The following is a 144,179-nucleotide window of genomic DNA, read 5'->3' as shown; positions in this document are numbered from 1 at the left end:
TCCTATGCACTCTTGACCACAATCTTATAAAAGAATATTTCAGTTCCAGTAAAAAATGTACTGAGGAAAATGGGGCAAGGTCTGCAGGTGTGTCTGTTCATGGGGCTTCCATATTAGTGTGGGAGGGAAAACCATAAATAAATTTAATACCAAATGGTGATTGACATAAAGAAAAATAGTTGAGAACACTTTTTGATTAGGTACAGAAGGCATCTCTGATTATGTCTTTCTAAAAAGAAACCAGAGTGAAACAACGTAGTGAGTTATGAAAACAAATAAGGGAATTAAGCTGGAAAGGAGACAAACCTTATGTCCAAAAGTTGCCGAGATAGATAAATGCTAAGTGTGTTTGACAAATACCAAGGAGGCCAAGTTTTTTTTTTGTTTTTTTTTTTTTGTTTTTTTGTTTTAAATGAGACGTGTTTCCCAGAAGAATTAGCAAGAATAGAACGATTATTCTACAGATTTACAAATCCCTTTAATGTCTGGATTTTCAGAAGACACATTGATTCTCAATCATGCTTCTGAATTCAGTCTGTGGTATTATGGTAGTTTTGGTTGAAATATGTGGAGAAAATATGGCCTCAGATATGTTAGGAAGGAGTATTTTAACCTTTTCAGTTAACTGTGGATACTTTTTGATTCAACACTAAAACTAGGTAAAGGATACTGTCTTAAAGGTTACAATTGTAATGTACAATCTGAAGCCTTATCAGTGAACTTTACATGGTCTTATGTTGAAATCTGTTGGCCTATCTTGTGCTTTAAATGACCATGCAGGATTTTTTAAATATCATACACTAGTTACTTGAAAAATATTGGTTCACTGAATTATATGGACATTATAAAATCTAATGTACTTCACCAAACCATATTAAAAAAAAATCACAACGGCTAACATCCCTGCCAGTATCATCAGATGAGAGCCTGTCAAGCTCAGGGTGGCAGATACAGGTTTCTGAAAATTCTAATATTTGCTCAAAAACCTCAATTTATCATTGGAAACCCATGTTTTCAATGGTTTTCCTTGAAATGACATTCATTTCTATAATGTCTCTGCCAAATCCTCAAGTCTGAATAACCAGTCTGTCTGAAGTTGTCCTTTCAAGGAAAAATGGTATTTCAAGAAGACAGCGGCTAGTTCACATCACAGCTCTGGTGTCACACAGGTGCTTTTCCCTGAGACAGTCATAATGCTTCAGGATGCAGCAGAAATACTTTATGCATTCTTCCCATTTCACCACAGAATACCAAAGAGGCCAATTTAACTTAAAATTTACAAGAGACAGGGGCACCTGGGTTGATCAGTTTAGTGTCCCACTCTTGATTTTGGCTCGGGTCATGATCTCACTGTTCCTAGGTTTGAGCCTCACGTTGGGCACTGTACCGATATTGTGGAGCCTGCTTGAGATTCTGTCTCCCCCTCTCTCCATCCCTCTCCCCCCTCTCTAAATTAATAAAAATAAACTTAAAAAAATAAGATTTACAAGAGACAAAAATAATGACAATAAATAGGATTTTGTGTCTATATTACACTTCCAAAATTCTACTCTTTATTACCTCACTTACATTAGTCATTACAATGATCCTATGACAGATAACATGTTATCAATCTCAGAGAGCCAAATAGAAAGATTAACTTTTCCAAGGTTTTTAAGCTGACATATAGGATCTAGAAGTCAAACCTGAAGTAATCTGATGCCATGCTCTCACTATAAATTTCTACTAGATTTTAGATAAAATATTGTTACCTAGCCAGCTGGATATTTTCCATTACCCTTTCAAATGCAGTTCGAGCATTTATAGGTTATGAGGATGTAAATCTTACTTCTGATTTGGACATTCTTAAGTATACTACATTGACAAACCATAGAATCTGTACATCACAATTCCTCTTTCACTTAGAGGTTCATGATTTTCTCCCATATAATTTTCTTAGTTTATTGACATACATTCTAACTAAAATGTGTACAAATTTTTAGTAAAATTCAATCTTGTGATAATTACTATACCACTGTGTAAACTAGATATAAGCAAGGAACCTGGTTTCTAGAAAGCATATTGAGCTTGATCCAAATCAATTTTATGAATGTGTAAAATTTCAGAAAAGAATTCAAAGTTGCCATAAATTTCTGTTCCTTTTGGTCTGATACCTTGGTTATGAAATCGAGTCTATTATCTGATTTCTGTAAAAAATAATTTATTTACACCAAGTAGTAAGGTTAATAATTTCAAAGTTTTGATGACTCTTCTTCTAGTTCATGATTCTACACTATTCTCATTGTCTTTTTCCTTCACCTCATACAGAAACCTCAAAATGCTCCCCCTGCTTTGTGCACAACAGTACATGGTACTTTCAAGTCAGACCTAAAATGCCTCACCTAATGCTATAAGAAGTAATCAGTTTAGTCCCTCCCAACTAAGCATGTGTGAGCACACAAACTCATTAGGTAAAACATAACTCCCTTCTAAAAGGATGGAAAATTAAAGTGTCTGTTTCACAGCACTGTTATGAATGCTATACCAAAAACAGTGTCGTTTGACTAATACCCAGGAAATGCTAAGTACTTCCAGATATATTTTTAAACTTATAATGTTCCCAGGTTATACAATCCTACCATACCAGGTCACTTTTAATTTATGACAATATTCGGAATACTGTGCTTGTTCTTTCAGTGTAGCTAAAAAACACATCTAGATAAACTGTAGTCAACCTTGGGCTACTTTTCTTGTTTTATCTAATTACCTCAGTAGACTGTTTTAGACAATAGAAAAGAGGTGGAGTTGATTGGCACTGAGCATGAAGAAGTTATAGCATAATCAAGACTAAATTGAACCCCATTAGATTACAGGAGATGAATAGGACAGGGGGAATAAAGGGAAATAAATTTATGTATTTATAGTCTCAGCCTCTGAGAGAGTCTGGAGCCAAGAGCTCTGTACGCTACACTGGGAAGGAGTTCAAAATGAATGTTAACTGTCCCATCTCAATCTACATTACAGGGACATTCTGAAAATACAGAGAATTTGAAATTGGCTTGGAGTTTGCCAGGATGTTAAGAAACACCAGGGTGTTCCAATTTCCGGGCAGGTTGAAGACAGTGTATATTAGGGATGAGAAGTGTGAAATGTGATGTTTCTACTGATCGTTTCTGGGAATAGCCCATAACAATTTTAACTAAAGAAAGTGGAAACTGGCCTCAATTATTCAGGATTATTGTAGTAAGAGAGGCAAAAACAGTATTATGGAAACTTTTCTGGGCTACGAGTTAGATTTGGGGTTCTTTTTAGATTCCATAACAAAATGCTGTATCACTGGAGAACTATTGCCCTTTCTTATTTTCCTTTATTTGTATAATTGAGATAATAAATCTTACCCAATTGATAGTGGCATTATATCTTTAAAAAACTTTAATACATGTAAAAAGGTCTTTAAAACACCTGAATGTTAGGGGTGCCTGTGTGGCTCAGTTGCTTAAGTGTCAAGACTCTTGATTTCAGCTCAGGTTATGGTCTCATGGTTATGAGATCAAGCCCTGCATCAGGCTCCTGTGCTAATGGCATGACACCTGCTTGGAATTTTCTCTGCCCTTCACCTCCTTGTATGTCTCAATCTCTCAAAATAAAACATTTTTTAAAAATGCCTGAATTTGAAAAAATTGTTTTTATATTGTAGGTTTATGCCAAAGGTTTTGTTATTCCATTATCTTCTCTACTTTGACACCACACATATGATATGTAATTTAATCAATTGAGAATGACCACTTCAGAGACCAGTTCAAGACTCTTGTCTCATTCTGGAAAATATTTCCATGTTGGCAGAAACAAATCTTCATGTAGATACTCAGGAGATGTCAACTGTAATGGCATAAAGAAGGTTGAAAATGACAAGACATGGTTTGTCATTGGAAGTCGTTCTAAAAGAGTGAAGTTAATAATATATAGGGCAGACATTCAATCAGGCAGCTGTCTCAGATCAGCTAGGAAATGGCCTTGACAGACAAATCCATAAAATAGTTGCCAAATATTTGACACCTAAATATTAAAGCGGGTCACCGATGACTTTGACTCACAGGGATCCCACAGAGGATGACATCAGACTTTTAGGACTGGAAATATAGAAGCTTAAAGTTGGAGTAACTTGAGAACTCACATTGATTAGTTTAACCTAATACATACGTGTTTTCCTAATATGCTTGTCTGATGGTTAAGTGCTGATAAAACAGATGCAGTCCTGTGGATCTCACTATCTTTCCAACCATACTACTACTATATTTGGGAATGACTTTAGATGGTATCTATGATATTTTGAGAGATTTGTAAAAGTTTGATAGATTTACTCTAAAGCATCCCCTCCACCCCCGCATGACTACAGATAAAAGAAAACCAACAAAAAATATACCCAATAGCAAAACAAACAAAAAGATGGAAGCACAAGCTGAAATTAATTTTCTAGGTGGGGGGGTGGGAGGGGGGCAGAAGGCTACTGTCACAAAGAAAGCCAAAAACTCACAACCTTGATTTCTATGAAAAGGCAGCCCTTAAGACAGTCCCAAATGGTACCACCTTACATGTGGTATTTATTAAAGCTCCTTACATGTAGGCTGGCTTTACTGGCTCACTTCTAATTTTATAAAGTATGGCAGAAGTTATGTTATCCTTATACTAGGTTATAAAAAGATTTTGGCTTCCTTATTACATCCTTTCCTTCTCTCTGTGTGTCTGTCTCTTGGTCTCTTTCTCTGATCACACACATTAGGGTAAATAAGATGCCATGTTATAAAGAGCCTATGGAGAGGACCACGTAGCATACTAAGCAACTGCGGCTGAACTGTGGCATCATTGGAGCCTTTAAATGACTCATACCTGGCTGACAGCTTTACTTCAACTTAATGAGAATTACTGAGGAAGAACCATATAGCTAAGCTGCTTCTGGATTCCTAACCCACAAAAAAATTGAGAAAAATGTTTATTTTTTTTAATTGCTTAGAGTTTGGGGATAATTTGTGACATGGAAATAGGTAACTAATACACTTGCAGAAACAGGAAGTCACACTGATCAGAGAATAGGTAAGTAGCTCCTAAAGATAGGAAAATACTCAGAACAATGGTTAGGTAAGGGAACAAGCCCATGTACCTGATGTTCTATGACAAGGGAAGACTCCAGGATCACATACAGAATAATGTTAAAATAAGTTTTAAAAAATGTTAGAAGAGTAACAAACCAAATATTTTAAAAGACCACATGCTACCAAGGCTATTACCTCTCCATCACACATTCCAATTTGAATCAGTTTAAAAAAATAATCAAAAAACAAAAAAATGTTCATCCATTAAACTTTGGCCAAGAGTAGAAAATAACATCAGTTACCATAAAAAAACAAATTTTTATTCATTTATATCATACTTGTTAGTATGAGCAAGATTAAAAGAATGAACATTCCACCTATCCATACTATATCCCCAACTCACTACCACCAAAAATGAAATGACTTTTACAAAAAGCTAAACGAACACAGAGATTCAACCTCTAAATAGACAACTTTCAAGAAAGCACCAGGCATAGAAAATTTATCACTGAATTTCCACAAAATGTTCAATGTCCAGATAGTTCCACCAATTATAAATTTGTGGAGTACTGAAAACAAAAGAAAACCCCCTACATTTTTTAATGAAAAAAGCATATCAATAACTAAGCCTGAAAAAAAAAAACACCAGAAAAACTCAAAGCAATGTCATCTATTAATATCTAGGCAGAAATATTAAATATGGTATTAGCAAAACAAAACACCACATAACAGTAGGCTATAAATAAGTGATTTATCCTAAAAATATACAATTACTTTAAATTTTAGAAAGTCTATTAAAATCTTACAACATTCATAGATGGGAAGGGTAAAAACCCTAGGGGTATCTCCATGAATACTGAGAAAACTTTGGAAACATTTAACATGTATTTCTGAAAAAAAGCACACAAAAAAATAAAAACTAGGAAAACCTTTTTTAAAAAACTGGGAATGGTTTGAAGTTTGGGAAGATGGCAGCATAGGAGGACGCTGGGCTCACTGCGCGACCTGCTGATTACTTAGATTCCACCTACACCTGCCTAAATAACCCAGAAAACCGCCAGAGGATTAGCAGAACAGAGTCTCCGGAGCCAAGCACAGAGGAGAGGCCCACGGAAGAGGGTAGGAAGGGCGACAAGGCAGTGTGCGCTCCACGGACTGGCGGGAGGGAGCCGGGTCAGAGGGGCAGCCTGCCGGCCAAGCAGAGCCCCGGAGTCTGGCTTGCAAAAGCGGAGGCACCAGACGGAGTGTGTTCCTACAGCAAGCGGGACTTAGCATCTGGGAGGTCATAAGTTAACAGCTCTGCTCAGAAAGCGGGAAGGCTGGAGGACAAATGGAGGGAGAGTTGCTGAGCCCCAGGATGACAGAGCTCAGTTTGGTGGGGAACAAAGGCGCTCACCAGCGCCATCTCCCTTGCCCATCCCCCAGCCAAAATCCCAAAGGGAACCAGTTCCTGCCAGGGAACTTGCTTGCTCTGCGCAAACACCCAATGCTGTGCTTCTGCAGAGCCACCCCTCCGGCAGCAGGTCTGACTCCTTCCCGCTGCCACAGGGCCCCTCCTGAAGTGGATCACCTAAGGAGAAGGGAGATAAGCCTGCCCCTCCTGCCCCCGTGCACCTGGCCTACCCACCCCAGCTAATACACCAGATCCCCAGCACCACAAGCCTGGCAGTGTGCAAGTAGCCCGGACGGGCCACGCCACCCCACAGTGAATCCCACACCTAGGAGAGGGGAAGAGAAGGCACACAACAGTCTGACTGTGGCCTTAGCGGTGGACTGGGGGCAGACATCAGCTCTGACTGTGGCCCTGCCCACCAACTCCAGTTATACACCACAGCACAGGGGAAGTGCCCTGCAGGTCCACACCAGTCTAGGGACTATCCAAAATGACCAAACAGAAGAATTCCCCTCAAAAGAATCTCCAGGAAATAACAACAGCTAATGAACTGATCGAAACCGATTTAAATAATATAACAGAAAGTGAATTTAGAATAATAGTCCTAAAATTAATTGCTGGGCTTGAAAACAGTATACAGGACAGCAGAGAATCTCTTGCTACAGAGATCAAGGGACTCAGGAACAGTCAGGAGGAGCTGAAAAACGCTTTAAACGACATGCAAAATAAAATGGAAATGACCACGGCTCAGATTGAAGAGGCAGAGGAGAGAATAGGTGAACTAGAAGATAAAATTATGGAAAAAGAGGAAACTGAGAAAAACAGAGATAAAAAAAATCCAGGAGTATGAGGGGAAAATTAGAGAACTAAGTGATACACTAAAGAGAAATAATATACGCATAATTGGTATCCCAGAGGAGGAAGAGAGAGGGAAAGGTGCTGAAGGGGTACTTGAAGAAATTATAGCTGAGAACTTCCCTGAACTGGGGAAGGAAAAAGGCATTGAAATCCAAGAGGCACAGAGAACTCCCTTCAGACGTAACTTGAATCGATCTTCTGCATGACATATCATAGTGAAACTGGCAAAATACAAGGATAAAGAGAAAATTCTGAAAGCAGCAAGGGATAAACGTGCCCTCACATATAAAGGGAGACCTATAAGACTCGTGACTGATCTCTCTTTTGAAACTCGGCAGGCCAGAAAGGCATGGCAGGAGATCTTCAATGTGATGAACAGAAAAAATATGCAGCCGAGAATCCTTTATCCAGCAAGTCTGTCATTTAGAATAGAAGGAGAGATAAAGGTCTTCCCAAACAAAAACTGAACGAATTGGTCACCACTAAACCAGCCCTACAAGAGATCCTAAGGGGAATCCTGTGAAACAAAGTACCAGAGACATCACTACAAGCATAAAACATACAGACATCACAATGACTCTAAACCCGTATCTTCCTATAACACTGAATGTAAATGGACTAAATGCGCCAACCAAAAGACATAGGGTATCAGAATGGATAAAAAAAACAAGACCCATCTATTTGCTGTCTACAAGAGACTCATTTTAGACCTGAGGACACCTTCAGATTGAGAGTGAGGGGATGGAGAACTATTTATCATGCCACTGGAAGTCAAAAGAAAGCTGGAGTAGCCATACTTATATCAGACAAAGTAGACTTTAAACTAAAGGCTGTCACAAGAGATGAAGAAGGGCATTATATAATAATTACAGGGTCTATCCATCAGGAAGAGCTAACAATTATAAATTTCTATGTGCCGAAAACAGGAGCCCCCAAATATATAAAACAATTACTCACAAACGTAAGCAACCTTATTGATAAGAATGTGGTAATTGCAGGGGACTTTAACACCCCACTTACAGAAATGGATAGATCATCTAGACAGAGAATCAATAAAGAAACAAGGGCCCTGAATGATACAGTGGATCAGATGGACTTGACAGATATATTTAGAACTCTGCATCCCAAAGCAACAGAATATACTTTCTTCTCGAGTGCACATGGAACATTCTCCAAGATAGATCATATACTGGGTCACAAAACAGCCCATCATAAGTATACAAGAATTGAAATTATACCATGCATACTTTCAGACCACAATGCTATGAAGCTTGAAATCAACCACAGGAAAAAGTCTGGAAAACCTCCAAAAGCGTGGAGGTTAAAGAACACCCTACTAAAGAATGAGTGGATCAACCAGGCAATTAGAGAAGAAATTAAAATATATATGGAAACAAACGAAAATGAAAATACAACAATCCAAATGCTTTGGGATGCAGGGAAGACAGTCCTGAGAGGAAAATACATTGCAATCCAGGCCTATCTCAAGAAACAAGAAAAATCCCAAATACAAAATCTAACAGCACACCTAAAGGAAATAGAAGCAGAACAGCAAAGACAGCCTAAATCCAGCAGAAGAGAAATAATAAAGATAAGAGCAGAAATAAACAATATAGAATCTAAAAAAACTGTAGAGCAGATCAACGAAACCAAGAGTTGGTTTTTTAAAAAATAAAATTGACAAACCTCTAGCCAGGCTTCTCAAAAAGAAAAGGGAGATGACCCAAAAAGATAAAATCATGAATGAAAATGGAATTATTACAACCAATCTCTCAGAGATACAAGCAATTATCAGGGAATACTATAAAAATTATATGCCAACAAACTGGACAACCTGGAAGACATGGATAAATTCCTAAACACGAACACGCCTCCAAAACTCAATCAGGAGGAAATAGAAAGCTGGAACAGACCCATAACCAGCGAAGAAATTGAATCAGTCATCAAAAATCTCACAACAAATAAGAGTCCAGGACAAGATGTCTTCCCAGGGGAGTTCTACCAGACGTTTAAAGCAGAGATAACACCTATCCTTCTCAAGCTATTCCAAGAAATAGAAAGGGAAGGAAAACTTCCAGACTCATTCTATGAAGCCAGTATTACTTTGATTCCTAAACCAGACAGAGACCCAGTTAAAAAAAAAAAAAAAAAAAAAAAAAAAAAAAAAAAAAAAAAAAAAAAAAAAAGACAACTACAGGCCAATATCTCTGATGAATATGGATGCAAAAATTCTCAATAAGATACTAGCAAATCGAATTCAACAGCATATAAAAAGAATTATTCACCATGATCAAGTGGGATTCATTCCTGGGATGCAGGGCTGGTTCAACATTCGCACATCGATCAACGTGATACATCACATTAACAAAAAAAAAAAGAACCATATGATCCTGTCAATCGATGCAGAAAAGGCCTTTGACAAAATCCAGCACCCTTTCTTAATAAAAACCCTCGAGAAAGTCGGGATAGAAGGAACATACTTAAAGATCATAAAAGCTATTTATGAAAAGCCCACAGCTAACACCATCCTCAATGGGGAAAAACTGAGAGCTTTTTCCCTGAGATCAGGAACACGACAGGGATGCGCACTCTCACCGCTGTTGTTTAACATAGTGTTAGAAGTTCTAGCATCAGCAATCAGACAACAAAAGGAAATCAAAGGCATCCAAATTGGCAAAGATGAAGTCAAGCTTTCACTTTTTGCAGATGACATGATATTATACATGCAAAATCCGATAGACTCCACCAAAAGTCTGCTAGAACTGATACATGAATTCAGCAAAGTTGCAGGATACAAAATCAACGTACAGAAATCAGTTGCATTCTTATACACTAACAACGAAGCAACAGAAAGACAAAGAAACTGATCCCATTCACAATTGAACCAAGAAGCATAAAATACCTAGGGATAAATCTAATCAAAGATGTAAAAGATCTGTATGCTGAAAACTATAGAAAGCTTATGAAGGAAATTGAAGAAGATATAAAGAAATGGAAAGACATTCCCTGCTCATGGATTGGAAGAATATTGTTAAAATGTCAATATTACCCAAAGCTATTTACACATTCAATGCAATCCCAGTCAAAATTGCACAAGCATTCTTCTCGAAGCTACAACAAGCAATCCTAAAATTCATATGGAACCACAAAATGCCCGAATAGCCAAAGCAATTTTGAAGAGGACCAAAGCAGGAGGTATCACAATCCCAGACTTTAGCCTCTACTACAAAGCTGTCATCATCAAGACAGCATGGTATTGGCACAAAAACAGACACACAGACCAATGGAATAGAATTGAAACCCCAGAACTAGACCCACAAACGTATGGCCAACTCATCTTTGACAAAGCAGGAAAGAACATCCAATGGAAAAAAGACAGTCTCTTTAACAAATGGTGCTGGGAGAACTGGACAGCAACATGCAGAAGGTTGAAACTAGACCACTTTCTCACACCATTCACAAAAATAAACTCAAAATGGATTAAGGACCTGAATGTGAGACAGGAAACCATCAAAACCCTAGAGGAGAAAGCAGGAAAAGACCTCTCTGACCTCAGCCGTAGCAATCTCTTACTCGACACATCCCTAAAGGCAAGGGAATCAAAAGCAAAAATGAATTACTGGGACCTTATGAAGATCAAAAGCTTCTGCACTGCAAAGGGAATAACCAACAAAACTAAAAGGCAACCAACGGAATGGGAAAAGATATTTGCAAATGACACATCGGACAAAGGGCTAGTATCCAAAATCTATAAGGAGCTCACCAAACTCCACACCCGAAAAACAAATAACCCAGTGAAGAAATGGGCAGAAAACATGAATAGACACTTCTCTAAAGAAGACATCCGGATGGCCAACAGGCACATGAAAAGATGCTCAACGTCGCTCCTCATCAGGGAAATACAAATCAAAACCACACTCAGACATCACCTCACGCCAGTCAGAGTGGCCAAAATGAACAAATCAGGAGACTATAGATGCTGCAGAGGATGTGGAGAAACGGGAACCCTCTTGCACTGTTGGTGGGAATGCAAATTGGTGCAGCCGCTCTGGAAAGCAGTGTGGAGGTTCCTCAGAAAATTAAAAATAGACCTACCCTATGACCCAGCAATAGCACTGCTAGGAATTTACCCAAGGGATACAGGAGTACTGATGCATAGGGGCACTTGTACCCCAATGTTTATAGCAGCACTTTCAACAATAGCCAAATTATGGAAAGAGCCTAAATGTCCATCAACTGATGAATGGATAAAGAAATTGTGGTTTATATACACAATGGAGTACTACATGGCAATAAAAACGAAATATGGCCCTTTGTAGCAACGTGGAAGGAAATGGAGAGTGTGATGCTAAGTGAAATAAGCCATACAGAGAAAGACAGATACCATATGTTTTCACTCCTATGTGGATCCTGAGAAACTTAACAGAAACCCATGGGGGAGGGGAAGGAAAAAAAAAAAAAAAAAAGAGGTTAGAGTAGAAGAGAGCCAAAGCATAAGAGACTCTTAAAAACTGAGAACAAACTGAGGGTGATTGGGGGGTGGGAGGGAGGGGAGGGTGGGTGATGGGTATTGAGGAGGGCACCTTTTGGGATGAGCACTGGGTGTTGTATGGAAACCAATTTGACAATAACCTTCATATATTGAAAAAAAAAAACTAGGAATGGGGCATCTGGGTGTCTCAGTCTGTTGAGCGTCCAACTTGGGCTCAGGTCATGATCTCACGGTTGGTAGATTCGAGCCCCCCGGGTTAGGCTCTGTGCTGACAGCTCAGAGCCTGGAGCCTGATTCAGATTCTGTGTCTCCCCTCTCTCTGTGCCCCTCCCCTGCTCATGCTCTCTCTCAAAAGTGAATAAAGATTAACAAAAATTTTTTTTTTAAAAACTAGGAATACTTTAAAATAGTTAACACAAACACCCTAGACTTTTAGATATAAGGCATTGCCTTACTAAATGCAAGAACACCAAAGCCTGATCAGGCTTTCCTGATCAGGAAAAGATTCCATTATCTCCAGGACTCAACATTATAGAAGAGACAATAGTCAATACATTTAGATGTTAATTAGAATCACAGGAAATGGTAAAAGTTACACTGTACCTACTCAGAAATGACAGGGTGATAACTTGAAAATCCCCAGAGACTCTAGAAGACTAATGAAATCAATGGCAAGAATTAGAAACTTATAGAATATAAAAATAACCTAGGAAAAAGTCACAATAGTAGCAAATAAATTAAGAGCTATTTAATTAAGAACTCCATAAAATCTAGGAGGATAAAAATTTTAAACTTCTCAATGAGAAAATGATGAACTTGGAAAAATGTTGCCTAGGTCTTAAATCTAATGACACAATGCTATAAAGATGTCAGTTTTCCCCAAATCAATTTACAAAGTTAATTCATTCACAATGAAAAATATCCATGGTCTTTTTATGTTTTAGACAAATTGATACTAAAGTTTAGACAGAAAAACATTCAGAAATAGACACTAAAACTAAAAAAAACACTATGAGGAAAGCAAACCCTATTAGACATTAAAACATACTATAAAAACCCTGTAAATAAAAGTTACAATCATGTTGTAATAAAAAAATAAGAGGAAAGCAAAAATAGATCCAAGTAGATATGGAAATTTAGTATACAACAAGGTGGCGTCTCAAACAAGTAGGTCAAATACAAACTTTTAAATAAATCGTACTTGGGTAACTGGGTAGCTATTTAAGAAGATAAAACTTAGATCTGTGTTCTTGTTAACCTAAGAATGGACTCCAAATATACAAGAGATATAAATTTAAATAAAATCGTGTAGATTTTTTTAAGTTAGTGTAAGCAGAGAATGGCTTTTCTGATTATGATACAAATACAAAGCAAAACAAGAAAAATATTGATAAATTTGATTCCGTAAAAATCTTTTCCAAGGGCACCTGGGTGGCTCAGCCTGTTAAGTGTCCCACTTCAGCTCTGGTCATAATTTTATGGTTCCTGAGCTCGAGCCTACATCTGGCTCTCTGCTGTCTGCAGGAAGACTGCTTCCAATCCTTTGTCTCCCTCTCACTCTGGCCCTCCTGCACTTGTGACCTCTCTCAAAAATAAACATTAAAAAAATCTTTTTCCAAAAACACCGTAATTCAAGACACAACAAATAAAGCAGAAAATACATCTACCCTTAGTCACCTTAAGGGCTCTACTACACATTATAGCCTCTGCCTGCTGTAGTTAACAGATGAAATACAAGAGATCTGCTTAAGTTTGAATTTCCAACAATGAGTATTTTAATTGTGATGATTTTATCTGTGCCAATGAGCATCCACTGCTATATACAGTACAAAAGGATATAGATAATATCTTTGGGGGCAGCCCCCAACTTCCTAAAATCCAATTGCACAATTTTCAGGCATATTCTACATAAGTTGGGACATACAGCAAGATTGAACTCTATTTGTCCTCCATAATATGCCACAAATTAACTTCAGTGATATACTACATCCCTACGTTGTTTCACTTTGCCCATTTCCTCCAATGTGCTGAGATCACCTCCAAAATGAACTGCCTATATCCCAGTTCTTTTAAGGAAGACACAATTTGATCATTAATTTGCAACTACATAATTTCTTTCAGTAGCTGAAAATAACTTATGTTCCACCATGTCGTAAAAACTAAACTTCTAGAATGAAACTATTATACCATTCCTACCAATGTATCCAATGGAATATAAATACAACAGTAACTTATAACTTAAAACACTAAAAGTTAACATTTTCAAGATAGAGTTTTATCATATACATAGTTTCACATAAGCACCATCAAAATCAGTATACAAAACAATTCTATCCTGGTCACCCAAAAAATCTCTCAGGGTTGAATTTCTAGACCAAATTTCATTTATACCTAATCCCTGGCAACTACTATTTGTCTTATCCAGAATGTCATATGAATGAATACAAAATGTAATTTTTTGAGACTTTACACTTATACACATGTGCTTCGATCATGTTTTTGTGGATAGTATCTTAGTCTATTGAGTAGATGTATCACAATTTGAGACATTGATTACTGACACATTGATAACTGATACAGGCATTAATCAGTTGAATATTAAACCATTGCTCATTTTTTGTAATTATGAATAAAGTTACCATAAACAATCTGTAATTTTTGTTCATGTAAAAATAACTTCATTTCCTTATGCAAAAGATCTACAAGTGGGATTACTGCACATACAAGTAGATATTTAACTTTGTAAGAAACTTCCAAAATATTTTCCAGAGTGGCTGGATGATCTTGCATTATATAACCAATAACGTATGAACATTTCACTTATTTTAACCATTCTAGAAGATGTGTTGGTGGCATCTGGTCAGTTTTAATTTGCATTTTCCTAATAGATAATGATGTTAAGCATCCATTTGTATGCTTAAATTGATAGTCATATTTTCTTTGACAAAAGATATGAAATATTTTGCACATCTTAATTGTACTTTTTTCTCATTTTTTTATTACTTTTATGGTTTAATAAAAGTTTTCTGTTGAATATGTGATTTACAAATACATTATCCCAATCTGTACTCCAGTCTTCATTCTAATAATATCCTGGAGTAAAAGATTTACAGTTTTCATAAAGTCCAATTTTTTAATGTTTTATGGAACACTCTTGGTTTCTTATCTAAGAACTATTTGCATAACCCAAGTTCATGAAGATCATGTCCTAGGTTTTCATCTAAAAATGTTAGAATTCCGAATTTTATATTTTGTATATCATACATTTTGAATGATTCTTTGTTAAGTATGAAGTGTCGATGAAAGTTCAGTTTGGGATCCCCAATCAATATATCACAATTAGTTAAGACTGCTTTCTTCTTTGAATTGCCTTTGAGCCTTTATTAGAAATCAATTAACAGTATTTGAGTGGGTCTATTTATGTAATCTTAGGTTCCGTTAATTTGTGTGGATATTCTTTCATGAATACATTTTGATTAATGTAGCTTCATGGTGAGACTTAAAAGCATGTTGTTGTAGGAGTCTTCCAACTTTGTTCATATTTTTCAGTATTGTATTTCCTATTCTGATTCCTCTGCTTTCCATATATATTTGGAGTTTGATTGTCTAGATGTACAAATCTTCCAGTGGGATACTGACTGAAGTTTCATTACATCCACAGATTTTTTGGGGGGAAAATGCACCTGGACTACATTGAGTATTCAAATCCACTAGCATACTATATTTCTCCATTTATTGAGGTCTTTACGCCTTTCATCATAATTTTGTAATGTTCACAACACAGATTTGGCATATTTGTTATGTTTACAAAAACATATTTCCTTTTGAGAGTGGAAGGCTATAATAAATGGTACTGGCATATTTGTAGTTATCACTGTCAATTTTAATAGTTTTCAATTATTTGTTGGCAAATACAATGGACTTCCACTAAATGACTGTGTCTTGTGATTATCCTTAACTCACTTATTAATTCTGGAAGAGATTTGGGATCATTGGTGATATTTTTTAACTAATGTGTATAATTTGCTAGTAAGCCACCCAGGCCTGGAATGTATTATGAAAGTATTAATGCACCCATTTAATGATTTTTTTTTTTGCAAGAGTGTGCACAATGTGCAAATAGGGGAGAGGAGTAGAGGGAAAGAGAATCTTAAGCAGGCTTTACACTGACATGGGGCTGGATCCCATGACCCTGGCAACATGACCCGAGTTGAAATCAAGAGTCTGACACGCAACCGACTGAGCCACCGAGGCACCTGTAACCTATTTTTTTTTTTTTTTTTTTTTTTTTTACCGTTTATTTATTACTGAGAGAGAGCACGCGAGTGTGAGCAAGGGACGGGCAGAGAGATAGGGAGACACAGAATCTGAAGCAGGTTCCAGTCTGAGCTGTCAGCACAGAGCCCGACGCAGGGCTCGAACTCACAAACCCGGAGATCATAACCTGATTCGAAGTCGGACACTTAACAGACTGAACCACCCAGGTGCCCCTAACCTATTTTAATATAGAGCTCTTAGGTTACCATATTTCTTAATTTCATAATTTTGCATAGAAGAACTTCAAAACTTAAGATTCCTTTTCTTAGAGAGCAACTTAGCTCCCTAATGTAATCAAAGTCTTTAAAATTAAAAATCCTAAATTTTTGACTGTTTAACCCCTTTGAAATGTAAACTTACAGAAAATATTGAAAAGCTTTTCAGTAACATTTTAACCTTTGAGGGTTTTCTTTTAATCTGATTTTTTTTTTATCAGAACCCCTGACCATTCAAAAACAGATTTTCCATGGTTTTCCACGTTTTAGACAGGTTTTTTTTTTTTTACTTTTGTATCCTATCCAATGGTTCTAGAAACTCTAATGACAAGAATGTTAGAACATTCATTGTGCTTCATTCAGTACCCTCAGTTTCTTCTTTTTTATTCCATATTTTTGCATCTCCGTTATTCATACTGAGTAATTTCTATTATCCTATTCTCAAATTTACTAATCCTTATAGTAATCTCCATTCTGCTATTGAGCTTATCAACTCAAAGTTTTTAGTTATTATTCAATTCTAAAATTTCTATTTGTTAGTATGTTATATATTGATTTTTTCCACCTGGGAATTTCTATCTCTGCATTATTCTTGGAGTGTTTTGCTTTACCTCTATTGCATGTTGATAATACCATTTTTAGAGTCTTTGATAACTGACATCTTATTCATCTGGGGTTTAGCATCTTTTGATTACCCTTCCCTATAGAATTTGTCAGATTTTGTTTATTGAGTCCTATTGGGTTATATTTGACATTTTGAATATTATCAGTATAGGGATCTTATTTTTATTTTTTTTAACGTTTATTTTTGAGACAGAGAGAGAGAGAGCATGAACGGGGGAGGGTCAGAGAGAGGGAGACACAGAATCTGAAACAGGCTCCAGGCTCTGAGCAGTCAGCACAGAGCCCGACCTCACAGACCGCGAGATCATGACCTGAGCTGAAGTCGGACACTTAACTGACTGAGCCACCCAGGCGCCCCTAGGGATCTTATTTAAATTCCATGGAAATTTTTCAATTTTGCTTTACTTATTTTAGCAGGAAATCAATCTTTTAGGGTTTACCCAAGTTCCAACCCAGCTTCTGCGCACTTTGGTTCTACAGTCCATTCTATTTAATGACTTCTCAGTGCTGTCTAGGTTCGGCCAAATTCCAAATGGCAAAATACTCCTATGATGTCACCAATATGAAGAAGGAAGAGGCATAAAGACAAAAGAGTTTTGGTACAAAAGTACCAAGTGAAGTAGAAAACCAAAAACTCTCACTGGGTGTTGCTCAAGAGGAAGTTCTGTACCTCAATCTTACAGCAGTGGTCAAATCTCAGCTTTTTAGCTTTCAATCAATGCAATAAATCAGTAATTAGTTGGAACCAAAGTTGTTACGTGACAAAAGTGATAGAAAAACAAACTTAAGTAAATTGCTTCAATCCTAGAATGGGAATGCAGAGACTGTTTTCTAGTTCTGGCCTTTTGTAATTTGAAATAATGACCAACCCAGTTAAAAAAAAAAAAAAAACTGCTAATATTCATATTTTGGTATCTAATTGCCATTTTCTCTTCAGTGCAATCAACACTATGTGGGTATATGTTTGATTACTCTTTTAAGACAGCATATAAACAAGATAAGCCTGGCAGTCTTTCTAATACTAGAAAAAGAACCTAATCACTACTTGAATGTTTTCAAGGGGACTTAGGCCACAACTTGATTCCTACTGACCAATGGCAGGGCAATATAAACGTCAGTAAAAGTAACAGCCACAAACATAAACATATCATGTATATTAAAACAGATTCAAGCATATTAAGAGATAAAAACACATTGGTCAACTTTGGAGAAATATAGGATATTAATTCATTCTGAAAACTAACCATTATAAGAGAAAAAGTATATGACTTGCCTTTCTTTGTAAGGTAATAAAATTATATAGGAAAGGTTTTATATAGGAACACCAACTACTAAATAGACAATAACAGAATGAGAGTATCGCCAATTTCACAATGTCACTTGATCTTGCAATAAAATTAAAGCTATCAAAATCAAGAAAATGGAGACAAAAGATGTTGCTCACAATGAGAGTATACAATTCTACCTGCGAAGTATTTAAAGCAGATTCAACATTTTAGTGTCACTAGCAATTTAGAGAAAATAGGGGTATAGAAATATGTTAACAGGAGTACAATCCACAAAATTCAGAGTGAGAAACTCTTACAAGGATAAGGACTGAGTTTCTTCAACAAATTGCAAGGACAATGAAGAAAGATGAAGACTGTAATCTATTAACCTTATTCTAGATTATAATACAACCAGTTAAAATTTATTATGAAACATGAATATATTAGAGCATATGATACTTGAGATTAGCTTCAAAGTCATCAGATATGGTAGAAGATAAGGTGAAGATATAGATAAAATAGTGAACATGAGTTAAAGGTTGTTGAAATTGTTGGTGGGTAAATGAGAACTGATAATACAATCTAACTTCTACCTTAACAGTTAAAAAAAAAGGTTCAAAATGTGATACAATTTTCTGGTGTAATTGATTACAACTAAATCCAAATCCTAATATGGATTCAGACATGTCTGTAGCTGAAAATTACTTTAAAGTTTTTCTAACATGTTAACTAATTATGTTTTACTACAAAAAACATAAGATTTCTGATTCTCAATTTTAGGTATAAACCTTTAACCTCTAACCAGAAAATCCAGAATTTTCTAAGAAAAAAAACTAATAATGCATTTGTATGCTAAGACTCTTTAGGAAATAGGAAGACGGTAAATTTTCTAGATATTCAGTGGACTTATTTACGTTTTGTGAATTCAAACTTTTTCTTTTAAATATAGCATTACAGGGGCGCCTGGGTGGCTCAGTAGGTTAAGCGGCCAACTTCAGCTCAGGTCATGATCTCACAGTCTGTGAGTTCGAGCCCCGCATCGGGCTCTGTGCTGACAGCTCAGAGACTGGAGCCTGTTTCAGATTCTGTGTCTCCCTCTCTCTGACCCTCCCCCATTCATGCTCTGTCTCTGTCTCAAAAAAATAAACATTAAAAAAAATTTTTTTTAAAAATAAATACAGCATTACAGTATTGTAAATTCATAGGTCCAATTACAATCATTTCAAATATGTGCTCTTAAAGAGTTATGAGTAAATGTGTAAGAATAAATATACCTGTATTTCTGACAGGTCCATTATTTTTTCTTTCCAGGTTTATTTCTCATTTTAAAAAGCAGTGGTCCACAAAAATATCCATTATTAAACCCTCCCTAGGTCCATCACAGAAAAATGCTCGTCACTTCCACCACACTTGAAGTACCCAGGTTTTATTGCCAAAACCTACCTACTCTTGAACAGAGCTCTGAAGGCACAAAGCAAGCACATTTCACACAACAGTTTAAAAGTTTTCCATTTGTCTATAATTACATAGAAAGAAATTTTATCAGTGTTTAAGTATTTTATTTGAATGACCAAAGTGTCCAACATTTAAGGGAAATGGAAAGCTCAAACTCCTCTCCTGATTATATGCAACACATTTCTGCAGAAGTCCAGATGTTGAATGGCCTGTGTCCTATATCATGTGCTTTATTACTTACATCTATTTATGTAAATTTTGCATTTGTCTGTAACTGTATAAATATAATGGCTCATTTACCAAGTAAGCACTTGAACTGTCTATATTTGAACAAATAACGTGCTATTAGTTAACCCATTCAACTTTAAAATCCTGAAATTCTTTTTCTCTCAGTATTTTGCAGTTGGCCAAGTTTAGTTGTAACTACTACCAAATATACTATTTGTTTGGTCTATTACCTAATTCAAGTCAGGTTTCAAGCAATTGTCTTAAATTAAGCCAAGCTGATCTGAATTGATTACCGCTGAATTTCTTTGTGTCACCTCAGACATCATTTTTGTTTTTATGCCTAACTTTTGTTTCTTTATCCTTAGGTTGAAGTGGCATCCTAATTTCATACTGTGTTTCTGATACCTTTTTCAAATTAGGTATTCCAGAGCAATCTCAAAGTACTCTACAAGCAATATTAAATTTTCTATGAGACAGTAGTAACTTCTTTTTAACTGATAGGAGAAACCCAAGGCTATATTAAATGTATTTTTAGAATTACTTCAAACTCTGGAAGCTAGATATATCTGTAAGTCAATCAAGTATTTTGTCACAATGTTACATAATCTTTTAGATCTACAGTAGATACACAAATAGATGCTATATGACTACCATGTCTTTTAGGACTAAATCATGTTTTCATCTGACTAGAATCACCGTTATCCTCTCAATCATTGCCCACCTGCTCTTCAGTAATTTTAGCTAAGCTAATCTTGCAATCTCTTGTCCAAGGCCACTTTCATTTCCCTTTTATTTAATTTGTAAATTTTCCTCTTTTAAAATAAACCTAATGAGTATTCCTATGGTAAATGTTATATTACCCTATATATGTGCATACATTTAAAAGTAAATTCAACATTTTAAATTGAATGTTACTTTCTCAAAGGTTAACCTTTGTCAGTAAACTCTTCTGTTTAACAAGTTGAAAACTTTAGGATAAAGTGTCACAAGATTTGTAACAATTTATAATATATTCAAGTAACTAATTTCTAGTAGTGATTTTTAATTACTGAAAGTCAACCTTTACATTCAAAAAAACATTAGATTCTAAATGTTCTTCTAAATTGGTTCCAGGTTTTTTTTTTTTTCTTAATTCATAGTATCAATGGTACATATAGTTTTAATATAGAGGATTTAGAGTGAACATTAGAGTGTTCAAAACTTCTTAAATTTTTCAAGTGCACTAAAAAAAAAAAAATCAATGCATGTTTCTTTCCTCTGAAATTTTACTAATTAAATAATCACCAGACATTCCCTTAAGGCATGATAGCTTTGGTTCTCCCATCATTATCCATAGGCCCATAAATTGCTATTTTACTTTTTAAAAAGTGTATATGCTTAGGCAACTTGGTAATGCGTGACAACTTTTGGAGATTTACTCTGATGTACATATTATGCAGTTTCTTTCAACAAACACTTCCTGAACAGATCCCATGCATCAGCCACAGCAACTTATGCTGAGAACAAAGGATGACTAAAATACAAATTATGACTTCAAGAACCTCAAAATCTAATGCAGTAAATACATACAACATAATTCTACGAAATTTGCCAGTTGCAATGATCGTCTTATGCACAGTGGATTTTACAATGTTGTCCCTTAACAAAAATCTTATTTTAGGAAAATACTCAATTTTGAGAAAATTACATTATGGAAGTGTTCCATGATAAGGTTTCAATAAGGAAAAGTGATAAGAAAATTCTCAAAATATTCCTGATATCTATATATCTTCAAATATTTTAAACATAGGTGACTTTGTATTTTTGAAAATGTATTCTTATTTGTGTTTAAACAAAAGTGGAACTCATGACAATAGGAATTCCAATCATACACATCCACAATGTATATGATGAAAGAGGAAGTCGTACAGACAGGTTAGAGTTCCTGCAGCATGACTAAAAAGAGTTAAGTCTAAGGTCTAAGATAGTAGCCATAGCATCAGTAAAACTTATATAATCAATAAACATAACAATAGCCCCTTAGGGAATGGCTTTATTTGGATATCAGGCACATAATACAAAGGACATAAATATTGCTCCATGATTTACGGTTTAATTTTCTTAAATGGTGTCATTTGAGGTAAAAAGCAATAAAGTAGTCCTGAATTACTAGGAAAAGTTTGACATATATTGCAGTTGAGATGTCTGTTGGATATCCAAATGATGATCTCCTAGAGACAGAGGAGTGTAAAGCACTGAAGCTTAGAGGAGATACATGGTCTGGAAGCATCGTTAGAGAAACAGTATGTGTATAGTATTTGAATCAAGTGATACGTTCCTAGGAAAAATGTTTAAAGACTAAAAGTAGCAACTCAAAAAAGAAAGTTGAAAGATTCTGTTTTGTAAGGAAAGAAGCCAAAAACAAAGAAAAGTGGTAAGAAATATAAAGAAATGCTGGAAGATGACAGAATGATAGATGTGTCAAAGACCCCCAAAATGTAAAAATTTCCAAACAAAAAAGTGCATTTATGATTCTAATGAATTAAGGAAGTTACTTGTTGCTATGAAGATAATGAATAAAGAACTATAAAAATGTTAAGACCCACATCACTACTAGAAAGTCTGTATAGTTCAAAAAGGAACAGCTTCAGGGAGACCAACATGTGCTTACTTACAATTTTCCTAGCTAACAATGCTGCACAGCCCTGGGGGAAAACTGAAACAACCCCAAATATACATCCAGATTTGATGTGCAAGAACAAACTAGAGAATTCTCAATGGTATGTCTTTCACAGCTGTGTCTCAATAATTTTCATAGTTAAATTACAAGGCTTCCAGTTTTTCCTATCAGCACCCTCAAGCAAAAATCACGCCATTGGACAACTGCTTCTTGATGAGGCATGGCTTCTTCCAAACAAAGTATGATGTTTTAAAAGGACAGAGGCAGAAGAGAGTAATTGGGGTAGTAATTGGTCCAAACTGCAATTGGTTCACAGAAAACATGGCCTCTGGCACAGCATCTTCACCAAATAGAGAATAAATTATATGAATATGAAATTTATCTAAATGACTTCCTAGGGCTCTGGCTGCCTGCCAACTTGCTCTGTTGGATAATTGAACTGGCTCTCAAAATTTACATCAACCATACTTCATCCTTAGCATTTTAGGGGATGATGCTAATGGAAACCAATTGGGCAGTGTTTTGGAAAAATCTACACTTTTCCAGCAAAAGCCAGATTTGAATTGATTGTTCTTCATTCAAATGAGAATAAAAGAGGAAAAAGTTATCCTTCCTATAGAATGTGTATAAAACTTTTTGAAAAATATATGATAGAATATCTAGATATTTCCTGCCTTGAATTCTCAGTCCTAATTTAAAAAGCATGGAATCTGGGGAAAAAAAATCTTGAAAGATTAAATAATTTGTTATCAGACCAAAATAAAGGTAGAGCTTGTTAAGAGAGTGAAATTATTCATTGGTCTTAAAAGTGAAACAGAAATGGGGCACCTAAGTGACTCAGTAGGTTAAGCATTAAACCCTTGGTTTTGACTTAGGTCATGATCTCACCAGTTTGTGAGATCAAGCCCTGCATCAGGCTCTGTGCCTGGAACCTGCTTCAGATTCTGTGTCTCCCTCTCTTTCTGCCCCTCCCCCACACCTTGTGTTCCCTCTCTCAAAAATAAACATTAATTTTAATTTGAAAAACAAACCACATGTAGATCTCAAATGGGGATAACTGGTGTTTAAGTAAAGACTCCAGGATAAATTCATAAAGACTCCATTTTAAAAATTAAAATACTAAAGTTAGGGACAATACTATACAGATATAAATGCAACCATATGAGATAAAATTTAAGGAAACTAACCTTGAGGTTTTAAATGTCAATGATAAAAGAAAAATTCAATAGGAGTCAATAAATAGAAAATAAAAGTTTTGGACTAAAAATCATTACATTTAAAATATAAAATGTTTGGGGCACCTGGTGGCTCAGTCATTCAAATATCCAATTCTTAATTTCAGCTCCAGTCACATTCTCAGTTTGTGGGTTCGAGCCTCACATCAGGCTTTGAACTGACCTCACAGAGCCTGCTTCGGATTTTGTCTCTCTCTCTCTCTCTCTCTCTCTCTCTCTCTCTCTCTCTCTGCCCTTCCCCCACTTGCTCTCTCTCAAAAATAAATACTGAAAAACTGTGTGTGTGTGTGTGTGTGTATAATATTTGAAGAATGAAAGTATAAGTGAATAAATTTCTTCAAAGAAATTTGACATTCATGTGTACATACATCAAAAAAAAAAGACATTTGTAGAAATGTACATCCTTTTATAAACACAGATTTGCATCGTGTATATGCACACAGAGATATCAGTTATAGGAGAGTTCAAACTACCTTTGGGACTATAACATACAGGAATATCAGAATAAAGTTGGTCTACTCAGCTCTAATTTCAGACTCTTCTGATGTAATTTGGACAAATTTACTTAGCCTTTCTGTGTAAGTAACAATGCCATCATAGCAGACTATAAAAACTAAGAATTTATGTAAAGTTCTAAGTGTAGCAATATGTTTGGCAAATAGTAAACAAAAATAAGTGCTTAAGTGAAGATATGTAAAATGAACAGATGAAGAAAATAAACAGACTAAGAATAGGACATTCATTTTTGGTGGTTCAGTCATTCATCATGAATATTCCTTCTAATCTTCAGTAAATAATAAAGTAAAATGCAAGTTATGAATAATTCCTTATAGAGGAAACAAATATTAATAATTCACCAATACGCATTTGTATTCCAAGGAGAAAGAAAGAACTTTAAGTAGTAAAGTGGTTTGTTCTCAGGCCACATTATAAAGAAAGAAACCAAAAGTTATTTTAACTTTCATAGTTCATGAAGAATATTTTTTCAATGATAGGCAGCAAACTCCTTTACCCTCCTAGGAAAGGCACACAGTACAGCTAAGGGAACATTAAAAAAAAATCCCCACATAAAATTGTCCTGGGTCTCCAGCCAAGGAGAGAGTTGTCCCATCCTGGGTGAGGGGAGACTCACTGAGAGAGCCCCACCTGGAAGCTTGCCTGAGACTGCAGGTAAGTTAAGCATCACCTAGCAAGACACAGCAGTCAACCACTTAGGGAGAGTTAGGAGAATTAAGGGAGACCTTTGAGGGATTTAGAGGGAAGGTGTAAATTTGAAGGTAGAGATGAACTCCAGTAACAAGATCCAAACCCAGCTCAACTCCAACAGGATTGAACCATACACCTACACTATCATTTTCAGAGATAAAGAGACATGTAACATTACAAGGCATGAATTATATACATTTTAGCCTCTAAATGTTCTCAATATTATGTTAAGCAGTAAATTAAAATTTTCAAACACAAAAAAGTGAGGATTAAACAACTGTCTGCCAAGAAACAAACAAGAGAACTTTATCTAGAGACTATCCCATGTGGGGTTAGATGGGAAAAACTATAAAATGACTATGCTTAAAGGTGATCATCATGTATGAATAGATAACTTCAACAAAAAAGAAAGTTATATAATATAATGGGATGACAAGGCTAGAAAAAAAGACTGTCACAGGGGTGCCCAGGTGGCTCAGTCAGTTAAGCATGTGAATCTTGATTTCAGATCAGGTCATGATCTCATGGTTCATGAGTTTGAGCCTTGCATCAGGCTCTGTGCTGATGATGCAGACCTTGCTCAGAATTCTCTCTCTCTGCCCCTCCCCACTTATGCTTACTCTCTCAAACTTTTTAAAAAATTTTTCAAAGAAAAAAGGCTGTCAAAAAGATGATGAATGCTTTTTAAAAGGACTCATCAGCAAACTTGTCAGAGCCAAAAAATACTAGTGAACATTAAGATATGGTCAACAGAAATTATACAAAGTAAAACAACAGGAAAAGTCAACTGTACATCCAAGAAATGCAGGATAATATCAGATAGCATAATAACTAAAATCCCAGAAGGAAAATAGAACACAAAAACATTTGATGACACAATGACTTAAAAGTTTCCAACAGCACTGAAAAATTACTGAACCACAGATTGAAAGAACTCACAGTACCTTAAAATACCAAAAATCTGTAAACAATTGCCACACACACACACACACACACACACACACACACACCTAGATGTGTCTTAACAAAAGAAAACCAAAGAAAAACCAGATCAACTGACAAAAAAAAAAAAAAAATACATTGCATGAAGGTAGGAAAACAGATTTCTCACCAAAGTATTTGTAAGCCAAAAGACAATGTGGTGACAACTTTAAAGTTCTAGAAGGAGGGGTGCATCAGTGGCTAAGTCAAGTTAAGCATAAGACTCTTGATTTCAGTTCAGGTCATGATCTCCCAGTCATGAATTCAAGCCCATCAGTCTCTACACTGTCAGCATAGAGCCTGATTGGGATTCTCTCACTGCCCTGCCCCACTTATGCATTATTTCTCAAATAGACTTAAAAAATTCTTTAAAAAATAAAAAAGTAAAAAAAAATAAAGTTCTAGAAGGAAAAAAAAATTAAACCAACAAAAGTTACTTTCAAAAATAAAGTAGTGAGGATTTTTAAGCAAGGAAAGACTGGTTGAATTACCAATGGACCTATGCTAGAAGAAATATGAAAGGAACTTCTTGGAACAATACAATGAGAGAAGTTTAGATCAACACCAAGAAACAAAAACCCATGAAAATGGTTAAAATAAAGCTAAGTGTGAAAGGATTGTGTTAATTGCTTTAAAAAATAAATGACTATATAAATAGTAGCAATATAGTTTGGATTTTAGCATATAAAAAAGTTCTATAAAAGCAATCTCACAATATAGAGAGCATTTTTATACTACACATATATTAGTAACATGGTATACAAATAAAATATTCTTCAGTTTTCAAAAAGGAAATCCCACCATTTTCAATAGCATAGGTTAACCTGGAGAACATTATCCTAAGTGTAATAAGCCAGACAAATTCTACATGATTCATTTGAAGTAGCTAAAATAGTCAAACTCAAAAGCAGAGGATAGTGGTTACCAGGGGATGCTGCATAGGGAAATGGAGATAAGTATGAAATTTTAGGGATGCTAGAGGTCTTAGCTAAATTGGGCTGCTCTAACAAAACTACCACAAAATGGGTCGCTTAAACAACAAATGTTTCTCAGTTATGGAGGCTGGAAAATCCAAGATCAAGGCACCAGCAGATAGGTGCCCGCTAAAAGGCATCTTTTCCCTGTGTCTTCACATGGTAAAATGGGGGAGGGAGTGCTCCAGGGTCTTTTTTATAAAGGCACTATATTTTCACTCATGAGAGTTCCAGCCTCATGACCCAGATTACTTCCCAGCAAGTACAATTACATGGGGGATTAGGTTTCAGCCTAGAATTTTAGGGGGCTCAATCTATAGCACTAGATGAATAATGTCTGAAAATCTGTTGTACAATATAGCACCTATAGTTAACTATATGTATTGTGCACTTGAAAATTTGCTAGGAGGATAAGAACATGGGACATGTTATCACAAAAATAAAACAAAAGGACTTAAAACTCTGAGAGGTACTGGTTATTCCAATTACCTTGACTGTAGCAATGGTATCATGACTGTTTAAGTATGTCCAAACTCAAACTATGTGCACTATGTAGTTCTATATTATACTTCAAGAAGGCCATTTCAAGACACATTGTTGACAGATTAAACTGTTCCATCTCCTGATCGTTGTTACATTAATATATGTGTTTTCCCAAACTTAGAACTTTACTCTAAAAGTGGTTAAATTTATCAGGTATAAAAAATTCTGTGTTGTTCTGCTGTAATCCACTCAAGACTAACACATTCATTTACTCAGTTACTGGGAATCTTGGCTGCTGTTGGCTTGCAGTTGATGCCCTCCGCTGAAGGAAAACACCTTCCACAAACAAGGATCAACCCATACCCAATAACTGGTCAAACCAAGAATTCAGTTTGGGAAGTCTGAAGGGTCATGCCAAATCCAAATTGTCCTACAGGGTCAGCCTTCTCTGTTGCAAATGAACTACATTTCAACTTCTCCCTCATCTTTATTTAGTTATTCTCCTTACTATATAGGTATTTTTCTCCAGAATATTCCTCATGAACTTCTTTTAGCTAAATCTCTGGCTGAGACATTTCCCAGGGAATCCAATCCAACACTGTATTTAGTAGAAATCAAAATAGACTATAAACTTCACATATCATTACAATACAAAGAGACCTACAAAGCACATTCCACTCAACACTAGTTCCAGGCAGTGTTAATAGGTTACCCCCATAAAGATAAACCTCACATGGAAACCGTAATGGAAATTCAGGTTTAAATAAAAACACATAGGTTAATTTACCTCAGAAAAATAGGAAAAACATTTCACACATGGAAGGTATCAGCATAGTATAGAAGGAATCAAAACAGAGCAGTGAAATTAAGCCAGACTGAAGGGATTTCCTCTGGACCCACCCCTGAGTAGATGTGTGGACCCTGGGCAAGGCTCTTGCTGCACCACCTGGAAGTCAATCCCATCTGAAAAATCAGGGAATAGGACTTCCCTCCCATTGCGGTTATGAGAGTTTTAAAAGGAGGTAAAATGCTTGACAGTAAGCAGGAGAGTTACTATTCTTCCAATATTTTTAACTGGGGTAAACACATTAAACGTGAGATCTACCATATTAACCTAAATGCTTTTGATTAAGACCATTCTTCATGATCCATCCCATTCAAATTCCACAGAACATGTTACAGGGAAGAAGGATATTAGAAGGAAATATCTGCCACTTTGTTCTTTAATCTGTGCTAAAGTTAAGGAAATGTGTACAACTCCTATAGATGCTACACTGTGCAAAGTTTCCTTTAATTTTTATATATAAAATATTTTGTGTTCCTCTTCTTATTCCATAGGAGGTTTAGAACTTTAGTTTTCCTGAGACAAGACCTATATTGACTCAGTATTTAAAAAAAATAAGGAATCTTTCTTTTGACCAAGTTATGAATACTTGCATAGAAATAAAAACCTCTGTATGACACCTACATAGGACAGTCCACAGTTCTGTAATGCCCCTTTTCAGTACACACCGCTATAGCAGGCATTAATTTAGTTCAACTCTGTTAGATAGGGAGGGAAGTTATTACTATTGTAGCCTACTGAATTTGTCTCCTAGAGAAGATGAATTAACACATATACACACCCACATTCTAAGGTAACTTTGTGATATTACAGAATAAGATAGGATAAACAAGGACTGTGTCAAGCAGTAAAATATACCATTAACAACTATTTTCTCTCACGTATAATCACACACAATTACACACTTGCATTTACAATTTCATAGTCACACCCTCAAACAACTTCACACACATTCCTTCTCACAGAAAAACATCCACACTGTCACACATAGGCTGATGCTGTAACTATTTTATGTGTATTTCTAATTTGAAGAGATCTATAAAGATGCACCCAGCAGTTTAGGATCATTTATGTGAGTATGATAATCAGATTGACCTGAAAAGTAAATATTGGGTTTGTTAGTTACAGTGAAATTTGAAGGAAAACAGTCACTGCACTTGGTATTTCATCAGTTTTTGATTGGCAAGTTAAACCTCAACATGACCAAGTAGGAATTTCCTTAGGGCTGTTCCACTGGCTTTAAAACTGGTGAGGTGACTTCCACTATTACAGTATTAGATGTAATTAAATTTTGTTTCCTTTACACCTGTTATATATTGTTGATGGCCCTGCTGTATCTGAGTGTTTCTGGTAATTGAACAGAAAACCAGAATTCACCAAGTATGTATAGAGATGACATTAAGAAAAATAGGAACTAATTAAAAACACTTGGATTTCACTGTGTGCTGTTACCTCTAATGAAATAAGCTCCTTGACGACCTCATTGTGGACCTTTATTCTTTGTGCAAGGCTGACTTCACACAATCACCCTTTTACTGCTCCAATCGAAGTTTCCCTTCCAACACACTCCTAAAGCAGCTTCACTGCCCCGCTGTCCGTCCTCTAATGTATCTTTCAAAGCTAATAAAGTTTTTTGGGCTTTGATTTCTTTTCTAAGGGTGACTTCTTTAATGGTGGCCTATATGAATTTTTTATGATTAAAAAAGTCATTAAAAAGCCATTCTTTGAAGCTGGCAGATGTGATTCTTCTATTTCCAAAACACAAAACAATGTCTACATACTTGAGTTCAACATTAACATAAAGCTTGATTAGACTTCCCATATAGTTTGCCACATAGATCAAAGTTTGCCCCTGGAAAGAATATTTTCATACATACTTTCAGTTTTCTATCCTTATATGTCTACACCTCATCTGAGATTAGAATTACTCAAACTTTCCATCTCAAAACTAGATCTATAATTCAAAAGATTCTTCCTCTTAATCAAGGGGATGATACTTTTTAAAAAGGCAATATTCTCTATACAGCATCACTCCTAGATATACTGGTTCAATATATCTATATGCAAGTATGAGGACTCATGTTTTCAGGAAGTTCCTAATGATGATATTCCTGGAGTGGGGAAAAAAATGGCCAGAATAACTTAACTGTTTCTCCTCCAATGCTCAATAGAGGAGTTCTATCATCTAACATACTTGACCTTAATACTTATATTTACAGTTTGTAATCCATGTTATTCCTGCTAAAACAGAATTATCTTAGGGGTGCCTGGGTGGCTCAGTCAGTTAAGCGTCCGACTTCGGCTCAGGTCACGATCTCACGGTCCGTGAGTTCGAGCCCCGCGTCGGGCTCTGGGCTGATGGCTCAGAGCCTGGAGCCTGCTTCTGATTCTGTGTCTCCCTCTCTCTCTGCCCCTCCCCCGTTCATGCTCTGTCTCTGTCTTAAAAATAAATAAACGTTAAAAAAAAATTTTTTTTTAAATAAAAAAAAACAAACCAGAATTATCTTAATGAAGATTATTCAGAATATACAAATATTCTTCAATTCATGAAAGCTAATGCACAATATCCTCATATGAATAATGTCTGCAGTAGCAGGAAGTTTGTGGAGAATAACATTTTGCTCTGAAAACAATGATTAAAATGGATAAGGAATTGAAAACTACAAGCTTTAAACTGTAGCTTTCCTAAAAATATGAAAAATGCCAAATATTTTATTGCAATCAAGGAACCGGTAAGATAAAACCTTCAAAGAGCATTTGAGAAACTGGTAGTTTTCAGGTAATGTTAGGATAAACCCGCTAGCTAGTTACAAATTTAAGTAATGTCATACAGTATCATAAATCCTAACTCTGGGTTATGTTTTCCAAATTCTTAGCATCTCAAAAAAAAACCTGTTTCAAAAAATTCTACAATTTATCATGTAAACCTAACCCTAGATCAAATCAATAGTACATATTTTGAATTAGATATATTCACTCTAATTGATCTTTTACCCTGATATGACATTAAAAAGATGGTGACCCCCAACTTTTTGCCCTATTTTCAAATTTCAGATACTAGGACTTCAGAGGAAAGAAATTTATAGGAAGAATTTGGGGAGTGATAGGATTTCATCTGGAATGCAGGCTTAAGAAAAGGATCATTAAAATAAATTCTTAATTTTCTAAAAAATTGCCTGACTTTTTTGAACCAAGTAATGGAAGTACTCTGAACATGTATGGGAAAGTTTGGCTTTATATAGATTGCTTAAATCTCTCATTGCAGCATATCACAAACCCTAGGCATTTTCCCCCCAAAATGAAGTCACCAGAGCATAAGTAAATCAGTCAAAAGAATATAGCCAATCCAGCTATATAATCACCATCTCTCTTGCTAGGATATGCCTTTATCTTTGGCATGTCACACCAATGGACAAGCAATTCATTCAGCTCCTTGAAGCAATTATTGACCCATATAATAAGCAGATTCTAACTCTACCACTTCTCATTCTTCTAAAAAACCCACTAAGGGCCTTTTTGACATTCCATTTCTGCACAGTATTATTTTACTCTAGAATACTGATCAACTAATTTTATCTGAAACATTGAATTTTTAATTTCCTACTTATTGATGAGAATTACAATTATAAAGATACAATTACAGTAGCTTTATACAATAATCCAATGTGTGAAAATGATGGACACTTAAGGAATATAGAGTGTAATTTCCTAGTTAGGAAAGTCTTTTCCTAAAATTACACCACAGAGGTTTCTCCTCTTCCCATAGAATTTAGATATGTGACTAGCCATCAATAGCCAGTTTTTAAACTCACATGTATTTCAGTAATTCAGCAAATTGTAATCATTTCCACACACACTATTTGTTATAAAAGCCATTATTCATATTTTTCTTTTCTGTATACTTTACTTCAAGACTCTCAATTTATAAATCCTTAATTTTGTTATTTATCTTTGGCTCTCTAAACTATAGCTTACTAAATGCGAAATATATCCAGAACCAGAGTTGTCAGTTTTGTCATTATTTAAAAAAAAATTTTTTTAATGTTTATTTTTGAGAGAGAAACACAGCACTAGCAGGGGAGGGGTGGAGCAGAGAGAGGGAGATACAGATCCCAAGCAGGCTCCAGGCTCTGAGCTGTCAGCCCAGAGCCCAACATGGAGCTTGAACTCACAAACTGCAAGATCATGACCTGAGCCAAAGCTGGACGCTTAACAGCTTGAGCCACCCAAGCACCCCTCACTTTTTTTTTAATTTACTATAGCTTCTTATCACCACCATTGGCAATACATTATTCCTCTTTCAATGAAATTCAAAACATTTAAGTTATCTTATATCAGTAATGTCATCTATGCTCTATTAAATGTTTAGCACCACAAATTATCCTTTATATCCCTCATTTACCATATTTTCTCTTTGAAGCATCCCACCCCCTCTAAAAGCACTTAACTTCATGTCTTGTGTCAGAAAGATCAATGCCTGAGCGAAAAGTGCATGGTATTTTGAGAATTCCTCTTATCAGCTGGCCTGATTCCAGTTACAGTACAAAAGATTGAAAATATTTCACCAGGATTTCTACAAGAGTCTTTTTTTAAAGAAGGATGCTCTAGTTATGGAATGTTTTTCTTCTTCTCACAAAAATGTAAAAGTTAAATCTTGGAACACCTTTTAAACTTCTTAGGATTTTACAACTTATAAAATTACATTTTTATACTGGATTGACTTCAGTAAAAGAAATCAATTCTCCCTCAGGGAGAAATCTCAACAATTCTGTATATTCTTGAATTTTTTTTTTCCTAAAAGGAAGATAGCAGGGGAATAGGAAAACCCTAGGTTCGTCTTGTCACACAAACACAGCTAGACACTATCAAATCATCCTAAATACCCCAGAAATCAATCTGAAGACTGACAAAGCAAACTCTACAACTAAAGAGAGATAAGAGGCCACATTGAAGAAAGTAGGAAGTGCAGAGACATGCTTAGTGGGAGAAGTAGATCCCCATTGCTGGGGAAGGGAAGAAGGGAGCCATGGTCAGAGAAAGGTGAGAGAGGAACACACGGGGAGACGCACAAGGATAACATTTCCCCAAAGCCATGGTCCTGGAAAATGAGAGAGGCTGAATTATGTGAGTTCTTGCAATCAGCAGGACTTAAAGCTTGAAGTTTTGAATGGTGAGCAAGCTTGGCTGAGATAGAGCCCAAAGGACACTGCCCTGTTCCTAGAATGACAGCAGGCAAACCAAACTGGGGACAGACAGCATGGAAAAAAGATGAAGGAAGACTGGGTTACACAGTGGGGAGATGATGCACTGTTCTTGGATTGTGTTTCTGAGAGGCAGCATTCACAGAAATGTCTCTCCAGCAACAAAGGAGCTGGCTGGCACCATTCCCCTCCCACATCCCCCTCACCCCCCAGCACATACACAAAGCCACCTGAGGGAAGGAACACAGCACCCTGAGTGTCTAACTTGCTTACATCAAGTCATACTCCCCTGCACTCTGGTAGAACTGCCCTACTCAATCAGGCTTTCCTCAGTCCCAATACAGCGAGTCCTTCTCCCAAAAGACCAACACGAGCCCCTGCCCACACCACATCTCTAGATCAGAGTTCTGCAGGGCCTCAGTGGTGGTAGAAGTGGTACCAGGTCTCACTTTATAAGCAGACTAGAGCACACTTGGTTAAAACTCACTAAATTTAGTCCAGGAACCAAGCACTGTCCACAGCAGGCAAGGAGAGCCTCTGTAGACAACTACCCTTAAAGATAGAGTAGCCACAACACAACAGCAGAGCCCATGCAGCACACGCTGGAGACACTCCCTGAAGCACCAGGTCCTGGGCACTACGTGACCTCTTATTCATAAGGCCATCACTTTCAGAAGCTAAAGACACAACTGGCTTTTCTAACACATAAAAGAGACAGACAAAATGCCAATACAGAGGAATGTATCTCAAACAAAAGAAACAGAAGATCATGGCCTGAAATCTCAGCAAAACAGAATAAAATGCATGATGGAGAATTTGAAGTAACCATCATAAGGGTATTCACTGGGCTTAAGAAATATGCTAGGCATGGAGCTTGTGTTAAATCCTCTCTTCCTCTGCCCCTCCCCCACTCACGTCCCCCCCCCCCCCCCCCCCGAAAACAAAAAGACCTCCAGGAGACCCTTACCACAGAAATAAAGGAATTAAAAAAGAATCAGATGAAGAATGCAATAAACTAGATTGGAAACATGCTTAATGTAATGAACAGGCTGGAAAAAACAGAGGGATGAATTAGTGACCTAGAAGACAAAATAATGGAAAAAAATGAAGCCGAACAAAAGAGGAAAAATATGGAAACTTGAGAATAGGTTTAGGGAACTTAGCAAGAAATAAGATCAGAAATTATCCATAATTTGGGCAAGGAAGCAGATTGAGGAGGCACAGAGAACTCCCATCAGCATTAACAAAATCAGGCCCACATCAAGACCTATTGTAATTAATTTTGCAAAATATGGTGATAGAGAAAAAAAATCTTATAAGGCTAGCTGGAGATTTCTAAACAGAAACTTAGCAAGCTAGAAGGGAGTGGCTTGATATTACTATGTATTAAGTATTATATTAAAATGGTCTTAAGAAAGTTTTGAACACATTTTAAATATTTTCATTTGTGTTTATATTCCTTAAAAACTTATGTTAACACTTTGGCAAAGTCTTCAAAAAGTGGTATATTGTATCAAGCTAAGTTTGAATAAGGCTCTGTACAGGAGGCATACCTCAGATAGTTTTTGTTTGGTTCCAGACCACCACAATAAAGTGAATATCACCACAAACCAAGTCAAAGGAGTTTTCTGCTTTCCCACTGCATATCAAAGTGTGGAATGGCATATCTAAAATATGTACGTACTTCATTTTGTTGCTAAAAAATGCTAACCATCATCTGAGCTTTCAGCAAGTCAATTATTTTGCTAGTAGAGAGTCTTGCTTCCATGTTGATAGTTACTGACTAATCAGAGTGCTGGTTGCTAAAGGCTGGGGTGACTGGCAACTTCTTAAAATAAGACCAACAGTGAAGTTTGCAGTGTTGATTCTTCCTTTCATAAAGTTCTCTGCCTAGTGTGATGTCGTTTGATACAAGTTCTACTGTGGGCATAGTGCTTTCAAAATTAGAGTCAATCTCAAGCTCTGCTACTGCTTTATCATACCAACTAAATTTCTGCAACATTCTAAATCTTTTGTTATCATTTCAACAATCTTCCCAGCATCTTTACCAGGAGATTTCATCAAGAAATTACCTTGTTTGCTCATCCATAAGAAGCAATTCCTTATCCGTTGAAGTTTTGTCATGAGATTTCAGCACTTGAGTCAGATATTCAATCCACTTCAAATTCTAGTTTTGTTGCTAATTCTACCACATCTGTCCTGACTTCCTCCACTTAAGCCATAAACCCCCCTTCAAGTCATCCATGAGGGCTAGAACTTACTTCTGCCAAACTCCTGTGAACATTGATATTTCAAGCTCTTCCCATTAATCATGAATGTTCCTAATGGCAGCTAGAATGGCTAATGTTTTCTAATGTTTTTTTCAATTTGTTTTGCCCAGATCCGTGAGATAAATAATCTATGGAAACTACAATCTTACAACATTTTGTAAATAAGACTTGAAACTCAAAATTACTCCTTGATCCACAGATGGATATTCTGTTAGCAGGCATAAAAACATTAATCTCCTTGTACATCTTCACCAGAGCTCTTGGGTGACCAAGTACATTGTCAATGAGCAGTAATAGGTTACGAGGAATCTTTTTTTGCTGAGAAGGTCTCACAACAGTGGGCTTAAAATATTCAGTAAACCATGTTATAAATAAATGTGCAGTCATCCAGGCTTTATCGTTCCATTTATAGAGCAGAGGCCAGAGTAGTTGCAGCAAAATTCTGAAGAGTCCTGAGATTTTTTGAATTGTTGGTGAGCACTGGCTCCAACTTCAAATCATTAGCTGCGTTAGTCCCTATTAAGAGTTAGTCCTTTGAAGCTTTGAAGTCAAGCATGACTTCTCTCTTCTAGCTATGGAAGTCCTAAATGACATCTTATTCCAACAGCAATTTGCTTCCTCTACATTGTCTGTTTAGTGTAGCTACTTTCATGAATGATCTCAGCTAGATCTCTGGATAATGTGGTGCAGCTTCTGTATATGAACTTCCTGCTTTACCTTTGCACTTTTAGGTTCTGAAGATGGCTTCTTTCCTTAAACTGCATGAATCAACATCTGCTGTCTTCCAACTTCTCTTCTACAGCTTCCTCACCTCTCAGCCTTCATAAAATTAGAGTTAGGGCTTTGCTCTGGATTAGGCTTTGGCTTAAGGGATTTTTGTGGTCGATTTTTTATTGAGACCACTAAAACATTAACAATACAGTTGTTTTGCTTTATCATTCGTTCACTGGAATAGCACTTTTAATATCCCTCAAGAACTTTTCCTTTACACTCACAACTAACTCTACTAACTGGCTTAAGAGGCCTAACTTTCAACCTTTAGACATCCATTCCTCACTAAGCTTAATAATTTCTAGCTTTGGATTTAAAGTAAGGCTTGTGACTCCTCCTTTCACTTAATCATATAGAGACCATTGTAGAGTTATTAACTGGCTTCACTTCCATATTGTGTCTCAGGGAATAGGGAGGTCCAAGGGGAGGAAGAGATGTGGAAATTGAGCAGTCAACACACAAAACACTTATCAATAAAGTTAGCCACCTTATATGGGCACAGTTTGTGGTCTCCAAAACCGTTACAATAGTAACATCAATGGTCACTGATCACATATTGCCAAAAAAAAAAAAAATTAAAATATGACACGAATTACCAAGATGTGACAGACACCAGGTGAGCAAGTGCATTGGAAAACAGGGCCTATAGACTTGCTCAGTGCAAGTTTGTCATGAATCTTCAATTTGTTAAACAAAAAGTATCTGTGAAACACAAAAGCAAGCACAATAAAAGGATGTATGACTGTACATTACAGAGTAAACATACATGACTTTAACTATGAATATGGTTGTATCAGAATTCTAGTTGAAATACTCTTAGGTAAACAGACATGAGCCAAAATATCAGAGGACGAACTTCCAAAGGTTTTCCCCTCCAAAAAGCAATGAAAAAATAGGGAAATACTACGAGAATCCATTTTTCATAACTGGAAATTGACCAGGGGTGCACAGAAACCTTTAGTAAAAAATGACTAAATCTTGGGGCAGCTGGGTGGCTCAGTCAGATAAGCATCTGACTCTAAATTTCATCTCAGGTCATGATCTCACAGTTAGTTTGAGCCCCAGGTCAGGCTCTGTGCTGTCAGCAGGGAGTCTGCTCGGGATTCTCTTTCCCCTCCCGCCCCACCCCTCCCCCACTAATGCTCAGTAAATAAACTTTTAAAAAATGGCTGAATCTTGTTAATAGTGAATTTTGAGACAATTTCACCTAATGTGGTCTTGCTCTGCATTTCTCTAGCTCTATGGCAGCCTTGAAAAGTAACAAACTGCTTTCCTGGTACTGAAGAGAGCCGATTGTGAATAAAGCTTTCACGGAGTTCAAGGTCCAAACAATGGACTTTATCTGACCTGTCGCCTGGCTAGTGTTTCCTGAAAGAATCCACTCAAAAGGATTTTTTTTTTTTTTTTTTTGGAACTCAAGAGAAATTGCCCAGTACTGAAGTCATTTATCAAATGTTTTAACATCACAGCTTCCTGAGGTGAAGTTAACACAATTGGGGCAAACAGACTAACAAAAAGCTTAAAAGCAGCTGAGTAATGAGATGCCCTTAGAGGTTTGAAAAAGATCAAAGATATTCCCAGCTAGACATATGCCTTGGGCTGTACACATGTTCTCAAAAGACTTAGGAAAGCACTAAGCTCACACCTCCAACTGACCTTGAGGTTCTGTGGAAGCAGAAACTAAAGACTAAGGCAGGGCTTTAAAGTGCCAGGGTGATTGTTGATAGCTTGCTCCAAATTCAGGGTCCCACAACAGAGACTGAAAGATTAACTGTTCCATTTGTCAAAGAAATCTCTTTCTAGTCATTTAGTGACCATGAAAACTAACCCAGTATAGACATCAGTGGTCACACATAAAGATAAAGATCTAACAGTTCACAAAAGTCACTAAACAACACACAGCAACACTGAACTCTAAAGGGTCAGGGACCTAATTCCCAAAGATGACACATTCTTTGAAATAGTCTAGTCTGCACTAAAAAATATAAGCCATGCAAAAACAAACAAAACGTGACTCAGACAAGAGGAAAATACATTCAATATAAATTGTCCAGGAAGAAACCCAAAAGATGGACTTACTAATCACAGACTTTAAACCAGCTATTTTAAATTAAATGTGCCCCAAGTGCTAAAGGATAAGCTATTTTATTTTTTAAATATTTTGAGAGAGAGAATGAGCAGGGGGAGGGAGAGAGACGGAGAGAAAGAATCCTAAGCACACTTTGCACTGTCAGCACAGAACCAGATGCAGGGCCCAATCCCATGAACCATGTAAAATGAGGACCTGAGTCAAACTCCAGACTCAGATACTTAACTAAGTTACCTAGGTGTCCTAGCTCAGCTATTTTAAATGTGCTCAAGGAGCTAAAGATATCATCAAATACAGAATACCAATTTAGGCATAGAAATTGTAAAATTCATCCAAATAGTAATTATAAATTTGAGAAGTAGAATCAAAATGAAAAATTACCTAGAAATATTCAGGGCAGATTTAGCAGGTAGAGAAAGCATTGGTAAACATGAAGAGAAGACAAGGGACACATCTAGTTTGAAGAAGAAGTAACAAGAGTGAATTTAGAGGACTCATGATTTTAGATTTCAAAAGCTATCACAAAGCTATCATAATCAAGATGTGATGGCATTGGCCTGGCTCTGCTCCAATATTAGAGCAGAATTTTTGCTCAGAGAAAATGTTGTCATTTATAAATCAAGGTATTAGTGACAGAATATGAAAATAATCCAAGGAAAAAATTCAATGAAGGCACTGACTTTCCATCTCACCAACAAATCAGAACTCATCTTCAAGTGTCAATATCAAGGGAGGTATGAAAGCTAGAGACTGCATATTTTAGGAAAATACATCAAATTATAAAATTTGAGTCTTAGGCAACTTTTCCTAGGCTTCAAAACACAACAGTTATCACACAGCATGATCTAGTATACAAACAGAATCATGATATTAACAGTAAAGCCAATTTATCAATATACTGGAATCATTTTACATATCACTCGGTAAATATCAAAGTTCAAAATCCTCTACGCTTTAATTCACAACAATAAATCATTACATTAACGTTTCTATAATTCTCTGAGCTTCAGAAATTGAAATTTGTTTTAGCTTTCACACATCACAGGTATCCTTTAACAGAATCACTAACATTCCCAGAGATTATACAGTAATAAACTGAATATAAGGCTCCTATGTCATCGGTATAAAAGTAGCTGCCACTGATACAATTAATGTGATAGTGACAACACTGCAGATGATGTGAATACGCACGCATTTCAGGCAGACAATACTTTATAAGTTTGAGGAATTCTTATGATACGCTTATATTTTTGCAGAGCATGTGTTTCAACATTTTGAAAGGTAATTGCAATTGTCATATTATTCAAAATGCAGTGAAGCATACATGTAAACATCTGTTCTAAAAATTGAAGGCTTAAGTTATTAAGACATTTTAATGAATTTTCATCTTCAAGTACAAAAAAACTGGAACTGAATCCTATAGTAAAATGCATTAGGAAGCATGTTCTACAAGCACTCCTGCATGTTATAACATTGATTTCCCATAATACAGCTTTTAAGGATATTTTGTTTAAAAGATATTGCCTTTACCTTAACATATGGACACTTATAGGGCCTTGTGCATGTTTGTATTCTTTAATTATATTCAATTTGAATTCTCCCCACTGATTCCTATTTTTGGTATCATAATTTTGTTAATACTGAACACCAGAAGAAATAACTCACATGCTCAGGTGTAAAATAATTTTGGACAACAGTTTTTATGCCATAGCAGTCTCAAAAAAAAAAAAAAAAAAAAGAAAAAGAAAAAATAGCTAAATGTCCTTGAAATTTTTGTCATTTTGTATTCCAAAGCAAAAAATAAGTAGGAGCAATACACATTTTGAAAACTTCAAAGATCCTGCAAAATAGCCTGAAACTTCTTTGCTACCTGCAATAAACCATGGTTTTCTCATCTGGTACTCAATTATGGTATGCTTTATAAACCATTAACCTATCTTCTGTATTTGAATTCATACTGGGAACAAATACATCATGGCAAACAACTCAAAAGTCCTATTTTGGTGTTTGCAACCATGACAAACTACTAAAAATATGGGAAGATAATTATAGACATATCAACTTAGCTCTGAGACTATCTTATGAAGTTAAGGAAATATTTCTCTGAGACTGAGTTAGAGATAGAATGGAGAGTAGGAATTTATTCTCATAATGGGGAAAAAAAGCAGAATTTTCAGATAAATTCAAATACATGATCCCTCACCTCCTTGATAAATTTTAAGTTATTTCTGAAAAGAGCTTTGATTATTTCAGTAATTTAATGAGAATATAACTGGAGTACTAACAGGATCTTGCCATATGTCAAAGTTCAGTCCTCTAGATCCCCTCAGAAATCACCTACAAATATTAGAAATAGGTTTGTTGAGCTCAAACAGACGTTATGAACAAAATAAATCATGTTTAAGAACATTGGAATCCTATTCTTCCAATACATATCCTTTCTTCAGTCTCTAAAAAGTTAAGTTCCAACAAAGGCACAATACTAGTTTGTCTGAATACTTTCTGCTGAAATTAGTTCTTCTCCTTCCAAGCTCAAATTTCCCACCATCCAAGCACTGAACAAAAGAGATTTCCTGAGTTCTCAGGAGCTCATGTGAGCAGGTGCTCTGAGTAAAAAATAAATGAGGCTTTTATAGCTACTCCCCACTCTGCTTGGTGAAAAGTTTCAAAAAGAAAACATTCTGCCTGTTTAAGCCCACATTCTTACCTTAATGAAAGTGGCAAGCAGATGAGCTACAAGCCTGAGCCCTCTGACTAAAAACATTCAGAGAGTGTTCTAACAATTTGTCAAAATGGGGCGCCTGGGTGGCTCAGTCGGTTGAGGGGCCGACTTCGGCTCAGGTCATGATCTCACAGTCCGTGAGTTCAAGCCCCGCGTCGGGCTCTGTGCTGACAGCTCGGAGCCTGGAGCCTGTTTCGGATTCTGTGTCTCCCTCTCTCTGACCCTCCCCCATTCATGCTCTGTCTCGGTCTCAAAAATAAAAATAAACATTAAAAAAAAAAAAAGAAAGAATTTGTCAAAATGCTCTCCACAACACAGAAGGAAGAGGACCCTGTCTTTTAGTTTTCACTCATCAGAATTTTTTTCCCCAATGATCCTAATATAGGGTAGTAGAATAATGACACACACTTTCTATATAGGGTCAGGTAAATATTCTAGGCTTTGTGGGCCAAAAGGCAAAAATCTAGACATTCTGTAAATATTTATGTAACCAGAAAATATTTTTATATTTGTTACATTTTATGACAATAAAATTTTAACAGTACAGGCATACTGAGAAAAACATTTGGGGTAGTTAACATTTGGCTTGACTGTTTGAAATTTAGTATTTCCTATAATCAAAATTAATTGCAAAGTTTCATATATTAACACAGATATTTTAAATGTTTTATCTTTTAAAATATCTCCATAAGGAAAGGTACTGTCAGTTGCTTAATCTGTAAGTATGTAATTTTATCGAGCTTCATTGCTTAGAAGGCATTTATGGAAGCCTATCCTTTGATATTTGCATCTTAGCACGTCACCACATTGCAGAGAAGTCACAATTGAAGGCTAGGTAGAGATCCTGAATTACAGTTAAATGTATTCTACAATATGGAAACTTCCTCTGGAAATTTCAGAAAACATACCCATTCAAAATCTGTTGGAATAGAATAACCACTTGTATTTCTAAATTTTTTTTTTAACGTTTATTTATTTTTAAGACAGAGACAGAGCATGAACGGGGGAGGGGCAGAGAGAGAGGGAGACACAGAATCAGAAGCAGGCTCCAGGCTCTGAGCCATCAGCCCAGAGCCCGACGCGGGGCTCGAACTCACGGACCGCGAGATCGTGACCTGAGCTGAAGTCGGACACTTAACCGACTGAGCCACCCAGGCACCCCACCACTTGTATTTCTGACTAAATATCACACAACTTAAAATGGTTAAATCCACAAGAGAGATGAAGTTCAATGTACGTGATAGAATATTTTCTGTAAAGTACCTGCTAATGAATAAAAACTACAGGAAACTTCAGACAAGTTATGTTTTCATTAGCTTTGTAAAATTTTTCAACTAATCCTTTTTCTGCTCAAAACATTTTTCCCACTATCAATTCTGACAAATCTTAGCAGGTTCCACTTCAGGCTGTACTGAAATAGCATTTTCTCACCTACTTGGAAAGTTTCTCTCAGAGTTATTCTACGCAGACTTTTTAAAGAATTTAATTCTTCACTTTCTACTTATCAATTCACCTGATAAAGAAAAATATGAATAGTATTGGTAATACTTGTTAACTCAGCAAGAGTCAAAGAAAGCCAATAAAAACATCTGCCCTCTTATTATCCAGCAATTGCACTGCTAGGTATTTACCCCCCCAAAAAAAAACCCACTAATTCAAAGGGATACATGCATCCCAACATTTATAGCAGCATTATCAACAATAGCCAAACTAAGGAAATAGCTCAAAACGAATGGATAAAAAAGAGGTTGTATATATACAATATAGTATTATGCAGTCATCAAGAAGAATGAAATCTTGCCATTTGCAACATTGGTGGAATTAGCAAAATAAGAGATACCACATGATTTCACTCATATGTGAAATTTAAGAAACAAAATAAACAGAATAGGAATGGGGTGGGGACAAATCAAGAAACAAACCCTTAACTATAAAGAGCAAACTGATGGTTACAGAGTTGGGGGGGGGTGGTGGTGCTGGGTTAAACAGGTGATGGGGACTAAGGAGTATACTTGCTATGGTGAGCACTGGGTATTGTAAGGAAGTGTTGACTCACTTTAGTGTATACCTGAAGCTAATATTACACTGTATGTTAACTGGACTTGAAATAAAAACAAGATTTAAAAGGTGATAAAATTTAAAATAGATCTGAATTAAAAAAAAAATATGTGTCTTGTTTTCTAATTGACCATGAATATTACTTCCAATGGTCTCAACTCTTCAACTGTTCTAAAAAGCTGATAGGGTTTGGGTTTTTGTTTTGTTTTTTTGTTTTGATGATTTTGACAAATTTCAACTGCAGCAATCACACATATTGTAACTGATTAACCGGCAATAAGTGGCTTTCACTGCTTGGCTAACTCAAAATTTGGTTACAGCTGCATTGTTTTGTATGTGTATTTCTCCCATGATGAAATACTACTTTAATGTGTAACTGATGTATTAGTTTCAGGTATAGGACAGCATAACTCAACATTTGTATAATTGTAAAATGGTCACAATAAATTGTTACCATCTGTCATGCTACAAAGTTATCATTGACTAGATTCCCCATACTGTGTTTTATATCCTCATGACTTGTAACTTGAGGTCTATATTTCTTAATCTCCTTCACCTATGTCACCACCAACCCCCAACTCCCATCTGGCAACCACCCATTCATTCTGTAACTCAAGGTTCTTTTGCTTTTAGATTCTACATACACCGTTTTCCATTAAAAAAAATTAAATGTATACTTTTTTTTCTAAGTTTATTTATTTTGAGAGTGAGAGCACTTGTGCAAGTGGGGGAGAGACAAAGAGGTAGAGGGAGGGAGGGAGGGAGAGGGAGGGAGAGAGAGGGAGAGAGAGGGAGAGAGAGGGAGAGAGAGAGAGAGAGAGAGAAAGAATTCTAAATCAGCTCTGTGTGGGCAGCACAGAGCCTGATAGCTCCATCCCCAAAACCAAGAGATCATGACCTGAGCCAAAATCAAGAGTCAGATGCTTAACTAAGCCAACCAGGCACCCCAGTTTTTAAGTTTTTCTGATCATGGTCTTCAAGTTGGGAATATGGTGTTGAGTCTTTATTCTGGCAACATAAACGTAATATTGTATTCTTTTAGCATTACCATAGTGTCATTGCATAACAAAGTAAATTAAGGAACTGACCTCAATTTTAATCCTGCGCCCCAAGATGTTCTGTAACAGTATTTAATTGTGCACATACTTTCCAGCTTTAGTAAAACTGACTTAACATTAAGTTTCAAGTGTACAAGGTCATAATTTGATATATGTTGCGAAATAATTAACATGATTAAGGTTCAGTAACTTATCGGTTTGTGTTTGTGTGTGCTGAGAACATTTAAGATTTATTCTCTCAAGTATATATCACAGTACTGTTAATTTACATTACCACGCTGTATATGAGATCTCCAAAACTTACTCATAACTGCAAGCATGTACAAGTTTGATCCACATCACCTCATTCCTCCCAGCTGCTGGTGATCACTATTCTACTGTTTCTATGATTTTTTTTTAATATTCCACATATAAGCAAGATCATATAGTGTATTTATGACTTATTTCACTTAGCATACTGTCCTCCTGGCATACAAGATTTCCTTGTTTATGCCTGAATAATATTCAGGTCACATTTTATCAATTCATTCCTCAGTAAACATTTACATTGTTTCCACAGCTTGGCTATTGGGAGTAACGCTATAGTAAACATGAGGATACAGGTATCTCTTCAATATAATGATTTCATTTCTTTTAGATACATACCCAAAAGAGGAATTGCTGGATCTTATGGTACTTCTGTTTTTAATTTGAGAAACCTCCATAGTGGCTGTGCCAATTTACAGTCCTACAAACAACATAGTATGGTTCTCTTCTCCACATCCTGGCTATCACTTATTTTTTCTTCTTTTGATAACTGCCATTCTAAGAGGTGTAAGGTAATAGCTCATTGTGATTTTGATTTGCTTTCCCTCGTGATTAATACTGAGTGCATCTTTCATGTACCTGCTTGTCCATTTGTATATTTTTAGAAAAATGTCTATTCAGATTCCCCTCCCCATTTTTAAACTTTTTTTTTTTTTTTTTTTTTTTGAGTTGTAGGAATTACTTAAACCTTTTGGATATTAGCCTATCTGATATATGGTTTGTAGATATTCTCTCTCATTCCATAGGCTACATTTTCACTTTATTTTACTATGCAGCTTACCAGCTAGGTGCATAATAGCATAAAAAATACTTAAATTTAACCAAGGAAGTAAGATCTGTACATTGAAAACGAAGACACTAAAGAATTAAAGACTCAAATTATACTATAAAACTATACAAAACAAAACAGTATAGTGCCAGTATAAAAACACATAGACTAATAGAAGAGAACTAAGAGCCCAGAAATAAACTACACACATATGACCAACTAATATTTGACCAGGGAGCCAAGAATATTCCATGGGAAAAGGGGTCCCCCCCCCAATAAATGGTACTAGAGAAACTGGGTATCTTCATGCAAAAGAATGAAATTGGACCTCTGTTTTATACTATTCACAAAAATTTTGAACCACCAGACTCCTGGGAACAAAATCAAGGTAAAATCTTGACATGATCTTGGTAACAAGTTTTTGGACCTGAGACTAAAAGCACAAACAACAAAAGCAGAAGTAAACTAGTGGAACTAAGTTTTTGATCATTTTTCCTAGTGATTTCAAACTTGTTACATCTGACCTCTAAATGACAAAAAGACCAAGCATGTATACTACTCTAATTTTGCAGCTCAGCTAGATAATTGAAGCTCATAACTGAACTCCTCCATGAACATAGGACCAATACCACGGATACTCAGATACCTAAAATGACTCTTTAATGCTATCGTTGACTCTAGTGAACTATTTTCATCACTAGGAGTTAACTACATAGCAAAGCAGACAAATCCTGTTTGGTAATAATTTCTATAATAGCAGTAACCATAGAACACCATTATGGACAGCCATGCTATTTTTCTCCATCCATTATGGAGGTTTTGTAGATGTATGGGAAGGGGACATGCAGCTCCTCCTTTCATAACTGAAATCAAAGTATTTTCATTCTATAAAAAAAAGTGTACCTTCACTTTATAGTGAAGGAGGAAGCAGGTGAGCTTATAAGTACTCCTTTCCTCTGGCATATAATTTTCCCTGAGCTATGATACCTGCATTAATAAAACCCTAATCAGATAGCTGATGTTCTCTCAGCATGGCTCTTCAATCTATCATCTTCTCAGCAAAGACTGGGCAAGGTATTTTAAGAGTCTCAACTGATAGGCAAATAAGGCATTAAGTATCCACCATGCATTTCATAGATATTCCCTAACCTATCCTTGGGTATATATTTAGCAATTGATATTATATTTTAGTATGAATCTACATCAATATATTGAAGAAACCACTCCACCAGAAATGCTAAGTTGCAAATAGTGTGATCATGGGAAACAAACACTGCCTGAAAACCTCTGTTAATAATTATAAATTATTAAGACAGACTACCTAAATGTTAATATTTGTGTGTATATTGTGAATATTTGTCTTGCCCCTTGAATCCAAAGATTCTGAGGTTGATTTCCTTTCCTGGATTTTAAGGACATGGATAGATTACCCCTAAAATAGACAACCAGGCAAAAAGAAAAGCCTGGATTTGTAAGGAATTAATCATTTCAGAGTTGGTTTTCTTCTGCCCATGACCCAACTGGCATGACCAGCTGTCATACAAAATAAAAAGGAGGGGTATGTTGATAAGGTCTGGCATAGATTCATGTAGGTAATTGTTTAGATCAAAGGATTAATTGTCTCTTTAACAACCAGCTGCTATTTACTTGCCAGTTCCTTTTCTGATGTGTATTCTCTACCTCCACATGGATTTCAAATATTCAAGCCAAAATATATTTTCTTTTTCCTGGTACTATTTCCAACATTTAGAAGAGTAGTTTAAGAATATTCAGACTGAACATAATAGTAAGGTATCTTCTGTACTCACCCTGAATGGTTTTTCAATCCAGTTACCTTTCTTTTCATGATGCTCAATTGAACATCAATGAATTTTCCCATGAGAAATGTGTCCATTTGTGTGTTTTGTAAGGAGATCAAAGTCATTTTACATTTTCAAGATAAACACATACTGCCTGAAAACAGAGAACAGTACCATAAAATACTGACCATGCAGTCAATTGCTGTCAATCAAGACAGGAGGAAAAAAAGGGAACCTGACCCTTTTCTCAGTTGACCTGCAATCACACCATATCACCTCAATACAAAGCCCAAAAACCGTTTCACACATAATATCTCAGCATACTTTAAGGTGTTTACAAATTATGCCCTTATTTTAGAATCGGAAGAATAAAGTATATACTTTTGTAAATTTAAAATTTTATGCAAAGCCAAGATATAGTATCTTCATAGTATATGAGCCAGATAGTATGGAAGGCAAATATTAAACACTTTGCATTTCTTTGCATTCCAAGACAAATCTGTGAGGATTACTGTAAACTAAAAAACTACTTCAGAGACATCAACTGTCTCATTAATTTCAGTTTTACATTGGCAAAGCCAGGATTAAGGTATTGGTCTGTTTCCACATTCTTAACAGGAAGAAAACCAGAAATAAACCTACAATTATTACAAAACAGCAGCAGGTAAGACATGCTCCTCCATGGTAGAAAAAATAAATTTTGTCAAGCTTATTAAAGTTGACTTGGGATACTTTTTACATGACTGTGTTTGAATCAATCTAGTTTTGAATCTCAAATTTGTGTTAAACCAGTGACCTTGAATATAGTATTTTATCTCACTTTCAAATAAAATGAGCAGCTAAGTGAAATGACATATAACTGCTAATACTGAAAGTTAAAAATCAACAGGCTTTGATTTCTAATATAAGGTTCTTTACAATTTTCAGTTGCTTAAAAAACAAAAAACAAAACAATGTTCTACTCATTCAGTTTAACATCTATTCCACTTGGAAACTAAACACTTAAAGAGGAAAAGCTTACTTTTTAATTGCTATAAAAAACCATCTTCTTAGGCTTACAGTTGAGACACAAACATTAGATGAAAAGTACTATTAAAAGCTGAGATTGAAAATATTGGTAGGGGCCATGTTATAAACGGATGCTAAGGTCTAAATTTAGGTGGTAGCAGTCAGAATGGCAAGAATGAAACTAATCAAGTGATTTAAAAAGGTTATTTAAGGAACAGAAGTTATATAGAACTTAGGGATCCTAAGTTCTATATAAGTTCCTTTTTTTTAACAGCATGGAAAAGCTAGTATTTTAATAACCCTAAATTTTAAAAGATATTCACACATGGGGTACCTGAGTGGCTCAGTGGGTAAAGCTTTTGACTCCTGATTTCAGCTTAGATCATGATTCCACTGTTTATGGGATCAAGTCCTAAGTCAGGCTCCCTAGCCTGACAGTGCAGAGCCTGATTGGGATTCTCTCTCTGCCCCACCCCTGCTTAGTCATTCTCTCAAATAAACTTAAGATTCCCACAAAGCTAAAGAGAATGACAAAACAATATTTCTAAAAAACCCAAAGAGAATCTGTATAATGTGAGATAGTATAAAAGAAGATTTTTTTTTTTTAATTAAGGCAATTTGAACAAGATTTGAAAAAAAATGTTGACAGAACTTAGAGTTGTATCTTTAACCAATGTGGTCTGGGAAAATCTGCCTCAATACTCCATTAGGGGAATTTGGAGAGGCACCTTAAAACCTAGACAGAGGCCACAGCCTACACCCCACTCAGAACTTCATTCATCCGGTAGCCTGGAGGTCTACTTGGTTCATGCTTCCCCTCAATTAACCTTAATTGAGCAAAATGGAGTTAACTTTCTAAAAATTCCTTAGAATTTTAAATTTTTTTTTAATATTCATTTTTGAGAGAGAGAGAGAGAGAGACAGACAGACAGCATGAACAGGGAGAGGCAGATAGGGAGACACAGAATCGGAGGCAGGCTCAAGGCTCCAACCTGTCAGCATAGAACCCAACATGGGGCTTGAACCCAGGAACTAGAAGAGCATGACCCGAGCCAAAGTGGGATGTTTAACTGACTAAGCCATCCAGGCCCCTTAAATAACCAACATTTGTTATATTCAGGGCTTGTACCAGGTGTAAAGAAAGCACTGACCTTTACTGATCTCATTCTAGTGCTGTCATTGCCATCAATGACATCATGTAGGAGTCCGGCCCAATATTCAATGTCTTCCAATAAAATATGGACATAGCAATACAGTATATAGAACCAAGCCTAATTTAGCATTGATTGCCAAATACATAACTATAGTTAAAAATGACAAAATCTAAAACATTGCTATCTTAGCACTTGGTCTCATTTTATGATAGGAGATCATGGGAAGTATATACATTGATTTCTGCCCCTGGTACATACCTAACACACAGTTCCTGAAACCCTTGTGATTTTCTGGGAGTGCCTTTTCCTCTAATGAGTCAAACAGATGTAAATGATTCCTTGAGTATGAATTTTTAAACCCCCCAACCCCCACCAAAAAAAAAAAAAAAAAAAAAAAAGACCCAGAAAAAATACATGAAGTAGAATGTGGGAAAGATTTAAAATTAAAAAATGTGGGAAAGGAGAAAAAAAGCAAACATACAGAAGGTTTGAATTTTGCATCAATTATGCAGAAGATAATTTTCATTGCAAAGGCCAGTTGATCAAAAGCCCTACAATTAGATGAAGTCTAAGGCACTAAAAGAGAAAGACTATATATGTAAATTTAATGCCAAAGCATTTACAAGAAAATAATCATTATATCAGAAATACTCTGGATACCTAACATAGAATTACACATGGTTCTTCAACATGATGTTCATGCCCTCAAGTAGACACAGCTGTATGCCCCCAACTCAAAGGAAAATTTGGGAAAAGTAGAACAGAAAAATCAACCATAAAACAGCCATTGGCTCTGTTCTCAGACTGCTCTTTGATTAGAAAAACAAGTCTTAAATTTTTGAAATAAAGGCAAAGAGTATATCAGAGCTTACCAGAGCACTTTTGTATATAGTTAATGTTGTAAATGCTGGAAATAGACATCACCCCTTCTGTATTAGAATTCTTTTAGACAATTTGGAGACTGGATTTAATATAGAAGGATTTGATGGAGAGCTTCCTCATTCTCAGATTCAGTAATGACTTCATAGCTCACTCCTGGCTACTGTTATTGATTCCAGTACCATTTAAATTGAAAATTTTCAATTTCTTTTGAAGTTACCACCTTATACATGAAGGTTTAAGATTTCGCTCATTGGTCTATAGTCCTCTAGCAACTCAAGTCGGGCCCTAAAGTCTAAAAAAGTCTTCCATCAAATGTCTGGCACCTCAATACTAGAGGTGGACCAATTCTCTCTCCACATGGTCTCAAGCAGTTTTCTGGATACAAGGGTAGGAAAAATTTGACACTTATCCTTGGAAATGATCTACCACATGATTAAATACATGCTTATTAAACTATTTGATTGCAGAAAATGCCATATTTTTTTCAAATAAACTATTTAGTACTGATAATCAAATCAAATCCTATATTTTCTTGAAAAAATCCACAAAGTTGTTTATCGACTTTAAATAAGAGCTCATATTTACACAACTGTGAATAACGTTAAAAACTGCAAATTTGAGGTACAGCTTAAAAATATCCACCATTTTAAGATTCAAAGGTTCAATTTAAAAGATATAATCTTGTTAACATTTGTTAAAACTATTAAAGTTTTAATGGTAACATACCTTGATTTATGTAATTTCCCCTTCTATTAAAAAATCTTAGACTGCATTATGTAATGGAAGATGAGACTTTTAACACTGATATGATGCTTTTAAAATCATTCCTTGTACATAAATAACTACTTTGGAAAAAAGTTTTTATTGCTGTCTATTGCAAAAGCAACTTTCCTTTTTAATAATGCTGAAATCCCTATTAAATATATAACATTATTCACTTTCATAAAACCCCCTTAACAAAAGTTAACCCCCGATACCTTTGACAATATTTAAATGCGCCATACCATACAAATAAAAACATTAAGCAGCATAATGAAAATGTGCAGATCTTTACTGAATAGGGAAAGTCTAGCTCTCAGAAATTCCAACATTAAGAGCACAGAAGTAAGGGCAAAGACAACAAAAACTGCAGCTAATGACATTGGAGACAAAAAGTGAAGGACATGTATATAAGGTGCTAAAAGCCAAAAAAAAAAAAAAAGGGGGGGGGGGACTCAGGGAGGAAGGAATGAGCACTTGTCAAACACCAAATGATGAAGTATAATCAGAACTGAAAACAGGCCACTAGGTTTTTCAATTCAGTGGGTAGTGTCAACCAGAATAAGCCATCTAGTAGAATAAGTAGACAAAACCCTGACTGGATTGGGGTCAAGAGAAAAATGGACTTGTAATTTGAAGTTGCACTAGTGTCCAGTTTTTTTTTTTTCTAATGAATATATGAGAGTATTAAAGAGTTAAGGGGAAACTGATTTAGGATGTCTCTTACCATGTTCAAGGAAAGAGTATAAAGTACTAAATTAGAGTATAAAGTACTAAATTAGAGTATAAAGTACTAAATTAGAGTATAAAGTACTAAATTAGAGTAGCCATCATGGAAAAGATAAGATTCCAAAAAACAAACAAACAAAAAAAAAAAACCACTAGATCTAAAGCCTACAAACATATGTAATTGATGGAATAAGATGCCAAGGAGAGCAACAAGTTGTAGGTAACTAAGATTTTGTGCTTGGAGGATAATGAAAATGGTGGTAAGAGTAGGATAAAATTGTACCACACTATTAGACTTATTGAATAAAAGTAACAAAAAGCAGGAGATGTGTGACAACTGAAAAAATATATATGTTGTACACTTCAAATGGTATCAACCAGGCATCAGCAAACAGACCCAATCTAGATTAGTGTCTGTTTCTATAGTTAGTTTTACTGGAACTCAGCCACACTCATTCATTTACATATTGTCTTGCTGCTCCCACAGCAGAGTTGAGTAATGGGACAGAAGCTTATAGTCTTAAAATATTTACTATTTAGAGCTTTGTAGAAAAATGTAGCCAACCCTTATATAAACTAGTTGTTAATATAGCAAAATGTGACTGCTAACATAGTCAGTAATTTAATTAAAATTCTAACACTAAAATCTGATACTTTTTGTTTTCAAGGTGGTCAAATAGCTCAGTTCAAATATGGTAATCCTGGAGTCCTTCAATTCTAACTAAAAGTTCCAAAACCATTTGAAAACAGATTATCAATATTTCAAATAAAAGCTTACATTTGATACTGAAGGATAGAGTCATTAACTTAGTTCTGAAACATTCAAGAATTGAACATTTTAATGCTTTACCTGTAGAGCTGGTGCAAACTTCTATTATATCTCCAAAAGACCCTCAAAACCAGAATGATTTTGAATGGGTACAAGTGAGATTTCAAATTTTCTTTAGCAAGGAGAAAAGTTACTTCAAATACAACACCAGAAAGTTATAAGCCTTCACAATAGGAAAGATCGATCACCTCCATAAAAGTTTGCAAACTTTTACAAATATTTAGGACCTATTTTGGGTATCTCACTGTTAATGACTCAAGTTAAAAATGTTAATATTATTAGCAGATATGATTTTCTACCCCTAAATTGTCAAGGGTTATTTATGCAAGCAACTACCCAAATATATGACAATAATTTCCTTGTTCAATTATTTTTTAATACATGTGTATTTCTTGTGTCTATTGAACAGTATGTGTTTCATTTAGGCCGATGCCTTAATTAGAATGATGTTTCTAAACTGGAAAGTAGAAGTACAATTTAAACAGAAGAACCAAACCAAGACCAAAGATTAATTTTGAAGCAGGCATTCATCACAGTTAAACCAGTGAGATAAGACATTTAATTAGAACCCTCACAACAGAGGCAGAGTGAATAAAAACTTCCAAGGTCTTTGCTAAACTAAATTGTGTTGCATTTTACAAAATCTTGGCCTGCAAAACATTTGGCATAAGTGGTAATGTCTGTTGATTTTGAAGAGTTAACTTTCTGTGATTAAGTATGTGGGTAATGTAGACAAAGCATTTCAAAGCTGTATTTGTACAACGATGCTCCCTTTAAATTTGATGAAAATCCTTCAGAGAAAGGGATGAGAAGCCTCACTCTAGTTAAGTTTCATTGGCACACAATCCTTAAAAAATGACACAAAAAAGCACTAGAATATTCTGACACATTCTATTATAGGTAGAGAAAATCCTGACGCTCTGGAAGGGTAGCCCTGAGTTGTGAGGAATTCCTCAATGCATTGCAACAATTTATTCCAGGTTTTAGGCCATTGAAGGATTTTTAATTCCCTCTCATGTACTCTAAGTCAACACAAAATAATTTCACAATGAGATCAGATATTATATATTAATTTTCAAATTTAAGTAGTCAACTGTATTCTAGACATTCTAACTTTGTACTGAATTAGCTTTAAATAGTTCATTAAAAGGTTTATTTTGATTCAGTTGGAAAGTTCCATGGCATTTTGATTTTTAGTGTAGATTTCTTATACATACCTCAAGACATATCCTCATGAAAACCAGAGGCTTCCTAACGGAAACATTTCTTAGGTTTCAGCAGAACTGTTCTGTTCCCAAATAGGTTTCTTCATTGGATGCTTAAAATCTTCATTTTGTTTTTTAATCCAACCTCAGTATCGATAGAAAACATTTCTAGGTGCACATTACATTTGTAAATACTCTTTCTAGTTTTGTGAATTTGAGTCATCAAGATTAACTTTTTTCTCTTAGTATTTCTCTAATAGAATTCTAGCACTAGGCTTTTAAAAAGACATTTTCCATCTGCTGACAGAGGAAGTACATAGTAAAGAGAAAAACGTTTCCTCTTAACTTACATCTTATACCATGGCACTTGGTATTTTAAAAAAAGACGACCCTTCTATATAGGGCTTCTTGAAAAAGACCATAAGATATGGGAGACTTCATTCAATTAGTTGGTTTCTATTCTTGCATCCCTGTCTCTGGTAACCAAAGGAAGACCCAGCCTCCAAACCCACCGCTGGGGCCATTCTTCCCTTTTCACACAGGATAACAAATTCAGATGCATAGTTTATGGGCCCATTTTATAGCTCTAGAATCCCAGAAACCCAACAGCCTTTTATTTCATCCTGTCACTGATCTCTTCATTCCAAATTGGCATTTTTGCTGACATGTTTGACTGGGTCTACACATCAAATGCCTAATTTCTTTAGCAAACAGTTGTACAGTTACACTCAGTGTTCTCTTCACAGGATGCTTTCTCATCTTTTTGTAATACGAACAGGCTGAGAATCTTCAAGTCTTCAGGTTCTTGTTCCTTTTTGCTTCACAATTCCTTATTTATTCTACTTCTTTTTGCTCACATTTGACAGTAAGCAGGAAGAAGAAATCAGTTCATCACTTGTAAGTTCTATTTTCCATAAAACAGAACACAATTCACCCAAGTTATCTGCCACTTTATAACAAAGATCACCTTTCGTCCAGTATCCAATAATGTATTTATCATTTGAGAACTCACTAAATGCACAACTTTGACGTTCATATTTCTAACAATCTTCAAGACAATTTAAGCTTTCGGTCGTGAACCTCAAAACTCTTCTAGGCTCTACCCATTATCCAATTCCAAAACCACTTACATATTTTCAGGTCAGTCCTCTCAATGCATAGTACCAAAATCTGTATTACTTTGTTAAAGCTCAGGTAACAAGATGCTGAACACTGGGTGACTTAAACAGAAGTTTATTGTCCTAATTCTGGGGATTTTAAGTTCAAAATCAAGGTGTCAGCAGGACCATACTCTCTCATGAAGCCACTAAAGAAGGATGAATATAGTCCTCTCTCCTAGACCCCTGTAACTCCTTGGCTCATGGCACTGGAACTCTGATCTTCACCTGTGTTTATTCCAAGTGTCCTCACTTTACAAAAATTGCAGTCATACCGGATTATGGCCCCACTGGTCTCTCCAATAGGATTTCCTCTTAATGTAATCTATAGTGATCTTATTTTTAAATAAAGATCTCATTATGATATACTAGAAATTAAGACTTCAACATAAATTTGGGGCTGGGGTGGGGAGGAGCAATTCAACTCCTAACATGCTATGTTTTAGGTAAATAACACCTAACTGATAAGATGCTTATTATACACCTAATTACTAAATAGTTAAAATTCCCACTTGTCACATTTCTCCTGTAGATTTCTTTTCTATGATATAGAAATGGGAAAATGAGTTAGAAAAGAAAATATTTTAAGATTTCATTAATTCTCCTAGACTAAAACTGCAACTAAGTGACAGTAGCTACTTTGCCATTGATTTCTTGGAACCACAGGTTCATTTCACAAGATGTGTCAAACCTAAGAGGTTCCTATTATAACTCCTTTCAGGTTATTGGCAGTATTTCTTCAGAATTTCAATGTTTATTTTTATGCATAAAAACTACAAAATAAAGAATTGCAAAATATAGTACTCCATAAGGTTTCTATTACATTAATAGAAAACAAATTAACATTATGAACAGATACTTTTAAATTTACTGATTTTTGTGAGAAGAATCTCTCCTAATTCTCTTGATTTTGTTATAAATTGAGTAAATATAATTCTAATTGTTTTTTTTTTAAATACTATTTGATCCACTGCAAACAACATAATCAGATAATCTCTTATCTATTTGAGAGGATTCACACCAGTTAAACTCAGTTCTTTTATAGAAAGACAAAGCATTTTACACATGATTTTAAAAAACAGTGATAAATTGGACCTCAGGTGATTCTGCATGTTTATATTATTTCCTTTCAACCTAATCTGACATTGTTAATCTTGTTCCTGAGAGCTGTGTATTTTATCTTATAGAAATTCATGTATCTATTTACCTGATGAATTTTAATGATTTTTATAGTTCACATTTAAGACAAAGCTTAAATTTTGTCTTGATTAAATAAATATAGGGTTATTTGAAAATTTTTAACTTGTGAAATTTAGGAAAAAATACATGGAAATGTACCTTCTTAATCACTGGAAAATATATAGAAATAGAAAAAATAATATTCATATATGAAATAGGATTTTCTGGGGATACAATTATGTTGCTGTATTTCTCTAGTTATGATATTTACTCTGATGAGCACTATTTTGTAACATGAAAGAAACCATAAGGGTTTGTAAATTGTTAAATAAGATAAACCAAGGAGTAACAAAAGAATCTATGAATATTGGTATAGGAAGGTTTGCATTTTAGAGAAATATTATAAGATCATGGGAATATTTTCTCAGGAAAAAAGCAGAAATTAAAAGGGAAAGTTTTAATACTCCTTTATAATGTAAAAGTAGATCTATATAAAAGAAAAACTCCAGGATATTGGTCCTGATTAATTTACTGTTTTGTCAATTCTCAATGAATATACAAATTAAGCCACATGTTATAGTTTACAATCCTACTTCATTGTGTATATTGTAAAAATCATTTAAAAATTAAAATCTGAATTTTCAAAAGACAGCAAGAAGATATGAACCCATCAAATATCGTGACATTCTAAACCCACTGCTTGAAAACAGTGAACAGTCTTGGTTCAGAGACAAATTCCTGTAACAAAATAGAAAGCTTAAAGAATATGTAAATGGGAACTTATTACATCAGTTTTTATAAGAAATGTAAATTAGATAAATTCAGGACCCATCATCATCCAGCTCACTTACAGCTTTAGAAAATACAGGGAAAGAAATTAACATCAGGCTGTGCGCTCTGGTCTGAATGTTTGTGTCCCCCCAGATTCATATGCTGAAATCCTAAATGCCTACCCACTGTGATGGTTTTAGGAAATGGGGTCTCTGGGAGGTGACTAGGTCATGAGAGCTCCACTGTCAAGAATGAGATTGATGCCTTTATAAAAGGCTCAAGAGAGCTCCCTTTTTCCTTGTATCATAAGAGGATATAGAGAAAGTCTACCACCCTGAAGAGGACCCTCACCTGATTATGATGGTGCCTTTTTCCAGAACTTCCAAGTTTGTTTATAAACTACTCCTTTTGTAGTACTTAGTTACAGTGGCCTAAACGAATGACGACAAGCTGCTTCTGTTTCTTACCTTGGAAAAAGTCCCTGAATTAAGGAATTGAGAAGTCTGGCTCTATTTTAGTAATCGGAGGAAGAAGTATCCAGTTGTTGGAAAAGAAATGGGTCCAAAAGAGAGACATTTGCTCCATGACAGCAAACCAAGACTTAATTGCAGTGTCCATCTCTCCTAGAAATAAGATCTTTGAACAATCTGAAGTTTCCTGATCAATACCAGAATCAGGTAATCTGAATAAAATGAGGTAATTTGCATAATGCAAGCCTTGCCATTCCCTTCCCTTAAAAAGATGACCTGGCCAAAAAAAAAAAAAAAAAAAAAAAAAAAAAAAAAAAAACAAAACAAAAAAAAAAAACAAAGTAAATCATTTCTTTTGCAAGTAACCCTTGCCCCACACTCCCCTCTGGCCTATAATGTACCTTCCATTTTGTACAAATCCTGAAATGCCTATTTACCAGAAGGGATTTCTCCTTGATTCATGAATTGCTGAGTAAAGCCAATTAGATCTCCAAATTTACTCAGTTGAATTCCTGATCCTAACAGACATTTTTCTTCCTTCAATCATACTATACTGATCAAAACTTTTTAACTCACCAAGTAGCTTACTCTAGTTTTCCAACTAAAGCAATTCTAGGATCATAGTGTGCCAAAACGTTATTTTTAGAAGATTGTTGCTATACAACGATCTCCTGCAGCTACACCTCACTGCTGGTCAACCTGTCATCCATCTGTAGGTCTTCCTTACATTTTATTAAGAAGATTGTCCACTCCTTTCACCCAGGTCAAAGTCCAAGGCAGAATAAAAACTATGAAAATCATGAACACATACTTTCATTTTAAATGTGAGAGAATCATACCCATATAACTACTCAACACTGACATTCACTTTCCCATCCTCACAAGGGTTATTTGAAATCTCTGTACTTCTTAAAGCTCCCCACAAATGCACTTTTAAGAGAACTTTGGCTCATTTATCATTGAAAAAAATAGAATTCAGGTTAAAACATTTACCATCTCCCCAATAATCTGCCAATAAACCTATTATTGGACCCATTTCACTATCATCTCTGGAAACGAATACCATCCCTTCTCAAAGAAAAATTCCTATACTTCTACAAAGATTTGAACACCTTATTCATGTTTTCCACAATTCCATACACATACAACCAGGACCTAACTTTTTCTTTACATGTCTCTTCTATTTCTTTCAGAAAGTCACATCCTACTTGATCTTTTTTCCCAAAGAACTAAGATTTTTCCATTTCTTCAACCTCAGTTACTTTTAACCCACACACATTTAAGTTCCCATCACTCTAGTGTTTTAACAAAGGTTACCAAAATTCCATGTTTTGAATATGCTTAGCTCTATCCACGTGTTTCTCAATCTCTCAACCTAACAAGTGAAGAAATTCTTTTCTGAAACTTTCTTAGTACACTACTGGTTTCATTTCATTCTTGCCAACTCCTCTATGTCAGATGTTTGATTTCATCAGAGCTTAGTAATGAGCCACTTTTTCTCTTTACCACTTCTCTTTAAATTTCATAGCACAAAATACAGTTGATTCACAACTTCTAAACCTCTTTCCAACTATCAACCTGTGTTAAACATGAGAAATGTGGTTTCATTTTGCTTATTTTTCTTTTGTAGTTTTAGCAATTTTTTCCTGCAAACCTTTAGGATTTTCTCTTTCCTTTCTGTGAAAGGTCTTAACACTCTGCCTAGTTCTCGTTTTGTTTTTCATTTATTCTCAAATTCCCTTGGGAACCATCATGTGAAGATGTAAGATTTTCTTCAGCAATAGTTTTCCCCTTTATGACTTATCTCCTTTACTTCATTCCTTCTTCAAATTTCTTTGAAAGAACTGAACTTCCAGAAAATATCCTCTGTATTCACGTTTGTCCAATTCAATACATCTTTTTGCCTGCCTCCTTTGCTGTGGGATCTGGGAGAATCCTATAGCTCATTAATTTGCTCTTCAGCTGAAAACATTAAGCTAATCAACTTTTTTTTTTTTTAACAGTACACTTTACATTTCAAAGATCTCTAATTTTCCCTCTACTTTATGATCTTTCAGTGGCTTCCTATCCCTATGAATTTTTTAGTAACATTTGATAGGACAATTTTATATGCACCACCTTAATTCCAATTCCTGGAGTAATATTTCTTTAAATTTTGTTCCCCTTTTCACTCGGAAAAGTATTTAGTAATTCTTGGTTGTCTGCTTGTTTTCATTTTTATGCCCTCTTCATCTCAGTGAATGCTAGCTCTGTTACAGCTATTCTGGTGAGTTAATTAAATGTGTGGTGGTAGTGGAATGAGAACTATAGTTTTTGTTTTTTGCACTTGTCATTTCTGTCATCCCAGATGTCCATTTGATTTACATTTCCTTCTATAAATAATACCAACAAAAAATACTAACATGGAGTCATATACTGCTTTTCACTGGTCTTCAATATTAATGTTCAAAGTAAATCTGCTAACCACCAAATGGCAGGAAATGCAGATTCCCCATACTTTTAATCAATCATTTACCACCACCCCAGCTTTACTCCACTATTGCTTTTAATATTCTGAACTTGGAGGCCTTGAACTCTAGCTGCTTTAACAAAAATCCTCATGTGCACACTTTGTGTTTTGTTTCTAATCTCATTTCTTCCTTAATCTACAACCATCTGGTTCCTGATTTTAAGATACTTTACATAACCATTATTTGTACTTTCATATTTTATAATGCTATGTTGGATAGCTGTAGGATTTGGGGATGTTTTTAGAAGAGGAAAGGGCTGGTTCAACAAGTATATGCCAGTATGCATTTTATACTGCAGAGTTGCCAATGAGTGGAGCAAGAAGATGTGTGTTTAGTCTATCACCTTGACACAAATTATGACATTTTTCTTGGTAGTGTTCAGAAATACAACATGATTAAGAATAAATCTATACAAGTTATGAGGCAGCCTAAGTCTCAACAACAATGTGCCAGAATGGCTTGTTCTTTGCACACAGTTAAAACCGAATTTTTTCCTTCCTCCTTCCCTCCCTCAGCACAAGTCCAAGATTCTAGTGACCAAGACAATTTTTCTCTCAGCTAAACTTAATGCCTATGGGCAACTGACTTCCCTCTCACAAGGGCTCTTACAGTACCCAAATGGCCTAATCACAGAGGTCCCTCCCCTCCATTTCTTACAGCATGCACTTAGAAAATTTGTAAGTTCTCTCTCTACTTGCTTTGAGATGTACTTTTTTTTTTTTAAGTCACTTCATTTTTATAATCCAGGACTGTCTTTTTCATGGACCTGGGAACCATCTCTTTGAAATATAGCACACTTATATACCCCAATCTCTATAGGAAGGTAGGAGCCTAATGGTACATGGGCACATTTCTCCACATTTTAAAACTGGTTCCCATCAGGAAAATAATTCTTTTATTTTGGATAAGGCCAGTTAGCAAACAAATGGCCTAAGATTCCTGCACCCCTCCCCCAACTCTTAATTCTCCATGCATGTCAATGGAGTTGAGTCCATAGTGCTTCTTTCTAATCTCTTTAATTTTGCACAGTACAATTTTTGGTTTGGTAGTTCACCTTGAGTCAGACATTCGTCAACATTTGGACAGAAAAATGTTTAAAGTGCGAAGTTCATTATAAGAATTTAAAGTAGGCACAGAGAAGGTGTACCTCCACATAGTAAAACTCCTATGAAACGCCCACAGCTAATATCATACTTAACGGTGAAAAGTGAAAGTTATCCTCTAAGATCAGGTACAACCAGGATGCCCACTCTCACCACCTTTATTCAACACAGTATTGGAAACTTTAGCAAAATAATTGGGCAAGAAGAAAACAGGAATCCAAATTAGAAAGAACTTACTATTACACATATACTATATACAGAAAACCTTAAAGACTCCGCCAAAAAACTGTAGAATGACCAAATGAAGATTGCTACACAATACACAAAAATCTGTTGTTTCTAGATGCTAATTAGTTATAATAAATTAATCCCATTTACATCAAAAAAATACTTGGGAACGCATTTAATCAAGGAGGTTAAAGAACTGTACACAGAAATCTAAGATGTTAATGAAAGAAACTGAAGACACAAATAAGCAGCTATTCCAGCTCATGAATTGGAAGAAATTTGTTGCCATGTCCATATTTCCTGAGCAATCCACAGATTCATGAAATTCCTATCAGAATTCCAATGGTATTTTTTTCAGAAATAGAACCCCCATCCTAGAATATGTATGGAAAAGATTCTGAAAAGCCAGAACAATCTTAAAGCTCGAGGCATCACACTGATTTCAAACAGTACGAAGTTATAATATAGCATAGGCATCAAAGTAGATCAATAGCCTAGAAATAAACCCATGCAATACGGCCAATTTATGACAAAAGAACCAAGAATATACAATGGGAAAAGTCTGTTCAATAAATAATGTGAGTAAAACTGGACAGACATATGCACAAAATTAAACTTGACCTACATGTCCATCAATGGATGAATGGATAAAGAAAATGTGGCATAGACATAATAGTACTCACCTTAAAAAAAAATGAAATCTTGGCGTCTACAACAACATAGATGGAAACTCCTAGGCACCACACTAAGTGAAAGACCAAGAAAGACAAATTCCTCCAATCTATGTGAAATCAAAAATGTTTTTAAAAAAAGGAAGAAAAGCTCATGGAAAACAGATTGGTTGCCAGAGATGAGAAGCAGAAGGTGGTGGAAATGGGTGAAGGGGTACAAATTTCTGTCTTAAGTCATAATGACACATCAAATACAGCATTGTGACTGTCATTAAAGTTATACTGTGTATTTAAAGGTTGATAGGAAAGTCTTAAGTTCATATGACAACATTTAACTATATGGTGATGTTAACTGGACTTTTCGACTTGATATTTGTAAAAACTGCAGAATGATCACTAGTAAATTGTACACCTGAAATTATTTCAAAAAGTAACAGAACTACAGCTGCCGGGTGGCTCAATCAGTTGAGCATCCCACTCTCGATTTTGGCTCAGGTCAAGATTCCAGGGGTATGGGACTGAGTCACACACTGGGCTCCACTCGGAGATTCTCTCCCTCTCTCACTACTCTCCTCCCCTTCTTGCACTCTTTAAATAACTTAAAAAATAAAATAGTGTAACTAGTACTGCAGCAGGATTCTCAGATTCAGGACACTGAGGCTTTTCTGTCCAGGAAGCAACTTTATTCATGCCAGCATGGACTCAGGTTTGTACCTAAAACACTGAGCTGCAAATACCATATGGTGTAGCCTCTTATGCATGTTCTACTTCTTGGTCACCCATATGAGTAACAGACATACATTGTGAACAGGTGGTCTCATGTTACAGGGGCATGAGGGAGGTCATGTAAGCACATAGTCAGGTTTCCTTCCCTTATCTTGAGGTCTGTTTCTCACATTCCTTGGGGAGGGGACTCTACCACATTCCCCTTATTTTGGGTCAAAGAGCATCATATTGGTGTAGAGGTTTATATTTCCATATCACATGCATAGCCATTTTTCATTTGACTATTGCCTCAATGAGGCTGGAGACAGACTGAATAACCAGGGGAGCTCAACAGGTAGGAGTAAGCAAACGTCGAAAATCAAGAGGATCGGGGCACCTGGGTGGCTCAGCTGGATGAGCAACCGGCTTCGGCTCAGGTCATGATCTCACGGGTCATAAGTTTGGGCCCTGCGTAGGGCTCTGTGCTGACAGCTCAGACCCTAGAGCCTGCTTCAGATTCTGTGTCTCCCTCTCTTTCTGCCCCTCCTCCACTCATGCTGTCTCAGAAACATTTAAATATTTTTTTAAAAAATCAAGAGAATAATTCCCATGACAGTTTTGAAATCCCCCCACCCCAAAGAATTGAAAAGCATCCTCAGAATAACTCCCTGGGGTTCCAACCTTTTCAGGTCTGGAATGGGACATGAACAAAATGTCTCAATCTGTGATCTCTAGGACTTTTCCTTCATCACCTATCTGTAGGCAGCAGTTGCTCACATTAAACTTTCCACCAACTCCCTCAGAAGCAAGTAATCTAAGGCCAAGTGACTTTGATAACATTGTACATTTTCATCTGCTACTTGGCTAGTAAGTTAAGAATCTTGGCAGTTTTACTGGTTATGATTTCTACAACTGCTCACAGCCTAGTTATGCAGTTTAGCATGTAAATAGGAGCATGGTAGCCCCAGGACCCACCTTCTTCCCAGGTGGCAGGACCATAATGTTGGATTATATGCTCAGGCCATTCATCATTCCGATTGCCAATCTGTAGGGCACGTTGCTTCCTTTGAGTCTCCCTGTCCCAATACACTTGGACTCCCAAATTTCCCCTCTGGCAAATGAGAGCAAGAAGAAAGATGGACGAATAGTTCCCAGCACACATGATCCTGACCAGTCTAAGGGAAGTACTGTATAGGCAGTCGTTCCATATACCCAGTATAGTCCACCTGGGATCTACCATTAGACAATTGTGTCGACATTGTCCCAGGCCTCTTGGAGAGAACAGAAATTAAAAAAAAGGTGGGGATTGGGCTCTGGAGACTACCACCATTAGGTTTCCCCAGAGGTTGAGTTTTAAAATCTTCAGCCTACACATGTTAAGATTCACAGAGACCGTGAACTTTCTCCCCTACCAGGCAAGAGTTTTTCCCATTAGCTGAGGTAATAGGACTAGGGTATTTTGTTATTGATCGTCCATGTTGGTACCAACAAAGCATCCTATCCACAAAAGGAAGCCCTTTTGTGAGAAACCTCTCACCATACTCGCAGCTGGCTGGGGTGGCCTCTGCTAATCCTATAGTGAAATGTAGAGCAAGGATCACAACAGTGACAGACAATGGGTGCAGTATATCACAGTAAGGAAACAGAAAGTAAGGACAGTCTATTTGTTCCACTGGATTGTCAATTCCTCAAGCTTCTACTATGTGTAGATTAGTCAGCTTCTGGAATGACTAAAGCAGGGCTGAGGTGTACCAGAGCCTCTGGAGTTGCAGACTGCTTCTTCCATATGGTCAACTTGCAGGGCGTCAGTGGACCAGGAATGCACACCCAGTTTTGAGATGCCAGCTTCACTCTACTGTAGTGAATCCAAGGACCTGCCTCAGCCACCTTTACCAGAGTAGGGGTAGACAAAACGACAGTGAATGGGCCCCTCCAGAGGAGTTTTAGGGGTTGGACAGTCCACTCCTTTACCCATACAGCATCCTGGTTTAAAGGGGTGTCTGTGGTCCCTAACTCAGTGGTGTAAGGTGGTTAGCATAGAGCTAAGGGCCCGTATTTGTTGCCTTAGGGTTAGATTACTTGTCTCATTTTGACCCCCCCCCACCGCCGCCCCACTTATGCCCTTGATAATAGGGGGAATGTACCCATAACAGATTTCATAAGGGGACAACCCTGTCTGCTTCTTGAGCCTCCCATTTACAGCTGCAGTCTGCCTCCCTGAAGACCCCTTCTCTCTCCCTAGTGTTAACCCTTTTCCTATTCATCCTCCCCCTGGAATAGGGTCCCTAAGTGCCATCAGGGAACAGACACAATGACAATTCTGGCTTCTTCAAGCTGATAAGGAATGTTGTGGGGGTAAAGCAGTTAGAGGCTACCCATGAGTCAGTCAAGTGGCCCACAGAATGGTTCTACAGAAAGGCTGGCAGGCATGAGGCAGTATAAACATTGGGAGACAAAGAAAAACACAAAGATTATAAGGACCAACAAGATGGCATCTTAAAATAATATCCCCAGTTCCCAAACAATCCAAGAGAGACCCTGACTTTGTCCAGTTATGCCCAAATGTCATCAGTTTTTTTTTGTTTTGTTTTGTTTTTTAAATTTTTAACATTTATTTATTTTTGAGACAGAGAGAGACAGAGCATGAACAGGGGAGGGTCAGAGAGAGGGAGACACAGAATCTGAAACAGGCTCCAGGCTCTGAGCTGTCAGCACAGAGCCCGACGCGGGGCTTGAACCCACGGACCACGAGATCACGACCTGAGCCGAAGTCGGCCGCTTAACCGACTGAGCCACCCAGGCGCCCCCATCTATCAGTTTTAAGACTGAAAATTATCAGTTATATTGAAACATGTCAGGGAATCTCTCATAACCCAGGGGATGGAGGAGGAGTAAGCAATCAATGGCAGCTCTATTTTCCAAGAGTCTGGCACTAACTTAAAGTATCTAATGCTTGTGAGGTGTGATTTATAGTTTTGCTGAGTATATTTTAGTCAAGCCAACCTGGGTATAATTCTATAAAGCAGAACTTTTATTTCTTGTGACTTTTCTTTCAGGGGAGGGCCTCTACTCAAAAGTATTAACCCATACCAACAAATGTTGAAACCCCTTTGAGTGAAATCTAATTGCCAGTTTTCTCTGGATAGCCTCCAGTTCCTTGATTGCCTGGGAGGGCAGGTTTGTGGTTGAGAGGACTACTTCTAAGACAGACTTCACTGGCTGATACTACCTGAAGGATCTTTGACAAATTTTTCCAGCAAATATCTTTTGGACCATTTGGTAAGTTTTATCCCTCCCTAAATGGAAGGCCTGATGCAGTGCTTTAATCAACTTTAGCTCTGTGAGCTAAGTAATTAGTAATTGCCCCTGCTTTGTTTGTAACCATCCCGAAGGCTGGAGTCAGTGTCCATGAGTCAGACCCCCGTTTATTTCCTTGGCAGAGTAGGTAGGATTGAGTCTCCTTTAGTAACTATATAGCAAATTATTTTCCTGGGCCCCAGTATCTATAGACTACAATATTCCGTAATTCCCCAAAGCACACAATTATTTATCTGACCTAAAGTTAGTAGCACTTTAGTCTCTAATTTAGTTGTAATGCCCCTTTCTAGCAAGGGAGTAAGGCTCTCTGGTATCAAGAATGAGAAAAAAAAAAAAAAAAAACTAGTTTTCCCCATATGCATCCCAGGGGCTGAGAGAAAATTTAAATTCTAAATTTGGACAGTTGGCCAGGAGTGGAAAGGACGGAAAAGGTGGCTCTGGTATCAAGAAAGAAATGAACTGGCTTTTTACTCATCTGAGTTTTCCAGACTTATTGGAGGCTCCAGGCTTCCATTAGACAATTGTTCTGGGGAGGCACTGGAAAGAGCCCCAGGCCCCATCAATCTCTTTCAGGGACACAGGTTATCTGAGACCTCACAGAGGTCCCTGAGGGCATTCAGACTTCCAGTGATGGTCTCCACATAATAGGCATAGTTTGCAGGGCTTTGATTTCTGTTGTCCCTTCTGAGGACAGTCTCATTTCCAGTGCACTGATTGAAACCTAAGTGGCATTTAGTGCCAGAACCTCAGGAAGTCTGGTCTGACTTAGTGTGTAAGGCCACAACTAAGGCCTCAGATTTGTCTTCAAAAGGGGGGGGGGGGTGTTTTGTTTTTTTAATCTTAGTTGTAATATACCTGATTGACAGCTCATAAACTCTCCTCCGAGGTCCCTTCCAGGCAAACAGTCAATTTCTGCATATCCCTTTAACATCTAGGGCTGATTGAGTGACAAATTTGTCCTTTAAAATCATCCCAGCCTTAGAGGGGGTCAGGGGAGATAGCCATATATTTAATGAGATCCTCCTCCCTTAACCTCTCCAGGAAGACCATCAGGCTCTCATTTTGTGTTTGTAAAATAGTGGCTAATTTAGCATAATTTAAGGGCTTAACCTTAGACCTCCTTAATTTCTTTAAAGTACAAGCTTGGAAGTGGTGGTAATACCGTTTTCTCAATGGGATGCTCATAATCCCAAGTAGGATCTTGGGATGGAACTAGCAGGCCGCAGTAGAAAACTCCAAGTTCCCTATAGGACTTCCAGCCCCATGATTAGGGAGTTGCTTTTTCCTCAGAGTTTATAGATCAATATCATACCAATTTTTAGAATGCATTCCAAAGGAGTATTGGCCTTGGCTGGGGAATCGCCCATCTATAGGGAAAAGTCCCATAGCTCAATTTTCTATAGTTGACCAGGAGAAGTCTCATTTCCCCGCCCTGCCTTTAGGCTGGTTATTCAACTGGCAGCCAAAAGCTCTGCCAGTCTCTCAAGGTGCTAGGAGGTGCAGTTGCTCTTATCCAGGCTTGACCCTACCTCGGAGAGCTGACCTTGTCTTCCCTGATTTCTCCTATTTGTTTTCCACCTGCAGGACTTTGGGGGTATCGACTGTGACCAAGCAAGACTTCCCTGGTTGTAGAAGGATACAACAATTTTATTTTGGCACAACAGCAATCTTCTTTACAAGTATATTTTAAAAGGCTGATGAAAACCTTTTGTAAAGATTGGCTGTCAAGAGGGCTAAAAGGGCCAAAGTCAAGGTCTATTCCCTTGCCCTTTTCAGCAGTGCCCACATAAATATGTTCCAGCCATGTGGATATCCATTTCAGAGTATCTAGGTTGTTCTAAAATGGCATACACTTGGCTAAGTATAGCAAAATGGCTATGTATTCCAGTAAAAGCCCTTTATATATTATAGTCATCTATGCCTTACATGGCACAGGCATTCATTCCTTTGCTCAACAGAAACAAACGTGGAGCATTTCAAGGCTGCCAGTGAGGACACTGCCCACCTCCCCAGCCTCTGGATCAGAGGGACAATTTCAACCACGGTTTGAGTAAAACAACTCAAAAGAGCATGCTGTCCTGCCCTCTTGGTTAAAACGGTTTTATTCCTCCATCTTTCTGGGCAGACAAAAAGGTCAAAAAAAAATTTTTTTTTAACCAAAAGCATACCAAAAATCCAAGGAAACTTCCTTTTTAACACAGTAAAGCAGAATTTTAATCTTATACCAGTGTACTTTTAAAATCCATTTATTTTAACCTTAGTCCATCCTGACCACATAAAATTTCTTTCTAAAGATTTCCCTCCAAAACGTTCTACAACTTTCCTTTGCTTTTTACTTTTACCTTCAGCAAAAATGTATTTCCATTTGTTTTACGTTTCTTTTCCTTTTTTTCCCCTCCCACACATATGGAGTTACTTCCTTATTATCAGTCTTAATTACACTTACCAGAATTTTAACTTAGTTTTCACTGGAGGAATTTCTGCTGGCATCAGGCAAGCTCACTTCTCCTGATGCCCGAGATTCGCACCCCGGGCGACAAAGGAGGTGGAAACACACCATCTCTGAATCCTGGATAAGCCCTCCAACAAATGTAGCAGGATTCTCACATAGAAACACAACACTGAGGCATTTCTGTCCAGGAGGCAACTTGATTCATGCCTGCACAGGCTCAGAAGGTTTGTACCCAAAAAACTGAGCTCCAAGCACCATGTGGTATAACCTTTTATGCATTTTCTACTTCTGTCTCCCATATACGGGTAGCATATAGACATACAGTCTGATTGGGCTTTCTCATATTACAGGGTCTTGAGGGGTGTCACATAAGCACATAGGTTGCCTTCCCTTACCTTGAGGTCTCTTCTCACCACATTCCTTAGGGAGGGGACTCTACCATAATACCATGAATCAACTGGAATGATTTCAAAATTGATTATAGTCTGCAAAACAGCTAAATGTATTACTGGTAATATTGTAAGTATGGTCCAAACTCACAAAAGTATTTCTTCTTTTGAATGTATTAAAATCTCCAACTCCAAAACTAAGTGTCTGTGGTATTTATAGTTACTGACACTTCTAAAAATACTTGAAAATGATCTTGTAATAATTATGAATTAGAGAGTATTAACTGAAAAATACCTGGTGTACATATATAACCTGGCAACATTAGCAGTTCTAACTTAACAGACATTAGTTTATCAAACTATATAGATGTTAAACCCCCTTGGAAGAGCTATAGTTTAAAAAAACTCAAGGGTGACAAGCTCCCCCCATGCAAATTTATTTCACTCCTTTTCAAAGCAATCCTGGATTATAATCCTATTTTCTCAATTTTGTAGATAAAGGAATTGAGGTTAGTGATATTAAGTTACTTATCCAAGATCATTCAACTAATAGGTAGAATGAGCCAGGATTCTCCAGAGCTTACACTCAGAACCATGATTGTTATACTAAAGTTCAAGGGGTTAAGAGGCTTATACATGGATGGTTAAGAGCAAGTGGAAATTTAGGGTAATTTTCAATAATCTATTCTGGACAGTGACAGAAGCAAGTTTTAACCAAAGAATGACAGGCTGAAGTGATATTTTTATCAATTTTTGTCTTAACAGCATGTACTAGGATTACTCCTGAAAAGGCAGAGAATTCGGAGTTTAGAGGACAATTAGTACAATTCACACAAAATTAAGTTAAATGCTTCATGATATACCAAGTATCTGTTTGTCGAAGAAATACCACCTCTTGACTTTCTTCATTATTATGTAGAAACCCTTTAAAGATGCAAATAGGTTTCTCCATCTTAAACTTGCAGTCACCCCTTCCCATTCTAAAGCAACAATTAAGATAGTGGTAAAACCTAAACCTTCTTCCACATAAGCTAATTTCAAATATAAGGATTTTACATACTCTTGAAACCTTCCATTTTCTAGAATAAGGACTTTGGTTGTTGTATCCAAATATTTAGAACTCATGATTATTTTTGCCTACCTCTGAATATACTTTAGTTTGTCTTCATATTTCCTGTAACGTTATACAAAATTTACATTTCTATGTACTGGGTAGTCACATGTATTTAAAGATTTGACTTATTTCTGGTTCCCTTGCTTCAGAAAAATTGTGGCTATGCATTCTAACAATCATTGGATTAGCTTCCAATCACCCCTCTGGAAACAAATTGCAAATTGGGCAATTCATATGTAAAAACACCAGTTAAAGTATATAGTTTGGAATAATTATGTCTTTGACTATTATTCACATCAATTTGACCATTTAATGACCGAAGATATTAAAGTCCTTGGACTTCATTTAACAGGTCTATCTCTGTCAATGATTTTTAAACCCTAAGTACTTATGATAGGGAACAATCTGTTATAAAATGGCCAACAGGACTGATAGGGAAATTCCAGTCCATGATAGAAGACCCCTTCTGGGTTCTTCCTGTCCAGCTTGCCACAGGCACCAAACTTCTAATGCAGAATGCGGAAGTAACAGACTATAAATTGTTCCCTCTGTTTATGCTCAGGACACAGACCTCTTGAGAGTGATCCGAGCCCTCCGGTGAAAAATAAACCTCCTGCCTTCCAAGATCTGAGTGCTTGCTTGGTTCTTCTGCCAGGTGATCCAGACCAAGTTCCGTAACACTTGTATTTAACAATTTTAGCTGAAGACCTACAAGTCTGCTACTTGGTGTAGGAACCACCTAAGGTTTGACTCTGTCTTCATGGTAATATTTTAGGTTTCCTATATAAGGACCAGAAAAAATTAAGCTACTCAAAGACATTACCTGGACAAGTGACCCAAAAGTTACCTATCAGCAAGGACAATAATATGTGAAATCACAGAAACTCATAGGAACATGGTTCACTAGAAATCATGTACCCTGTTAAAAAAAAAAAAAAAAAAAGGGAAAAAAGTCACAAGGGAAAAAAATGACCACAGTCCTGGCAAAATAAAGGCAAAAAAGAAAGGGCAGGAAAGTGGGTCTAATACAAAATCAGAGGTACACTGCCTCCATCAATTCCCCTGTTAGGGTAGGAGTTAATGGCTGCAATGCCTGTCTGAGGCAACCCAAAATGGCCATTTTCAGAGTGTGAAGGAAGAGAACATCCATGACACAACCTGACTTTAAATTCAGTGCTACATTAAAGTAATAAAATACTATACAAGTGAAACCCAATTTTCCTATGTTTCACCGCAGTGGACTAAGACCATTTGCCTTACAAAACAAAGCATATATTTCAGTTTATTTCCTTATCTCTGCTCTCATCAGATGGTACACTCAAGTTCGAATGGGTTATGGTCACCTCCAAGATTCTGCACCAATTTTTCCTTCTTGGAATTCTAGTTCCTCTCAGACTTTTAAAGGATTCAGTAGGGGGTCTCTTCTGTGTTCCCACACCATCTTGTTATTTTCACTATTCTAGCACTTAAACTGAAAGATATCTGACAATCTTAATGTAAGATGAAGAGCTTTGAGAACATGGACTGTCTAATCCAGTTTGTGAGTTGAAGAATTGCCCCATGCCCTAAGGGATACAATCTACTGACAAATTACCACAGAAAAATGTCATGTTCTTGTTTTCTATCAAATTATGCATTCTTTATTTTTTAAAAAAGTTTAACATTTATTTTTTTGAGAGAGAGAGCATGAGCAGGGGAGGGGACAGAGAGAGGACAACACAGAATCCAAAGCAGGCTCCAGGCTCTGAGCTGTCCAGGCTCTGGGCTTAAACTCACAAACTGCAAGATCATGACCTGAGCCCAAGGCAGACGCTTAACTGACTGAGCCACGCAGGTGCCCGTCAAATTATGCATTCTTTACTAAAGGCTATTTATGAAGAAACATTATCATGCTATTACTTATAGATTATAAAATAAGATTTACATCTTCTCCACATATTTCTGTTGTATCAGTGCTCACCTTAACTAAGTTTTCCCCTCAATGAGAGTTTCCAACCTCATATGGCTCTTATAATTTACCTTCTACATTTACAAGATCATGTTGGGTTTCTTTCTCCCTACTGCCATTTACTAATTTTTCTATTTGTTATCAGGCACTGAGCTTGGTATTGGAAACAGAGGCACTCATTACTTATTACAAGCCTTTTTCAGTGGCTTTCAGCTTTGTGTGAAGAAAAAGCTAACCAAAATATAGAATACTTTGTAAAAATGTATTATGTTACATTTTTATTCAGGATGCTACAGAAACACAGAGCTCTAGAAGGACATTCATCTTAGTTCTTATAAAAGTACTTTGAAGAGGTGGGTTGGGGGGATCAATGCCCCTTGCAGTTGAAAATGTTTAACTTTTGACTCCCCAAAAACTAATAGCTTACTGTTGGCCTTAGCAATAAGTCAATTAACTGTATTATATACAGTACTCTTACAATAAAGCTAGGGAAAAGGCTAAAAAGTATTTACTATGTTTATTAAAAAAAAAAAAAAACACACCTAATTGGACCCACACCTTTCATACCCATGTTGTTCAAGGTTCACCTGTATTGAGAAACTGTAGAGTCTGCTAGATGAAAAAAAAAAAAAAACAAGTAGAATGATGGATGATGGAATTTCAAGTAATTTTGCATGGGCAGGTCCAAGAAGACCTGTTTGAGAATCAAAGGTTATAAAAAAAATCTAAGATAAATTAAAGAGGTCAAACAATATTCTGAAGATTGTGAGCTGAACTTCATATAGAGCTGCTTCAACATATTTATCTGTGAGATTACCCCAACAAAATCTTTAAACTCTTTTGCACATAGTCATTCCAGTCACCAATAAAAATACTGAGCCCTTAAGAACCAAGGATAAAACCCTAGAACATTTCATTGGAAATCATGGCACCTGGGTAGCTCAGTTGGTTAAGCATCCAACTTCGACTCAGGTCATGATCTCACAGTTCACGAATTCAAGCCCCACATCAGGCTCTGTGCTGACAGCTCAGATCCTAGAGCCTACTTTGGATTCTGTGTCTCCCTCTCTCTGCTCCTCCCCTGCTCATGCTAGCTCTCTCTCTCTTGGAAATAAACATTAAATTTTTTTTTAAATAAAAAATAAAATTATGAGTCTCCAACAGCTATGAATATATTTAATCATTTCTAGCCAACATTCCTTCTGAAAACAGATTTTGGCAAATGCTTTGTTGAATCCTACACCATTGCTGTTTGGTTAGGTGTAATTTCCTATTCTATGAATATAGCCTCAACACATGAAAGGAATAACAAAATCTTATGGATTCCACCCCCAACAACTGCCAAATTTTTGGTGAAATTGGTGAGATCATGTTATAAACTAAGATGGGGGCATTTCATGAAGGGACACTAAGGGTGAGGGGAAGATGGATAAAAGTTCCATCAGGTAAGCAGTTGTCTTGGGGCCACTGGGTAGCTCAGTCAGTTGGGTGTCCAATGTTGGCTCAGGTCATGATCTCACTGTGAGTTCAAGCCCCGCATCGGGCTCTCCTGCTGACAGCTCAGAGCCTGGAGCCTGCTTCAGATTCTGTGTCTCCTCTCCCTGCCCCGCACACTCTCAAAAAATAAACAAAATTTTAATTTAAAAAAAAAAAAAAAAAGGGGGGGGGGGTGGGAGCATTTGTCTTGAGTTGCTAATAATCTATCCAGGAATATTATGTAGCCAATTATGAGCACAAAATCTGGGACTGCCCAGATTGAAATTTCTGCTTTGAAAAAGAAAGTTAGCTAGAGTATAGAAGCTTTCAATACAATATACATATATTTGGGGAAGATGCTAAGTATCAATAGGAAAATTCCACCATCAACTGAAATATTCTAGAATGTATTCAAGAAATTAAAGGTTAAACAGAACTAGTAGGTAGTAAAATATAAGCTATTTTTATATAAAATGTTGAACAAAAGCCAAATTACCAGTTTTAGAGCAGACAGCACAGGGTAATGTAGAAAACAAAAACCCTGATAAGGTAATGGTAAAGAAAGGACTTTTTAATTGAAGAATATCTTCATAGTTATTATCTGTTATTCATATTACAAGCATTACATAAACATTCACATTCACTACATTCAGGGTATCTGCTAGTTGTAGCATATTCTAGATTTTCTCTTTTTGTAAGTTTATTGCTATATTTAAGAGATTTTCAAGAATACTTTGATATCTATAATTACTGAACAAACATTTTAGGATAAAACTGCTTTTTTTACCACACAGATTCTTTATATGGATATAGAACTATGTCACTGTTTTAAGTGTTTCACAGCAATTGTTTTAAATGCTCTATATTTCTATGTTTATATTTTCTGAGAAAAATCCGTTTTCCCAGATTTATATATATTGTCACTTAAAATTCTATAAATTCTGTGAGCTTATCTGCTTAGTATCTCCTTGCCACATCGACCTCTGAAAGGTGTGTAAGAAATGTGGTACAGACCATCCCTAAGGAATGTGGCAAAATCTCAAGATAAGGGAAGGTAACCTGGCTATGTGCGCATGACATTCCTCAGGACTCTAACAGACCCCACATTCAGACTGTATGTTACTATATATGGGAGACAAAAGAGCAAGAGTTGTACAGAAGGCAACTCCCCCCCCCCCCCCCAACCGTGCTCGGGGCTCAGCCTTTTGGTCTTAGCCTGCTGAGCCCATGCTGGCAGGAATAAAGCCGCTTCCTGCAAAGAAAATCCTAAGTGTCCTGACTGTGTGTGTGTCACTGCTACAGAAAGTTTCCAAGATTGTGAGATTATGTAGTGAACCCTAAAGATCATTTCATATTCTCTAAAGCAAAACTGATAAACATTACATACCTTACATTTGATTATTGAAGGTAGATGGAATGTGCTTTAGAAATTTGTTAGTAGGTAAATCTTGTTTAAAAAAGCAGTTACATATTCTTACATATTACATAATTCCATTACTTAAAGGATGGTAAACTACTTAAATCATTTTATGAAGCTACAACAACCTGAGTACTACTACTAGACTAGGACAGTGTTTTGTTAGAAGAATGAATCACTTCACATAAAACAAATACTTTGGAGCTCATGTTTACATAAATCAAAGACACAGGTTCACAGGTATTTGCTGTATGATCTTAGGAAAATTCCTTACATTCTGGAAACTTTAGTTTTTTTTCTTAGAAATACATTGTGTAGGGTTCCTGGGTGGTTCAGTGGGTTAAATGTCCAACTCTTGATTTTGGCTCAGGTCATGATCTCATTGTTCATGAGATTAAGCCCTGCACCAGGCTGACAGCTTGCAACCTGCTTGGGATTCTCCGCCCTTCCCCTGCTTGTGCTCTGGGTCTCAAAATACATAAACATTACTAACAGAATATAAAACAAAGGAATACAATATGTAAAAATGATTATATCAAAATTCCTTCAAGTCTCTATGAACCCTTACCCACCATCTTAGGTTTATCAGCCCTGAAAGGCTCATCTTTATATTCTGTGGTTTTGTGTAAGAAACCTAAGCCAGCTGGCAGAATAAACATGAGCATCCCCAACTGGAAATGACCATTATGGGTTTTGAGCAATCATGACACTGAGTTTGACATGAGTATTAAGTGTTCCGGACATGGGCGAGCATCTCCATCCAGAGCTAGGGATCAACTGACAGTAAAAGCTGTCCTAGCAATAAAGGGTAAGGCAGAAATCCTCATACTCCAGAAAGGTGAGATAATGACAAACTGGGAAAAAGTTATTTCCTTACTTTTCCAGGTGTTCATGCTATATTTACTATTTGTGTGTGTTACATGAATTATATCCAAGTCCTTTCAATAAAATCATTTTGGGCCTTAAACCTCTTTGAAAGTTCATTTTCCCTTGCAGTTAAATTATAACACCTGAATTACTGCCCTAATGGTACACACTTTATATTAAGCTTTTAAAAATTGCTCAAGTACCTATAACTTAGGTTCATATGCTAATTTAAAATGCATTGTAGTATAGAAATAATGGTTGGGCAGCATCAGGTGGTAGAAGAGGCAGAATTAGACCCTAGATAAATTTGGAAGGCAGCACCATAATTCCTGACACTACTAGCTGTCAAAAAAAATGTCATGAGCCAAGAAAAATCAGGTGGAAGGATGATGTCATCAAGTTAGAAGGGAGTAAAAGTGAAGTTGGTTTTGGATGGAAGAAACATTCAGTTTCACAGATCATCATTTAAGTATTAGTGGAGATTTGAGTAGAAATGTTCAAGTATTTAGATATGTGAATTTAGTGTTCAGATAAGAGGTCCAGCTGGAGATAAATATGTAGTTGTTGGCTTATAGATGTTATATGAAACTGAGATCAAAGGAGTAAGCACAGATTGGAGTACCAAACACTAAGCCCCAGAGCATTCCACAATGATATCTGAGGGAACAAAAGTAAATCAGGAGTAGAAACAACCTGGTAAGAGAAGGGATAATGGTGTTCTGAAAGCAAAAGGAATATGGTGTTTCAAGGAGCAATAGTGTCAAATGCTGATAATTGAAATGATTTGGAAATGGGGATATTTCCCAAGAGCACACTCACTGCAAGTGTGTATATCATATGTATGTGTTTTCTGAGTGTGTGTTAGCAGGAGCTGTGTGTTTCTAGCAGAAGGTAGACAGGATTGAGGAGCAGAAACATTTAATATATGCTTTATTTCACAGTAGAGAATTCCATTTCAATGAAAGGTCAAGATTCAAATTTTAATAAAGTTCTAAAAATATACAAGTCCAATGCTTAAAAGCTCAGAAAGTATTCTAGTTTATGTATTTTAAAGTTCACTCAACAGCTCCAAAAAGCTTGAGTCAGGAATTGTAATCCCATCATAAACGCCTGGAAAACTGAACAAAATATATGAAAAGGCAGTTTTCAGATATTGGCTTATAGACCTTGCAGAACTGTGATACCAAAGAGAAGGTGAAAAATGAAGTAAATCTTATAATTGTCCTGGATTACCACAGGAGTTGGTTTCCAAATCCCAGTAAAGGTGTGTGAAATAAGAGCCTAGAAATCTTACTGAATTGAAGAGACAGATGTTGGAGTTCGGGAAGGCTAAGGTAGCTACAATATGTATTCACACTGGAGTTCAGGCAGCTGCACAGAGCAAGAACCATAGAACTACACACGATACTCTCCCTTCAAGTCTTGGCAGAGTATTTCTCTGTATATGCATGGTGTAAAACTCCAATACAATACAAACCATTGCCAAGCAGTGTATCAAATAGTTCCTGGAGTTCACCTAGAGCTGGGAACCATTTGCATTCCACCCAATCAGGATCCAGAGACCTCACAATACATAGGACATCAGAAGAATCTATACAATGTTTTAATAGTGGGGCCATATTAGTATTAGAATCCGCTCTGGATCGGTCTTTACAAAAGCTAAGAAACAAACTGACCCCATATAACAAATATGTTAGTAATGTATAAATACAGTTAGTATGCTGAAATATTAAAATCTCAAATATTAAGCTAGATGTGATTAACAGTAGACTACATATTAAAGATGAACTTAAGACATTTTGCTATCCAAAATGAAGTACAAAAATTATCCAAAGATCAGCACAGCCTTATTAATCTGAGGGACAAAAATCTAATAGCTTAATAGATATATCATTAGAATCCTGGAAAGAGTACATGGGTAAGTAGAATATTTAAATAGCAGAGAAGAGTCTAAACTCAATCGGAAGTATGAATCCACAGATTCAAGTCTGATAACCTGAAAGCACAAGAAAACCATATCAAGGTACATAATAAAACTACTGAATAAAGGGAAAATTTTAACAGTTGGAAAAGTCAATATATATGAACAATAAGGGTAACAAGCAAACTTAGTGCAACTATTCAAGATTGGTAACAGATCATGAAAATACTAAGAAAAATACTGAATCCTATGCGTTCCGAAAATATATTTTAAAAATAAAGGTAAAATAAAGCCTTTCTCAGAATGGGAAAACTAATTGCCAACAACACTTCAGGGTAAAGTGAAAGGACACTTTAAGATAATTAGAGTCTGAAAAATTTTCTTAATCTCTTTAAAACATGAAACCAGGGCATCTGGGTGGCTCAGTGGGTTAATTCCAACTCTTGATTTCAACTCAAGTCATGATTTCATGGTTCATGGGATTGAGCCCTGTCTGTGCTGACAGCATGGAGCCTGCTTGGGATTCTCTCTCATTTCTCTGCTTCTCCCACCACTTGCACACTCTCAGTGGAAAAAAAAAAAAAAAAAAAAAAGCCAACAATAATGTTTTAGGAGGCTTAGAATATATGCAGAAAAAAATGCATAGTAGTACACATGATGGGCAAGAATAGAAATAGCACTGATTTAGGAGTTTTAGAGTATAACAATTACTGTAACATTTGATAAAATGTTATACTTCTTAGATGGGTTCCTTAATCTTGGCACCAATGACATTTTGGGTGAGATAATTCTATCTTGTGCATTTTAGGATGTTGAGCAGATTCATTAGCCTCTATTAACTAAGTGCTATTAGAGTACATACACACACACTCCCCACAATGTAACCACCAAAAATATCTCTAGACACTGACAAAAACACCATTGGGGTGGGGGCAAAAATCAACCTCTAGTAGAAAGTCACTGTCTTAGAATAAAAAAATATAAAAAGGCAAAGCTAACAAGTGAATAAAAATAGAATGAAATATTAGACTAATATTCCAACAGAAAGCAAGAAGAGTTTAACAAATAGGACACAAAATGGAATTTGGACAAAATGGATTCAAACCTAATCACAGATCAAAAAGCACATTAAATGTAAATGATGTAAACACTCTTAGATAAAAACTTAAGGCTGGGTGATCAAGACTCAAGTGTGTGTGTGTATATGTATGTATGTGCGCATGCATATGTATGCATATATATATATTTTTTTAAGAACCCACTTTCAAAATAAATAGAAAGGGAGATAGGTTAAAGAAGACAGAAGTATAACATGCAACAAACACTACTCAAAAGCAATACAACAAGGTAGACTTCTAGACAAGAAATGATACCAGGAACAGATTTTATAACAACAATCCTGGCTGTATATATACACCTTATGACAGATCAAAATACATGAGAAAATGAGATAAAAGCAGAAATCAAAATGGGAAAAAGATAAAAATCAAGGGTATGAATGGTCTCTCTGAAAAGAGCAAAGAAGTATTTAAAAAAAAAATCACAGCTAGACTAATTAGGAAGATAAAGTCACAAAAACCAGTATCAAGAATGAAAGACTAGATATTCCTGATATTACATGCATTGAAAGGATCACAAAGGAGTAGCACCAAGTACTCATTCTATTCCTTTATTTGGAGAACTTAGAGGAAATGGAAAGATTCTTCAGAAGACAAACCACTGAAGTTAACTAAAAAAAATAGATAATCTGCATCTAAACAGGAAAACTCACAAAACAATCTAGGTGCAGTGGACTTCACAGTTGAAATCCAACAAAGATTTAGGAGAGAACAATGCCAATTCATTAAATACTCAGAATATAAACGGACACTTTCCAAGTAAACTTAAGCTCTGTACGTACGGATTTAAAAAAAATACTACAGGCCAATATCCATTATAAATTTGATGCAATGATCCTTAAGATTTTAAATCAAATCTACCAATATATAAAAATAAGCCAAGTTGTATTTTCTCAGGAATAGATGACTGCATTACCAAATGAAAAGCAACTGAATTAAAAATATTTGGCCTTGTAACTAAAAATCATGATCTCAATAGCTAGAGATAAATACTGGCAACTTCAACACCTACTCATGATATAAATGAATATAAGATCTATAAACTGAGCATAGTGGGGAATTTAATTTGAACAGGCCATCCACATAAAACTTACATCTAATATTTTACTTACTGTTAAAAGATTAAATGTTTCTATCTGCTTGGACCCTAAGATCAAGAACAAGGCAAAAATGTCCACATTCAGCTATTCAACTTTTTTCATATCCTAGTGGACAAGAGTAAGAAATACAAACAAATGAATCGCCTTTAATCACAAGTCCCTGAAAAAGCCACTAGAACTACTGAGTTTAAAAAGACCATGTGTACACAGGGTGTGTATGTTTGTGCATCTATTTCACGAGCACATACCCTTAATATTGAACTGGAAAGTCAAATGTTAAACACTGTAGAGGAATAAATATATCCAAGACCTGTGCACTTAAAGCAATACACTGCTGAAACAAACAAAAGATCTAAATAAATGGAGACAGCTCCTGTTTCTGTATTCAAAGGATGAGTGAATATTGTTAAATTTACATGTTAAACACAAAAAACAAGTTATCTACTGATTCAGTGAATCCTGATCAAAATACCAGCAGTTTGATAGAAATTGACAAGCCAGTTATAAAATTTTTGAAAATTAAATGAACCAGTATAGTTTTTGAAAAGAAGTCAACATTTATGGCTTTTACCATGTGATCAAGACTTTCTCTAAATCTACAGTTATCAAGACAGTGTGGTACCAGCACAAAGATAACCATATATAGATCAACAGATCAGAACAGAGTTCAATGAATGGGCTCACGGCCAATAGACTTTACAAAATACAAAAATAATTCAATGATGAAAGGTAGCTGAGACATTCATTTTGTTCAGGTAGTTCAACATTTATTTTGACAGGGGAACGTCAACATTTAGCTTGTATTTCACATACAAGTTAACGTGAATTTGGTCATTGATCTTTGTCTTTTTTTTTTTTTCCCCTGCAACTATACTACAAATACCTACTCAACTAGGTTTTTCCTGCCATCTAGATATTATGTTTTCACATCTCCAAAACATTAAACTTTTCTGTAAGTCTGGTTAGATTCCTTTTTAGAGCAAAGATTTTTAGTTTTTTAAAAGTCACTCCCAACATTGTTATGTATTCTCTTGGATTTTTTTTTCTAAATTTGTTTTTCTACTTTTAACATTTAACTTCCGAAACCTATCTGGATTATGTTAAGTTTTCAAATTTCTTTCCAAATGGATATTTAGTTCTAGTATACATCAACTAGTACATCCTGTCCTACTGAAATGAACACTATTTGAATAAATTATATTCCTTATTTATTGGGATCAATTTTTGTGGTTAACACGTTTCTCATTTGCTATGGCTGAATCTCCTTGGCAAGTTTTCCATTTGCTTGCTCAGTGTAGCTCAGGTAGAGTTTTAAAGGGCTTTTGATAAAAGCACACCAGTCTGGGTGTTATATAGATACAGCATCAGTGATTAGATTGATAGCCCCTTCCCTAAAGTACTCTTTGCTACAAAGCTTTACAGTTAAATACTCACCAGTTTTAAGGAGAGAGAAACTACCCTGCAGCTTCTTAGGATCCAGTGAAGCTAACTAGTCTTGCCAAAACAACAACTCACATACTCTATAGTTCAAGCAGGATACCCCCAAAGGTCATGATACTCTAAGACTCAGGGAACATGCATCTTTGCAGACCTGGCTCTCACTCCAGACCCTAGGTCTTGGACCTCTATATCCATACCACTGAAACTCTGCCAGTTCAAGATTCTTTTGGATCAACTTGAAATCATTCCAATTTCTCCCTCAAAAATCTTGGAATGGATGTAGCCATCAGTGTATATGGCCATGAGTTATATGGACATTGATACCCTCGATGTCCTGAAGAGCATGTCCTCAGGAGTTTTCTGGAATGAACAGCAACAATGACAAGGACAGGATTCATTTAAGCTCAATCTTTTCAGAATCTTATGCTGATTTTTAAGTTAATTCAAAATTACGCCAATAATGTCTCTTCCTTAAAATATCAACACATCGAAAAATAGCTGAGTCACATAAGCATCATACAAATATGTTTTGCCATTTTATTATCACTGGCAATTTCATTTCAATCTGAGTACTCTACATAAAAATGTGGTTTCTTGAACTCAGTTTATGTTCTGCACTTATTTATGGGGGGAGGGCAAGTGGGATTAGAATTGTCTAAGCAAGTCTGCAAGCTAGCCATTAATACATGGCATTTATCCAAATCACCATTTATGTAATAGGCTAAGTGTATGTATTCTTTCTAGGCTATAGAAGCACTTACAAAATGATTTTAAAACCTACTCAATGAAAGCATTTCTCAATGAAGTATAAATAGGAGATAAAAATAAAACACAAGGTATTACCCTGAACACTGTAATACAAAGAAAAAGTAAATGGGTTGGTAATGTGGTTTGAAGAAGTTATTCAAAAGCCAGTGTAAGAAATAAAAATGTATTGGAGTTTAATAACATCATTTCTCTACACATTTTGGTAGCACAGAGTTTATGACCAGATATATACCTGACCAAAATTTGAGCCAAAGAATGGTCCATAAACTAGATAATATTGCCTTGAAGACAGACAATTGATATTAGTCCTATTCTCTCAGATTAAGAAACTTTAGTTTTTATTGCCTTTGGTTTCAGCACATTAGTCTATTCTTCCTGAATGATCTACTGCCCAATATAAAAACCTAAAAATAATTTTAAAATCTTCTGAGAAACTATTTGAGTTTTTTAAAAAAATAAAATAGTCAATGTGGAAAAATAGACTAACAGAACAAAGAATCACAAAAGTTAGAAGTCAGAAGACAGGAAAAAATAAACTAGAGCTAGTTTTGTCAGCTTAGTTGATCACAAAAAGGCTTCAGGTGCAGCAGTGGTTATTATTTTTAACAATGATCTCTCAGTATTTCAAGGTCTATTTTACTGTTTTCGTTTTTTTATTGTTTTTGTTTTTTTGGCCTTTTTTTGTAATCCTGGTACACCCAACACCATATCAGATAGGCAAATCAGGCAAAACCAGTTTTCATAAGCATATTAAAAGAAATGAGGATTCCTTTTTTTCTGAGCACTTTAGTGATTTCACCAATAGGAATTACCAAACAAAGACACTACAAATACAAGCCATAATGAAGCTATCCTAGTGACACTTATTGTAGTTTAAAATGTAGAACATTAAGGGAGAGGGAAGATGGCGGCATAGGAGGACGCTGGGCTCACCGTGCGTCCTGCTGATCACTTAGATTCCACCTACACTTGCCTAAATAACCCAGAAAACCGCCAGAGGATTAGCAGAACAGAGTCTCCGGAGCCAAGGGCAGACGAGAGGCCCACGGAAGAGGGTAGGAAGGGCAGAGAGGCGGTGCGCGCTCCACGGACTGGCGGGAGGGAGCCGGGGCAGAGGGGTGGCTCGCTGGCCAAGCAGAGCCCCTGAGTCTGGCTGGCAAAAGCGGAGGGGCCAGAGGAACTGTGTTCCGACAGCAAGCGCGACTTAGCATCTGGGAGGTCATAAGTTAACAGCTCTGCTCAGAAAGCGGGAAGGCTGGAGGACAAATGGAGGGAGAGTTGCTGAGCCCCAGGACGACAGAGCTCAGTTTGGTGGGGAACAAAGGCACTCGCCAGCACCATCTCCCTCGCCCATCCCCCAGCCAAAATCGCAAAGGGAACCAGTTCCTGCCAGGGAACTTGCTCGCTGCACACAAACACCCAACTCTGTGCTTCTGCAGAGCCAAACCTCCGGCAGCAGATCTGACTCCCTCCCCCTGCCACAGAGCCCCTCCTGAAGTGGATCACCTAAGGAGAAGCGAGCTAAGCCTGCCCCTCCTGCCCCCGTGCACCTTGCCTGCCTACCCACCCCAGCTAATACACCAGATCCCCAGCACCACAAGCCTGGCAGTGTGCAAGTAGCCCAGACGGGCCACGCCATCCCACAGTGAATCCCGCCCCTAGGAGAGGGGAAGAGAAAGCACACACCAGTCTGACTGTGGCCCCAGTGGTGGGCTGGGGGCAGACATCAGGTGGGACTGCGGCCCCGCCCACCAACTCCAGTTATACACCACAGCACAGGGGAAGTGCCCTGCAGGTCCTCACCACGCCAGGGACTATCCAAAATGACCAAACGGAAGAATTCCCCTCAGAAGAATCTCCAGGAAATAACAACAGCTAATGAACTGATCAAAACCGATTTAAATTATATAACAGAAAGTGAATTTAGAATAATAGTCCTAAAATTAATTGCTGGGCTTGGAAACAGTATAGAGGACAGCAGAGAATCTCTTGCTACAGATATCAAGGGACTCAGGAACAGTCAGGAGGAGCTGAAAAACGCTTTAAACAACATGTAAAACAAAATGGAAACCACGACGGCTCGGATTGAAGAGGCAGAGGAGAGAATAGGTGAACTAGAAGATAAACTTATGGAAAAAGAGGAAGCTGAGAGAAAGAGAAAAAAATCCAGGAGGATGAGGGAAAAATTAGAGAACTAAGTGATACACTAAAAAGAAATAATATACACATAATTGGTATCCCAGAGGAGGAAGAGAGAGGGAAAGGTGCTGAAGGGGTACTTGAAGAAATTATAGCTGAGAACTTCCCTGAACTGGGGAAGGAAAAAGGCATTGAAATCCAAGAGGCACAGAGAACTCCCTTCAGACGTAACTTGAATCGATCTTCTGCACGACATATCATAGTGAAACTGGCAAAATACAAGGATAAAGAGAAAATTCTGAAAGCAGCAAGGGATAAACGTGCCCTCACATATAAAGGGAGACCTATAAGACTCGTGACTTATAGAGAGGGAGACTCTATATATAAAGGGAGACTTATAGACTTGTGATCTCTTTTGAAACTCGGCAGGCCAGAAAGGCATGGCAGGAGATCTTCAATGTGATGAACAGAAAAAAATATGCAGCTGAGAATCCTTTATCCAGCAAGTCTATCATTTAGAATAGAAGGAGAGATAAAGGTCTTCCCAAACAAACAAAAATTGAAGGAATTGGTCACCACTAAACCAGCCCTACAAGAGATCCTAAGGGGGATCCTGTGAGACAAAGTACCAGAGACATCACTACAAGCATAAAACATACAGACATCACAATGACTCTAAACCCGTATCTTCCTATAATAACACTGAATGTAAATGGACTAAATGCGCCAACCAAAAGACATAGGGTATCAGAATGGATAAAAAAACAAGACCCATCTATTTGCTGTCTACAAGAGACTCATTTTAGACCTGAGGACACCTTCAGATTGAGAGTGAGGGGATGGAGAACTATTTATCATGCTACTGGAAGTCAAAAGAAAGCTGGAGTAGCCATACTTATATCAGACAAACTAGACTTTAAATTAAAGGCTGTCACAAGAGATGAAGAAGGGCATTATATAATAATCACAGGGTCTATCCACCAGGAAGAGCTAACAATTATAAATGTCTAGGTGCCGAATACAGGAGCCCCCAAATATATAAAACAATTACTCACAAACATAAGCAACCTTATTGATAAGAATGTGGTCATTGCAGGGGACTTTAACACCCCACTTACAGAAATGGATAGATCATCTAGACACACAGTCAATAAAGAAACAAGGGCCCTGAATGATACATTGGATCAGATGGACTTGACATATATTTAGAACTCTGCATCCCAAAGCAACAGAATATACTTTCTTCTCGAGTGCACATGGAACATTCTCCAAGATAGATCATATACTGGGTCACAAAACAGCCCTTCATAAGTTTACAAGAATTGAAATTATACCATGCATACTTTCAGACCACGATGCTATGAAGCTTGAAATCAACCACAGGAAAAAGTCTGGAAAACTTCCAAAAGCATGGAGGTTAAAGAACACCCTACTAAAGAATGAGTGGGTCAACCAGGCAATTAGAGAAGAAGTTAAAAAATATATGGAAACAAACAAAAATGAAAATACAACAATCCAAATGCTTTCGGATGCAGCAAAGGCAGTCCTGAGAGGAAAATACGTTGCAATCCAGGCCTATCTCAAGAAACAAGAAAAATCCCAAATACAAAATCTAACAGCACACCTAAAGGAAATAGAAGCAGAACAGCAAAGGCAGCCTAAACCCAGCAGAAGAAGAGAAATAATAAAGATCAGAGCAGAAATAAACAAAATAGAACCTAAAAAAACGGTAGAGCAGATCAACGAAACCAAGAGTTTGTTTTTGAAAAACTAAAATTGACAAACCTCTAGCCAGGCTTCTCAAAAAGAAAAGGGAGATGACCCAAATAGATAAAATCATGAATGAAAATGGAATTATTACAACCAATCCCTCAGAGATACAAACAATTATCAGGGAATACTATGAAAAACTATATGCCAACAAACTGGACAACCTGGAAGAAGTAGACAAATTCCTAAACACCCACACTCTTCCAAAACTCAATCAGGAGGAAATAGAAAGCTTGAACAGACCCATCACCAGCGAAGAAATTGAATCGGTTATCAAAAATCTCCCAACAAGTAAGAGTCCAGGACCAGATGGCTTCCCAGGGGAGTTCTACCAGATGTTTAAAGCAGAGATAATACCTATCCTTCTCAAGCTATTCCAAGAAATAGAAAGGGAAGGAAAACTTCCAGACTCATTCTATGAAGCCAGTATTACTTTGATTCCTAAACCAGACAGAGACCCAGTAAACAAAGAGAACTACAGGCCAATATCCCTGATGAATATGGATGCAAAAATTCTCAATAAGATACTAGCAAATCGAATTCAACGGCATATAAAAAGAATTATTCACCAAGATCAAGTGGGATTCATTCCTGGGATGCAGGGCTGGTTCAACATTCGCAAATCAATCAACGTGATACATCACATTAACAAAAAAAAAAAAAAAAAAAGAGAAGAACCATATGATCCTGTCAATCGATGCAGAAAAGGCCTTTGACAAAATCCAGCACCCTTTCTTAATAAAAACCCTTGAAAAAGTCGGGACAGAAGGAACATACTTAAAGATCATAAAAGCCATTTATGAAAAGCCCACAGCTAACATCATCCTCAAAGGGGAAAAACTGAGAGCTTTTTCCCTGAGATCAGGAACACGACAGGGATGTCCACTCTCACTGCTGTTGTTTAACATAGTGCTGGAAGTTCTAGCATCAGCAATCAGACAACAAAAGGAAATCAAAGGCATCAAAATTGGCAAAGATGAAGTCAAGCTTTCACTTTTTGCAGATGACACGATATTATACATGGAAAATCCGATAGACTCCACCAAAAGTCTGCTAGAACTGATACATGAATTCAGCAAAGTTGCAGGATACAAAATCAATGTACAGAAATCAGTTGCATTCTTATACACTAACAATGAAGCAACAGAAAGACAAAGAAACTGATCCCATTCACAATTGCACCAAGAAGCATAAAATACCTAGGAATAAATCTAACCAAAGATGTAAAAGATCTGTATGCTGAAAACTATAGAAAGTTTATGAAGGAAATTGAAGAAGATATAAAGAAATGGAAAGACATTCCCTGCTCATGGATTGGAAGAATATTGTCAAAATGTCAATACTACCCAAAGCTATCTACACATTCAATGCAATCCCAATCAAAATTGCACCAGCATTCTTCTCGAAACTAGAACAAGCAATCCTAAAATTCATATGGAACCACAAAAGGCCCCGAATAGCCAAAGTAATTTTGAAGAAGAAGACCAAAGCAGGAGGCATCACAATCCCAGACTTTAGCCTCTACTACAAAGCTGTCATCATCAAGACAGCATGGTATTGGCACAAAAACAGACACACAGACCAATGGAATAGAATAGAAACCCCAGAACTAGACCCACAAACGTATGGCCAACTCATCTTTGACAAAGCAGGAAAGAACATCCAATGGAAAAAAGACAGTCTCTTTAACAAATGGTGCTGGGAGAACTGGACAGCAACATGCAGAAGGTTGAAACTAGACCACTTTCTCACACCATTCACAAAAATAAACTCAAAATGGATTAAGGACCTGAATGTGAGACAGGAAACCATCAAAACCCTAGAGGAGAAAGCAGGAAAAGACCTCTCTGACCTCAGCCGTAGCAATCTCTTACTCGACACATCCCCAAAGGCAAGGGAATTAAAAGCAAAAGTGAATTACTGGGACCTTATGAAGATAAAAAGCTTCTGCACAGCAAAGGAAACAACCAACAAAACGAAAAGGCAACCAACGGAATGGGAAAAGATATTTGCAAATGACATATCGGACAAGGGCTAGTATCCAAAAATCTATGAAGAGCTCACCAAACTCCACACCCGAAAAACAAATAACCCAGTGAAGAAATGGGCAGAAAACATGAATAGACACTTCTCTAAAGAAGACATCCGGATGGCCAACAGGCACATGAAAAGATGTTCAGCGTCACTCCTTATCAGGGAAATACAAATCAAAACCACACTCAGATATCACCTCACGCCAGTCAGAGTGGCCAAAATGAACAGATCAGGAGACCATAGATGCTGGAGAGGATGTGGAGAAACAGGAACCCTCTTGCACTGTTGGGGGGAATGCAAATTGGTGCAGCCGCTCTGGAAAGCAGTGTGGAGGTTCCTCAGAAAATTAAAAATAGACCTACCCTATGACCCAGCAATAGCACTGCTAGGAATTTACCCAAGGGATACAGGAGTACTGATGCATAGGGGCACTTGTACCCCAATGTTTATAGCAGCACTCTCAACAATAGCCAAATTATGGAAAGAGCCTAAGTGTCCATCAACTGATGAATGGATAAAGAAATTGTGGTTTATATACACAATGGAGTACTACGTGGCAATGAGAAAGAATGAAATATGGCCTTTTGTAGCAACGTGGATGGAACTGCAGAGTGTGATGCTAAGTGAAATAAGCCATACAGAGAAAGACAGATACCATATGGTTTCACTCTTATGTGGATCCTGAGAAACGTAACAGAAACCCATGGGGGAGGGGAAGAAAAAAAAAAAAAAAAAAAAAAAAAAAGAGGTTAGAGTGGGAGAGAACCAAAGCATAAGAGACTGTGAAAAACTGAGAACAAACTGAGGGTTGATGGGGGGTGGGAGGGAGGGGAGGGTGGGTGATGGGTATTGAGGAGAGCACCTTTTGGGATGAGCACTGGGTGTTGTATGGAAACCAGTTTGACAATAAAATTCATATATTAAAAAAAACTGACTAACAAAAACAAAGTACATAATTCTAAATTGAAAAAAAAAATAAAATGTAGAACATTAAAAGATATGAACTACATGTAATCAAAGGAACAAGTCTTTGAGGGTAGGCGAGTGTCTTTCAACTGTAGACAGCTTTGCCACTCATGGCAAATTTAAATACTGTGTGTGTGTGTGTGTGTGTGTGTGTGTGTGTGTGTGTGTGTGTGTGTGTGAGAGAGAGAGAGAGAGAGAGAGAGAGAGAGAGAGAGAGAGAGAGAGAGAGATGGATGAACATTTTAAAAACTCTTTCATTTGGATTTCATTAGTTTCCCCCTTATTTATTCCTGTTGCAAAGTCACATCTAGGACATGGCATTCCATTAATCAGGTCCTCTTAGGCACTTCTGGGCTAAGACATGTTCTCAAGGTTTTCTTATTTTTGATGGTCTTGATAGTTTTGAGAGACATAGGTCAGGTATTCCATAGAATGTACCTCAATTCAAGTTTGTAGGAGAAATTTCTCACAGTAAGAAGGCAGATGTGGGCTTTTAGCAGAATGACCACACAGGAAAGAACCATTAATAGAGCTCACCATGTAATAGAAAGATTAGCTATTAACACAAGTAAACATTGATGATGCTAGCTTTGATTACCTGGCTGAGAGACAGGTTTCTGCACTGTAAGATAACCACCATCCTTTTCTTACTGTAATCCTTGAAAGCCAATTACTAAGCATAAGCCACACTTAAGGGATAAAGACTTTAAGGAGGGGGAAACTAAGTTATATGAAATTCTTTTATGGAGAAACTGTCATCTCTCCCCCATTTATATATTCAATTGTTTACCAATATGGATTTGCAGGTCTTTATAGTTTTGGTTATAACCTAATGCTACATTACTCACAGTTTCCCAGCTATGGCCACTGGGAGTTTTCAGTTACTCTGGTTTCTCTTTGACATGCCACCATCATTGCATTTTTTCTTATTTGCTTTCTGGTACTAAGGTGCTTAAGGCTCATCTTGTATATTTCATAGATTGCTCTGGTATCAGCCATTTATCCAGGAATAGTTTTAGAAGCCAAACTATGGGTGTTCGGTATGCTCATTGCCACTGGGACATTTTTGCTTTTAGGTTCTCTCCATAAGAACCCAGAAACACAAAACGGAGACCAACCTGGAAAATTCCTGGAACAGATAAGACCATTTAAGCCCTGTAAGCAAAACTTGATTTTTTTCTGAGAAAGCAAAAATTAGTTTGGGCTGCTTCTTGTAGAGGACTCTGAAAATCCTAAGTGAAGCTTAAGCTGTCCCCCAAAGCTGGCATGACATAACTACATTTAACAATCTCTTATCACTAGGAAAACTAATGCTATAGCCGAACTTTGTAAACATTCTCTGAATTCCTACTATAGAAGCTCTTTTACAGTATACCTTTGAGACTCATTCTGTTGCCAATTTGACAACTCCTAGTTCAACTGTTCTTATATATACAATAAACTCTTACTAAATACTGTATTTGGGGATTTTAATTTTGCTATTTCTGGGTTTGACCTACCCCATGGGTACAAACATTTATGATTGTTCATATTGTGATAAACAGGAGTTCATACTGATGCGTCTACCTCTAACCCAGTACATGGTTTATTCTAGCCTTCTCCCTTTATCTGTAGCTCCCTCCTCCAATAGTGAGAAACTGGTTCCCACCACCTGCCATCCGTTTAATACCAGTATAAAGGCACAGCGCCTTCAGAATTAACCTGTAGGAGTGAACTTTTAAATTCCTGTTTGTACCATGTTTTTGTGAAGTGACTTGTCATCGTTAACATTTTTGTTTCTATGTTCTGCTCAAGGATGCCACTGTATCTTGAGATTTATGTTTAGTTACATTCAGATTTGATAGACAATCAGCTTCATACACAGCAATTATTTTAGAGTACATTCTATTCTGAGGAGCTAATAAGCACTGCACTATTCTTTACTTCAAGTCATAACAGCATTATCAGCTAGATTTAGTAAGAAAACATGAAAAATTCAACTTTATTAACACATGGTAGCATATTATGCTAATATCACCTAAACTCTTAAATTGCCTTACATAAAACATTCGAAATCCTTAAACCATCATTCTGAAAAAGCCATTGCTATAATTAAACTACAGTTTACATTTATCAAAATAATCTGGGAAGTAGTCTCAATAATAAAAATAGGCCTCACGACCTACAAATAATCAAATTTATGAATGGCCAGCACATTCTTTCCAAGTGCTCTAATTGCTAACCTCAGGCTGGAATTTGTATTAACTGGAGCTTTTTCTAGGACTTAGGGCTAAAACCCTATCATACAGATTTACAACTTTATTCTAAGTCATTTAACTGTAAGAGTAAATAAATTTGAAACCCTCCATAAAGTTATTCAAATAACTCCTGACATATACACTTAAAAACTGCCTTTTGATCTAAGCTACTACAGTTTTTAAACCCCTAGCAATATAAATATTGAGAGTAGTACCATGCTAGTGCATTTGCCTGTTAGAATAAAAGACATGAACTAAATCTGTCTTTATCTTGGGATATTTAGTAACTCTAATTTGTAAGACCAAGGAAATAACTAATTACATTAGTTTTATTTAAGCAGAAATATTCTCAAGCAGAGTCCAGGGAATAATTAACAGTTTAGGTAATTATGATTAGTTTTTAATCCCTTTTGTTATGTAATTCATGACCAATGCATCTAAAATGTTTTGAAGTAGTAATAAGGAGATGTTCAAAGGTTGTTTCAACTGCTTTTTAAAAAAGTTATTGGGGGAAGAAAGAGGTTTAGCAACTTGTTAAACTAGATTTCTTGCAGCCAAACTTCCTCATAATCTTTATATGGGGTAGGGAGATAGAACTAGTTTTGGCCAAGAGGTTGTGGACCGGAAGGGTGCGTATCCACCTCTGGAATGGAGCATTTACCAGTCAGTGAAATCCCAAATCTCTCACATTTATCAAAGACATGCTTCACTTTTGTATGCTAGAAGCTAGTTCCAAAAACACTGTATGTTAGTGCTTATTCTGCCATAGAATCCTATTCTTGCTTTTATAGAAATTGTTATCAAAGGAAGATCCTTGCTATTAATCTTTAGGCGTCTCATACAATCTTTTTGTGAGCACCTGGTGGCTCAGTCAGTTAAGCATCCAACTCTTGATTTCAGCTCAGGTCATGATCTCACAGTCCTGAGATCAAGTTCCGCATCTGGCTCTGTGCTGACAGCAGGGAGCCTGCTTGGAATTCTCCCCCCCCCCTTACCCCCACCCCTCCCCAGCTCCCAAACACACCCTCTTTCTCTTTCTCAAAATAACTTTAAAAAATAAATGAATCCAGGAGGTTCCTAGGTGGCTGTCAGTTAAGCATCTGACTTCAGCATAGGTCATTATCTTGCAGTTCCTGAGTTCAAGCCCCATGTCAGGCACTGTGCTGACAGAGCCTGGAGCCAGTATCAGATTCTGTGTCTCCCTCCCTCCCCACTCATGCTCTCTCTCAACATTAAAAATTAAAGATTCACTTATTTTTAAATTTTGTTTAGGTATTGGAATGGTTATTAGAAACTTCATAATGTATAACACTTCAGCTTCCAAGTATTTGGTCAAAACCACCTGTGGCACTCAAGACACAGTATACCTAATCAACTTTAATGTTTGATTAGAAGAATAGTATAGGGTGAGTGCTGGTACGCTTTAAGTTATGAGAAGTAGATGACCTCCAGAAAATAAAATAGGCTGCCTTATAAACAGAGAAGTTCAGAAATTGAGGCCATCAGGAGAGGCAGATGATTCTTCAAAGTTTTACCATTGGAAGACTTCTTAGAACTGTTTCCTGAGACAAGACCAAACAAACAAGAGGCCCTTCTCCACAGTTAAAATCTAAGAATCAAACTGCCTCTACCTAAACATCAAATTAAGGGTATGGTGCCCACTCTTGTAATTAGATCTTCTAGCTCAGAGAAAGACTTTAATTTTGTGACTCTCCCACCTGATAGGTTTAAGGTACTTTCAATTAAGTTTCTAGTTCAGTCTGGGGACCCCTGAGGATACCCAAGGCTCTTCAAAGAATTCTGAGTTCAGAACTATGTTCTCAGGATACTAAGATGTTCTTTGCCTTTACTTTATATTTTCACTAATGGTGCAAACCAACAATGACAGCACTGTCATGAATCTGCATGGACACTTTCACTGCCAAGCACTTTCAGAAAACATTAAACATTCTTGATCAACATTATGACTTCCATCTTGTGCTCATGTTTTTAATATCCTGAATGGCAAAACACGAAGTATACATAAAACTTTGTGTGCATATGTTGGGGAAATAAGATTAGAAATAAAATCTCCCAGCCCAGGAAACTTCACAAAGGTAGTAAAGACAAATGGTTTTATCTAATCATCACGGAGCCAGAAGGATAGGTCTATTGTAGGCAATCCATTAAGAGACCCTTTTACATATACAACCCATGACATACATGTTGGAAAGATAGTAACTAGTCTTCAAGAGGACTTGCCAGCACCATTTGTTACATACTTCATTCTAAATTCACCTGATAATTGGGGTGATCACCTGTGTTAGTTTTCTACAATGGCAAAATAAGCTTCTATTTTCATGACAGAAGATAGTTTTACAACTAGGAGGCAGGCACCCATGTGGTTAAGCTCAGACCTGTTCCCAGAAGCTGGAAAAATGGGGTGCAGTTGCCCTTGGTTATCTACATTCCAGAGAGATTTCCATGTCCTTGAGAAAATCTTCCTAAAGTATTGAACTGGCAAGAGGTTTAGCTTCTAAAGATTTAAATATAATTCAGAGTGATAGAAGATTTTAAAGTTACAAGCTTTCTAAAGTAAACACACTAAGGAAAAGGAAAGGGGGAGGGAAGGCTCCTTTTTCCCCAACAGGGAGAATTAAGCCTCATTTTTAATTTGTAGTTACTCATACTGAAAAACCATGGTTTCAAGGAAAAGCCCTGTTACAACTGAAACCCAAGTCTAACTACACTTTTTTTTTTTTCCCCCCATGGAATCATTTGCCTTCCAAGAATCAACAAACTCTGGTTAGGCTGACTTGGACATTTGGCAAATATTCTTAAATAATTAAGCGAATTGCTTGAAGGGGAATAGTAGAGAGTACTTAGTGCCAATAATACAATTCAAGCTTAGCCAAAACCTGAATCCACTCTCATATGCTTGACAGGACATTTAAAGGACCAGTGTCAGTACACGTAGTTTTGAGACTGTATAATCAAGTGTTGACATGGAGAAGAACTGCTTACCTCAGTGAACCTGTACTTTCCATGTGAATAGTATCATTTACAGAATTGTAAAGATCCAATTACACTGTGAGATGTTCCAATGGATTTCTATAGGTACAATTCAGTTTCAATATAGCTTTAAATTCCGCATTATAACTAAACTTCATACTGCATGAGTACTGAGCAAGTGGTAAATATCCAGTTATCTGAAAACACAGCCAGATACTCTTTCCACTTTCCAACTATATCATGTGTGACTGTTTTCCTCGCATTTCAACTAAGACAGCAGAGCTCAAAAGACTGAGGCAGAAGCAAACATGAAAATCCAGCTATGTTCCCTTACACTTGGCATGAGAACTACAAAATGTAAGGAACTGGTTTTTGTGGTTTTAGAAAACAGTTATGTTATTTGAAAGTAAGGTATTTCTATTAACATGTAATACACAAGATTTTTAAATGAACTAAAACATTTAAGATGTTTTATAGGATACAGAGGTAACCCAAATGAAAAATCCCAGAGCTTCAGTTTAAAGATTTTTGGAAGGAGAAAGAATTCTTACAGTCAAAAAGTGTGAGAACCAAAGACTGCAAAATAAGAATAGCAAATGAAAAAACAGGTAGCTATTCTGGGAATGTCTTTAATATACATATATATGTGTGTATGTATATATGTATATGTATATATAGGAGTTGGGGTGGCTGGGTGGCTCAGTTAAGTGACTCTTGATTTCATCTCAGGCCATGATCCTACGATTTGTAAATCCAAGCCCTGCATCAGACTCTGTGCTGACAGCACGAAGCCTGCTTGGCTCCCAAGCTCCCCCCACCCGTGTTCTCTCTAGCTCTCAAAATAAACTTATTAGTACATAGACTATGAAATAAGCATAAATTTCATATTTGCTGCCAAAGACAAACCTGTCTTAAGAGTTATGGTTAATGCCTTGAAAGGACTCTTGGGCTTTCAATCAACTTTGGAAAGGAAAATTTAAAACAAAACAAAACAAAAAAAATGGCCCAGGGAAGAGGCCCAGGTCCTTTGCCCATCACCAGTGTGGTCAGGAACAGAGTGGAGAGGGGACAGTTTCCAAGAGTAGATTCTGAGCACATGAAAAGTGAACCAACATAGCATACCTGCTGAGGGTACCTTTTAAGTCCTCACACCAATTCGTTCAAAATATTACATCCTATTTGAATAAAGAACCTAAGACACAGGAAGTTGAGGGTAATCTCCCTCACAGAGAAACAAGTTCTGTAGGTAACATTTAAGCCAGTGTTATATCAGGTAAGTCTGATTAAAGTGTGCTTATTTGTTCATTCAACACATTCTGAATAGCTGCTGTATAAATGCCACTGTATATGAAACTAATTATAAAAAAGTCAATCTTAGATTTTGCCTTTAAGGAGTTTATAGGCTCACAAGGGGATAAAACACAGAACAACTTTGTATTATGGGGAAAATATGAATTAATGGAATTGTACAAACAGAATTATACAAAGTTATAACCTTTAATGAAGGATTAAAAGGATTACAGAAAAGGTCATCCTAGTAAAATGCCTCCACGTCCGTTTTTCTCCATAGTCCAGTTAGTGTCTTGAGGTGTTAACCACGTAGGGGGAAAAATATATATATATACACATATACACACACATATGTGTACATATATACACATGTATACACACACAATTTGTTACCAGATTTATTTGAACCTAGAAACGGTAGGACATGCCAGAGAGAAACAATGCTTTCTAGTTAAGGTTATTCAAAGAATGAGAATATCAGTGTATAAAAGGAACTAGTTAGCTTGTTTGCATTCTGACCTGAAAAGTGAGAATTCAAAATTTAGAGCAAGCATAGGATTGGGGCCCCTGGCTGGCTTGGCTGGTGGAGCATGTGACTCAATCTTGGGGTTGGAGTTCAAGCCCCACATTTTGAAGATTAAAGATAAAATCTTAAAAAAAAAATGAACATAGGATAATAGGGATACCTGTCATATGATGCAAAAGAGGCCATGATGAGAATTAAGATATTCAATTTAGAAACACGGTGCCTACATTCAGAGATTTACATTCTAAAGGAAACCCATAAATATTCAACATAATACATAGTATGGAAAAAACAGTAAGGGAATTAAGTGTTGAAGGAGCTTCTCTGAGGTAACATTTAGAGCAGAGACAAGGAGTCCTAAGGAAAAGCTTTCCAGGCAGAGGGAGCCACAAGCCCAAGTCCCTGAGAAAAGTGATCTTGCAGATAGTGATCACTTCTAAGGTGGGGCAGTTCCCTCAGGACCTCTATCACCTTAGAGCTGTCCTGCTGCTTTACTTCTTTACCAGATTACTCCCTGCTTCTGTTATAGGCTCCTAGAAAGTTCTTCTTGAGGACCTATTACATACCTGGGGTTTTCATTCTTGCTATTGTTAAGACACTATGGTATTAGAATCTCCATGCCACCAATGAGAAAATTGGTTCAAACTATTTAGATGATTTGCCCAAGGTAATAATCTGTGGGATTTGAATTCATTGATTTACCTCAAAGCCTAGACCCCTCTCTCAAATGAGGTCTCAGATGAAGTTGGAATGTTTTCAAATATTTAAGCCTCAAAAAGGATTCTGGCAACTAGATACAGACCAGTTTTATAGGATTTGGGAGACAGTATTGAACACTGTGGTGTGAACAGAAATTTCATAGCATCCAACCCTGTCAATTTCCGTGAATCATAAGCACTTTGGGGAAGATTAAGGACTATACCACCCATGGTTTTCACTCAAACACTCCCAAGATAAAAGCATCAAAATTCTAAGCCTTGAGGCACGCACATTTTGAAGCACGTGAAGGTCATTTTAGTTGCGGAATATAACTCAGGGTTGGTGGGAGAAGGAATTCCAGACTCCATGGTTTTTATTTTCTGTAAGTAACAGTTAACCTTTCCATACTCTATATGAATGGTCTTTGCAACTAGACCAAATGTGAAAACATTCTATCTATGCAGAAGGATTTCACAAGTTAGTTGATGGGAGGCAGTCTACTACATTCAAGTATCCTGTGCCCATAACATCAAGTAACACAGGCCTATACATTATTGGAAATACAACATGTTTTCAGCATCATTCAAGAGAAGTGAAGATATAGCCACCCAGAAAGTGTATTTTTGAGGCTACATAAAACTGTAGTATTAGTACATGCTCAGGTAGGTAACATGTTCATATGCCACTTGCCTAGGCCATTGTTCAGATTTAGAGTGACTACACTGAAATGAAAATCCCCACTCACATGCTCACAAAATTTCAAGAAGTTAAATATGTCTCTCTTTTCCAAATTTAATCTGTGTAAATTTGTAGAGATTATTGCTTTCTTATTGAAAATCTTTATGTTAGTGTTTCTACTTTGATTTCATATCAAGGCTTCATTGAGGTGGCATAATGCAATTGCAATGTATTTCACTAGAAGTAATTCAATGTTTTGACTTTGAATGACACAAGAGCCCATGCTTCAGCATTAGAAGCCCAGTTCTTTACTGGGAAGAATATGCTATAGTGTGGGTTGAAGGGCAACTATCATTTGGTTTATTACTTGGATGTGTATCAAGTTGTATCAGTAATGCCTATTAAAATTTTGTGCTTGTTAATACTCAGTGATGGCAACTCAGTGGAGAGCTAAAAATTTAGAATGTTTGAAAAAAAAATCTGAATGGTAGTCCCTAGACTCTTAAGCATTTACATGTAAAAAGCAAATTTTAAAGAAAATGGAAGGTGCATTTTTGTTTGTGCTAGGATATCATAATCCTCAAGCAGAAACGTACCAGGATTACTAGATTTAACTATTCTGAAAAAAAAAAAAAAAGGTTTATAAACCTAAAATATTTGTAATGACAAGATTTTATATAGTTTCAATGAAAACAAATACTCTCCGTGTCAACTGTCACTATTTGCAGAGAAGATGGGGTTACATATAAAAACCCCTAAAGACAAACCAAAAAAAGAAAAAAAATAGCTGCTGGAACAAGTTTAATAAAATCCAGGGTACACAGTATACAAAAACGATTAGCATCTAGAAACAAACTGGTAGAAATTAGCAATCCCATTTATACTTTAATCCAAAATCTAATCCAAAATCCGGTTAATAAATCTAACCAGAAGAAGTGAAAGACCTATACACTTAGAAGAAATAAAAGCTGAAGAAGCCACAACTAAAATCATATGCTCATAGATTGGAATGCTGTTAAAATGCTCATACTACCCAAAGAAAAGTACAAATTCAGTGGAAGCCCTATCAAAACTTCAGTGGCATTTTCCACCCAAATAGAAGAGTCCTAAAATTTGAATGGAAGCACAAAAGACCACGGATAGCTATAGCAATTTTGGGGCATGGGTAGGAGGTATTGGAGCTTATCACCCTCCCTTGATTTTAAACTATTTTCCAAAGCTGTAGTAATCAAAGCAGTATGATAATGTCATCAAGACAGATACATAGGTCAATGGAACAGAAGGCCCAGAAATAAACCCAGGAATGTATGGTCAATTTATGACACAGGAGAGGCAAGAAAATACAATGCAGACTGGACAGCCTCAGGGTGTTGGGACAACTAGCCAGTCACATGCAGGAGTATAAAATTGAACCACTATCTCACACCATACAAAAAATAAACTCAAAATGGATTAAAGGCTTGAACCTAAGACCTGAAACCAAGAAAAAAATTAAGTGGTAAGCTCTTGGACATTGGTTTCACCACTAACTTTTGAATGTAATTCCAAAAGCAAAAGCAACAAAAGCAGAAAAACAAGAGCAACTATGTCAAACCAAAAAGCTTTTCTTCACAGCTAAGGAAACCAACACACTGAAAAAGCAACCTACCCATGGTAGTAAATATTTGCAAATCCTATGATAGGTTAAAATTCAGAATACGCTAAAAACTCAGATTGCAAAAAAATGGTTAAAAGGAGACAATTTGAATAAACATTTCTCCAAAGACGACCCACATAGCATCAACAGATATAAGGAAAGACGTTCAACATCACTAGTCAGGAAAACGCAAATCAAAACTGAAATGAGTTATCACCTCATCTCTCACTCTGACAATGGTTTCAGGTGTTTCTGAAATTGTATTTAATTTTTTTCTACTTTTTATAATATTCAAAATAACATTTTCAGAAAAAATGAAGTATTCAGGAATGAATGAATTGACTAGTAAAGTTGATATACACTCTTGCCCTCAAATAGGAAGTAACTTGCTTATCCCAATAGCCTGAGCACTTTGAATGGTAACCTGTGCTTAGGATTCTAAATCCTTCTGGCTATCGCCATTTAAAGATTATGTCACCTGATTGAATTGACAGTTAGCAGAGTCCTGTTGCCAGGATATTCCTATACCTGTTTGAATTGAAGCTTTCATGCAAGGTGCTTTCAAAGTATCTAAAAGGGCAGAAAGTTGCTACTTCTCAGAACTTACCTAAGACTGAATGACTTTTTGATCCCCTTTTTAAAACTTAAGTATAATTGATATACAGTTCTATTAGTCTCAGGGCACAACAGTGATTCCCCAGTTCTATACGATACACAATGCTCACCATGCATAGTTACCATCAGTCACCTTTCCGTACACATCATTACCTACTTTATACCTATGCTGTGCTTTTCATCTCCGTGACTCTTATAATGAGATCTGTACCTCTTAATTCCCTTCACCTACTCTTTTCTGGGAAAGAATTTATTTTTGACAGATTTAAATATCTGAGAGCACTCACGCGCACGCGTGCGCACACACACACACGCGCACACACGTGTGTGTGTGTGGGTGAAAAGTGGGGCAGAGAGAGAATCCCAAGCAGGCTCTGCATGGTCTCAGACTGTTTGCCCCAGGGCTCAAACTGAGATCATGACCTGAGCCAAAACCCAGAGTAGGACGCTTGACTGAGTCACTCAGGTACCCCTGGACAGAAATATTTTAAAATTCATACAAGATCTTGTTCTTCATGTTAGGTTTTCACAAGTCATACGAAAACTAGCCTTAAAGTGATTAGGGTTGAGATAACGGCTTTTTCTTCATAGTAAACTTCACATTCATCGTATGTAACACACCAAACTTCTGTCTTATCAGATTCTTAGGATTTATATTTAATTTCAGCAATTTTGTGTTTTTACCTTCTGCTTGCAGATTTCTTGTCTGATTCTCCCCCAGAGAATGATATTTTATGCATAAGAATGTTTACTGTTAATTACTTTAACCAAATCACCAGAAACTGTAGGAGTCTTGTGAATATAGAATACTTTATATATAAACAATGCTATTTGAGGAGTTTGGGGAAAATAGCATCTCATTTTGTCAGAAACAGATTAATGTCTCTACTGAGGCATAGAATTTTGAAAGATGTGCAGTTATTTCATTGAAGTTTAACTGGACATAGACAATTAAGGAACGATTTCTGCAGCTGTACAGTTTCTTCAGTTTTTTTTCATAGCTTTTTGAAATAAGTCAGAAAATGGTCTCCCTGGTTCTGGCAGTTAAGTGCTGCATGTTATCCAGTAAAGAAATTGCTCAGTGAAAATTTTAGTTCTCCTGGCACCTCCCCACCCCACCTCTCCGCCACACACACACACACACACACACACACACACACACACACCCCAAAGCTCAGAATCAAAGTACACTGTAAGATGCTGACAGTTCAAGAGTATAAAAACCTGTGCTATGAATAGAAAAGGGCAGTCTATTAGGGAATATGTTAGAAGGCCCTGAAATGAAGTTTGATTGCAGCAAAGCCTCATGAGTAAGAATTAAGGATAACCTGACATTGCTTTTTAATGCACCCTGCTTTAAATGCAAGGAGAATGAGTTTTGCAGAGAATCATTTTCTCAGAAATCAGTAAATTTAAAGGAACTACTCCAGGAAAAAAAAAAAAAAAAAAAAAAAGGAAAAAAAGAAGTGAAGCATTACTATAAAATTTACTGAGTCATTAGTGGAAACATTTAAGAATGTTGGAAGCAGATAAAAATTGGAAGCAGTTACACCTTTGTATTCCTTTAATTGGCAGACTAAAGTTGAGAAGAATTCAGTATTACCTGAATGAAAGTTCTTTACTAAAAAGGTTAAGTGTGATTGACTGCAAAAATACATCTATCCTTGTCTTATCCCACAGTGTGATTTTGCTGCTCCTCCCATCAAGAGGTAGAACTACTCTTTCCCCACAGCTTGCATTTGGCTGACATTATGACTTCATTTGGCCAAGAGAATAGTGGTGTGGAAATATATAAAGACCACCTAAATGACAACAAGCAAAAGCTATTCAGAACTTGCTATAACAAGGGAGTCAGCCACTATCACTTGTGTTTTGGCAAAGACTCAAAGGCAGGCAAGAATGTGGTAAAATGTTACAGCAGAGGGGCGAGTGGAAAGGAAAGGTTTCAGGTACACATTGATGAGAAGCTGTTGGCATGGGGACACTGTAGGCAGGCTAACCAGAAGTTGGGACACTATGTGATTGGCTAAAGGTATATGTTTGGCTGAAAGTTGGGACAAAAATTAGTGAAGCTGTCCCTTCTTAATCAAGTCTTAGCCACTTAAGGCTGATTATTACAGGAATTATTGTTCAGCTTCCTGAACTGGTTATTGCAGATTGTGGGTCAGAATTCTATTTCTGCATATAGAATAGCAATTTTCCCTTTGCTATATTCAGGCTCTCATTGGAACAACAGTTGGGCAGTGTAAGCCTAGGCCTCCAGAATCCAAGGACTACCTTTGGAATCTGCTATTGCTTTGTAAGCAAGCATGAAGTAGTCCATTAATAGTTAAGAAGCCATGTGGTAGAAAGCCCAACTACCCCAACCAAGACTAGCCCAGATCAGCCTACTGTCTGGGTGACTCACAAAAATGGTAGAGCCCACAGCCATAGCAGAGGGTCTGTCTGCCCAACACACATAGTACAGATGCAGGAGTGAGCTTAGCTGAAGCCATAATTGAGTGTTAGAATCATGAGTAGTAATAACTGCTTGTTTTAAGCCACAGAACTATAGGCTACTTGTGACTGTAAATTTAGTATGTTTTTACTGTATAATTTGAAATATTTACAACCCAATCAAGTCCCAAGTCTTTCAAATAACTTGAGAAAATTCTCAGGCTTGAAAATGCAAAGGCAGAATTGAGACTACAGATTTTTGAAATTAAGATTTATATCCTAATACCTTCATTTGCAAAATGTGGAAACAAAGCCTTTAAATTCCACTCCTTTATAGATACTCCTTTGTGCATGGCACAGTGACCGTTTGGTTGTTCTTTGTATAAATCACATCCTACTGATATAACTAGGAAGAGGAAAGTAACTCCTTTGGATCTTCAGTAACTTGAGAGGTTCAAGAAAGGAGTTGTAGACCATTAAGATGTTAATGTCATTGCTTTGGGCTCACACATAACTTGAGTTTTATTTTACCAGGGCTTAAGTGATCAATAATTGGTTTTTAAGTTTCCTAGCAGGTTGGCTGTGTCAGATCCAAGTTCTTCCCCCCCCCCCCCCCCCAGTGGGAGGACCCAGCAGCAGCACTGATATGGTAACTTCACCTGAGTGTTCTCCTGACATTACTTTGGTTCTTCTTGCCTTGGCTTCTTCTTGCCAAGCTTGGTTTTGGAGCCCTCCTACTGAATCTGTAGGTAGCCAATATATTGCCAAAATAACTTGCTGCCTAGCTGGAGTCTGTTTCTGGCTCTTTGGAACAAAGAGCCCTTGACAATGTGATGAGGCAACTAGACCTCTTCACTAACAAACAGGTTTGCAGGAGTTGGGGGCAGGGGGGCAGTGGGAACCAAGTTTAGGTAAGGAAATAATCTATTCAGGCCAATATTTTCCCAGCCCAGATTATACTAACCTTCTGATCATAATAATCTCCATCTATCCTGGGCACTGCTGTAATCAGGGACTTTAAGCCTTAATATCAACTGCAAGTTCTTGGTCTTTTCTTACATATACTAAGACCATTTCAATTGCTACATCCATACTACTTATAGATGAGGCCTCCCCACCCCATCAGCAGTCTATAAAGTCTATAGACCCCTCCACCTTATACACCTAGAAATGCTCTAAAGCAGAGTCCCCTTTTCCTCATTTATGTAGTTTATTCTTAATTTCCCTCCTAGAATAGGAGCTCATAGGACCTCACTTCTTAGGTCATTGTTAAACATCTTGTTCTCATTAACCAGTACCTATGTCACATAATGGACTCCAAGGATAGGCAGCTTTCATTGTAACCAAAAACAAAAACAGAAAAGAAAAAGGGTGCCTGACCAGGTGTGTTCTGATAAATTACAACTTTTATATTAAAGTTATGGATTCTCACAGGTAATGAAGTAGTCATATATTTGGTTCAAGTCTCAGCAAGAATTTGGAAAAGTGATTTGATTTCTCCCAGAGTCATTTATTCCATCTAGGATTTTGGAGATCAGAATGGAAGATATCTAAGAGTATCTGTAGCACTATATTTTTAAGTAAACTATAATTATAAGCTATTGAAAGAATTTTAGGTATTCTAGTTATTTAATGAAGCTAATGGACAATGTTATGCTTCATATTTAATGAATCACATTAATAGGTAACATGAAGTTAACTAGTCATTACTCAAAAGTAAGAAAAATATTTTATAAAATGATGTTTTTAGGATTTTGGGGGAGGATTTTATGAATCTTAGTTTTAGAGAAGGCAAAAAAGTTCTTTTAAGAACTGTCTTCTACATACATTAATGATGGTTCTATTTATGGATTAGGATAGTGTAAGTATTTTTAGAGAGCATGAGAAATTGCAATTAAGAAAACCATTTTCCAAGTCTGACTGATACATAGTCAAGGGACTTCTAGATACACTGAAAATGCTTATCAAGTGCCTAGTTAGCACAGAGAAAAATCTGCAAAGTACCTCTGAAATATTCTGATTTATGAAAGAATGCTTAAGATTCTCACTGACTCAGTCAGGTGAATGGTGTTAATCTGTAGGTGAAGAATTTGATATCCTTAGGACAGTAAGGATCTGAAGCCCATACTAATGTATATAAAAATAATGACCCTTTTCCTTAAACATTAAGGAAATTTGGAAAAATAAGTTTCTAATACTGCATGTTTACTGTATACGTTCAAATCTTTGATTATACACTTTTATAAGCTTCCCTAAAAGTGCTTATCTCTCCTCTTAATTATACCCTTTGAGGTGCATCATCTAATGTAATTGGTAAGATCCTTGGTAGTACATATTTTAGAGTATTTTGAAATCTTCAATTAATCCCTTTAACTTGACAGGGGAACAGCACATTTGATGTCAGCCAAAGAACAAGTAGTGTCTTCATTTGATAATCTTAAGTGTTAATGAATATAGTAATGAACAGAAAGGATCATAAATTGTAGGTTAGTTTGTCTATAGTTCTATTTACTTACATCTTAATTACAGAATTTAACAAAATCCTTTTAAATTAAACCCACTTTAAGTCAACAAAACTTGTAGAGACGCCCAAAGGTAAAAATGAAAAAAATTCTAATACAAATCCTATCACAGCCAGGTGTAACAGTTTTCAAATTACTGCCTTTGCAATGAGGTAATCCCAGTGGGAAAGGATACTGAGTTTATTTAAATTTTTGAATGCCTGGGTATTTGTATTTCCAAGACAGTTATAATTATGCATGTTGCCCATACTTAATATAGTTTCCACTACCTTAATTGAGAACATTCTATGTTAGACCTTTTTCTGGTAGCATAGCAAGTTATAATACTAAGGAATATTGTATAGTCTTTGCATATTTCTCTTCAGTCACCTGACCTCATGGCCATATAAGTTTGACTAGTTTTCTGAAAGTGTTAAGAATCCTATTTCTTCCAGTTTAGTTTTCCCCCTGCATTTTTCTCAAAAAGTACAAAGAATAAATGCTTTCATGGGATTAGCATTTAAAAGTGCTAATAGGAGAAAAATGTAATGCCTCATACTAAAGACGTTTAAAAAGAGGCAATACAACCAGTGGAATTAAGTCTTAACATGGAATTCACCTATGCCCTAAAGTACTGGAAGCAATGTATTAAGACAGCCAGGAACTGAGCTACCAGAATTTAGAAATACTACTGAAACAAGTTAATTGATTTAAGAAACTGCTCTAAAAACCAGTTACTAATGAGTATAAAGAAGTGTAGACAGTTACGGAATGTGATTATTACTATATAATATGTACAGGGTTTTAGAATCAAAGACAGTAGCAGAGTAGGAAGACCCTAGGCTCTTCTGGTCCCACAGACTATATAATTATCAAGTCATCCTAAATACTCCAGAAAAATCAATCTGAAGACAGAACAAATTCAACAACTAAAGGGAGAGAAGAGACCATGTAAGAAGTATGGAAATATGGTTTAAGGAAGAAATGGATCATGGGTGCTACTGAGGGGCAGGAGCTGTGGTCACAAATAAAGGGAGGAGTGGAGCACACAGGGTAACGAACTAGAACATTTCCCCAAAGCCATTGGCTTAGAAAACAAGAGGGGTTGAATTTCACAAGTTCTTAAACCCAGCAGGGCAAAATGCCTGGAGTTTAAAGGTCACAGAGCTTGGCTTAGATTCCTGAAGGCAGTGTGCTGCTCCTGGGAAGAAGGCAAGCAAACAATGTGGGGGAAGATATCATGGACACAGCAATATGATGAACACCCAGGGCACACACGTCAGATTATTCACTCTTGGAGAGTATCCCTGGGAGGCAACATTCACAGAGACACCTCTCCTGGAACAAGGAAGCTGGCTGGTGTCATTCTTTTCCCTTACCCCTGAGTACAAACCCAGGGCCACCAGTGAGAAGCAGCACAGACAAGGGCTAACTTGCTTACACCAAGCCACACCCATATGCGCTCTGGCAGGACTGCCCTTCTCAGTCAAGTTCGTCTCCGTCCTAGTGGGGCTGGTCACTCCACCAGAAGACCAGCGCAGGCCCCTGCTCCCACCACATCTCTAAAGCCTGGAGTTTTAAAGGTCAGATTTAGCTGGGATAGAGCCAGGAGAGCACTACATAGCTCTTAGAGATAAGGTAGGCAAACAAGATGGGGGTTGGGGGGAGTAGACTGCTTGGAAATAGCAACCTGAAAAAATGCCTAGGGCACACAGCAGGGGGAGATGATTCTCCATTCTAGGAGCACTTCCCTGAGAGGCAGCATTTAGGGAGAGAAGGTGACACCCCTCCAGGAACAAAGTTGCTGACTGCACCATTTCCCTCTCCCACCTCTCAGCATAAATACAAAGCCATCTAAGGGGACGACCGTGTACACTGGCTGCCTAACTTGCTTATACCAAGCCACATTACGTTACCCATGTTTACAGGGAACTACCCTTCTCAATCAAGCTTGCCTCAGTCCCAGTATGGCAGGCTCCCCACTCCAAAGACCAACACAAGCCCCTGCCCATATCGCATCTCCTGACCAAAGTTCTGCTGAGCCTCAGCTGTACTAGAAGTGGGGTCAGGTCTCATTTCACAAGCCAACCAGAGCACACCTAGTTAAAACTCAATTTCCAGGCCAGGGACTAAACACTGTCACGGCAGGAAAGGAAAGCCCAGAACAGCCACAACACAACAGCAGAGCCCACACCCACACACTGGAGACACTCCCATAAGCACAAGGCTCTGGATACTACATAACTTCATAAGGTCATTACTTTCAAGAGGAGATCTAACTTTTTTCTAACAGAAGAAGGCAGACAAAAAGCCAACATAGAGGAATTTATCCCATGTGGCTAGGTAAGGCCAGAGCCAGAGATCTAAGCAAAACAGAATAATTAACTCACCTGATGGAGAATTTAAAGCAATAATCATAAGGATACTCACCGGGCTTGAGAAAATAGTAGACATCAGGAGACCCTTATCACAAATGTCAAAGTATTAAAGAGTCAGAAGAGTGCAATACACAAGATTGGAAACAGGCTTGAGGCAATGAAGAGCAGACTAGAAGCAGCAGAGGAAGGAGTGACACAAAAGACAAAATGGGATATAATGAAGCAGACAAGAGAATTATGGAACATGACAACAGACTTAGGGAACTCCGTGAATCCACTAAACTTAATAACATTAGTATTAGAGAAGTCCCAGAAGAAAAGAGAAAAGGGTGCAGAAAATTTATTTGAAGTAAGAGCAATAAACTTCCCTATTTTGGGGAAGGAAACAGACAACCAGATCCAGGAAGTACAGAAAACTTCCATCAAAATCAACAAAAGCAGGCCAACACCAAAACATACCATAATTTGCGAAATAGTGATAAAAAACTTAGAAGACAAACTACAGTAATTTACAAGGGAAAAATCCATAAGGTTAACTAGAGATTTCTTAACATGGCAAGCCTGAAGGGAGGGGCATGATACATTCAAAGTCCCGAATGGAAAGTCTGCAGGGAAGAATACTCTATCCAGCAAGACTATCATTCATAATAGGAGAGATAAAGAGTTGCCCAGACCAAAACTAAAGTTTGTGACCACTAAATCAGCCCTGCAGAAAAGTATTAACGGGGACTGAGTGCAGAAAAGAACAAAAGGGACACAGGACCAGAGAAGATCTCCAGAAACCAGTAATAAAATGGCAATAAATCCATACCAATGATTACTTTGACTGTAAATGGACTAAAAACTCAAGACATAGGGCCGTAAGACCCATCTATATGCTACCTATAAAGACTCCTTTTAGACTTAAGGACAACTGCAGATAGTGAAGGAGTGGGGAATTATCATGCAAATGAAGGTCAAAAGAAAGCTGGAGTAGCATTAATTACATTGGACAAACTGGACCTTTTCATGGTTTTTATCCTGTGTTATCACAGTAGTACTAGCCTCATGGAAGGAATTTAAACGTGTTATTTGTAAGATAAAAAACAAGATTTATCAATATTTGGTAGAATTCACCCAAGAAGCTATGGGGTCTTGGGCTTTTCTGTGCTGGGAAATATTTGATTGTTTATTCTACTTTTCATTAGTGGTCTCAGATTCCGTTTTTTGGATTCAAGATTAAATCATAGTAACTTGTGCCCTTTAAGAATTTCTACGGTTATCCGTTTTTGTTTTTGTTTTTCCTCCCAGTCTTCTTTCCCAGTTAATGTAGTTAAGGCACTGCATTTTTTTGGGGGTGGGGGCAGGGAGGGGGGGGAGGAAGTCCTTATTTTCAATGTTATGTTCTTGTTTATTCTGGTTTCTAGCTCTGATTTGTTATTTCCTTCCTCAGTTGAAATTTCTGCTAAGTTTCTTCTTTTTCTGGTTTCTTGTGGTGTTATTTGGGATGTTTTTCTTCATACAAGCATCTATAGCATAAATTTCTCTAACACCTGCTTTTGCTTCATCCCATAGGTTTTGGAATATTGTGTTTTGTTCTGAGAACTTTTGACTTGCCATTTGAGTTCTTTTAATGTTTATTTTTGAGACAGAGACAGAATGTGAGTGGGTTAGGGGCAGAGAGAGAGGGAGACACAGAACCCGAAGCAGGCTCCAAGCTGTCAGCACAGAGCCTGACGTGGAGCTCCAACTCATGAGCTGTGAGATCATGACCTGAGCCGAAGCCGGATGCTCAACCAACTGAGCCACCCAGGTGCCCCTGTCATTTGAGTTATTTGGCCCACTGCTTGTGCAGTAATGTGTTTAAAATTTATGAAATATTTAATATTTACACTGCAGATTTTCCAGCTTTGTGTTGAGATTTAATACCTTGTAGTTGGAAAATATACCTGGTAGGATTTCAGTCTTCGTAAGTTTGTAATATTTGTTAGGTTTGATTTAACCAGGGGATTCTTCTGTGTATGCTTGAGAAAAAGGTATTTTTATTAGAATGTTTTAGATCTTTTAGAACCACGTAGTCTGAAGTATGCTTCAATAAAGTCTTGAAAAAATGACAACCTTAATGGAGGGTATACGTTTAAAATAAAGCCTATCAGAGGGGAGGTTGGTGAGGGGCATGGGTGAAATAGTCCCATTCACGTAAGTACACTTATGAGCACGGAGAAATGTATAGGATTACTCAATCTCTGTATAGTACACCTGAAACACCACACGGAACTGTTGGAATTAAAATAAATTGGACAAATGTATGAACTGTAAGGGCAAACATACATGTTTATATTGAAGTGCAGGTAATTCAGTTCATATAGGAGGTCATTTATCTCCTACAGGTGAACCTGACAACACGATGACCACAGCATTGCAGAGCCAATTGGATAAAACAATAATTACAGTCTGGTAAGTTGCAAGTAGTCCATAGTTACCATAAAACTTGTGACAGGAGTGGAGGAGTATAAAGATGATACAGCTCAAGGCCAAGTCTTGGTATTTTGACTATTTAAAGAGGTTTTAGTAGACAAATTTGAGATTCTCAAGAGAAATAGATTAAGGACTTATTGTGGTCCCTTGAACAAACTTTGTCTCAAACTCAGCTGTAGTTTACAACTATACACAACAGAGGGGATTTATGATCAATAATTTTCTATTAACCATAGATATTAGTGTTGTAGTGGATAGGAATTGTTTCTATCACTGTACTAAAGAGTACTAGATAACCATGTTTTTGAATTATTTTAGATTAAAAATTTATGCTTTATACCTAATCATAGGTTTTTCATAGATGCAAATAACTGCATAACATTATCTTTTAGTTATAGCTATTTTAAAGGATTATCCTCTCCACCACAGGACTTACACCAAGTAAATCCTGCATGCGTTAGCACTGGTTTTTCTGTTACATCAAGTTCAAAATGACTCAACAATGAAAAGCTCAACAGGCTACATTGACATAATGCTAAGTATCTTATATACCAACTTCTAAGATTTAGATATAACTGCAATCCAGACCAACAGACTCGATATTGAAGTTTATAGAAGACCTGTGAACAACATGGGTTTGAACTGTGCAGATCCATTTAACACATGGATTGTGATAAACATGACAGTACTGTATAGGTGTCCCTTTCTTTAGCTTACTTTATTGGAAGAATACAGTATATATTACATATAGCATAGCTGTTAAAAATATCCATAAAAAGGGACACCTGGGTGGCTCAGTCATTTGAGCATCCAACGCAATTTCAGCTCAGGCCATGATCTCGCAGTTTGAATTCAAGCCCCACATTGGGCTCTGCGTGGAGAGCAAGGAGCCTGCTTGGGACGTATTCTGCCCCTCCCCCACTCGTGCTCTCTCCCTCAAAAAAAATTTTAAGATGTATTAAGGTTTTAGTCAACAGGCTATTAGTTAAGTTGGGGTGGGGAGGGAGGGTCAAAAGTTATACATGGATTTCTGACTTCATGTGGAGTTTAGTATCCATAACCCCATTTTTCAAGGGTCAACTACTTAGTTTTATCCTCATGTCCCAAACTAGCATAAAAGCTAAACATTGCTTGCCTTGGTACTTTTACTGACCACTTAGCAGGGCCAAAAGTCCTTTGACAAGTTTATTCCAGTTGTATGCAGGTGATTAATGCCATGGAATAAAGCAATCAGGGAAACAGTTTCCAGAGAGTAGATTTAAAACCTGAAAGAACAGTTTTTGTATATCTGTAAGTCCTGATTGGAGCAAGGGGAAGCTTAGGACACCTAAAAGCACCTACAGGGAGCAGGGAAGCCTGGAGGCCATAAAGGAGGGTTCTGGTTGCTAGAGTTGCCTGTATTTAAGAGGGGCAACAGCATGTCCTTTGAATCCTTCCTGGAAAGGCTAGTGCAGGGGCCTGCTGCTCCCATAGGCTCCCTCCTCCCTGCTGATCTGGGAGTATGAGCCATTTAAAAAATACATGGAAACAGATGAAAATGAAAAAAACAATCCAAATGTTTTGGGATGCAGTGAAGGCAGTCCTGAGAGGACAATACATTGCAATCCAGGCCCATCTCAAGAAACAAAAATCCCAGATACAAAATGTAACCGCACACTCAAAGGAACTAGAAGCAGAACAAAGACACCCCAAACCAAGAAGAAATAATAAAGATCAGAGCAGAAATATAGAATCCAAAAAACCTGTAGAGCAGATCAATGAAACCAAGATTTAGTTTTTTGAAAAAATAAAATTGATAAACCTCTAGCCAGGGTTCAAGAAAAGGGAGAGGACCCCAATAGATAAAATCATGAATGAAAATGGAATTATTACAACCAATCCCTCAGAAATACAAGCAATTATCAGACTACTATAAAAGATATGCCAACAAACTGGACAACCTGGAAGAAATGGACAAATTCCTAAGCACCCACACACTTCCAAAACTCAAACAGGAAGAAATAGAAAACTTGAACAGACCCATAACCAGTGAAGAAATTGAATCAGTTATCAAAAATCTCCCAACAAGAATCCAGGACCAGATGGCTTCCCTGGGGAATTCTACCAGACATGTAAAGCAGAGATCATACCTATCCTTCTCAAGCTGTTCCAAAAAATAGAAAGGGAAGGAAAACTTCCAGACTCATTATATGAAGCCAGCATTACTTTGATTCCCAAACCAGACAGAGACCCAACAAAAAAAAAAAAAAAAAAAAAAAAAAAAAAAAAAAAAAAGAACTACAGGCCAATATCCCTGATGAATATGGATGCAAAAATTCAACAAGACACTAGCAAATCAAATTCAACAGCATATAAAAAAATTACCATGACCAAGTGGGATTCATTCCTTGGGTGCAGGGCTGGTTCAATATTCACAAACATCAATGTGATACATCACATTAAGAAAAGATAAGAACCATAGGATCCTGTCAATCGATGCAGAAAAAGTATTTGACAAAATTCAGCATCCTTTCTTAATAAAAACCCTCAAGACAGTCGAGATAGAAGGAACATACTTAATCATAAAAGCCATTTATGAAGAGCCCACAGCGAATATCCTCAATGGGGAAAAACTGACAGCTTTCCCCGAGATCAGGAACACGACAGGGATGTCCACTCTCACCACTGTTTAAGTGTTTGATTGCTGATGCTAGCACTTCCGACAACAAAAGGAAATCAAAGCCATCAAAATTAGCAAAGATGGAAGTCAAGCTTTCACTGTTTGCAGAGGACATGATACATGGAAAACCCAATGGACTCCACCAAAAGTCTGCTAGAACTGATACATGAATTCAGCAAACTCGCAGGATACAAAAATCAATGTACAGAAATCAGTTGCATCCTTATATACTAATAATGAAGCAACAGAAAGACAAAAACTGATCCCATTCACAATTGCACCAAGAAGCATAAAATACCTAGCAATGAACCTAACCAAAGATGTAAAAGATCTGTATGTTGAAAACTATAGAAAGCTTAAGAAAATTGAAGATACAAAGAAATGGAAAAATATTCCATGCTCATGGATTAGAAGAATATTGTTGAAATGTCAGTACTACTCAAAGCAATCTACACATTCAATGCAATCCCAATCAAAAATTGTACCAGCATTCTTCTCAGAGCTAGAACAAGCAATCCTAAAATTTGTACGGAACCACAGAAGACCATGAATAGCCAAAGTAATTTTGAAGACGACCAAAGTGGGAGGCATCACAATCCTAGACTTTAGCCTCTACTACAAAGCTGTAATCATCAAGACAGCATGGCATTGGCACAAAAACAGACATATAAACCAATGGAATGGAATAGAGAACCCAGAACTGGAACCACAAACGTATGTCCAACTAATCTTTGGCAAAGCAGGAAAAAGTATCCAAGGGAAAAGAGTCTCTTTAACAAATGGTGCCAGGAGAACTGGACAGCAACAAAGAATGAAACTAAACCACTTTCTCATACCATTCACGAAAATAAACTCAAAATGGATAAAGGACCTGAATGTGAGACAGCAAACCATCAAAACCTTAGAGGAGAAAGCAGGAAAAAAAAAAAAAAAACCTGACTTCAGCCGCAGCAATTTCTTACTTGACACATCTCCAAAGGCAAGGGAATTAAAAGCAAAAATGAACTATTGGGACCTCATAGAGATAAAAAGCTTTTGCACTGCAAAGGAAACAATCAACAAGACTACAAGGTAACCAACAGAATGGGAAAAGATATTTGCAAATGACATTGGACAAAGGGTTAGTATCCAAAATCTGAAGAACTCCCCAAACTCCACACTCAAAAAACAAATAATCCAGTGAAGAGATGGGCAGAGGACATGAATAGACACGTCTCTAAAGAAGACATCCAGATGTCCAACAGGCACATGCAAACTGGTGCAGCCGCTCTGGAAAACCATATGGAGGTTTCTCAATAAATTAATAGATCTACCCTATAATCCAGCAATAGCACTGCTAGGAATTTAGCCAAGGGATACAGGAGTACTGATGCATAGGGGCACTTGTACCCCAAGGTTTATAGCAGCACTCTCAACAATAGCCAAATTATGGAAAGAACCTAAATGTCCATCCACTGATGAATAAAGAAATTGTGGTTTATATATACAATGGAATACTAGTTGGCAATAAGAATGAAATATGGCCTTTTCACATGAAAATATGCTCAACATCGCTCCTCATCAGGGAACTACAAATCAAAACCACACTCAGATATCACCTCATGCCAGTCAGAGTGGCCAAAATGAACAAATCAGGAGACTATAGATGCTGGAGAGGATGTGGAGAAACAAACCCTCTTGCACTGTTGGGGGGAATGCAAATCGGTGCAGCCACTCTGGAAAACAGTGTGGAGGTCCCTCAAAAATTAAAAATAGACCTACCCTATGACCCAGCAATAGCACTGCTAGGAATTTACCCAAGGGATACAGGAGTACTGATGCATAGGGGCACTTGTACCCCAATGTTTATAGCAGCACTCTCAACAATAGCCAAGTTATGGAAAGAGCCTAAGTGTCCATCAACTGATGAATGGATAAAGAAATCGTGGTTTATATACACAATGGAGTACTACGTGGCAATAAGAATGAAATATGGCCCATTGTAGCAACGTGGATGGAACTGGAGTGTTAAGTGAAATAAGCCATATAGAGAGACAGATACCATACGTTTTCACTCATATATGGATCCTAAGAAACTTAACAGAAACCCATGGGGGAGGGGAAGGAAAAAAAAAAAAAAAGGTTAGAGTGGGAGAGAGCCAAAGCATAAGAGACTCTTAAACTGAGAACTGAGGGTTGATGGGGGTGGGAGAGAGGGGAGGGTGGGTGATGGATATTGAAGAGGGCATCTTTTGGGATGAGCACTGGGTGTTGTATGGAAACCAATTTGACAATTTCACATATTGGAAAATATAAAAAAAATAAAAACTTAGGTTAAAAAAATATAGCCTTTTGTAGCAACAAGAGGTGTTATGCTAAGTGAAATAAGTCATACAGAGAAAAACCGATACCAGAAGTTTCTCAGGATCCACATAAGAGTGAAAACATAACAAAAGACCATGGGGGAGAAGGAAAACAAAAGTTAGATAGGGAAGGAGGCAAATCAAAAGAGACTCTTAAAAACTGAGAATAACCTGAGGGTTGATGGGGGATGGGAGGGAGGGGAAAGCGGGGGATGGGCATTGAGGAGAGCACCTGTTGGGATGAGCACTGGGTATTGTATGGAAACCAATTTGACAATAAATGTAATAAAATCTTTTGCCAAGATGTATCTTAAAAAAGGGACAAAACTCTAAACCGATTTCCCTTTACCACTTGGGCTTCTTAAAGAGCCTCCTCTCCAGTTTCTAGGGGGTGTGTTAAATTACAGGACCAAGAAACCCAATACTATGGGGGGTGGGGGGGGGGGGACGAGACCCAAGTGATTTCATGGAAGATTGGTTTATAACCATCACATAGTCTCAGACCTGGTTGGCATTATTTAAGAAATGGTTTGAGTTTGATGTAAAATACTAGATTTATGCAGATAGTTAAAAACGTGTACATTAAAAATGTGTACATAGGTCCATAAAGTTTTATTTTAAAAATGTCAAACAGAAGTAGAACTTAGCTTCAGGAATCATAAGGATTGTTATTTTTGTTTTTATATAGTTCTGTAAATAAAGCATTTAGAAAGTATTAGGTAGAAAAATACAAGTTCTCTGCAGATGGTATTTTGTGTACATAAAACCTGAAGAAATCAGTGGAAAGTAGAACATAAATCTTAGAATCACTCATCCAGATACAAATAGCAAGATTTTTCCCCTTATTGCAAAAGTGATGGTCCTACATTTTATGTCAATAGATAGAAGTTTGATGAAAAGTATTCAAAATGTAGATAAGGAATTGACAAAAACCTGAAGGAGAAATCTACAAGAACACTCTTAAGAATTTCTAGAATGATCTGGTTACATCTTAAAAGAAACTAGGAGACCAAAGCAACGTCTAGCAGCTACTACTTCAAGATCAATATTGTAAGTTTTTGTTTTGAGAGCAAACGAGAGCATATGCACAAGCAGGGGAGAGGAGAGAGAATCTTAAGCAGCCTCCACACCTAGCACCAAGCCTAATACAGGACTTGATCCCACAACCATGGGACATGACCTAAGCCAAATATCAAGAGTTGGAATGCTTAACTGAGCCACCCAGGTGCCCCAAATATTCTTCCTAAATTAACATAAAAATTGTTTAAGTCAGGGCTTTCACACAGGCTTAATGTTTTACTATGTATCACTCGTGTAGATTCAGACTTTCAAAAATAACACAAGAAAACATGCATCAAGGGCCTTATACATAGCTTAAGACAGTTCTACAGATTTATGGGAGATAGATAAATTAAGTATACTGAACAGATTAGGATAAGAAAATTAGGAATAATTTCAATGTTAATGAGTGCAAATAAACATGATCTACTCAAATACTAGGGAGTTTGAAGTTTTTTTTTTTAAATTTTTCTTTTTTAACGTTTATTTATTTTTGAGACAGAGAGACAGAGCATGAACGGGGGAGGGTCAGAGAGGGAGACACAGAATCCCAAACAGGCTCCAGGCTGAGCTGTCAGCACAGAGTCCGACGGGGCTTGAACGGGGTGGGGGGCTTGAACTCACGGACCGCGAGATCATGACCTGAGCCGAAGTCGGCGGCTTAACCGACTGAGCCACCCAGGCACCCCGGGAGTTTGAAGTTTTAATATTTAATTTTTGCTATCGATTAAATGAAAGGTAGGTACACGTGGACATATGTGTCACCTGCTCCCTTCTGCCTCTCACTCAACCACTTCCCATCAACATACAGAATTTAAAGGAAACACTAATTCAGGATATCAGAAATTAAATACTCAAGTATTGTTCACTTCTAAAGTGCTTGAGGTTTGAATGAAGTTCATGATTGTCATGATCAAGTTTTACTGCTAGTCTATAAAACTTGTGAAATTTATCTAGAAGATGGTATGGCAGTAATGCTTTCCAACACTTCTAAATAGATCATACTTAGGCATTTTCACGTAAAATACTGAAGGCTGAGTGTAGTAGAGTACCCTTGACCATTCACTAACTGACACATTGAATTATTTTTACTTGATAGGAATTATCAAATGAGGATTCACTTCAGGAGAAAGAATCCTGCATATTAACTCATTTTTACTGAAGTAGAACATAGAATATCCTATTTTTTTTTTTCAGTATATATCCTAGTGATTCAGTATTTTTATATCTAATAATCTCACTATAATCCTGATTACCATCTGTCTGAAGTAAAGCATTCCATTGTCACTTACATCCAAACTAATGCACTGTAACATTTTAGTGGTTTTCAGCCTTTACCTTATCTTAGAGCTTTGGTGGGGAGGAGGGAGAGAAGGGGAACCAGATATACAGTATTAGCAAGTAAAAGCTCTGGGTTTGAGACCAGGTAAGGATTTTTAAAAGCTAACCGAGTGATTATGATGTGCAACCAAGCTAGAACCACTTCTGAGATTTACTCCCTACCTCCCACCTTCCAAGTGAGAGTTCCCTACCTTGAAGTTTCAATAGTTCTCATCTGTGGAGAGGACAACATAATTTTGATTTGGAATGGCTTATCTGTAATTTAATACAGTTAACGGTTTCAAGTATCAAAGCATACTAATACATGTAGCAGTTTGGTTTATGGCCACAAGGAGTAGAAATTCAGATTACTTCAAGATTTAAAGGGGGGAAAAATACACCTCTACCCCACTACCACAGGGCCTGGTGAAAAGTTAGCAGCTGCTCTAGAGATTAGCTACTATGTTACCTCCTCAGGCCACACAGGCTCTCCAATCACATTTCTGCTCATTGCTAAAGTCTATTCTGCTCCTGTTTACCGGCTAGTTTTTTGTTTTTTTTTTTAACCGGCTAGTTCTATTTTCTCAGTTACTATTCCCTCACTTAACTTACCTACATATATAATTGGATCGGTCAAGCTTATTCTTGTATTAGGTCTGTTTCATTTGATCAGGTACACAGGTCCAGTCTATTCAGCTGGGATGGTGGCAAGGCCCATGGCCACCTAGATATCCTATGCATGAGTGGAAGATTCCCCCAGAAACCATCAGATGGAGGACACCAAGTGATGGACCATTCTAGCAAACACCAGATATTTGTCCGAGGCTTTCAAGGCAGCATGATGTCAGTTTTAAGAATTTGTCAATGTTTGCAATTAATAGGACCATTAGTAAAACTGATTTTATTAGAATATTCTCCATGAAATTATGTCTAGGAGACTGTTGCTTCTTTTGGGAGCATGAATCTGAGCAGTTTGGTCTTCTCCTGAAAGGTGTGTTTTTCCAAATCATGTTATTCAATTATGTGCAAAATAAAGGTTGCTTGGCCAGCTATCAATTTGCAACTGTGTGCACTCTTTCCCAAATTTCAGCTTATTTCTGAAAAAAAAATCTCATTCTTATATCATGAATAATCTTTCACCTGAGACCTGCATTACAGGTGTACACAAGTTGTAGTACACAAGTTGCATACAAGTTCTTCTAACCATAGCAAGTTCTTTCCTGCTTCATTATATTGTACATGTGAATCCTCCACTTTCCCATTTGGAGATCAGACAGCAGTTACAAGATCCTGAATATTAGGATGAAATATTAGCATACTGATGTACCATTTACATTGTCCTACTTCTCATTAAAGTCCCATTTAAAAATAGATCAAATAGGGGCACCTGGGTGGCTCAGTTGAGCATCCAACTTCAGCTCAGGTCATGATCTCACAGCTAGTGAGTTCGAGCCCAGTGTCAGGCTCTGTGCTGACAGCTCAGAGCCTGGAGCCGTTTCGGATTCTGTGTGTCCTCTCTGCCATTCCCCTGCTCACATGTGCTCTTTCTCAAAAATAAAACATTTAAATAAAAAATAGATCAAATACAGTCTCTTGTTAACCATTTGGTTTGAAATTGTTCACTCTTACAAGATTGTAATTATGTAGTTTGCTAAGTTGTATAATTGTCTATTTACCAGATAGGTCTTGACAGTACAGTAGTTCCAAAATAATCATTAGCTTGGTTAAAAAGTTGTTAAAGCACTTTAGCTTTAATAACCAACTTCCAAGAAAGATCCTAAGGTACAAATGATAAAGGAGCTTAAATCCTCAAAATCCAGACTGAAGGAAACTGAGGACAACAGGTTTATTCAGTAAGCATGCACACACATACACTAGTGAGAGAAAAGATCTAGACTTAAGGAACACGTTTACCAATTTTAACTCATGGACTGTATTTGTAGCCTTATTTGAAAAAAAGGTCAAAGTCATTTGAGAAAATTTAAGCACTGCATATTTGATGATTAATCCAGATCTATGCCTACCTTGAAATTTTCACCAACATTATCAAAATAAGCATTTTCCCAGAAGACAAACTCTGGTATTAAGATCTTACCTAACAGCTCTGAAATTCCATTATGAAATCAGGTAAGGGATCTAAACAGGTTTCCTACTACTGTAATATTTTCTAACTGCAACAAACAAGTTTCTTTCACCAAGTCTGTTGTGTTAGTTGGGAAAATTTCTGCTCATGTCCAACACCATCTGGTATGGAAGGTGTTCCAAGCAGTAAACTGCTTCAGAGAGCTCCTCATCTTCCCTGTGTGGGGGTATTTTAAAAGACAAGGAAAAAAATAAACATAGTACATAATTTACTAGCTGTCTCATGTTTGCAGCCAGAGTTTCTGTACACCTCGGTATGAATGTAATTCTTTAGCTTATGTAGTTAGGTTATGGATCTCCAATAAAAATTTCAGTTGAATGTCCTAGTTTTTTAAAGCTATAACAAAAGCTGTATTGAGTTCTGAGAAGAACATCAAAATTCAAACTCTACTCTTTAAAATTCAGAATGGAGATTCAAATTCTAATTTACTTGCCCAGGGTCACAGCCAGGACTAGATTCCAGATTCTAATCCTAGAGCATCATTCTTCCAATGTGATGTTGCTTATTTTAAAGCTCTAAATGTGATCATTTGATTTTGGCTAGGCAAGAATAGAGGAAAGCAAAGTTCCAGAACAATTATGTATTAAATACTATTTCTAGTAAAATGCCACCTGGATAACTTTACAAAGTGCTACATTTCAATAAGGGGGGGAAAAGGCTAACTTTATACTTAGACCATTGACTTTTATAGTTTAAAAACAATCATGTAGTCCATTGCCATAGAATCAGGACAGCCAGTTGCCACAACCCAGCAGCATTCTCTCGACCAGGTCACTCCAGCCTCTCTGGGCATTAGCTTCAAATACAGAACATGTCACTTAACCATACAGAGGATTCTAGCACAAATTCAGGTTCTGTAGTGTAAAATTTAGTTTTTCAGGTTACTTTTCATTCTAAAATTGTCAGTTTTTAAAGAATAAGCTTCACATTGTAGTCAAGAAGTTATGCTGTAATAAAGCTAGCCCTGATGTTCTACAAACTACAATACCACAACAGACATAACTGGCTTTTAACAGGCTGCTCATAAAGCTGCCAGGATGACCTTTTTGAAATATAATCCCATGTTTAAGATCTTTCTGGGGCCTCCCAAACACCTGCTGAATCAAGTCCAAATCCCTTAATGTCGTGTGAAAGAAACATGGTATCCTGACTTCCATCCACTTGCCTTTTTGTTTTCTCCTGCCACTTTATACAAATGGTTTACACACTAAGTAAAACAGGTTAATTTTTAGTGGTTTCTGTTAAATACAGAACATGAATACAGACTATAGGACATAGCCAGTAAAGAGTTCACTGTACTTTAGCTAGTTTTATTGTTTAGAAAGTAACAAAGCAAATCATTTCATAAGTAGATAAATCCTGTAAGTATCCAGAAGATGATTATATACTTACCTAGAAGGTGAATATAGTTTCTTCCCTTTGTCTAATTGTCTTGATAAGATAGTCTTGCCAATCTCCTATCCTAAATTCTGGGTTTTTCTTTCCCAAAGATTTAGTAGAAATATAAATTCATTAAAAACCTATCTATATGTCAAATGATGTTCTGTGTGCCAAGACATAGCAGTGAGCAAATGTCCCTGACCCATGGGCTCATACTTTGTGGGAGGGTATGGACACTACATCAGTCAGTGTGCCATATCAGTGCTGAGAATAAAGCTGCAGAAGGAAGATAATGATATTTTAGAGGTCAGCAAAGGCTTCTGATAAGGTAGTATCTCCTTTTAACCTGAGAATGAGGAAGACAGTTATGCAGGTAACTGGGAAAAGATCAGAGAGTAAAGGCTCTGAGCAGGTGTGTACTCTGTTAGGAGAGCAAGAAGGGAGCTTTCCTGGCCTGAGTGGTGTAGGTAAGAGAGAGAAGAGCAGGCAAAAGGTCAGAGTGAATGTGGACATGGGGTATGGGGTCAAAGTGGAGCATATCTATGGTAGTCAGTTACAAGCAAGGCACCCCATGAATTGCCTTACATAGTTTACCTTCATCTATGAGGTAGGTATCCTCTACTAGAGGGAATAAAACAGGTCCAACAGAAGGTCCAAACCTTATGAGTTGGTACTGCAATCTGGCCTCCTGGTCTACCAGACTCCAAGTTATTTATTGGCTATATAGATCTTATGTATAATTTCAGAAATATTTTAAGGTTCCTATTATGCAGAAGTATTTTTTAAAACAATTTTTGAGAGCACACGCATGCACACAAGCTTGGAGGGGGCGGGGGGGTGGGCAGGCAGACCACAGAATCTGAAGCAGGCTCCAGGCTCTGAGCTACAGCACATAGCCTGATGCATGGCTGGAACCCACGAACTGCGAGCTCATGACCCAAGCCAAAGTCAGATGCTTAACCAATGGTTTTTATTGAAAGTGAATTAAAATTTTTTAAAAAGATAGTGTAAGGTAATGCTTTTGTTTCTGCTGAAAACGAGACCTACTGCAGTGACAGGACAGGCCCAGACATGAAGATTTTAGCCAGATAAGAAAACAAGCTTAAGTTTTCCTATCATGTGATTCTCCACTTTAAAATTGATATTTGGCAAAACTAAAATAGGAGAAATAAAGTTGACCTTAGTTTTTAGTAGGTCAATTGAGTTTAGTTAATGATGAATTTGCTTTTTTTTTTTTTTTTAAACACACAAACTGCCCTTTTAGTGAGCCTCTAAAACTGCAGTGGTCCTATGTTTTTACACTCCCTTTTGAGTCTACTCCTTCCTTTATTTTTAGGATATTTTCGCAGAGAAAGAAGTTACTATTGCCCTTAATATGGTCTTAAAAGGAAAACATCAACCAGCACAATCTTAAATTATAATTAAACTGCTATGTATAACCTTCCTACCTTTCTAGAAAAAATAGAATGTAAAATGAAAGCCTAAGTTCCTGAAGGATATTAAAACTCCATTGAATGTACTAGTCATAAATTTTGAGTCAATCACTTGGAAATCCTCGGTGTTGTGATATAAGGAGTGCAGTGAACCTCTACACTGTTCACTTACAGTGTAATTGTTACATAACTAGCAATTTTAACATCCTCACTATGAAAGTACTAACATACAAAGCCATTTATTCTACATATATATTCCCAATACCAAAAACACGGGTGATTTACCACTTACCCATTACTATTTAGTGTAAAATGATCAAGATTGTTTACAATTTTCAAAACATTTAACTGAAGATACTTCGTAGGGAAGTACTAAACAAAGCCAATTCTTGCCAGCCTTCCAGATAGCCTGTAAGGGGTTTCAAGAATTGAGAAATTAACTGGATAAATCAAGGTCAAATGGGTTTTATCACTGGTACAGCATTTAGTCCCTGCAGAAAGGCACTTGAAGCAGGTATTTGATAGTACCTCAAAAACAGCCCAGCTGTAATGATACCATCTTCAGCTACAAGGGGTATAGAAATTGTTTTTCAGCTAACACTAACATCCTTAAATACTACAGATTGTAACTGGAATTTAAAGAACATCTGTTCAATATGTCTTCAAGTATTTTATTGACAGTGAATACTGGAGTACCAACAAGGTCATTATGGCTCTGCTCCCTCATTTAATCTTAATGAGCTTCTGTGAAATAGTTCATCTTATTCTGAGGAAATGGTGACGAGTTCAACTCGTACTGAACTAGTCCTCGCATTAGTCTGCCCAGGCAGCTGTAACAAAAACTCTGTAAGACTAGGTGGCTTAAGTTTTCTCCACTCCGGAGGCTAGAAGTAGCAGATCAAGGTTCTGGCCAGTTTTATTTCTGGTGAAAATGCTCTTCATGGCTTGAAATGTGCAGCCTTCCCAGGGCCTGTCTTTGGTCTGTGTGTTGGGACAGCTCTCTAGTGTCTCTTCCTCCAAGAACAGTTCTACGGAATCAGGCACCATCTTATAACCTCATTAAACCTTAATGTTTAGGTTTAAGCCCTCCCCCACTCGTGCTGTCTCTCAAAATAAAAAGTGAAGCATAGGAACAAATATGACTGTCAGGTACGAACCTTTCAAAGGCCTAACAAGGCCCAGGATTTTAAGCTATATAGCACCCTACACATGCAGTTAGGCGCCATGTAAAATCTAGGCTTAACATTTAATACAATCTCATGCTTTTTTTTTGCTTGAAGATAGTTTCTCAGAAGCAAAGACCCATCCTTCCCACATGTTTGAATTCAACCAAAAAAGTTTAATAAGGGGCTTAATATATTAAACACCAATGTAGCCTTTGCACTACTAAGATTCATCTTTGCTAAGAACACACAATTATTCCTTTGAAAAATCAAGTCAAAGCAGACACATCAATTACATTTAGTCAAAGGTTACAAGGGGATAATCAGAATCAACCATGATCCATAGTCAGCAATTATCACCCTGTGAATACTACCTAAAGGCAAAATTTAAGAAGTTTCTATAATCACTTCAAATAGAGAGATTAACATTCCTAAAAGCAGATCAATATGCATTATAAATTAGACCCCAATGTAAGGTTACCCTACAGTTAACAGAACTCTGCATAACTATTCAACTATATTCATTCTCAGGCTTAGACTAAATAAGTCCTAGCCCATGTTTTGCCACAAAACTTTAACAGGGAGCTAACGCATTTTTTTCCCCTAGGTCCTTGTAGTTTTTTTTAGAAGTTATTTAATTGCCTCAACACAATCCCTTCAATATTTGTTACATATTATCATCTACTTAAACACATCTTAGAAATGTTAACCCCTTGGTTCTCAGTGGCCAGTTTTATCCCCATGAAATAAATGGTCATGTATGGAGACATTTGTGGTTGTCACAATTATTGGCTGGTGAAGGCTGAGAAAGGTGGGAGCAATACTAATATTGGGGGGGTAGGTAGAAGTTAGGGAGGACATTGCACATCCTACAAACAGCCCTCCCATAACAAAGAAAGTGCCAATAATGCTGAGGTTTAGAAACCTTGAATTAACCTGGGAACTGGGCTAGTGCAGCAGGCACAGAGCTAGTTACTACAAATACAAACATGGATTTTGGAGTCCAGGGACCTGGCTTCCATCCTTGGCTCCATCATCTACTGATACTGGGATTTTAGAGGTTTTGCAGCAGAACAGTCAGGCAGTGTACCTAATTCCACTTCAGCTATTGTGAGGACGATAGGAGATACTACGTGCAGAGTGGCTACGACAGTGATCAGGAATCAACAGATGTAGAACCAAACGGTAACGGTCACAGCTCCTAGCTCCTCTAGGAGCCTATAGAGACCACTTAACATGGGATCTTCGATAGGATCCTGGAACATAAGGATATTTAGGTGAAAGCAGAGAAAGTCAGAAGTTACAGACTTTAGTTAATAATCATGTGTCAGTAGATGAGGTCAAACTCCAAACAGTATTTCACCAACTAAGGACTATCAGAAGACAAGTGGGGCACATACCAGAGGACTGAACTCTATTAAAAGATAAATCCTAGGGCATTTAGGATATAAAAACCTTACATATTTCCCAGAAGAGATTTTAAAACCTTATAGAATTGTCAATATAAATGAAAATGGCCACATTTTAGTCAATCAAAACCTCATCAAGATTTAAAATGTGTGTGATAGCTGTTAAAACAATGTCGTGATAGAAATGGTTGGGGGGGGGGGGCAAAAAACCTTCCCATACTACTATCCCAAGACATTTAGTGGTTACTGTTTTTGTTAGTCCAAGATTTATCATATTAGATAGTTCATGCTGAATAGAGATGGCCTCTGAAGACCAGGCTACAGACAGGTAGAATAAATAAATCTGTTTCTTGAAACATTTAAAAAATTGTGTTAGTAAAGTATTGGCTCTAAGTCAGATTGAGAACACACATGATGTACTATGAATGTGCCTAGTATCACTTTTCCAGTGAGTTCAAGGAATTAGGTGACAATATAAAAGGGATAACATATCCTTTTATTGTAGTTATCTACATTACAAAGCTAGTGTCTGAAGTGCTGGCAGAAGGTTTTTTTTTTTAAACACACGTCAGGTCCCTATCCTCATAACCCCTTTAAAGAACAGTTACAATTAGAGAACAGTGCACGGCTTCTTCCAGCATGCACAGGAGTGAGAGGGAGTTTTGAGTTGAATTGTAGCAGTGCCAGAATAGGTGGAATCCTAAGCCAGGTGCTTGGTATTAATTCGAAATTAGGGTCCTCACAGATGTGATCATTTTAAGGCAAGATTATGACAGCCCTAACCAATAGGGCTGGTATCCTTACAGAAGTCATGTGGCTTTCTGTGGGTCTACCAAGAGTCTGAAATAAGGACACATATACAAATGAAGGAATGCCAAGAATTGCCAATGCCAACCAGAAGCTAGGAGGAAACAGCTAAGGCTCCCCTACAGCCTTCAGAGGTAGTAGAGGCTGCCGATTCTTTGATTATGGACTGCTAGCTCTTCACAGAGAGAATAAGTCTGTGGTTTTAAACACTTTGTGGCACTTTGACAGTCCTAGAAACTTTGGCTTCCATTACTGTGTCAACAGGACTGTGAAGGCCACCAAATACGGAAGAGGGATTAACAAATGCCAACAGGTAAGGAATCCAACCATAGTAAGCAAAACAAGGGAAAAAGCACAGTGAGCCCCCACTGTACCTGCTGTGCAGAGGAGAGTGGTCTTTTCCCTCAGTTCACATCTACTTGCCAGCACTGCTACTCCAAGAGTCAACTTGATTTTGAAATACATATTCCTTTGCAGCACCTAGGAACCTATTCACAAACACCTGCAGCCTAGAATTGGTATTTTAGCTGCTAAGACAGGTGCTATGTTTTCTCATCAGGTAAAATCTAGGAACTTCCTTCACTTAGAAAGTGAACCTGAAGACTTCAAGACAGTTTCCAATTAGCATTTGAAAAAGCTTTGAATTCTTAAGTCTTGAAGGATTTCCCTTCACTCCAAAATCTAAAACAAGGGAGAACTCTGAATTTCACCATTAGGAGTTTATCTGAATTGTTCAAACAGGAAAAGGGTAAGACCGGTATTAATCTTTCTTAATACAAACGAAAAGTGGTCCTCTTTCAAAATTTGTTAGCCTTTTGAAGATTAATAAGGGCCTAAGTTAGTAACGATACAAGACTGGGGCCACCAAGATGCATCCACTTGACCTAAGTGGCTCACCGATTACTGTCACCTGAAAGGAATCAGTTTTACTGGTTGGCATTTTGCATATGAAAGACTGTTTATTCCATGGAGAACCCAACTCCTAGATCACCCCAAAATGCAGGACCTGAAAGGGGGAAGGGTTGCAATTTTTTTTTTATATTTATTTTTGAGAGCGTGAAAGCAGGGCAGGAGCAGAGAGAGAGGGGTACAGAGGAGCCTAAGTGGGTTCTGTGCTGACAGGCTGACAGCAGCGAGCCTGACACAGGACTCAAATTCACCAACAGAGCTGGTGAGACCATGACCTGAGTCCAAGTGGAAGGCTCAACCGACTCAGCCACCCAGTGCCCCAGGGTTGCAATTCATTTTAAAGAGGAAGAGCCAGCTGTCATCTGGTATCTTAAGTATTGTGAATCACTTGTTTACAGAGTTGCTAGAATCAAGATTTTAGAACTAATCCTCCAATACCATTCACTAGTTTGCACATTAGAAGAATCCAAGATCCTAGGCAAAATGCCCTAAAATGTAACACTCAGTTGGTTGGCACAATGTACCAACTTCTCTCCTAAAGTCCTGTTAGTATTAAAAAAAAAAAAAAAAAAAAAAAAAAAAAAAAAAAAAAAAAAAAAAAAAAGTCAAGAACTTCTACCTATTTTATAAAACATTTTTAAAAAATTTTTTTAGTATTTTTGAGAGAGAGACAGAGACAGAGACAGTATGAGCGGCAGAGGGACAAAGAGAGAGGGAGACACATAATCTGAAGCAGGCTTCAGGATCTGAGCTGTCAGTACATTGAACTCACGAATTGCGAGATCATGACCTGAGCCGAAGTCGGACGGTTAACCGACTGAGCCACCCAGGCGCCCCTATAAAACATTTCTTAACCAAAGCGCAACTAATACATCTATTTTCTGCCAAGTTCCTGTCCCTGGAACTCGCATTACAAACTTCTCATCTTCCCAAGGAAGAAGAATCTGGGAGAGGAGCTGCACTCCTGAATCCTATCAATCTAGAGATCAAGGTGGGCAACAGCGGTACTCCTACCGGGAAGCCAAAGTTTATAGCTCAGACAGGGCAAAAAACTCTATGAATCCCAGATATCGTCACGCTTATCACAAATAACGCTACAGACGTATGCGGGAGCCGGGCACACATTGTGTGCAAAGACGCGATGTTGGGAGTAACTTCAGCACAAACCCGGCTTACAGGGCAATTCACTAGCGGGAAAGGAACCTAAGGCATATACACCGCAGAGGCGGCTTTCAGAGGTCGTAGAAGTCCACTCTTTGCGGCGGGAGCCCAGACCCATACATCCCCACACGGCCTCCCACGCTTTCCGCACCAGAGCCCGGCCCGCGTTCCCCACCCTGCCTGGGTCTGGAGGGGGTCGTTAGCACCTACCCTTAGGCCTCTGCGCTGGGTCTTGGAGGGGACAGGTTCAACGCTACCGCCTTCTCTGAACCATAGTCAGGGCTGTGGCTGCCGGGCCTTCACCTGCTTAGCCAGCCGCACCTCGAGGGGAGCGTTTCCCGCCTTCCCTCACGCCACCAATTAATAGACTCCTGGGCTCTGGGGAGGGGCTCCCGACATGCCTTGCGCCATGCCCTGCCCCCGCCCAAGGGCTGCACGTGGAGGTCGTGGCACGGGAGGCACACGAGGTCTTTGTCTCCTGGCAGCCAGGTAATTGAGGCCAGCTGGGACTAAGGGCAGGTGCCAGGTGCCTCGGCAGGACACCCTTACAGCAAGTGGCCAGGTGGCAGTACTTCTTGAGGCCCGCCCCCATCCACCATGCATCGCGGTGTGACTAGCAGCACCCAAGCTCAGGGGTAAGTGCTTAGCCAACTCAGACTCAAACATAATTAACTCAGGGTCTGGCCAAACCAACCATCATTAAATGGGGGACTGATTAAACTCCTTAACCTTTCTGTGCCTTGATATCCTACCCCCGGTGATGTGGAGGTAATATTAGTTCCCACTTCATGAGTCTTTTGTGAGAATTACACAAACTAACCAGCATTTAGTCACTGGGTATGGATCATGAGTGCTTAAATGATGTCATGGTAATAAAGGTTCCTAGTTTGTCACATATTTCTCTCTGCAAGGAACAAATAAATCCTGATCTGGCCCATCAGAGCAACGTCATATTTTTTAATTAATAGACTTTGTTTTTAAAGCAATTTTAATTTTACAAAATAATCAGAAAGGACAGAGTGGCCATAAGCCACCTCCCATCCCTGCCCTGCTCACAGATTCCCTTATTATTAATATGTTGTGTTTCTGTGATACACTTACTATAATGATGAACTATTATTGATACATTCTTATTAACTAAAACGCATAGTTTATATGAAAGATTCACACTTAAGTCTTGTATAGATTTATGAGTCTTGACAAATGGGTAATATCATATATCCAACATTACAGTATTATACAGAAAACTCCGCCTGTCCTAAAATGTTCTATGTATTCATCCCTCCCTTCCTCAACCCAAACCCTGGTAACACTGATTTTTTTGTTTGTTTGTTCTGTTTTCTCTATAGTTTTGATTTTCCCAGAAGGTCATACACTTAGAGTCATACAGTATATAGCCTTTAGGATTGTATTCTTTCACTTAATAATACTCATTTAAAGTTTCTCCATGTCTTTTAATAGCTTAATATCTCCTTTATTTTTAGCACTGAATAATATTCTAATGCATAGATGTACCACAATGTATCCATTCACCTTCTAAAGAACATTTTGAGTACTACCAAATTTTGGTACTTACGAATATGTGTGTAGGTTTTATATGGCCATAAATTTTCAACTCCTATGGGTAAAAACACAGTTGCTGGGTCACATAGTAAGGTTATGTTTTGCTTTCTAAGAAGCTATGAGACTACCTTCCAAAGTGACTGCTCCATTGTACATCTCTACCAGCAGTGAATGAGAATTCCTGTGGCTCCACACTGTCACCAGCAGTTTGTGTTGTCAGTATTCTGTATTTTAACCATTCTAATAGCTATGTAATGGTATTAAATTGTTCAATTCCCCATTCCTTAATGGCATAAATGTTGAATATCTTTTTTTTTTTTCTATTCGTATATCTTCTTTGGCATGATGTTTGCTTTGATCTTTTGTCCTTTTTGGGGGGAGCTATTTGTGTTCTTATTGAGTCTTAAAGGTTCTTTATACGTTACGGATACAAGTCCTCCATCAGATGTGTGTTTTCAAATATTTTCTCTCAGTATATGGCTTGTCTTTCTGTTCTCCTTCACAGAGCAGAAGCTTTTCATTTTAACAAAGTCAAACTTTTTTTTTTTTTCCCATGGAAGTGCATTTGATATTGATATTGTATGTACCTAGGTTTTCAAAACTTAAAGCATCTAGGTTTTCTCCTATGCTATCTCTGGGCAGTTTTTAAATTTTGCATTTAAAATTTATGTCTGTAATCCAGTTTGAGTAATTTTTCATGAAAGGTGTATTATCCATGTCTACATTCATTGTTCTGCATGTAGATGTACAGTTGTTACATCATCATTGAAAGACTATCTGTTTTCTATTGAATTGCCATTGCTTCTTAGTCAAAGATCAGTTGATAATATTTGTGTGGGTGTAATTATGGGCTCCCTATTCTATTCCATTGGTCTATTTGTCTAATACCACACTATCTTGATTAATATAGCTTTATGATAAGTCTTGAATTCCTGTGAGGTGGCCAGGGACCAGATAAAGCAGCACTCTGTAGATCATAATGAAGAGTTGAAATTATACTTTAAACAAGAAGAAAAGCCGCTTACGAGGTTTCAGTGGAGACTAGCATGATCTGATTTAATTATTTATGTGCTTACTTATCATTTTTTTAAGATTTCCGTGAATGTTTGGAGAATGGGTAGATGGAGCCGAGAATATAGAATCAGGGAAACTGGTTAGAAGGCTTTGAAGCAAGTTAAAACTCTTAGAAGAGTCAGATGTCAGATTAGCCCGACATAAATATCTCCTTTCAAATTTCTTCCTGATTCAATAAGCATGGAGTCTGAACTGAAAATAGAAGCTGTGCAGAAAAGATCTGTTCATAAATTCAAGAATCCAAAGGTAAAATCTGGCAGACTCTGATAGTGTAATATTAAGAGGGAGATGTCAGGCTTAGATCATCTCTAATAGCTTGTAGTTTAACTGACCATGCGCTCCCTTCTTTGGTGCATTTTACAAGGTGCTTAAGCTTAAAGAAATGATCTGAGGTTAGTTGAGGAAGATGAGGATAATTAAATGGCCATTTTGTTCAGGTGTATCTTGAAAGATATTTACTGCTCATTGAATCAAATGTCTAATTAGTTTCTTATTTGAATGTTTCATAGGCCCAGTAGCAATAGCTGCCCATCTAGAAAGTTGAGTCTGCAACATGATTTCCTAAATTGAAAGCTAAATTACCCACCTCATGTCTTAGGACATGAGGACAGGTTCTTTATCTACCCTTTACCTACTGCCTGCTTCTACTCTTCCTCTAGAGTATTTTTACCAAGGGTTAAAATCACACAACAAGTTGAGTAAAACATGAGGCTGAAAATAAATCTGAGCAGTTTTTGCAAAAAGGACAATAAGCAATAGACGAGTGCTTGAGGATGCAGGCTTGGAAACGGTAGTGTTTGTATTTGAATATCGACTCCACCAACTGGCTGTTGACCTGGCCACTTTTATTTTCATTTATCTTCTTACATATTAGTTTCTTCATGTGTAAAATGGAAATAAAACTAGTAACTTCATCCTAATGGTTTGAGAATTGAAGCCTGCCTACAAATCTCAGCCTTCTTTATGCCCAGGAAGAACAGGAAACTGATTATGGGTAAGCTCTAGAAGTCTTTTCCATAGCAAATGACACAGAGGTAGCTTTAGACAGACAGGATTCAACAACCATACTAAAAACAATAGGGATTAATGTCTCTCAAGATTCTTCCTTAGGAGTGGATGGATGCAACATGTGGTATGCATGATGCAATTTACATCCTACTAAGTAATGACTTACATGCAGATGTTCTAGAGTTGTTGGAATCATCAAGACTGTTGATTTTTAAGTCTAGCCCATCTGGCTACTATTTACCCCATCCCCATACAACTGCTACCCAGAATCTTCAGACCCCTTTAGCTGAATTTAACAGAAGATAGGCAAAGAGAAGGAGACCCATGCCATATGGATTTCAAAAGGCTTTCATCCTTCAGGCTTAATATAAGTAGAAGCTGACACATTAATCACTCAACAACCGGATGGCATTGAGCCAGGAAATTACATTTCCTGGAGTATTTTGTGGAAGTGATGAAAGTAATAAGCATTACTTTGGTTTCCTGGGCTCTTCAGGCCTAACCAGAGTAACTGAAATCCAAATCTTTTCATAGTATTAGTCTAATATTTTGTTGAGCTGGCTAGAGAGCAGTATTTGGCCTCAGTTGGAACTTTGTATGGAAGCCTGGAAACAAAAGAAGCAGTCCTTGAATCTCACTTGCTTACAGCTCCCTACTCTCGGAATGATGAAGTGTGTGTTGGGAGGAAAGGGTACCTTTGTCTATAGTTTTTTTCTAAAGGCTGAGGATGGGGAGAAGTTATTAAAGCAAAATCTGGGGCACCTGGGTGGCTCAGTTGGTTAAGCGTCTGATTTTGGTTCAGGGCATGATCTCACAGTTCATGAGTTCAAGCCCCACTTCGGGTTCTGTGTGGACAGCTCAGAGCCTAGAGCCTGCTCAGATTCTGTGTATCCCTCTCTCCCTGCCCCTCCCCTACTCATGCTCTTTTTCTCTGTGTCTCTCAAAAAATAAATAAACATTAAAATATTTTTAAAAGAAAGCCAAATCCACAAGGCATTCTTCCTGCATATGGGTGGAAGACACATTATATAGACTATAAAGTACTACTGGTATTTCTGGAGGAATTCTACAAATATCTCCCCATGAAGATATAATTGCTTTGGGAATGATAACTATGACACAACAAAAACTATTGGATAGTGGTAATACATCCAAATTCTAGATGCCTTTCTCATCCATGTTCAATACATGTATCAGTTTTCTAGGACTGTCATAATAAAATACCACAGATGGAGTGGCTTGCGTTTTTTTTCTCACAGTTCTGGAGTCTGGAAGTCTAAGATCAAGGTGTGGGTTTCTCCTGAGATCTCTCTCCCTGGCTTGCAGACCAGATGCCTTCTCACTGGATCCTTAAATGGACTTTACTCTGTGTGTGCACACCCTCTATATTTTTTCCTCTTCTAATAAGGACACCAATCATAATGGATCAGGACCTCACCATTATAATCTCATTTAACCTTAATTACCTCTTTAAAGCCCTATCGCCAAATATGGTTACATTCTATGGTACTGGGGATTAGGTCTTCAACATTTGAATTTTGGTGAGACACAATTCAGCCCATTACAATACCTAAAGAACATGTCAGCTTGATATGGTGCACCTGTCTTTGCACTGGCCAAGGAAGATAATGCCATCAACCATCCATGTGACAGTGAGTAACAGTGAGACTTATCCCTAGAAAATAGCTTTTGTTGCAATGGTATGAAGACTGAAGACTAAGTATGTAGTGACTTCAACTTTTAAGAGTAATGGCAGCCTAGAGTTTAGAGTACTTGAAACACTAAGGTGGGTGTTCCTGAGAAGCATCACCTAGATTGATAACTTAGAGAAGTATAGGTACATTTAAGTAAATCTTAACTGTACTTCTTAATCTTCTCTTGGCTCTCCTCAGAAATTTCTGAGTCTTGTCAGTATCTCTGGTTTTATTCCAGAAATCTTAAAGCATGTTTCTGTCCAACTTGAATAAAGATCCAGAGGAACTTTATACTATCTATATTCAAAATGAAATAGCAACACTAAATGACAGTAAGAATAGTTCTGAGACTTTGCTGCTTGTCCTGAGTATTCTAAGAAAGACACATATTTACCAAGTCACGACAATAATAGATAGTGTTTGTTAAGCAACTATTTTATGTAAGTTTTTTTTTCAAGATCTTTACAAGTGTTATTTTGTCTTTACAACAGCACTGCGCTTTAGATTGTATTGTTATATTCATGTTGTGATGAGAGAATTGTGTAGGAGAGAGATTTTAAAACTTGCCCCAGTGTAAAGAGCTTAGCAAGAGATAGGGTTGTAATTATGACTGAATCAGATTTAACCAATCTTTGTGCCTCCTTCCTGGTTATAAAAGAAGACATATTTATATTATGAAAGTTATTCTCTTTTAAATGGTAATTACATGAAAGAGATTAACAAAAAGAATCATTGGAAGGAACTTGCCCTAAACACCTCTGAATGTTTAGTGTTGGGTCTTTAAGAAATTGAAAATACATATAAATGCATACTCATGAAAAAAGCTTAACATTTGCCACTCTGAATGTTTGGGATGAAATCTGCTTTGAAAGCTGGGGAAAAAAGTCAAAGATCTTAAACCAAAGAAATACTGAGGAAATATCACTATCAAATATCAGGAACACTGCTATGTTTGTATCTCCCGCTAGACCCCTCTTGTTCTATGGTTACTACTTTAATCTAAACCACCTTTTTCCCCAGCACCCTTGTAATGTCAATCGATACAGCTTCCCCTGGTACCAAATTCTAACATAACTGATTTCACAACTCCATTTTTTATTTAATGTTTCAAGTGATTGGCATAACAATTGTAGCACAGACTGATTTATATTAAAATGAATGTTCAGAGCTCATTTTAAATAAGTCTTCCATTTCTGAAAAAAAAAAAAACAATGAAAACAAAGCAAATGAGGAGATGTACAAGATAATATGGTGAAAATGTGCACTCATCCACACATGACCTCATCTTCAAAGCAAACTCCCCTGAGTTACTTTCTTTTCTGTACCTGGATTGACTTCATGACCATTAATGACTAAATCATATTGAAAAGGAGACCATGCAATCAATGTAAGGCACCCGAATGCTATAAAAATCATCAAAAACTGGAATTTGTGCTGACATACGTGCTATTCCTATAGTAAAAAAATATTTTTTTATATTATATTTTATTTTTTAATGTTTATTTTTATTTTTGAGAGAGAGAGAGAGGCAGAGAAAGAGGGAGACTCAGAATCTGAAGCAGGCTCCAGGCTCTGAGCTGTCAGCACAGAGCCTGACACAGGGCTCAAACCCACAAACCATGAGATCATGACCTGAGCTAAAGTTGGATGCTTAACCGACTGAGCCACCCAGACACCCCAAGTTTTTTTTTTTAATTAAAAACATTAAAAAACGCATCCTGTTAAGTGATATGTAATATATATATTTTTTAATTTTGATGTTTATTTTTGAGAGAGACAGAGACAGAGTATGAGTGGTGGAGGAGCAGAGAGAGAGGGAGACACAGAATCCGAAGCAGGCTCCAGGCTCTGAGCTGTCAGTACAGAGCCAGACACGGGGCTGGAACCCATGAACTGTCAGATCATGACCTGAGCTGAAGTCGGATGCTTAACCAACTGAGCCACCCAAGTGCCCTGTATTATTTATTTTTATTTATGTTTTCAGCAAACTCATATGAGTTTTTTTGAAGAAAAACTGTACCACACATGCTAGAATAGAAAACATAAGTTAAACACTAGGCTAAGAACCCAAAGAGAAACTCGTAGGAGCCATGAGCACATATAACAGCTAGCTAGTGTGTTATTTTAGAACTCAAAAAGACTTTGAGGTCCTTTACGTGGATGTCCTTTAGTGCTATTTCCTGTTGTTTCGATTTTTATTGTGAACTCTTACCTGATTGATCCAGGTATAGAAAACAAACCTGAGTAACCTGGCTTGTTATGTACAAGTTGAACTGGCATGACAGTACTGGGGCTGGTTTCTTTTAAATGCTTTTAGAAATGCTAAGTAACATTGTAATGTTTTGCCAGTTAATGCATTGCCGATCTGCTCGCATTCCATAGTCTGTTGCATTGTAATTCCTTCACGTATATAATAAGGTGACTGACTCATGTGATTCCTAACACCTTTGTCACTAACATCCATCCTCCAATCTTATTAGAATTCAGATGTGTCATTCTTCATGAGACAGCTTTCTGTAAATAATACAGGGTAAACACAACCCACTGGATACAAACAATATAACATTACTATTATAACTTCATATTTACATAATATTTTCTTTGTATATGTGGATTTTGATCAATCTTTTGTTTTTATTTTTTCCATGACTAGCCTCTCTTCCCTTCCTGAGCTCTCCCCTGTATTAAAAAGCTGTCACCCTTTCCCTTGGTAAACTTTATGTTGTGCTATATAACATGGTGTGGAAGTACTATAATCTATTCAGTCTTTTATTTATTTATTTATTGGCTTTCATCTTTACTTATTTTTCTCTACTATGATCATGTGTTCATTAAATATCTTTGATAAAAGTCTATATCTATTTGTACTTAATTTCAGGACTTGAGACTTTACCTTACTTCCAAGCTACCCCAAACCCAAAAAACTTTATTATTGGCCCTTGACAGAAAAATTTTGCTAACTCTTGGTCAGGATCTCATAGTTGGATTTTAACAGAGACCACTTTTCTTCTTCTGTTCTTAAAGTGAAATTTGAGGTAAAATCGTGTTTTTAAGCTCCAGAATAGATTTTTTGGAGGGTGGGGAGGGGTTCTTATTGTTTTTTGCAATCAGTTATTGCTGGTGTGGTGTGTGTGTGTGTGTGTGTGTGTGTGTGAGAGAGAGAGAGAGAGAGAGAGAGAGAGTTTTTGAGTTTGATTTTAGATTTTAATACTGCTCACTGGTCTCCTATTTACTCTTCCTAATTTTTGTGTTGTTTTGTTTTCACTCAGTTCTCGTTAAACTGTTTAGTTCCACTAAGTCTGTGTTCTGGTTATTCTGCCTGATTATCCTCTTTGGCTATTGGGCCTCCTTTGGAGGGCTGTTATTTCTCTTCTGGGCTTCAAGAAACTCAGGTTTGTTTGTGAGAGTGTCTTCTCGCTGTAGAAACCCTGCAAGTACAAAGACAATGGAGTCTGGCTCTTTAGGCTTGCATCACAGGACAGGCTGTCAGCACTCTGCTGGCAAGGAAACCTTGCTCTTCTCCAAGATCCCCATATTCTCACAGTGGCAAAGCAGGAAATATCTGAGACTTCAAGCCCAACTACCATTTATACTTTCTTTTTTAAATGAGATGCTAAGGTGAAGGAATAGTTACACATATTCCTTCACTTCAGCCAAGGGAGCCAAGGGTCAAACTCTTTGTCAGATGCTCTGTCCTCCAGCCCATTTCCAGCACCTTGAAGATATTCTCTAACAGTTTTATCCATGCCTCAGCTGCACCCAACTGCCCAAAGATCACAGCATTTGTTGTATGATAAAAGGGAAGTACCATAGAATTGGGATCAAAGGAAAATGGAACCAAGTTCTAGAATCCCTGTGCACATGTCAAAAGCTTTTAAGTATATTGTTTCAATTTAATCTCTACAACATTATTTTAGAAAGAAATGCCAGGATTTCTATAACAAATACAGAGAAGTTGAGGCTAGAAAATCCAGCACTTTCCCTAGATATTAATGACGATAAAGATAACCCAAGTTCCCTAACAATGTATTTTCCACTATGTTACTTCAGACCAAGAGAGATCATTTAGTTTCAGATAATCCCCTACTTCTGTAAAAATGCTGGAATTCGTTTTCAGAGATTTATTTTAGTCATTTTTCTTTCTGAAGAAGAGCCTGTTTAAACATCATACCAATTAATATATTAGTCTTGTCATGGATAAAAAAGAAGTGAGGAATTACATTTGACAGAAAGAATGCAATATGCCGGAAATGGAAATGATGCATTGTGTTGGTCTAAATGCTTAATTAAGAGAATCAGTTTGCCAAGCTCCACTGTTAAGAGCAGAATAGAATTCATTTCCAACTTATTCTATCTGCAAACAACTATTTTACCGAGGGAAGGTGAAGTATGGGATAGAGGGTCTTCTACCGTAAGGAGAGAATTCAGTGGAAGAAAGTGTCACAATTATTTTTAAGACAGTCACCTCCCCTCTGCTATCATGCACAATATACATTTCATTTTATGGTAGCAGACTTTTAAGCCCTAATAACTTATGTATCAAAGTGTAAGCCCATAATATTATAAGACTGCCTTTATAGGAATTAGATCCATTTTAGAACCAAATACCTAAAGATGGAGAAAGTGAGAAAAAGATCCCATGTAATACATTTGTCATTTTTATGCTCTAGTTCAAAGCTAGATGATTTTCTCTATCGCCATCAATTATCTTTCAAAGGCTGTCAAATATGTTCTCTTTTCCTTCCTGTGCAGCTAGAAAATAGAAATAAGAAATGTGATTTTTAAAGGTAGATAAGTTATCAAAGCAGAAATGCCTTTGAATTAGATCATTCTTCCATAGCATAATGAATTTGAAATCTCCGGTAGAGTTTTCTAAGGAGCATTTAGCAATACTCAGGGAACGTCAAACATTGGGTATCAGTGAGGCTTTTGCTGTAGTCCACACTTTATATGGCAGCCTTAGCAGTAACTGAGAGGGGGGAAGGCCAGTGTCTGATTACACAGTGAGGAAGGATTTCTGACTGGACAGTAGGTGAGCACCTCTAGTGGCTGTTCTTTCACATTTATCAAAAGCAACATCGTTTTTTCAGGCATAGTTGGAGGCAGGACTGGATAAGGCTTTGAGAATCACAGAAGTAATAGCTGTATACTTTAGATACTTTTCTGTGCAGGTTGTATATCCAGAGCATCAACTCCTTGGTAAGTGACTCTACATAAAGAGATTTTACAAAATGCACAAGGGATAGAGAGGACTCTTCGACCTTTAATGAATAGAAAACACATTTCCTAATGCAGAGAATCAAGCCATGGGAATGATTTTTATCTATTATGCATGTCACATATTGTTCCCAAAACGATTTAAGATATCTTACAAGGAAGCATAAAATGAAAAGATAAAAGTGCCATTAAACACACACACACACACACACACACACACACACACACACACACACACAAATGATGTAGGAACAAAGTAGAATAAGAAAATGTCATCGTAACCCACAAGTCTACTATAGATAAACCACAAAAATAGATCTGAATTACAAATTAGAAAGCTTGTAAGGTATAAAATTTACAATGGCCATGAGATTCAAACAAAACAATTGCTGAGGAGAAGTGCGCTATACTTCATACTTAAATCAGATAATAGTTTCTCTTGGGGGTCCTCATGAAAAGGACACTGAGATGCAGATGAAACAGGTGTACCCAGAATGTCACATTCTGCTCTTAAGAGCTGAGAATTTCTTTGTTACAGAACCTTAATCCTTTTGAGGTAAAAAGCACTGTGTTATGTAATTCATCCCGTTTTCTATGTAAAAAATTCCTACAGATTATCTTTATAGGAAAATATCTGCATCTGTAGTTAAATATGTAGCTATATAGTTAAGGAGATATTTTTAAACCCAGATTTAAAATTAATGTCATATTTAGAAAGCAAGAGGCACATATTACAGTAAGATTGAATGTTATTAAATTCCATAATCAGATTTTTTCTGTAAGAATTTATCTTTAAATTCAGCCTCTTTTTGGCCAAGACACCCCTTTAGTACCAGTCTGTAAGTTATACTTCTTTAATATCTCCCCAATTCTTCCTCATTCCACATAGGCATCACTACTGTCACCATTCAGGTCCCCATGTCTCATGTGGGCCATTCCTCCAAATGCTTCTTACATTCTAGCTTTGCTATGCCTTGTTTCTCTGTAAGCCAGCCTCCTTTCCGCTTCCTGGCTGATTTCTCTAAATTGCTAATATGTTTATGGCCCTCCTGTGTTCAATATGTCAATTGTTCCTATAATGATTTACTTGACACTTTATGTTCTTTTTTTTTCCTTTCCAAGAGTGTTTGGAACATTAACTCCAAACACTCATTTTACTTTTTTCCAGCAGCCGTCCTGAGCCACGTGTACTTCCCAAAATTTGGCAATTTTTTTTTTCGCACGTTCTCTCTTTCTGTCTTTGCACATCCTGTTGTCACTGTTTTAAGTGTCTTTCTTCACCTTAATTTCAGTATGATTGTCACCTCTTCTGGAATCACTTCCCTGGTGCCAACAATGTGGGTCTGAACATGTTCAGACATGTTCTCTTAGTCCTCTTTGTTTTTCATCTCTATTATAACCCTTACCACTATTCAGGCACCTTTACTTCTCAGTCTCCCATGAGACCATGAGCTTTCTAAGGATGGCAAGCATGACTTTTTAGTCCTCTTATTCAACTTCTGATAGACTTACTTGTATTTGCTAATAATAAAATCAATTTTGATGTCTGTAGTTCTTCCCATGGGGTAGCCTGTGTTATAAAGCTTAGTACATATTTAATTCTTTCAATAACTGTTTAAGGTAGATAGTAATGTTATCTCTAGTTGATAGACAATAAAATGAAAGATTGAGAGTGTAATCAGCTTTTCAAAGGCCACCTAACTAGTGCATCTAGTACTGAAGAACTAGAACAAAAAGAAAAGGCTAACCAACTTCACTACTTACTTTTTGTTAAAAATTCTATATGAAAAAAAATACCATACTGATGCTCAAACACAAACCAAAATCTGAAAGTGGAATATGTTTTAGCACAGAAGGATAGAACATTTAATTACCAAAACCTTATACAGACCTGTACAAGGGAGATGAAATTGAATGACAGAAAAAAAAAATGAACCTCAAAAATGTCCAAGGCAAATAAGAATGATATGAAAAATAAGATTGTGTCAATAATGTGTTGCTAACTTTCACCTAATACAGGCAATTCTCACTTTGCATAGTAGTACCTCAAGGTAAAAATGACCACGTAAGCTGGAATTGTGCAAAGCAATCATAATCAATGGGAAAGATTACAATTGTTTAATGATCTTCATTTTGTCAGAACATTGAAAACTATTACTATAGGTTATAAGTGTACAGTAAAATCAAATTATTAAAATTAACACTTACCAAGTACATTGCAATTTAAAATACTGAAAGCTTGAGAATCACAGTTTTATGTCTTTAAAAAAAAGTCTATGAGGACAGTTTGGACTAATGGTATAGAGTGAGCTTATTTTCTATGTCTTGGCAAATTGTCATTCTCCTTTCAAATTTGGGATCAGCTTCCAACATTTCATCCTTGTTGCTTTCCATGTTGGAAATGCCTCTGAGAGTTCCTTTAACATGAAATATTTGACAGTGTTACTTCCTCTGCGAATGCTTCATCTTTGTTGTCACAACCGTTTTGTTCATATGTATTCATACATCTTTTCACTTCACTTACCTTCTCATTCTAATTTCACTTGGTGTTATTTCTTTCCTTTTGTTTCTGCACCTTCATCTTTGTTTCTCAATTCTCCTTTTAATTACACAATTTTATAAAATGTTGCATGGGTTCCTTTCTGTGAGACAAGGAAGAGGCCCAACTAAATGTTTTGCTGCCTGTGTGTGAACCGGAGAAAAGACAAAGACGTGCAGCGACCTGTTACTGACAGACTTTGCTAATTTGCTTGGTTCTGATATGCAGTAGCAGAACCATGCAAAATGAGAACTCTTCTGCTTACTACACTACATCTCATGCACTCCATTCAATAAATATCAATACAATAATCACAAGCAGGCACTGTTACAATCCTAATTCTATACATGAGGAAGGTGTAGCAAAGAGCTGTAAAGTCGGTCATCCATGGTCACACAATTATCATAGTTAGGATTCAAATCCAGGATCTTTCTTTTGGAGGCTAAGCTCTTAGAACACCCTATTACTCCTGCCATTCTAAATGAATGAATGAAATAATAAATACACTGAATACAGAAAGTTTCCTGTCCTTTGTGATTTTTTTCATTAGAATACTATTAATTAATTCTCTGTATAGAGGTGAATTGGTTTTAGAACCTCATTACCTGATAATGCTAGACACAAATGAATAAACGCATACATACCCTTTTTTTTTCAGAATAGATAAAATATATCAAACAAAACACTCTAGCAAGAATGTTATTAATGCAAGTTGGACTTTAATTTAGAATCACTCACTCCAACTTGATGTTAAATTCTTCTACATGTATATAAACTATGTTGTTTTGTTTTTGTTTGTTTTTTGTCTTGCTTATTTGGTGAGGTTGTTGGAAGCTGTGATGATAGCAAAAAGAAGAAGGATCCCTTTGAAGTTCTGATGCAACCATGAGCCATCTTTGCAGGGAGATACAAATACACTCAGTATTTTGTGTACAATTTAAATGCACGCACTGACCCCCTGAAGTCCATTCACAGACTCCCTAGGAGATTAAGGGCCTACCTAGATCTTAGTTTCTTAACAGTCTAAAGGTTCATTTCTTTCTCCTGCTGTATCCCTTAGTGAATCTAGGCTGTTAGAGTTTCTGGTATATTACGATACCATCTTCTCAACACAAGGCTTCACCGTTTACCCTTGGAAAAAAGTACATGGACTGTCATGCCCCAGCTGTACAGCTTCCTTTGCTTTTTACCTTTCTACCAGCTCTTCTTGCACAGAGTTCAAAAACCAGGATTTTAAACAATCTTACATTCTTTTTTGCCTCCTCCTTTTATTCCACATTATGTCCTGTGTTTGATTGTCTTCAATCAGGTGTCGATTTGATGGTATATTTCCACTCCACCAATAAGTGTCTGTATTGATTACCATCCATGTGTTCAACTCATGTTTATCGGATGCAAAAATGTGTGCCTAATGTATTCTTGGTGCTGAGAATACACTGATAAACACTTCATACGAAGATTCTATTCTCATGTGCCTTGCAAGCCCCTGAGGACAGAGGGACAAAAAACAAGTAAAAGTTAATTAAGTACTGAATTTAGTATGATAGTATGTTCACAAAAGTAAATTTAAAGGTGATATGGAGTAGCTTTTTAGAAGAAGAGCCCATTTAGCATCTTTCGGCTGGTGGGGGGGGAGGATCTCTGAAACCATATTTGAGTTGAGAACACATCTTCAGGGATATAGGATAGAAATATACTAGATAGGTAGAGAGAACAACAAGTGGAAAAGGCCCTGAGGTGAAGCAAGCCTATTTGTAAATTAGGGAAAATCTGCACATGTTCCAAAGAATTAAAAACAATAGTGAAAGGAAATGTTAAACCTATAGCCAGATCTGGAGGGATTTTAGAACAGGAATTGAAAAAGAGGCTGAACACTAGCTTAGTAAGTAGTTTATGAGATGAAGTTGGAGCTTTATACAGGACATTTGAAACCACTGAAAGGAAGTGATTGATCTACTAATATGTATATCATAAATTTTATAAATATCACTCTTGACTTCTTGTGGAGATGTTTAAAGGGACATCGGGGAAGTAGTAATATCACTAGAAGACTATTTTTGCAGTTCAGGAAGCCTATGTTAAGGTGAAGGAAATGATGATGGAGGGGTGTGGATGGTTCAGAGATTGATTTTGGATAGGTCTATCTGATTTACATTAGGAGAAAGAAAAAGCTTAGCTCATGTTATTGACAAGGTGTATTGATTTAAAATGTTTGTAGACCATGATCACTGAAATAATATTCTTTACATTTTTATAGTTTATTGTTTCAGGTAAACCATATATGAAAATATAAAGAAATTTCAATATATATTAGGCCTCTTCAAATTTTCCTGTTAAATATTCTTTCTCAGGTTTTAAACTGTTTTATAATATGCATTTTTTCATGTAATCAGTACTACTCTCAAGTCTTAAATACTATAGTGTTCTATTTGGATATACTTTCTTCACTCGTGATTTTAGGGAACATTTCTTAAAGGCAAAATACTTTTCTAAATATCAAATAACTCATACAGTATAATATATTCTCTTACAGCTCTTTAACTGATTCATTTTACATAATATCTCATTTTTTTAGCCTCTGTTTTTTTCTTACCTAAAAGTCTTACATACTTTACTTGTGCATATTCAGATACGGTGATTTAGAGAGGTTTCTTTTTTTAAATTTAATGTTTATTTACTTATTTTGAGAGAGAGGGAGAGAAAGAAAAAGAGAGAGCATGCACCTGTGAGTTGGGGAAGGGCAGAGAGAGAGGGGGAGAGAATCCAGAGAAGGCTCCATGCTGTTAGTGTGGAACCTGGCACAGGGCTCAATCTCATGAACCGTGAGATCTTGACCTGAGCCAAGATCAAGATTCAGACATCAACCAACTGAGCCACCCAGGTGCCCCAGAAATTTTAAATGCCTCACAGTTTTTTCCTGTTTTTCATTTTGGTAAATCATAAACATGCCATTAATAAATTTCCCCCCAGGGAGGAGTTAAGATGGCAGAGGCGTAGGGGGACCCTAAGCTTGTCTTGTCCCTAGAATAAATTTTCCCCCAAATATGTCAATGCAAAGATGCAAACTTCTTTTCATCTTCCATAAACTAAAGCAGTGGTTCAGGCCAGAAATATTTGCCTAACAATTGGGTTCAATAAATCTGACCAGAGAATCTATCTGACAGGCACTGTGCCAGGTGCTGTGGGAGGCTCCCTGTGCAGTCACTGTCAGTCTTTAAAATTCAATTTACATCATTAATGTAGGAATGACCCCTATTTTATTTTTTTAATAGCATGTTGATAGTCTATGGGTAGATTGACCTCTTAGGATTTTTTTCCCCAGTATCATTTGTCATGCTCTCACCAGTGCCTGTGAGTCTCAGTGATTTTTCTTGACTCATACCAGTTGCTAAGTAACGTGGAAAAGTACAGCTGCAGCTTCACTTCCTTCAAACTGCTGCTCCTAAATATGAATAAAACCATAGACATTCTATTTTTGTGTTCAGAACTCACCACTTTCAAAGCTTCTGTGTCAGATTCTCTGAAGCATAATGGAGAAGGCAGTAAAATTACAGACCAAATAAGACTTCTGAGAAATATTTGCTAATTTTTTTTTTTTATCTCCAGATGCAATTAGATTATTTCTTGTCTACCTCTGCGTTTCCATTAACGTCTTATAATGGATGAATTGAACTAAGAACCAAGAGGACTCTGATTGACCTTGAGCAAATTATACATTTCTCAAGTTTCTGTTTCTTAGTAATATATGAAATGGTTAAATTCAGTGTTCATATTTCTCCTCTTCCAGCTGGATGATTCTGTGAAACAGCTTTGCATTGTATCACTAAACCACTGAATGGTGTTTCTTTTGAAATAAACTTTACAATTTATGTTATTATTTTTGTGTTTCTATTTGACACACACATGCTAAGTAC

The sequence above is a fragment of the Panthera tigris genome, chromosome A1 (genome assembly GCF_018350195.1).
Source record: "Panthera tigris isolate Pti1 chromosome A1, P.tigris_Pti1_mat1.1, whole genome shotgun sequence".
NCBI lineage: Eukaryota > Metazoa > Chordata > Mammalia > Carnivora > Felidae > Panthera > Panthera tigris.
This window is presented reverse-complemented; position numbering follows the sequence as displayed.